The sequence below is a fragment of the Cloeon dipterum genome, chromosome 1, assembly GCF_949628265.1.
Source record: "Cloeon dipterum chromosome 1, ieCloDipt1.1, whole genome shotgun sequence".
Classification (NCBI taxonomy): Eukaryota; Metazoa; Arthropoda; class Insecta; order Ephemeroptera; family Baetidae; genus Cloeon; species Cloeon dipterum.
In genome coordinates, this window is record NC_088786.1 from 40,529,142 (window position 1) to 40,665,677 (window position 136,536).

The 136,536-nt window shown below is 39.0% G+C and overlaps 15 protein-coding genes and 12 long non-coding RNA genes across 27 annotated transcripts; 22 read left to right on the plus strand and 5 right to left on the minus strand.

Moving 5' to 3' along the window:
• Nucleotides 1-10,039: 10,039 nt before the first annotated feature.
• Nucleotides 10,040-13,406, minus strand: LOC135943141 (uncharacterized). The gene is given in 14 exon segments (XM_065489564.1): nt 10,040-10,320; nt 10,380-10,476; nt 10,898-11,007; nt 11,054-11,171; nt 11,223-11,258; nt 11,305-11,711; nt 11,768-11,870; nt 11,927-11,994; nt 12,061-12,097; nt 12,157-12,222; nt 12,275-12,519; nt 12,606-12,717; nt 12,981-13,261; nt 13,315-13,406. Coding segments are annotated over 14 exon segments (2,025 nt in total). The 5' UTR covers nt 13,379-13,406.
• Nucleotides 13,407-17,288: 3,882 nt separating this feature from the next.
• Nucleotides 17,289-20,034, minus strand: LOC135943150 (uncharacterized). The gene is made up of 16 exons (XM_065489578.1): nt 19,923-20,034; nt 19,597-19,841; nt 19,479-19,544; nt 19,376-19,418; nt 19,247-19,314; nt 19,087-19,189; nt 18,727-19,023; nt 18,605-18,669; nt 18,520-18,555; nt 18,354-18,471; nt 18,192-18,301; nt 18,058-18,132; nt 17,967-18,003; nt 17,833-17,906; nt 17,677-17,773; nt 17,289-17,584 (listed from the first exon to the last, which is right to left on the minus strand). The coding sequence occupies exons 1-16, from the start codon at nt 20,032-20,034 to the stop codon at nt 17,289-17,291; spliced, it is 1,842 nt and encodes a 613-aa protein (XP_065345650.1).
• Nucleotides 20,035-20,084: 50 nt separating this feature from the next.
• On the minus strand, nt 20,085-20,832 carry LOC135948069 (uncharacterized). The gene is made up of 5 exons (XR_010575754.1): nt 20,771-20,832; nt 20,622-20,721; nt 20,293-20,567; nt 20,208-20,241; nt 20,085-20,154 (listed from the first exon to the last, which is right to left on the minus strand). It is a non-coding gene; the product is annotated as an uncharacterized LOC135948069 (long non-coding RNA).
• A 3,477-nt stretch (nt 20,833-24,309) lies between these two features.
• Nucleotides 24,310-27,359, plus strand: LOC135943158 (uncharacterized). The gene is made up of 12 exons (XM_065489589.1): nt 24,310-24,389; nt 24,447-24,711; nt 24,768-25,102; nt 25,152-25,199; nt 25,260-25,284; nt 25,340-25,401; nt 25,458-25,557; nt 25,613-25,890; nt 25,953-25,986; nt 26,041-26,105; nt 26,162-26,276; nt 27,109-27,359. Exons 1-12 carry the CDS (start codon nt 24,327-24,329, stop codon nt 27,357-27,359), a joined length of 1,641 nt encoding a protein of 546 aa, XP_065345661.1. The 5' UTR covers nt 24,310-24,326.
• Nucleotides 27,360-27,417: 58 nt separating this feature from the next.
• Nucleotides 27,418-29,112, plus strand: LOC135943165 (uncharacterized). Its single transcript, XM_065489602.1, has 7 exons — nt 27,418-27,479; nt 27,538-27,571; nt 27,627-27,694; nt 28,360-28,462; nt 28,516-28,815; nt 28,935-28,999; nt 29,062-29,112. Exons 4-7 carry the CDS (start codon nt 28,408-28,410, stop codon nt 29,110-29,112), a joined length of 471 nt encoding a protein of 156 aa, XP_065345674.1. The 5' UTR covers nt 27,418-27,479; nt 27,538-27,571; nt 27,627-27,694; nt 28,360-28,407.
• A 154-nt stretch (nt 29,113-29,266) lies between these two features.
• On the plus strand, nt 29,267-30,787 carry LOC135934145 (uncharacterized). Its single transcript, XM_065475685.1, has 7 exons — nt 29,267-29,293; nt 29,347-29,456; nt 29,515-29,589; nt 30,015-30,051; nt 30,113-30,186; nt 30,251-30,347; nt 30,402-30,787. Exons 5-7 carry the CDS (start codon nt 30,127-30,129, stop codon nt 30,671-30,673), a joined length of 429 nt encoding a protein of 142 aa, XP_065331757.1. The 5' UTR covers nt 29,267-29,293; nt 29,347-29,456; nt 29,515-29,589; nt 30,015-30,051; nt 30,113-30,126; the 3' UTR covers nt 30,674-30,787.
• Nucleotides 30,788-31,486: 699 nt separating this feature from the next.
• Nucleotides 31,487-31,861, plus strand: LOC135940497 (uncharacterized). The gene is made up of 3 exons (XR_010574881.1): nt 31,487-31,573; nt 31,625-31,679; nt 31,729-31,861. It is a non-coding gene; the product is annotated as an uncharacterized LOC135940497 (long non-coding RNA).
• A 2,103-nt stretch (nt 31,862-33,964) lies between these two features.
• LOC135934215 (uncharacterized) lies at nt 33,965-37,792 on the minus strand. The gene is made up of 6 exons (XR_010574087.1): nt 37,484-37,792; nt 36,856-37,101; nt 35,447-35,602; nt 35,185-35,380; nt 34,401-34,568; nt 33,965-34,343 (listed from the first exon to the last, which is right to left on the minus strand). It is a non-coding gene; the product is annotated as an uncharacterized LOC135934215 (long non-coding RNA).
• A 3,388-nt stretch (nt 37,793-41,180) lies between these two features.
• LOC135934812 (uncharacterized) lies at nt 41,181-42,147 on the plus strand. The gene is made up of 3 exons (XR_010574142.1): nt 41,181-41,233; nt 41,731-41,830; nt 41,881-42,147. It is a non-coding gene; the product is annotated as an uncharacterized LOC135934812 (long non-coding RNA).
• Nucleotides 42,148-43,400: 1,253 nt separating this feature from the next.
• Nucleotides 43,401-43,937, plus strand: LOC135934306 (uncharacterized). Its single transcript, XR_010574105.1, has 3 exons — nt 43,401-43,677; nt 43,731-43,795; nt 43,857-43,937. It is a non-coding gene; the product is annotated as an uncharacterized LOC135934306 (long non-coding RNA).
• A 619-nt stretch (nt 43,938-44,556) lies between these two features.
• Nucleotides 44,557-45,090, plus strand: LOC135948316 (uncharacterized). The gene is made up of 3 exons (XR_010575795.1): nt 44,557-44,631; nt 44,688-44,781; nt 44,848-45,090. It is a non-coding gene; the product is annotated as an uncharacterized LOC135948316 (long non-coding RNA).
• Nucleotides 45,091-48,119: 3,029 nt separating this feature from the next.
• On the plus strand, nt 48,120-48,631 carry LOC135934158 (uncharacterized). Its single transcript, XR_010574077.1, has 3 exons — nt 48,120-48,179; nt 48,230-48,329; nt 48,376-48,631. It is a non-coding gene; the product is annotated as an uncharacterized LOC135934158 (long non-coding RNA).
• Nucleotides 48,632-50,497: 1,866 nt separating this feature from the next.
• Nucleotides 50,498-50,904, plus strand: LOC135934008 (uncharacterized). The gene is made up of 3 exons (XR_010574048.1): nt 50,498-50,616; nt 50,667-50,776; nt 50,830-50,904. It is a non-coding gene; the product is annotated as an uncharacterized LOC135934008 (long non-coding RNA).
• A 159-nt stretch (nt 50,905-51,063) lies between these two features.
• LOC135934009 (uncharacterized) lies at nt 51,064-52,195 on the plus strand. Its single transcript, XR_010574049.1, has 3 exons — nt 51,064-51,138; nt 51,212-51,305; nt 51,367-52,195. It is a non-coding gene; the product is annotated as an uncharacterized LOC135934009 (long non-coding RNA).
• A 1,289-nt stretch (nt 52,196-53,484) lies between these two features.
• Nucleotides 53,485-54,538, plus strand: LOC135943168 (N66 matrix protein). The gene is made up of 5 exons (XM_065489618.1): nt 53,485-53,496; nt 53,558-53,711; nt 53,772-54,127; nt 54,235-54,349; nt 54,510-54,538. The coding sequence occupies exons 1-5, from the start codon at nt 53,485-53,487 to the stop codon at nt 54,536-54,538; spliced, it is 666 nt and encodes a 221-aa protein (XP_065345690.1).
• A 4,986-nt stretch (nt 54,539-59,524) lies between these two features.
• On the plus strand, nt 59,525-64,868 carry LOC135943178 (uncharacterized). Its single transcript, XM_065489627.1, has 24 exons — nt 59,525-59,646; nt 59,702-59,750; nt 59,803-59,924; nt 59,987-60,143; nt 60,193-60,761; nt 60,819-60,869; nt 60,926-60,950; nt 61,016-61,080; nt 61,134-61,233; nt 61,282-61,593; nt 61,701-61,765; nt 61,822-61,933; nt 61,991-62,235; nt 62,606-62,708; nt 62,764-63,060; nt 63,124-63,194; nt 63,253-63,288; nt 63,343-63,460; nt 63,516-63,625; nt 63,688-63,762; nt 63,820-63,856; nt 63,921-63,997; nt 64,054-64,153; nt 64,425-64,868. Exons 1-24 carry the CDS (start codon nt 59,575-59,577, stop codon nt 64,697-64,699), a joined length of 3,243 nt encoding a protein of 1,080 aa, XP_065345699.1. The 5' UTR covers nt 59,525-59,574; the 3' UTR covers nt 64,700-64,868.
• A 1,463-nt stretch (nt 64,869-66,331) lies between these two features.
• LOC135943187 (nuclear pore complex protein DDB_G0274915-like) lies at nt 66,332-67,051 on the plus strand. The gene is made up of 2 exons (XM_065489640.1): nt 66,332-66,937; nt 67,037-67,051. The coding sequence occupies exons 1-2, from the start codon at nt 66,332-66,334 to the stop codon at nt 67,049-67,051; spliced, it is 621 nt and encodes a 206-aa protein (XP_065345712.1).
• A 276-nt stretch (nt 67,052-67,327) lies between these two features.
• On the plus strand, nt 67,328-69,378 carry LOC135943196 (uncharacterized). The gene is made up of 7 exons (XM_065489651.1): nt 67,328-67,385; nt 67,435-67,712; nt 67,969-68,080; nt 68,136-68,380; nt 68,766-68,868; nt 68,925-69,215; nt 69,275-69,378. The coding sequence occupies exons 1-7, from the start codon at nt 67,328-67,330 to the stop codon at nt 69,376-69,378; spliced, it is 1,191 nt and encodes a 396-aa protein (XP_065345723.1).
• Nucleotides 69,379-70,104: 726 nt separating this feature from the next.
• LOC135934011 (uncharacterized) lies at nt 70,105-70,801 on the plus strand. The gene is made up of 3 exons (XR_010574051.1): nt 70,105-70,177; nt 70,230-70,326; nt 70,481-70,801. It is a non-coding gene; the product is annotated as an uncharacterized LOC135934011 (long non-coding RNA).
• An 849-nt stretch (nt 70,802-71,650) lies between these two features.
• LOC135943205 (keratin, type I cytoskeletal 9-like) lies at nt 71,651-73,025 on the plus strand. The gene is made up of 5 exons (XM_065489663.1): nt 71,651-71,722; nt 72,083-72,212; nt 72,271-72,556; nt 72,619-72,833; nt 72,997-73,025. The coding sequence occupies exons 1-5, from the start codon at nt 71,651-71,653 to the stop codon at nt 73,023-73,025; spliced, it is 732 nt and encodes a 243-aa protein (XP_065345735.1).
• Nucleotides 73,026-74,378: 1,353 nt separating this feature from the next.
• On the plus strand, nt 74,379-74,776 carry LOC135934010 (uncharacterized). Its single transcript, XR_010574050.1, has 3 exons — nt 74,379-74,503; nt 74,562-74,626; nt 74,674-74,776. It is a non-coding gene; the product is annotated as an uncharacterized LOC135934010 (long non-coding RNA).
• A 415-nt stretch (nt 74,777-75,191) lies between these two features.
• On the plus strand, nt 75,192-76,770 carry LOC135934007 (uncharacterized). Its single transcript, XM_065475498.1, has 8 exons — nt 75,192-75,256; nt 75,306-75,341; nt 75,392-75,509; nt 75,560-75,669; nt 75,744-75,818; nt 75,884-76,063; nt 76,123-76,219; nt 76,382-76,770. Exons 1-6 carry the CDS (start codon nt 75,203-75,205, stop codon nt 75,950-75,952), a joined length of 462 nt encoding a protein of 153 aa, XP_065331570.1. The 5' UTR covers nt 75,192-75,202; the 3' UTR covers nt 75,953-76,063; nt 76,123-76,219; nt 76,382-76,770.
• A 2,881-nt stretch (nt 76,771-79,651) lies between these two features.
• Nucleotides 79,652-80,723, plus strand: LOC135943214 (C-type lection lectoxin-Enh3-like). The gene is made up of 4 exons (XM_065489675.1): nt 79,652-79,709; nt 79,757-80,031; nt 80,303-80,414; nt 80,470-80,723. Exons 1-4 carry the CDS (start codon nt 79,652-79,654, stop codon nt 80,721-80,723), a joined length of 699 nt encoding a protein of 232 aa, XP_065345747.1.
• Nucleotides 80,724-86,976: 6,253 nt separating this feature from the next.
• On the minus strand, nt 86,977-88,154 carry LOC135943224 (uncharacterized). The gene is made up of 8 exons (XM_065489685.1): nt 87,904-88,154; nt 87,776-87,840; nt 87,684-87,719; nt 87,511-87,628; nt 87,345-87,454; nt 87,219-87,293; nt 87,120-87,162; nt 86,977-87,074 (listed from the first exon to the last, which is right to left on the minus strand). Exons 1-8 carry the CDS (start codon nt 87,941-87,943, stop codon nt 86,977-86,979), a joined length of 585 nt encoding a protein of 194 aa, XP_065345757.1. The 5' UTR covers nt 87,944-88,154.
• Nucleotides 88,155-99,898: 11,744 nt separating this feature from the next.
• Nucleotides 99,899-104,231, plus strand: LOC135948333 (SID1 transmembrane family member 1-like). Its single transcript, XM_065497554.1, has 16 exons — nt 99,899-99,947; nt 100,421-100,452; nt 100,723-100,866; nt 101,262-101,389; nt 101,449-101,728; nt 101,816-101,902; nt 101,956-102,039; nt 102,094-102,263; nt 102,316-102,429; nt 102,480-102,518; nt 102,571-102,633; nt 102,755-102,926; nt 102,976-103,246; nt 103,295-103,615; nt 103,675-104,030; nt 104,093-104,231. The coding sequence occupies exons 3-16, from the start codon at nt 100,723-100,725 to the stop codon at nt 104,156-104,158; spliced, it is 2,295 nt and encodes a 764-aa protein (XP_065353626.1). The 5' UTR covers nt 99,899-99,947; nt 100,421-100,452; the 3' UTR covers nt 104,159-104,231.
• Nucleotides 104,232-111,129: 6,898 nt separating this feature from the next.
• LOC135934093 (uncharacterized) lies at nt 111,130-111,809 on the plus strand. The gene is made up of 3 exons (XR_010574066.1): nt 111,130-111,260; nt 111,353-111,499; nt 111,567-111,809. It is a non-coding gene; the product is annotated as an uncharacterized LOC135934093 (long non-coding RNA).
• A 1,447-nt stretch (nt 111,810-113,256) lies between these two features.
• LOC135943235 (GDNF-inducible zinc finger protein 1-like) lies at nt 113,257-114,077 on the plus strand. The gene is made up of 3 exons (XM_065489692.1): nt 113,257-113,318; nt 113,382-113,646; nt 113,700-114,077. Exons 1-3 carry the CDS (start codon nt 113,257-113,259, stop codon nt 114,075-114,077), a joined length of 705 nt encoding a protein of 234 aa, XP_065345764.1.
• The last annotated feature ends 22,459 nt before the right edge of the window (nt 114,078-136,536 follow it).

A 136,536-nucleotide genomic window follows, 5' to 3' on the forward strand; every position in this document is an offset into this window, starting at 1 on the left:
TTTACGCGTTCAACTCTTCTGAGAATTTAAATAAAAAAGGGAAATTTAAAAGAAAATCAGCAGAGTTTTCACCCGCCTACGCCAAAGACGTCGGGGGGCGTCCACTCTGCTGAGAATTTTAATAAAAAGGGAAAGTTAAAAGGGAAAAGAGCAGAGTTATCGCGTCTAACTCTTCTGAGATTTAAATAAAAAAAGGGAAAGTTAAAAGAAAAAACAGCAGAGTTTTCACCCGCCTACGCCAAAGACGTCGGGGGGCGTCCACTCTGCTGAGAATTTAAATGAAAAGGGAAAGTTAAAAGGGAAAAGAGCAGAGTTTACGCGTTCAACTCTTCTGAGAATTTAAATAAAAAAGGGAAATTTAAAAGAAAATCAGCAGAGTTTTCACCCGCCTACGCCAAAGACGTCGGGGGGCGTCCACTCTGCTGAGAATTTTAATAAAAAGGGAAAGTTAAAAGGGAAAAGAGCAGAGTTATCGCGTCTAACTCTTCTGAGATTTAAATAAAAAAAGGGAAAGTTAAAAGAAAAACAGCAGAGTTTTCACCCGCCTACGCCAAAGACGTCGGGGGGCGTCCACTCTGCTGAGAATTTAAATGAAAAGGGAAAGTTAAAAGGGAAAAGAGCAGAGTTATCGCGTTTAACTCTTCTGAGATTTAAATAAAAAAGGGAAAGTTAAAAGAAAATCAGCAGAGTTTTCACCCGCCTACGCCAAAGACGTCGGGGGGCGTCCACTCTGCTGAGAATTTAAATGAAAAGGGAAAGTTAAAAGGGAAAAGAGCAGAGTTATCGCGTTTAACTCTGCTGAGAATTTAAATAAAAAAGGGAAATTTAAAAGAAAATCAGCAGAGTTTTCACCCGCCTACGCCAAAGACGTCGGGGGGCGTCCACTCTGCTGAGAATTTTAATAAAAAGGGAAAGTTAAAAGGGAAAAGAGCAGAGTTATCGCGTTTAACTCTTCTGAGATTTAAATAAAAAAGGGAAAGTTAAAAAAAATCAGCAGAGTTTTCACCCGCCTACGCCAAAGACGTCGGGGGGCGTCCACTCTGCTGAGAATTTAAATGAAAAGGGAAAGTTAAAAGGGAAAAGAGCAGAGTTTACGCGTTCAACTCTTCTGAGAATTTAAATAAAAAAGGGAAAGTTAAAAAAAATCAGCAGAGTTTTCACCCGCCTACGCCAAAGACGTCGGGGGGCGTCCACTCTGCTGAGAATTTAATAAAAAAAGGGAAAGTTAAAAGAAAAACAGCAGAGTTTTCACCCGCCTACGCCAAAGACGTCGGGGGGCGTCCACTCTGCTGAGAATTTAATAAAAAAAGGGAAAGTTAAAAGAAAAACAGCAGAGTTTTCACCCGCCTACGCCAAAGACGTCGGGGGGCGTCCACTCTGCTGAGAATTTAATAAAAAAAGGGAAAGTTAAAAGAAAAACAGCAGAGTTTTCACCCGCCTACGCCAAAGACGTCGGGGGGCGTCCACTCTGCTGAGAATTTAATAAAAAAAGGGAAAGTTAAAAGAAAAACAGCAGAGTTTTCACCCGCCTACGCCAAAGACGTCGGGGGGCGTCCACTCTGCTGAGAATTTAATAAAAAAAGGGAAAGTTAAAAGAAAAACAGCAGAGTTTTCACCCGCCTACGCCAAAGACGTCGGGGGGCGTCCACTCTGCTGAGAATTTTAATAAAAAGGGAAAGTTAAAAGGGAAAAGAGCAGAGTTATCGCGTCTAACTCTTCTGAGATTTAAATAAAAAAGGGAAAGTTAAAAAAAATCAGCAGAGTTTTCACCCGCCTACGCCAAAGACGTCGGGGGGCGTCCACTCTGCTGAGAATTTAATAAAAAAAGGGAAAGTTAAAAGAAAAACAGCAGAGTTTTCACCCGCCTACGCCAAAGACGTCGGGGGGCGTCCACTCTGCTGAGAATTTAATAAAAAAAGGGAAAGTTAAAAGAAAAACAGCAGAGTTTTCACCCGCCTACGCCAAAGACGTCGGGGGGCGTCCACTCTGCTGAGAATTTTAATAAAAATGGAAAGTTAAAAGGGAAAAGAGCAGAGTTATCGCGTTTAACTCTGCTGAGAATTTAATGAAAAATGGGAAAGTTAAAAGAAAAACAGCAGAGTTTTCACCCGCCTACGCCAAAGACGTCGGGGGGCGTCCACTCTGCTGAGAATTTTAATAAAAATGGAAAGTTAAAAGGGAAAAGAGCAGAGTTATCGCGTTTAACTCTGCTGAGAATTTAATGAAAAATGGGAAAGTTAAAAGAAAAACAGCAGAGTTTTCACCCGCCTACGCCAAAGACGTCGGGGGGCGTCCACTCTGCTGAGAATTTAAATGAAAAGGGAAAGTTAAAAGAAAAACAGCAGAGTTTTCACCCGCCTACGCCAAAGACGTCGGGGGGCGTCCACTCTGCTGAGAATTTTAATAAAAATGGAAAGTTAAAAGGGAAAAGAGCAGAGTTATCGCGTTTAACTCTGCTGAGAATTTAATGAAAAATGGGAAAGTTAAAAGAAAAACAGCAGAGTTTTCACCCGCCTACGCCAAAGACGTCGGGGGGCGTCCACTCTGCTGAGAATTTAAATAAAAAGGGAAAGTTAAAAGAAAAACAGCAGAGTTTTCACCCGCCTACGCCAAAGACGTCGGGGGGCGTCCACTCTGCTGAGAATTTTAATAAAAATGGAAAGTTAAAAGGGAAAAGAGCAGAGTTATCGCGTTTAACTCTGCTGAGAATTTAAATAAAAAAGGGAAATTTAAAAGAAAATCAGCAGAGTTTTCACCCGCCTACGCCAAAGACGTCGGGGGGCGTCCACTCTGCTGAGAATTTTAATAAAAAGGGAAAGTTAAAAGGGAAAAGAGCAGAGTTATCGCGTCTAACTCTTCTGAGATTTAAATAAAAAAGGGAAAGTTAAAAGAAAATCAGCAGAGTTTTCACCCGCCTACGCCAAAGACGTCGGGGGGCGTCCACTCTGCTGAGAATTTAAATGAAAAGGGAAAGTTAAAAGGGAAAAGAGCAGAGTTATCGCGTTTAACTCTGCTGAGAATTTAAATAAAAAAGGGAAATTTAAAAGAAAATCAGCAGAGTTTTCACCCGCCTACGCCAAAGACGTCGGGGGGCGTCCACTCTGCTGAGAATTTTAATAAAAAGGGAAAGTTAAAAGGGAAAAGAGCAGAGTTATCGCGTTTAACTCTTCTGAGATTTAAATAAAAAAGGGAAAGTTAAAAAAAATCAGCAGAGTTTTCACCCGCCTACGCCAAAGACGTCCGGGGGCGTCCACTCTGCTGAGAATTTAAATGAAAAGGGAAAGTTAAAAGGGAAAAGAGCAGAGTTTACGCGTTCAACTCTTCTGAGAATTTAAATAAAAAAGGGAAATTTAAAAGAAAATCAGCAGAGTTTTCACCCGCCTACGCCAAAGACGTCGGGGGGCGTCCACTCTGCTGAGAATTTTAATAAAAAGGGAAAGTTAAAAGGGAAAAGAGCAGAGTTATCGCGTCTAACTCTTCTGAGATTTAAATAAAAAAGGGAAAGTTAAAAAAAATCAGCAGAGTTTTCACCCGCCTACGCCAAAGACGTCGGGGGGCGTCCACTCTGCTGAGAATTTAATAAAAAAAGGGAAAGTTAAAAGAAAAACAGCAGAGTTTTCACCCGCCTACGCCAAAGACGTCGGGGGGCGTCCACTCTGCTGAGAATTTAATAAAAAAAGGGAAAGTTAAAAGAAAAACAGCAGAGTTTTCACCCGCCTACGCCAAAGACGTCGGGGGGCGTCCACTCTGCTGAGAATTTTAATAAAAATGGAAAGTTAAAAGGGAAAAGAGCAGAGTTATCGCGTTTAACTCTGCTGAGAATTTAATGAAAAATGGGAAAGTTAAAAAAAATCAGCAGAGTTTTCACCCGCCTACGCCAAAGACGTCGGGGGGCGTCCACTCTGCTGAGAATTTAATAAAAAAAGGGAAAGTTAAAAGAAAAACAGCAGAGTTTTCACCCGCCTACGCCAAAGACGTCGGGGGGCGTCCACTCTGCTGAGAATTTAATAAAAAAAGGGAAAGTTAAAAGAAAAACAGCAGAGTTTTCACCCGCCTACGCCAAAGACGTCGGGGGGCGTCCACTCTGCTGAGAATTTTAATAAAAATGGAAAGTTAAAAGGGAAAAGAGCAGAGTTATCGCGTTTAACTCTGCTGAGAATTTAATGAAAAATGGGAAAGTTAAAAGAAAAACAGCAGAGTTTTCACCCGCCTACGCCAAAGACGTCGGGGGGCGTCCACTCTGCTGAGAATTTTAATAAAAATGGAAAGTTAAAAGGGAAAAGAGCAGAGTTTTCACCCGCCTACGCCAAAGACGTCGGGGGGCGTCCACTCTGCTGAGAATTTTAATAAAAATGGAAAGTTAAAAGGGAAAAGAGCAGAGTTATCGCGTTTAACTCTGCTGAGAATTTAATGAAAAATGGGAAATTTAAAAGAAAAACAGCAGAGTTTTCACCCGCCTACGCCAAAGACGTCGGGGGGCGTCCACTCTGCTGAGAATTTTAATAAAAATGGAAAGTTAAAAGAAAAACAGCAGAGTTTTCACCCGCCTACGCCAAAGACGTCGGGGGGCGTCCACTCTGCTGAGAATTTTAATAAAAATGGAAAGTTAAAAGGGAAAAGAGCAGAGTTTTCACCCGCCTACGCCAAAGACGTCGGGGGGCGTCCACTCTGCTGAGAATTTAATAAAAAAAGGGAAAGTTAAAAGAAAAACAGCAGAGTTTTCACCCGCCTACGCCAAAGACGTCGGGGGGCGTCCACTCTGCTGAGAATTTTAATAAAAATGGAAAGTTAAAAGGGAAAAGAGCAGAGTTATCGCGTTTAACTCTGCTGAGAATTTAATGAAAAATGGGAAATTTAAAAGAAAAACAGCAGAGTTTTCACCCGCCTACGCCAAAGACGTCGGGGGGCGTCCACTCTGCTGAGAATTTTAATAAAAATGGAAAGTTAAAAGGGAAAAGAGCAGAGTTATCGCGTTTAACTCTGCTGAGAATTTAATGAAAAATGGGAAATTTAAAAGAAAAACAGCAGAGTTTTCACCCGCCTACGCCAAAGACGTCGGGGGGCGTCCACTCTGCTGAGAATTTTAATAAAAATGGAAAGTTAAAAGGGAAAAGAGCAGAGTTATCGCGTTTAACTCTGCTGAGAATTTAATGAAAAATGGGAAATTTAAAAGAAAAACAGCAGAGTTTTCACCCGCCTACGCCAAAGACGTCGGGGGGCGTCCACTCTGCTGAGAATTTTAATAAAAATGGAAAGTTAAAAGGGAAAAGAGCAGAGTTATCGCGTTTAACTCTGCTGAGAATTTAATGAAAAATGGGAAATTTAAAAGAAAAACAGCAGAGTTTTCACCCGCCTACGCCAAAGACGTCGGGGGGCGTCCACTCTGCTGAGAATTTTAATAAAAATGGAAAGTTAAAAGGGAAAAGAGCAGAGTTATCGCGTTTAACTCTGCTGAGAATTTAATGAAAAATGGGAAATTTAAAAGAAAAACAGCAGAGTTTTCACCCGCCTACGCCAAAGACGTCGGGGGGCGTCCACTCTGCTGAGAATTTTAATAAAAATGGAAAGTTAAAAGAAAAACAGCAGAGTTTTCACCCGCCTACGCCAAAGACGTCGGGGGGCGTCCACTCTGCTGAGAATTTAATAAAAAAAAGGGAAAGTTAAAAGAAAAACAGCAGAGTTTTCACCCGCCTACGCCAAAGACGTCGGGGGGCGTCCACTCTGCTGAGAATTTAATAAAAAAAGGGAAAGTTAAAAGAAAAACAGCAGAGTTTTCACCCGCCTACGCCAAAGACGTCGGGGGGCGTCCACTCTGCTGAGAATTTAATAAAAAAAGGGAAAGTTAAAAGAAAAACAGCAGAGTTTTCACCCGCCTACGCCAAAGACGTCGGGGGGCGTCCACTCTGCTGAGAATTTAATAAAAAAAGGGAAAGTTAAAAGAAAAACAGCAGAGTTTTCACCCGCCTACGCCAAAGACGTCGGGGGGCGCTCCACTCTGCTGAGAATTTAAATGAAAAGGGAAAGTTAAAAGGGAAAAGAGCAGAGTTATCGCGTTTAACTCTTCTGAGATTTAAATAAAAAAGGGAAAGTTAAAAGAAAAACAGCAGAGTTTTCACCCGCCTACGCCAAAGACGTCGGGGGGCGTCCACTCTGCTGAGAATTTTAATAAAAATGGAAAGTTAAAAGAAAAACAGCAGAGTTTTCACCCGCCTACGCCAAAGACGTCGGGGGGCGTCCACTCTGCTGAGAATTTAATAAAAAAAGGGAAAGTTAAAAGAAAAACAGCAGAGTTTTCACCCGCCTACGCCAAAGACGTCGGGGGGCGTCCACTCTGCTGAGAATTTAATAAAAAAAGGGAAAGTTAAAAGAAAAACAGCAGAGTTTTCACCCGCCTACGCCAAAGACGTCGGGGGGCGTCCACTCTGCTGAGAATTTAATAAAAAAAGGGAAAGTTAAAAGAAAAACAGCAGAGTTTTCACCCGCCTACGCCAAAGACGTCGGGGGGCGTCCACTCTGCTGAGAATTTAATAAAAAAAGGGAAAGTTAAAAGAAAAACAGCAGAGTTTTCACCCGCCTACGCCAAAGACGTCGGGGGGCGCTCCACTCTGCTGAGAATTTAAATGAAAATGGAAAGTTAAAAGGGAAAAGAGCAGAGTTATCGCGTTTAACTCTGCTGAGAATTTAATGAAAAATGGGAAATTTAAAAGAAAAACAGCAGAGTTTTCACCCGCCTACGCCAAAGACGTCGGGGGGCGTCCACTCTGCTGAGAATTTTAATAAAAATGGAAAGTTAAAAGGGAAAAGAGCAGAGTTATCGCGTTTAACTCTGCTGAGAATTTAATGAAAAATGGGAAATTTAAAAGAAAAACAGCAGAGTTTTCACCCGCCTACGCCAAAGACGTCGGGGGGCGTCCACTCTGCTGAGAATTTAATAAAAAAAGGGAAAGTTAAAAGAAAAACAGCAGAGTTTTCACCCGCCTACGCCAAAGACGTCGGGGGGCGTCCATTCTGCTGAGAATTTAATAAAAAAAGGGAAAGTTAAAAGAAAAACAGCAGAGTTTTCACCCGCCTACGCCAAAGACGTCGGGGGGCGCTCCACTCTGCTGAGAATTTAAATGAAAAGGGAAAGTTAAAAGGGAAAAGAGCAGAGTTATCGCGTTTAACTCTTCTGAGATTTAAATAAAAAAGGGAAAGTTAAAAGAAAAACAGCAGAGTTTTCACCCGCCTACGCCAAAGACGTCGGGGGGCGTCCACTCTGCTGAGAATTTAAATAAAAATGGAAAGTTAAAAGAAAAACAGCAGAGTTTTCACCCGCCTACGCCAAAGACGTCGGGGGGCGTCCACTCTGCTGAGAATTTAATAAAAAAAGGGAAAGTTAAAAGAAAAACAGCAGAGTTTTCACCCGCCTACGCCAAAGACGTCGGGGGGCGTCCACTCTGCTGAGAATTTAATAAAAAAAGGGAAAGTTAAAAGAAAAACAGCAGAGTTTTCACCCGCCTACGCCAAAGACGTCGGGGGGCGTCCACTCTGCTGAGAATTTAATAAAAAAAGGGAAAGTTAAAAGAAAAACAGCAGAGTTTTCACCCGCCTACGCCAAAGACGTCGGGGGGCGTCCACTCTGCTGAGAATTTAATAAAAAAAGGGAAAGTTAAAAGAAAAACAGCAGAGTTTTCACCCGCCTACGCCAAAGACGTCGGGGGGCGCTCCACTCTGCTGAGAATTTAAATGAAAAGGGAAAGTTAAAAGGGAAAAGAGCAGAGTTATCGCGTTTAACTCTTCTGAGATTTAAATAAAAAAGGGAAAGTTAAAAGAAAAACAGCAGAGTTTTCACCCGCCTACGCCAAAGACGTCGGGGGGCGTCCACTCTGCTGAGAATTTAAATGAAAAAAGGGAAAGTTACAAGAAAATCAGCAGAGTTTTCACCCGCCTACGCCGAAGACGTCGGGGGGCGTTGAACTCTGCTGAAAAGAAAAAAAGGAATTCGACTGACCTGAAATTGGTGCGCGGTCCTCGATGGTCATCTGGTGGTCGCTGCAGTCGCTGGCCCCTCAATCATCAAGCGTGGTTGCAGACCGGCACCGCGCACGTCCTCCTCCTGTCACTGCCAGTTAAAGACTGACGAGAGTAGGAGAAGCGAAGCAGAAGCAGCAGCCAGACTGAAAAGACGACAGTTGCCGACCGCGCATGCGCACTTTCGCCGTCTTGCTCCGCCCCCTTTTACACACGCACAATATTTGGCAATTCGGTATAACTATGAATGACAGACGTTGCCATATTTACAAACGGAAATATTTATTTCTTCCCTACTCTCAGCTATACTGCGCTCGCGTGAAGCTCAGAGAGGGGAAGATGGTCCTGTATGTAAATATGGCGAGGTCTGCCAGTCCTAGTTATATCATCATTAGCGATTTACCCGCGAATTCGGCTTGCCTGCACACGCGCTCTCCGCGATTCTAACCACCATTTTCTAAGTCAATTTAATTTGAATTATAAAAGTTTATTTTTTTAAACTTATACTATAATTTAGGCAATTTTTCGATTCTTGTTTGAAATTTAATTTGCGGCATATTTAACAAGTTTTAATAAATTATTGACTTGTTTTAAAATTAAAAGAATTTTGACCGGTACGCGCAATTTTTCCGCTATCAAGGTTCGCTTTCAGTATTTTAGTTTTTAGTGACCCGCCATTGTATAACAAAAACGCGAAAAATTGTTAGCCCACAAGAGAGGAAATAATTAATGAAATGATTGTACTCACCCGCAGGTGTGGCCGTCAGTCGCGGGTCAGCCGAGGTCCACGCTGTCCACGGAGGTCGTCTGGTGGTCGCTGGCCCCTCAGTCATCAAGCGCGGCTGCAGACCAGCACCGCGCACGTCCTCCTCCAGCCACTGCCAGTTAGAGACTAATGAGAGTAGGAGAAGCGAAGCAGCAGCAGAGAGGGGAAGGAGTGGGGGCAAACGTCGCTTGTTCGCTCCCCACTCCTTCCCCTCTTTTGCTGACTTCTGCTTCGCTTCTCCTACTGCCAGAGCCAACGCCAGCTGTCGCCCACACATGCGCATGCGCACTCCATCACATGCACCACGATTGGCGTTTAGCCCGCGAAACCAGCTAACGCTCTCTGCGATTCCAAGTCAATTTAATTAAATTTTACATGTTTAGTAAATTTAAAACTATTGGAAAGGGGAAAAACGATTCAAATTTTACAATTAATTATTAACAGTTAATATTACGCCCTTTTAATTGTTAACAAATTGTATTGCATGAATAACTTGTTTTTAAATTTAAAGATTATTGACTTGTATGCGCAATTTTTCCGCTATCGTAGCTCGCGATTTTGTAACGAATGCGCCAAGAATTTCTTAGCCCCCAAAATACGAAATTATGTAGTGTTATTGTACTCACCTTAAAATGTGGACGTCGGCCGCTGGTCAGCTGTTTCCATGGTGTCCGTCTGGTGGTCGCTGGCCCCTCAGTCATCAAGCGCGGCTGCAGACCAGCACCGCGCACGTCATCCTCCGGTCGCTTCTAGTTAGAGACTAATCGCAGGAGAGTAGGAGAAGCGAAGCAGCAGCCAGACACGAAGGAGTGGGGGCAATGATCGCTTGTTTGCTGCTTGTTTGCTCCCCACTCCTTCCCCTCTGTTGGTGACTCTGGCTGCTTAAGTAAGCAACGCAACCAGTTTGAAAGGAATAGCACTGCAACTACAATGATTGGCAAAATAACCGGAATAATACGTCAACCGAAACTATGGAGGTAGAACGAAAATCATGAAAATGATTTTAGCGGGAAAGGAAAAATTCCAAAGCGACATATCGGCTCTACGAGTAAAAAGCAAATCTATAATATGCAACCTGCATTTTTTGTAAGAAATACATAAGAAAATTGTGTATTGGAAGGCAATAAAACGAAATTTAATTAGATTCACTCTTTTTATTTCAATCTGAAAACAGAGAAGAAAGATACGCCAATTGTTGCCAAACTATGAACAAATAAACTGTGCCGAAATCAACTCTCTTTCTCCTCTTATTGTGTATAACCCTTAAGGTTTCACACATATGTAGCCATGAAACCCGTTCGCTGAGTTTGCGTACTTTCCCGGGTTGAGGTACATGTCGATTATGTTAAATTGACTGTTCCTTTTGACGACGATCTGCTTGGCACTCGTGGCATAGCCGACGACCGCGTCACGATAACAATCATACCTATCATAAACCGGATCGTAAAGGCTCTCTGGAATCACCGTTCGGCTGCGACAGTACACCTCGTGCGTCTGGTTGATCGACTCCGTTTCACCGGCAAGCACGTGGCCCAAGCTATTCACTTTAAAATGTTTTTTTTTATCAAAACGTTTTAAAATCTATACTAGCATTAGTTCTCACTTGACAAGGTTTGGATAATTTGAATTTCGGCCGCAGTCGTTGGCTCCAAGAGCGCCAATCCCAGTTCACAGCAGCGCCTGTAAGCGTCAGCCGCATTCTTAACGGAAATTAGGTTAAATAATGTTTCGCCTATTCGAGCATTTGTTCATTAAATTACCGAACACGCAATCGGGTCCCCCTTGCTTATGTAATAAAGCTTGGCATTATACGACTTCGCTTTTCCACCATATTTATCTTTAATTGTGACAAAATAATTAGTTCATTTAAAACTCCCCTAAAAAAATCTAACCTGTGTACGTCTCATCCTTAAACAATGCGGAAAGCGTTTGCTAGAAAATTAGTGAGAGATTTTGTGTCAAAAATATAAATCGAGTTTAATAAACTATACGTTTATTTCACAGGGAATATTTGCTGACATCCAACAAGATCGGCGTTTATAAATGCAAGGAGTCGGTGGAGCATACTTAAAACAAATCAGTTCAAAACGACAAATCTTTATATTTAAGTTATGTTCTGACCACGGATCCATTGTCGAAATTTTGAGTGACCAATTTCGAGACAAGATCTGGTGCTTTCTGCTGGCCGCATTTGTAGGTTTCGTACGCAGTTACACACTCGTCGTCATATTCTGAATTTAAATTATTAAAAAACATTATGATGTTTAAAAGAGATACTTTTGTCGCTGCATTCGTCATAGGCAACAAATCCCTGTTGCATTTTCACAGGATCCTCCATGGTCACGTTCTCTAATTGCCGCAACATTTCTATGTTTTTCAGTGCACCAAGATCAAACTTAAAACGACATTAAACTGGAAAATGGATAAAATATAAGATACAATATACCAATCCAACTTCAACTCCAACGCATTTCAAGAAGCACTAAGAAAGCGTTTTAAAATATGGAAAATTAAACGAATTTTAGAACCTTCAGGTTTAGAGAAACGTTTGCCGTGAGAAACATAACTGTGTTGAGCAGCAGGTCAATATCAGCTAAAGAAATAATTAATTAGCTACATCTTTTATAATTTTTTTAATCAAAAACCAAATTCCAGATATCTGCACATTCGGTCTGCATTGCTCTTTGGGAAGTGCCCCTTTTTCGAATCTCACAAAGGAAATTTTTCTTTTCACCACAATCCGCGGTGGCCAGGAGCTCAGATCCGTTTCTCACTTCGAGGTAGACGCAGTCCAGGTCTGGTTTCGGGTGTCCATCCTTCCATTTAATCTCAGGTTCGATAAAATCCCTGTTCAGGAGACACCACCGGAAGTTGGAAGGGCAACCAAGGTCCGTCCCGGACAACCAGAAGTCGCCGAAAGTTTCCGGTGCATACTCTATATAAATCGGAAAGTGTTTCAAATATTATTGAGATTAATTTTAAATTTCGTACTAGAAGCAACTTTGGAGAAGCATTCCGATTTTCCCTTTGACTCCATCGAAGCAAGGGTCAGGCCGATGTCGCAACATTGCTGCCAGGCAGTTTGCCAGTTTGACTGGGGTTTGAGTTAAATATATTAGACAGAATTAAAAATCAATTCGATATATCAACCAAATTAGATTTATAGACCAAAAAGTTGCGGCCGCATGCATCATACCAATCACCGTAGGCGAAGTAGGCTGCATGAAAAGTTCGAAAAAATAATTCATAATCATTTGTATTTAATGATTTTGAGAAATTCGTGCCTTTGAGATAGCCGGTGCTTTTGTCAAAATAGGTCATCTGTTCAAAATCGATAAAATTTTAACTTTTTTTGTTCTCAGGAGGGTAATTATTAATACGTTCCGCTCGCAAAGTCCCGTAGGACATGAAACAACGCAAGGCTTTGGCGTTGTTCTTAGTGGCGTCTGAAATTTTATATAACAATTAAGTTTTTCCTATTTCTTATCAAAACACAACCTTGCACGCGAAAATGTATTTATGCTCGCAAGTCCTGTCGGTCATAATGGTGCCTGTAGCGTTCAGGACGAAGCGAAAGTGGACGCAGCTCTCGTTCCCTTTGAAGTTGTCCGGCTGGTTTGCTTCCCATTTGAGGTTCGGAGCTAAAACCGTTGGCCCCGTTGGTTCGCACCACGCCCACTGACCGACAGGAGCACCTTTCCACGTACCTGACGTCCAGTAGTTAAAGTTCATCTTCCATTTTCCTGGAAAGTTTCTGCTTTAGACAGGCTCAAATGAATTTATCAAAATAATTGCTTAAGGGAGGGTTTTTTTAAATTTTTTATTCAACCTTTGAAAACTACGGTCATGTTTGTAAGGCCATTTTGCTCTGCCAGATTGTCTAAATTCAATGCTTCCATGCCCAAAGCGCAGCAGTGAAGGTAGCTATCCAACCAGGTCATCTAAGTAAAAGATAAAATAGTTTCAATGCTTTAAAAGGTTTAAATAATAATTCAAACCGGCTTGTTTCCCAAAAGATAGGTGTAGTTGCCAATGTCGATCCAAAATCCGTATGATTTTTCATCTTAAATGAAATAGATTACAACATATACATATTATTTAATAGTTATCTACTGTCTTACTAATCAATTTCCCAGAAGAGTCAAATAGAGAATCCTAGAAGATTTTCTCAGAAATGATAAACTTAAGTACAGTAAACTCTAACGTTTTTGTTGCAGATTTTAGGACAGTCAACCGCAAACTGGCAGACGTAGTTCAGGGTGTCATCGCATTTTCTGTGCACCATCCCCATATTCTGAGCTGTGTTTGACGTGACAACGGCCAGACATCGTTCCAAAGTGGAAGGAGCAGCCGTGGTTGGAAGCCAATAATTTATAGAAGAAATCAGAGTCGTTGAAACGTTGAATCCCGTGGAGCACCAAGCGTACTTCTTTTCCGAGTCACAATTCAGATCTTCGTTTGAACCACTTGTCCAGAAGGTTCCAACTAGATTTAAAATTGATAATTTGCCCTTTTATTGTTGAAATTATTTTTTGAACCTTTGACAGCGGCGAGACAGTCCATTTCCTCGAAGGAAGCGACGGTCAAGAGCGTCATATTCATCGACTTGCAACGCAACGCTGCTTCATTTCTCGTCATCTTTTATCAAATATGTGTAATATTTTTTTTTTAAAATTAAATACTCTTATCGCTTACCACAACGTTGGAAACATAATATTGCTTATTGTTACACTGTGTAGCAGTTAGCACAGATCCATCCGCTTATTGAAGAAGTAATATATAAAATGAATTTATGCGAACTCTTTTAAGACCAACTTACACGGAGATGGTTTCGCCGTTGGATTCTATCATGACCAATTCAAAAACAATTTGTAAGTCCTTTTAATGACTATATAATTTTAAAAGTTCACGTTAGTGAAGTTGACGATATCGCCAGCCCGTTTTTCAAAATTTTTAACTTGGCGATATCGCCAAAATTCGATTTCAACAAAAATACGTTCAGAGGGTAGAAATTAGCATCAATACACCACCCCCGAACACACAAGTGGTTCGAAGGCGGGTTAATACACACGTAAAAGCCGTAGAAAAGAGATAAAATGAAAATTAAACACTCAGCAGGGTTTAGCCACCTTGAAACCTCCTCAGGTGGACTTCAAATTTTATGTAGAACAAGATAGGATGGGTGCCGAAGTGGCTAAACCCTGCAGTCTACCCTGAAAAAGGGACGAAAGGGTGAAAAACGATGTTTTTTAGTTTTTTTCGCATTAAAACTCTTTTGAACAGTGTCTGCAGGGTTTAGCCACCTGGAAACTTCCTCAGGTGGACTCCAAATTTTATGTAGAACAAGATAGGATGGGTGCCGAAGTGGCTAAAAATTACGTTAAACATCGTTTTTCACCCTTTCGTCCCTTTTTCAGGGTAGACTGCAGGGTTTAGCCACTTCGCCACCCATCCTATCTTGGGCTACATAAAATTTAGAGTCCACCTGAGGAGGTTTCAAGGTGGCTAAATCCTGCAGACACTGTTCAAAATAGTTTTAAAGTGAAAAAATTACTTAAAACAGCGTGTTTCACCCTTTCGTCCCTTTTCAAGGGTAGACTGCAGGGTTTAGCCACTTCGGCACCCATCCTATCTTGTTCTACATAAAATTTGGAGTCCACCTGAGGAGGTTTCAAGGTGGCTAAACCCTGCAGACACTGTTCAAAATAGTTTTAATGCGGAAAAAACTAAAAAACATCGTTTTTCACCCTTTCGTCCCTTTTTCAGGGTAGACTGCAGGGTTTAGCCACTTCGGCACCCATCCTATCTTGTTCTACATAAAATTTGAAGTCCACCTGAGGAGGTTTCAAGGTGGCTAAACCCTGCTGAGTGTTTAATTTTCATTTTATCTCTTTTCTACGGCTTTTACGTGTGTATTAACCCCTTCGAACCACTTGTGTGTTCGGGGGTGGTGTATTGATGCTAATTTCTACCCTCTGAACGTATTTTTGTTGAAATCGAATTTTGGCGATATCGCCAAGTTCACTACTTTTAAAAATTTTGAAAAATGGGCTGGCGATATCGCCAACTTCACTAACGTTAAAAGTTCTAGATAACCTTTCCGCGACCCAAATTGGTTTTAATCATAAGTGCACGATGAGGTGATGGACATTAAGTCAGCGTTTACTTGGGGCTGTGCGTTTTAATTTATTCAAAGGCACTTGTTTGCGAACTCTTTGTTAGATTTTTTGCAATATTTTGGTTCATTTGGATTCAAATTAAATATTGTGTCATTTATATCGATTATATGTATTAAGACTAAACTGTTGATTTTGATTTGTTAAGAGAACCCTGGAACTGAATTATACCCACCACGGAATTCACTGAATAATTTGTGACATGTCAAAATTGAACAATATAAATATAGCTCGGAGATAATCTCATTTTTCCTCAAGAATTTTTGTGATACCATTAAATGATTGTTGAAATCTGAACACGTCAACTGACAAGGAGGCTAAAAATTATATATGATAGTATTTTCTTTGCTTCTTATCCTGAAAATATTACAGCGGTTGTGGTAGTTGTTGTAGTTGTCGTCTTCGTCGTCGTAGATGTTGAGGTCGTAGTTGGAGGAGCAGTGGCTGGTGGACGGGTTGTTGTTTTTACAATTATTGTCACTGTGTTTGCATCCGGAGGGACCGTTGATGTGATTGTAGATGGTGACATGGGCGTGGACGAAAAAGTGCCAATGGCGTCCGCCGCGGCGCTACTCGCACCGATTGTTGAAGAGATTGAAGAGATCGGATTTGAATTTATCTCGCTAGTTTGTGCCGCTGCAGGTTGTGTGTTGCCTGCTCCTTGGTCATTTGTGACCACTGATTGCTGCAGTGAGTTGCCTCCTTGGTCATTATTGACGTCACTCCTGGTAATCATCTCTATTCCCCCAGGTGAACTGTCTACGTTGACCGTACTGGGGTTGTTAGGGTTGTTATCACTTTCAGCCGAAGCTTGGGCAAAAATTTCAGCTCGAGCGAAAAATCAATTTTTATTTTTCATTACTCGTCGCAGTAAGAGTAGCAGGATGGGCTTGGTCGCCGTAGCTTTGCGAATTCAGATCATCAGGCGTGCTTCCTGTTGCAATGGCCGCATTTTGTGGCTCTGATGATGAAGCTCTCGGGTTCTTTTCGAATTCAAATTATTTAATCGATTAAAATCATGAAAATACTTGGCTTTCTTTGCTCATGATGGACGTGGTTCCCTTTCTTGTGGCGTTGGCTCGAGTTGGAAGGCATTTTTTGATTCCGCAACACTTAATGATGATTTTCCTCCGTTCGTGGGTCTTCGGAAGTTTAATTTTAATCGGGCCTCTTAAACCTGTATAAATTATCGCGTCTTCCTCAGGTTTGCTCGTATTACTTTGTTTTGTGTCTAAAATTATATATTTAGAAAAGCTGCCCCCTGTTCTTGATTTAATTGTTATATTCCCCTCAAATTTAGCTAGCTTTTTATAAAAGAATATTATAGATCAAATAATTACTAAATAAACTCAGAAATATACTTAATTTGCTTGAGATTAAATATCATGATTAGAGTGCCAACGTTTACCAGAAAGATAAATAATTAAAAATGTACCAGAACTTCCTCCAAAAACCTTCACTTTCACCATCTTTACTCTGTTGTTCTGAGCCTTGAAGCGTAGAATAAAGCAATAGCTGAATAAATATTGAAATGGCCACTTACCTGATCTTTTGCAAGACTTAAGACAGCCAGTACCGCTGAAATAATGCTCCAGTAACACAGATGCATTATTCCGAATTGAGTCTGTCGACTGAACTGAGTGCTTTCCACTATACATTATGATCCCTCTGCTCATCTGCGCTCGGTGCTTCTTCCTGTATCCGAGTTTTATTTCCGCTCTCTCCCAATTGGGTCAAACAACAGTGGAAAAATATTAGTTGGGTGGAACATATCAGAGAATTTTAGAACAAGATCCCCTGTACTATACGCGTGGTTTTTAAAAAAATTAAAACTGTTTTTTCGTATTTTCACTGGCCCAAAAGTAACCCAAAGGGCCCTAACAGCACCTAATTGGGTCCATATACACACACCATTCAACGCGGTAGTTAATTAAACTTCCATTTATACCCCCATAGAGGGCATAAACTATAAAGATGCGAAAATGGGCTTAAATTTTATTCACCCTTAAGTATGCTTTTCCTGAGAATTTTTGCCAACTGGCGCGTAACCTGAATTCATAGTGAAAACTGCTTTTTCAGTCGAAAAATCGATGAAAATCTTTTACCTAAAATTAAAACATTAATCTATTATCCAACCTGCACTGTTTTTAAGACAAGCCGGTTATTGTATACACATAACAAAATTCTGATTTGGATTTCAATAAAACGATATTTAATTAGATTCAACTTTTTAATACAATCTGAAATCAGAGAAGAAAGAGACACCAATGGTTGCCAAACTGAAAAACAATAAACTGTGCCGAAATTAACTCTCTTTTCTCTTATTGCATACGAGACTATGGCCTCGCGCATATGTAGGTTTGAAGCCCGTCAATCGTGTAAGTGTACTTTCCCGGGTTGAGGTACATGTCGCGCATGTCATTGTTTTGTTTAGTGTCGGTTATTGCGACGACTCTCTCATCATAACCTGAAATGGCGATGACCGACCCGATGCACGGATATCTCGGCCAAGTCGTAGTGATGAAAAGGCTGTTTGGGATGACCTTGCGGCTGCGACAGTACACCTCGTGCGTCTGGTTGATCGACTCCGTATCACCGACAAGCGTGGAGCCTAATTGTACGCTGGCTTTCACTACAAAAATTTAAAAGTGACATGATTTGTGTTATTTGAAGTGAAAGAAAGTCATGAAAATGATTTAAAATTTAAATAAACGTTTTACTCACGTGCTGCGCTTTTGAGATTTTGAATTTCGGCCACGGTCGTTGGCTCAAAGAGCACCAATCCCAGTTCACAGCAGTGCCTGTAAGCGTCAGCCGCATTCTTGGCGGTAATTATAAGTTTAAACTTTGGTATGTTGAAAAAGTCGTTTAAGGAATTACCAACAATGACACAGTGTTCTCGAAGCTTACGTAGTATAGTTTGCCATTATGCAAGGTCGCTTTTCCATAATCATCTTTGCGATAAAATTATGTAGAACTCCATATACTTATTAATTACTTATAGATAATCTCACCTTTGTACGACGAGTTGAACCATCCGTATAGCGTTTGCTTGAATAAAAACCAGACAATTTGTGACTTAATTTAAAACGTGTTTTAAATTACGTTTATTTGGCAGGGAATATTTTCTGACATCCAACACGTTCGGCGTTTAAAAACGCAAGGAGCCGGTGGAGAGTACTAAAAAACAAATTATTTCCAATCGTGGCATGTGAAATATTTAATTTTAAATTTCTGACCATTGTCCCATTGTCGAAATTCAATTTGACAATTTTCGAGACAAGAGCCGGTTCTTTCTGCTGTCCACATTTGTACGTTTCGTACGCATTTACACACTCGTCGTCATAATCTAAATTTAAATTATAAGTAATTACAAATATGTTACTGATTAAATGTGAAACCTTTGCCGCTGCATTCGTCAAAGGCAACAAATCCCTGTTGCATTTTCACAGGATCCTCCATGGTCACGAGCTCAATTTGCCGCAACATTTCTATGTTTCTCAGTGCACCAAGGTCAAACTTAAAACGACATTAAAACGGAAAAAAATATAAGAAGATACAATATACCAATCCAACTTCCACTCCAACACATTTCAAGAAGCACTATAAGAAAGGGTGTCAAAATAGAGAAAAATTAAAGAATTTCTGGAACCTTCAGATTTAAAGAAACGTTTGCCGTGAGAAACTTAGCTGTGTTGAGCAGCAGATCAATTTGAGCTACACAAATAATTATAAATAGTTTCATCTCTTCATATCATTTTTTTAAACTAAAACCTATCGAAATATCCCAGGTTTCTGCGCATTCGGTCTGCATTGCTCTTTGGGAAGTGGCTTTCTTTCGAATTTCGCACAGGAAATTTTTCTTTTCACCACAATCGGCGGTGACCAGCAGCTGAGATCCGTTTCTCACTTCCAGATAAACGCAGTCCAGATCTGGTTTTGGGTGTCCATCCTTCCATTTAATCTCGGGTTCGACAAAATCCCTGTTCAGGTGACACCACCGGAAATTGGAAGGGCAACCAAGGTCCGTCCCTGACAACCAGAAGTCGCCGAAAAGGTTCGGTGCATATTCTTAAAATCGGAGCAGAGCGTGTTCCAAAATATATGATCTTTTATATATTTTATTGAACAAACTAGTAGCAATTTTGGAGAAGCATTCCGATTTTCCAGTCGACTCCATCGAACCGAGGGTCAGGCCGATGTCGCAACATTGCTGCCTGGCGGTTTTCCAGTTAGACTGGGATTTGAGTAGAAAGTCAGACAGTTAAATTCAAAATAAATTTAATATATCAACCAAACGAGCTTTGTAGATCAAAAAGTTTCGGCCGCATGCATCATACCAGTCACCGTAGGAGAAGTAGTCTTGAGGAAAGTTTAAAAAATAATTAATTTAACATTTATATATGATTTTGAGAAATCGTACTGCTGAGATATTGATAGCTAGTGCTACTGTCGAAATAGGAAGTCTGTACAAAATGGATAAAATTTCATTATTTGTACTCATGAAACAAACATTATAATTTTACGTTCCGCTCACAAAGTTCTGTAGGGCATGAAACAACGCAAGGCTTTGGCGTTGTTCTTAGTGGCGTCTGAAATTTTACATAACAATAAAGTTTTCCCTATTTCTTATCAAAACGCAACCTTGCACGCGAAAATGTATCTACTTTCGCAAGTCCTGTCGGTCATTATGGTGCCTGTAGAGTTCAGGACGAAGCGAAAGTGGACGCAGCTCTCACTCCGATTGAAGTTGTCGGGCTGGTTTGCTTCCCATTTGAGATTCGGAGCAAAAACCGTTGGCCCCGTGGGTTCGCACCACGCCCACTGACCGACAGGAGCACCTTTCCAAGTACCTGAGGTCCAGTAGTTGTAGTTAATCCTCCATTTGCCTGGAAAGTTAAGTCTTTATATGGGCTCAAGTAAATTTATTAGATGCTCAACGGGAGGCTATTATAAATTTTGTGTTTAACCTTTGAAAACTACGGTCATGTTAGTCAGGCCTTTCTGCTCGGCCAAATTGTCTAAATTGAGTGCTTCCATGCCCAAAGCGCAGCAGTGAAGGTAGCCATCCAACCAGGTCATCTTCGCAAAAGATAACATCAAGTAAAATAATGTCATAAAGTTAAATTAAGAAAACCGGCTTGTTTCCCAAAAGATAGGTGTAGTTGCCAATGTCGATCCAAAATCCGTATGAGGTTTCATCTTCATTAAATTAGATTTAAATGTTTATCTATAATTAATATCTTCTGTTTTACTAATAAGTTTCCCAGAAGAGTCAAATAGAGAATCCTAAAAGCTTTTCTTAGAAATGATCAACTATTAAGTAGAGCAAATTTGAACGTTTTTGTTGCAAATCTTCGGACAGTCAACATTAAACTGGCAGACGTAGTGTAGGGTGTCATCGCATTTTCTGTGCACCATCCCCTTATTCTGAGCTGACGTGACAACGGCCAAACATCGTTCCAAAGTGGAAGGAGCAGCGGTGGTTGGAAGCCAATAATTCTTAGACGAAGTCAAAGTTGTAGAGACGTTGAATCCCGTGGAGCACCAAGCGTACTTCTTTTCCAAGTCGCATTTCAGATCTTCGTTGGAACCACTTGTCCAGAAAGTTCCGACTAGATTTAAAATTGATTATCTGCTCTTTTCTGTACCTCTTTTGAACTTTGAACCTTTAACAGCGGCGAGACAGTCCATTTCCTCCAAGGAAGCGACGGTCAAGAGCGTCATATTCATCGACTTGCAGCGCAACGCTGCTTCATTTCTCGTCGCCTTTTATCAAATATGCAATATTTTGGAAAATTTATAATTCACATCTTACCACAACGTTTGAAACATAATATTGCTTATTGTTACACAGTGTAGCAGTTAGCACTGATCCATCCGCTAAATAAGAAAATAAAGGATATTAAATTGGGACTGTTTTCGAGACCACTTACACGGAGATGGTTTCACCGTTGGATTCTAACAGGTAGAATTAAAAAATTAGATAAGAAAATCATCGTATTTTTTAGAATTCTTGTGAACCTCCACCCTAAATATATATGGTTTTAGACACAAGTGCACGAGTTGATGGACAGCATAATTAAAGCTGCGCGTTTTAATTTATTTTAAAGCAACTCCTTTGGATGTGATTTTGATAGCATTATTTTTTTAAGGAAAACCCATTAAGTGAATTTTACCCGTCATGGACTACATATTAAATAAATTTGAGGTTTAAAAAAGATGTTAATATCTTGCTAAATATTATCTTTTTCCTTGCGACTCATTCTCTTGACAAAAGGATTCAAGAATTTTTGTATCTGTCGTGTGATACCTGTAAATATTTGTTGAAATCTGAACACGTCAACCGACAGGGAGGCTAAAAATTATATATAATAGCATTTAAACACTTATGCTCTTGCAAATTTTACAACGGTTGATGTAGTAGTTGTTGTTGTTGTCGTCGTCGTGGTTGGTGAAGCAGTGGTTGGTGGACGGGTGGTCGTTTTTACAATTAATGTCACTGTTTTTGTATCAGGAGGGACTGTTGATGTGATTGTAGATGGCGACATGGGGCCGGCGGTGGTTGAAAAAGTTCCAATGGCATCCACCGCGGCGCTACTTGCACCGATCATTGTTGTCGTCGGATTTAAATTTATCTCGCTAGTTTGTGCTGCTGGTTGCGAGTTGCCTGCTCCTTGGTCAGTTGCGACCGATGATTGCTGTGTGTTGCCTCCTTGGTTGTTTACGACCGCTGGTTCTGAATTTCCTCCCTGCTCAGTTATTACAACGTCACTCATGGTCCTGGTCTCTAGTCCTCCTGCAGGTGAGCTGTCCACGTAGTCCGCAGGTGGGTTGTTGTTACCATTTCCGTCCGAAGCTTGAGAGAAAATTTCAGCTCGAGTGAAAAATCAATTTTAATTATATATTACTCATCGCCCCGATAACAGTAGTGGGAAGTGTTTGGACGTCATAGTTCTGAGAATTCTGACCATCAGGCGTGCTTCCTGTTGCGATGGCCGCATTTTGCGGCTCTGGTGATGAAGTTCTCGAGTCCTTTTTGAATCCAATATATTTATTCGATTAAAATCACAAAAATACTTTGCTTTCTTTGCTCGTGATGGACGACGACGACGTGGTTCCCGTTCTTGTGGTGTTTACTCGTGTCGACGAGACGCATTTTTTGAAGCCGCAACACTTGATGATCTTTTTCCTCCGCTGGGTCTTTGGGAGTTGAATTATAATCGAGCCTCTGAGACCTGCGTAAATTTATAAATCATAATTATAGTGTTTATATCAGAGGTTACTCTTGGTTTGTTTAGTGTCTAATATTTTATTTACAAGAATATATCCAACCGTTCTAAACTTAATTTTGATAATTCCCAGCAAAAGATTATTCTAGATCAAACAATTTCTAAATAAGCTAGTTAATTTGCTTGAAATAAAATGATGAAATGATGATTTGAGCGCTTGTAACAGTTATATAATTAAAAAAATGTACTTTACCAGAAGAGCTTCCACCAAAGACCTTCACTTTCATCGCCTTTGCTCTGTTGTTCTGAGCCTTTTGTAGATTAGAATAAAACAGTACATGTATTTAAATTAAAATAGCCACTTACTTCATTTTTTGCTAAACTTATTACAGTCAGCAAAGCAGAAATTATGCTCCAGTAACAGAGATGCATATTTCTAAATTGAATTTATCGACTGAACTGACTTTTACTTCTGTGCGTTCGCTCTGCTCGCAGCGCTCCGTCCTGGTTTCTTTTTATTTCCGCTCTTCCAATTGACGTCAAACAACAGTGGAAAAATACTGATGATCTAAAAAATATATGTGATGCTCGTTGCTCGATTGTCGATATTGGTCGATAGGTGGTATTGATCAAAAAGTACTCGGTAACTCTATACATAGTAATGAAATACCGGTATCTTGACTCAAATTAATCGATTATTACGTCATTGAATGTTATAAATCAAATCATTAATTTTCCTCATTTCTTTTAAGAGTCCTTTCAACGCAATAATTAACTTCTACTCAACTTAGTATTTCTATGTTAAGCTTATTTTCTGTTTTATTGTTTTTTGTTCTTCCTCTTTGACCAGCAGCATAAATCGTCGTGGAGCATTTGCTGGCGGATTAAAATGGCCAGGAAGTTCCGATTTCATCTTTTGTATGTAACGACTCGGATTAAATGAAGAAACTCAACTCGCGGTTTTGAGATTTTTATTGGGATTTTGTATAACAGCTCTCGACGTTGGGTTACAAGCCACATCCTTCCGTTTTTGATGCCAATTCCGCTGATGGTTAAATTAATTTTACTTATTGAAATACCGCGACTTCCATATACATGCCTTGAGCAATGAAAAGTGATGGTACACCTTTCCGTTTTCCGCGGCTCTCAAAGCCAGATCTGAAATATCCAGATTAAAATTTGCTCACAAACCTTTAGGTTATTTTTTATACCTTTGCTTGGGCAATTCATGTGATCCTGGAATGGGTTAATGATTTTACGGATTTTGCTATTGAAATTTCAAAATCTTATTTAAGACAATACCTTTTCCAAACCTTCGCAACCTTGGCCATCAAACTGCCGAGCTAAATGAAAGGCAGTTTTAAATGAGTTCCCTGTCATTTCCACTTTTGATATATCAGTTTTTATCTCCTCGTGATTCGCGTTTTCTTGTTCAACAATTTTTTCAATCATGGCCTGAGATTTCAAACTTTGTTTCGTGCTTTCCAAACATAGCAGTTCGAGAATATTCGCGATTTTGTGACACCTATATATGGCACAGGGAAGATTTAATTAAACGTATCAATCGCCGTAGAATCGTGAAAAACTATTTTCTGAAATAAAAAAAATATTTTTCAACGTTTCTACGGCGAATGACTGAACCGATTTTGGTTTTCAGCACGTCAAAAAAGCGAATTAATTGAAGAATGCAAAATAGCTAGATTGAATCTGAAATCGCAGCGGAAATGCCTTAAAACCGCTTAAACAAATTTTTTAAGAAAGTCTGTAGTGCACCATCTGTTGGCGGCTTCGAAGTTCGAACACTAAGGGCTTGTGCAACTGGTCTCAATTAACAGCGATTACTCTCAATAAAATATTTTTTTTAATGGTTTTCAGAGTAAATTATTTTATTGCTTGGCTTTTATGTTAAAATCCACGAACAGAGATAATATATACGTTAAATTTTCACTATTTAAGAACTGTGCGGCTGCACATAAAATAGAGAGAGCGAATATGATGCAGTAAAATAAGGGAATTGGTGCGGGACACAGCTAGCTGTTGAAACAGGAAATACGCCATTGAAATCCCAGCTGGCCTGCTGCAATGACTCATGAAAACTCGGTGTATCCATACAGTCACTCCGCACTTTTCAACACGAACACTATGAACATCTGCTGGGTTATAGGCTTCATTTCTTTAGCTTTAATCGCCGTTGGACAATCTCAAGTAAGAAAAAAATGTCAAATCGTAGATTGTTTTTAATCAGAGTTAAAAATTGAACAGGCAAAAGTGTTCAAAATCGCAAACAAAGCTCATTCTTCGAAGGCAACACGAAGAATTATCATCGTCAAATGTTGCGGGTTCAAAAGATGCCTTCCATCACGCGCAGCGCTGAAAAATAGGACAATTATTCGCACGACGAGCGAGAAGAGTAGTAGCAAACCTAGTCAATTCACGGAAAGCGGTTTCGCGTCAGTACCCAGCAGCAATGAGGCCATCCCGACAGGAAATTATGGCGGCTTGAAACAGACAGCAGCTGGAGAGAGCAGTAAAATGTGATATAAAAGTTTTATACTTTTATTCTAACGAAAATTGTTACATAAGCTATGGAAACTTCGGAAAATGACGCTCTTGAAGAAATAAAATATACAATTACGGACGGTGACGTAATCACTACAACTAAAACCACCACCGTCCCAGGAAAGGTTCAAGAAGGGGCTGGAAATTCGGTTTCGGAATCTATCTTTTCCGCAAAATATGAAAAAACCAGTGGCGCCACGAAGAACGCACATGAAATTCTATCGTCTTCATCCACAAAAACTGAAACTATAATGGCATTTTCCACTTCGTCAACATTCTTTCCAACAATTTTCTCAACGACTGCGGCAACATCTTCCACGGTGACGAGGGCAACAACCTCTTTGAAAACCACGACCACAGTCAGCTTGAACTGTTTAAATTTAAAAATATAAAATAATTAATTTTCAGCCTGCTCCGTGTTTCTTAAACTGCTCTGATTTCAACGATTTCCTATTGGTAACTTTTGAGTTTTAATTCTTAAACAAAATTAGTCCAAAAACAATTTTTGAAAAGAAGATGCCGACACGAAAACCATCTCAATGTATAAAACAACCTTTCCTGAGAGGATAAAAAATATTTAAAAGTTAAATTTACAGCTGATGGTTCAATTCAATACTCGACGTCTTGCAAGAGGCAATACTACGTTTCGAAAACAGCCGTAAATTCACGCATTAATTAAGAAATAATTAAATTTTAGGAAATACAAAAAATCAGGTTTCGAGGAACGAAGCGGCGTTGAGGTGCAAAGCTTTGGACATGAATCTCTTGACCGTCACTTCTCTCGAGGAACTGGATTGTCTCAGCAGTTTTCCAGGTTTCAAATTAACTAAAACAATTTTAAGAGGAAGAAATTAAATTTAAAAAAACAGACACTTTCTGGACGAGTGGCTCAATGGAAGGGCTGAATTGTGGTTTAGAGAAAAGATTCACGTGGTGCTCAACGGGCTATGACATTTCACCGACCCTAATTTCAACGGAAAAATATTGGCTGCGGACAGACACAACCCCTTCCACCCTGGAACGCTGTTTGGCTGTCGTCACTTCAATGAACCCCCTAAATCAGGGGATGACTCACAGAAATTGTGATGATGCCTTGCCCTACATATGTCAATTCCCCGTCGACTGTCCCAAGCAGTGCAACAAAAATGTGATTAATATTATTTTATTTTTAATGTTTGCCGGTATATTTTATATTTTCTTCCTTTTCAGGCCTCTTTATTTGATCCTGCCGGAAATTTAATTGGTATACAAAGATGAAGGAATAAAATACATTTATTTATTAATTTTTGTTAATAAGATAAATCATCATACGGTGTATGGATTGATATTGAAAGCTACACGTATCTCTTGGGAAATAAGCCGGTCTTTTGTCTATAATTTTATTAAAAATTGAAATAGACTGAACCATAAGTTGTCAGATGTCTTGGTTGTCGAGCTGGCAGCAGTGCTGTGCCTTAGGAATGGAGACCCTCAACATCGACAACGCGGCCGAGCAACTGGGCCTGACTAATTTAACTTACGGAGCTACTCCAAGTGAGTTCAAATTTTCTTAAATACAGTTAATTTAATCCTTAAGAAAATATTTCTCTGTTAGTGTATTTTAAAATAAATTATTTAAAATGAACAAGCGTTTGGTACCTTAAAAGTTGGCAGAAGTAGTAAAAGTAGAAAAATCGCAAAAAGTGTCTCTGGGACCGATTTCAGGGTGGGGTACCCTGAGAAAGGTCATGAGGGTAAGTAACGTGATAGGGCTCGGCGAGACCTCTCGTTTAAGACCTTGTGACTGAAAATCCATCAATCCGTAGAATTTTTCGAACATTTTGAGCTTTTCTAAAATTTGGACATTTAAAAAATCATAGTAATTCGAAAAGTGATCCGATTTTGACAAACTACACACTAGAGTTCGAGCCCTACCAAGGGGCGTCGACTGGCATAGAAATCATCACCGTACGGCCCACAGAACCGCTGCTGGGCCCAAAAACAACAATTTTGTAATGTCCATTACACGTTTTTTCACATAAAAAATTAATAACTCGGCTCATATGGATCGTAGAGGGAAAAAACAATGTTTTTTGAACTCGTGGTAAAATTCTGCGTTGAGTGAATTCATCGGTGGGGCCCGTTTGTCCCCCTGTGCGAAAAGGCCCCGAAATATGCACAAAAAGCCCCTTTTTTCTTCTGTTTTTACTTTTTTTTTAAATAATTCACCTATGGACTGGAGGGTGTTTTTAGCTTAATTTTCCTTCATTTGGCACTGAAAAGCGTTGACTGGGCGGGTTTCGTGTCGAAATTTGCGTTCTTGGGGATTTTTTTACACAGGCTTCGTCGCGGGGCTTTTGAATAAAAGTTTAAATTTTTTCCTCAGAAACCTGGAAAATGAATTTCAATTACTGGACCTCCGCGACGTGGAAAGGTTCTCCTGTCGGCCAGTGGTCGTGGTGCGAGCCGTACGGGCCGACGATTTTCCCCCCAAATCTCACTTGGGAGCGCGGACAGCCGGACAACAATGGCGGAAACGAGATTTGCATCCACTACCGATTTGTTTTGAACTCAACAGGCACGATTTTGACGGACAGAAACTGCGCTAACAAACTCATATATGCGTGCAAGGCATAATTTTAATAATTTATGGAAATTTAAAATTGGTTTTGTAAATTTTAATTATTTTAGAAGCAACGCGTTGAAAGTCCGAAACCTTGTACTGCCTCGTGCCCCGAAAAATCCTGCAGAAAAGATGTTATAACAAAATTATTTAGTCATGTTCTAGAGAAAACTATAATTTATTTAATTCAAGGCCGCCATATTTGACGTCAATAATAATCTGATTGGTAAGAAACTATAACTCTCTTTATTATAATAGTTCTTTAAATATTTTTTCCTCAGAATTCACGACCTATGGCGAATGGTTTGATGGATGTGGCCGCACAAATTTATTTTACACCAAAAATAAGGTATACACTAATAGAAATCATTGACAATTTGTTGATTCCCACCGGTCAGAAGTCAAAATGGCGTCAAAATCCCATTTTGAAGCTGCGCAGTAATCGTATGCGCATCTTAAGCATGCGCAGTACGTTCAGATCGCTTCCTCATCTCACAGGGAGGCTGAAACTCACTACTGCGCATGCGTGACCCAAATTAATACCTTCTGCGCAGTCGAAATTCCCATCAGGGCCCATCTGTGTTGATTCTTTGCCGGTCAGAATTCAATATGGCGTCGAAATATCAGGAGACAGTCCAGCGGCAAATCAGAAGCGTTGAAAAAGGGGCGTGCCGACATAATAATTTAATTCTCGCGTATTTTTGTTTCATTTCCATTGGCCTGATGCGCCGTCTAAAGGTCATTTTGTCAATTACCGCGGGCAAATCAGCGGTTAATGAATAGAAATAACAACAAAAACATTCAAATTTTCCGCCGTACTCTATCAGATGCCATAAATATATCTGCGCGTCGCGTTAATCCGGCTCCCGGTGATGGTTTATATCTGATATTTTCTTAACTTTTTAAATAATGTAGAATTGGCTGCTTTTAGCATCTTTTAGTGTCATTTTAATGACCATGACGATTGGAAAATCAGTAAAATGAGTCAATTAAAATAATTAAACAATTTTTCAGTTGAACTGGACAAGTGGCCGAGATCAGTGCTGCGCTCTCGGTTTGATCATGACGTCGATGGAATCGGCGGGAAAACTGAGCTGCTTTTCCAAAACCGTCGCTAGTATACAGAATTTAAAAATAATCTATTAAAATATAAACAAATACTAATTAAAGAATTCGCGCCATTAACCTACGGGGACTTCTGGCTGTCAGGAACGGACCTGGGCTATTCTTCCAGTTTCAGGTGGTGCTCCCTAGACCGTGATTTCATCAACTCTGAACTCAGTTGGAAGGCGGGACACCCTGTGAAAGGCTTAAATTGCGTTTATCTCGAGTCAAGAAACGGATCCGTGCTGCTGGCCACCGCCGACTGCGCCGAGGAGAAAAATTTGCTTTGTGATTTGCGGAAAAAGGCGGCCTCCTCGCAAATCGCTATGCAAAACGAGTGTGCCGATATTTGGAACATCCCCAGCGGTAAAAAAATTACTAAATTAAATAAGGGTTTATTTCCATTTTTTTAAATGTTAAATTTATAATTTTCCTTTGTGAATTAATTTTTTTAGAATAACAACAATTTAATTATTTTCCTTTAGACCAAATTGACTTTTTACTGAACACTACTGCCTTTGGTTCAGCGACCATTTCACAAAACTTGAAGGCAATTATAAGAAAATATTTATTTAATTCAATTTTAATTTTAATATTAAATTATCTATCTAGTGTTTTTTGAAATGCATCGGCTTTGACATGGGAATGGTAAAATTTAAATAAAAATTTAAAACTATATTCATAGACACTCGAGGAGAGTAACAAGAATATATTTCATCTTTTTAGTTTAAACTAGGAAAATTAATTGCTGTAGACACGTTGCGCCAAATAGAGCTGGCCACTCAAGAAGAACCCGCGAAATTGGAACAAGGATTTACTGCTTACGATGAATGCAGTGGCATCAGTTTGGCTTTTTACTAAACTACTAGACTGAAAATTAAATACAAAATCACACAGGATTCGACGACGAGTGCGTGACTGCGCATGAAATTTACAAGTGCGGATTTGAAAAGGCCCCTACAATTGTGACAAACATCGTAAAAAACAACTACGACCCTATCAGCGTGGTCAGAATTATTATATTGATTAAAAGGAACAAAAAAATAAAAGGTTTTATTATTTTAGGGGTCTTCTCCGATTCCGTTTTACCCAGTGCGCCGAACATGCTGGCTTTCGAAATTGTTTCCCTGCGTTGCAAACGTGATTTTAATTAAATAGATCGTGTTTGATTAAGTTTCTGAGCCCACCAATCGATTCCTGAGGGTCGAATTAGGTTAATGTGGACGTTTTTTCCGTTAAAAAAGTGCAGTGCGGCGTGCGAACTTGTTTCCCGCCAAAACAATTTGAACGTTTTTGCGAGAGCTGCGCATGCGTCAGAGCTGGCTGGACCTGACAAAGAAGTCATTCGTACACAGGCGGACTCTCTGCAAGTGCTCAAACCTGCTCTGACGCATGTGCACTTCGCGCATCCATGATATTTTGGCGGGAAAAAAGTTGGCACGTCGCGCTGCACTGTTTGGGCGGAAAAAAGATCCAATTTACCTACTTCGACCCTCAAGAATAGAATGGTGGTCTCAAAAACTTTGTGGAAGAAGGTCTTTAAGTATATAATATTAAAATTTCAGCAAACTGCTATAGATTCGATCAACCTGTTGGGAAGAGGTGAAAACATACATAGCTTAAGACTAATAAAAAATAAAAATAAAACTTTCTCTTTCAAAAGACAACATTGGTTCAATGGTTACAGTTGCTAACAGAACCTTTTATGCCAGAACTATTGATTTTATTGACTTCGTAGTAAGAGATTATAAAAACCAAAGCAAAAATTACACATCTATAATGTTAACCCTTACTATTTGAGAATCCGATTCACGCGTTCAAACACTGCTGCGCCCTCGGAATGAAACTGTTCGAACCAGCAACCCTGGCAGATATGAAACTGGCCTTAAACATAACTGGTATGCAAAAATTCCAAATAAATAAAGGTTTGATTAACTAATTAATTTTTATAGGACGAGGTGATTTGAATGTGGTTCTAGGCGACACAGAGTTCATCAATCAGTCGCACGAGGTGTGGTGTCGCAGCCGCACAATTTTGCAAGACAGTTTCTACGAGTTCAAAAGCAATTGGCAAAGGTATCCGAGCGTGGATTCGATAATTGGAATGTTCGTGAAAACTCCGGCTGTGATCGTCTCATTGGATCCGGTTCTAAGCCTGCATGAATTGTTCATCAACCAAACAAAACAAGCCAAGTTTGGATCTTTTATCTGCGAGCACCTCTAGCTCAAATAGTTGAAAGTATGGGCACGAAGATACATATATATTTGATTCAAGCATTTTCTGGGGATTTATTATTACCTAAGCAATGTGATAGTGGATTTTCTTAGCACTGAGTCAATTAATTTGTAATTTTTGGTTCTATAGCTCTGTTGATTTAATTGAAATAAAAACAATTGAAGTTTCGCATTTTTTAATTTTATTTCAGCTTCTCAGAATACTAATTATGTTTTCGGTGTGCGTGTGAAATTCTCAAAAGTACATACTAGTCTGTTTTTTATTCGCACTAAATTAAGTTCGAATAAACATTACAAATATTCACTCGCACTTTATCAAAGATTTAAGAATTTAAACTTCAACCTTCACTCTGTGTTCACTATTTAACCAAGAAAAAGAAATCAGTCTTGAAATTTCCCAAAGAATAAACAACAGTATTAGAAGAGCTGCTCCATGATAACAACTCTGTTTGGAGCTGGGTTTTATTTTAGTGAAAATTAGATTAGGTGCTACTAAAGGGGAAAAATAAAAATTACCTGATTGGTTCATTCGTTACCCTCAAAACAGGCAAGAAATCGATTCCTTAATTCTGATTTGTTCAAATTTCTTCCTAAATATTTTAAAATTTTCATAAACACAATAGGGGTAATAAATTTTCAGCTTTGATTAAATATCGTGATGAAATCCGTGATTGATGGATGCTCCACATTGAAAAGAGGAAGAGATAACATTCCATAGTGACGCGACAGCTCGGTGATTTGGTGTGGGAAGCGATGCCAGCTAGCAGTTAAGCTCACCGCAGTCTGGCTTTAAAGCCATAGACACCAACAGCACCAAATGATTTTGATAAGTCCGCTGGGCTTTTCGCTCCTTTTTGTGCTGGTGATCAGCGGAGAGTTATTGAACCAAGTAAGTCCGATAACTTCAAAGAAATGAGATTATAAAATTTTCCTCTTGCAGAAGGGCAAAAATGTCAAATCGGTGAAAATCCGCATACCAGCAAATGGAAATTCAGGTTTGAGAATTTTTAATTTATGGATTTTAATTTTTATCGTTAAAATTAGGTCCCATCAAAATTCAACTTCCAAAAGGCTTATTATTACGTCGTCAGAAAATCATCAAGTGTTGCGGATTTAAAAAATGCCTGCCGCCAAAAAACGGGACAACATTTTTCAGAACTGCATCTTCGGCGCCAATTAACAACCTGAACAGTAAAGGAAAAGAAACATCTCTTGTGAGTACACCATATACAGAAAACGCCCTCATAGTTTCAACATCAATCACACTCCTAGGAAAATAATTCGCTGTCATCATTCCAAAAATCCGCTGCGACTGCGACAGGAAATTCGATCGAAGGACTGAGCAGCGGCCATGATGCATTAACTGGAGCGGACGTAAACTCAGCAGCGAGCAGTAATATGAAATGAAAATGAAAAGCAGCCGATGAAATTTATGAAAAATCAAAAGCCTCTGCTGACAGTGGCAGCACCAGCGGTTTATTGGGCAGTGGGGGAAATGCGGCTGCTGACGTCACGCCTGCAGATGGGACGGCGGGCAATGACGTCATCATTGGTGCAGCCACTTCAACGCCTCTGGACTCTGCTCCCCCTCCCCTAATAAACGGCGTGACGGATGTTTGGGGTGCTTTTCCTTCAGGGGTCACTTCTCCCGCACCAATCAACCCCTCAGCAGACGTGACTGCTTCAGAAATGCAAATTAAAACAGCGACAATTTCCGTGTCATTACATGGATTGACAACAACGTACAGTTTCAAATTTAGAGAAAGATTCGATATTATAGTCTTTAAATGAATATATAGGGGTGCAGCGCATCATTGTAATTTTCCCCTGAACTATATGTTTTCATGCGCCCCTCCCTGCACTCGAAGAGTGAGGAGGAGGCAGTTGTACGCGAGCCGCAAAGTGAGGCGGACGTGATTTTAATAAACCCGAGTGCCAACAAATAGGAGTAGTTTGTATTATCCCTAGATCTCTCATTTGTAGTTAACTTGCAAGTTAGACTTAGGATTTGCAATTTGCGTAAAGCTCCTCTTTTGGCACTGTCCTTCAGGCAGTGTTGGAGGACCGAGGACACAACCATCCTCCCCATAGTGCGGAGGACTTGGTTAGTGTCCGGCTTGCATCGTCGCGTCCCGGCGAACTCAGGCTTAAGTTAGTGAACACGCTGCCGCCCCACGGGAGTGCGGCCAGCGGTCCAGAAAGGCCAAACACGGTAAGCACCAAGAGTGCTAACCGGCGTAGCGCACCTAACACAAGTCCCGAACCCTAGACCGGGCAGTGCGTTACATTTGGGGGCCTGTCCGCTGCGAGTACGGCACTCGTAGTTGAGACGAACCTTCCTCTGTCTTTTACTGGACAGCTGAAACGCCCATAAAGACTGCGCTCGCTGTAGAGCGTTAAGTTGAGTTTGGGCACCGCGCGTTATTAATTAACGGCGGTAACAGGAGTAAGCTCCAAAAGCTAAACTTAAGTTTGAGTCGCGAAAACCGACGAAGGCGAGATGGCCTCCAAGTCCACTGATCCCATGGGAGAATCAGTGGATTCTAATAACACGCTGACGGGAACCGGGGAGAGTTCTCGAGCAAATGATACAACTCATTTTACACTCCCAGGGTCTTACAATCAACCCTCGGGCGTGGATTTGCAATTGAATGTATACAAAAATGAAAATTCAAATGGCCTTGAGAAACTAGCGGCCTTACTCATGGATGCAAACATGAAACCTGAGGATTTATTTCAAAAATTGAACTCTGATCAGGCAAGGGCTCCAGGTGGCGTACAATTTCAAGCGACCTCAAGCCCCATTTCGAACCATTTTAATCATGGATTGCTTGGAAGAAATCAGTCGCAGCGCGGATCGATTCCGCTGACGGCTCCGCATGATACATTGTCAGGGACATTGCCGACATTCCAAGGAGCGCAAAGCGTCCCAAGCATTCAAGCAACATTGTACAAGCTGGCGAAAATTCCAGTGCCAACATTCTCGGGTCGAACAGATAAAAAATCCCCGTATGAATATGTGAGACAAATTAAATTGATATCTGTGGCACATGGAATCTCCCTGATTGAAATGGTAAAATACCGCCTGCCAACAGCACTTGTTGAAGAAGCAGCAAATTGGTTCGCCATATACGGAGAAATATTCCAGACATGGGAACAATTTGAGAGCGCGTTCATGCAAGAATATTGTGCGCCAAATTACAAAGAGCAGCTTGCAAGGGACCTGGAGAAAAGATTCCAGCATGCGGACGAGCCTCCTTCCGTATTTTTGCACAAGATATACTTAATGTGCAAACAGATTGATTCCAATTACGGAGAAGGGGACATCATTAAAAAGGCAATTTCTTTGCTTCACCCTGAATATCGGCGATTTATTGTCGGTAGGACATTTGCAACAATTGCTGACCTTGATGAGACACTCAAATTGGTCCAAGCTGAAATATACAGATCTCGCACTTACCGGCTTCCGCCTCCAGCAGCCGAGTTTGCAGAGCCTGCGTTCGCTTACCAAGTCAGAAAGACGCCTCAAACACCATTGGTCCAGTCGCATGGCCGCCCTGGCAGTCAATCCATGAGTCAGCAGGTCACTCTAAATTCTCTAAACCCCAGACTTGGCAGGGGGCCTCACCCTGGTCCTCGTCCTTGGTATCAGGGACAACCTGGACAGGGACAAAGATTTCAGTATGGCCAGAGCCGCGGCGCAAATCAATATTTACCCGCCAGAGGAGGTTTCCAACCTCGCGCCATTAACCAGCCACAACGTCCTGCAGTCCAAGGTGCCGCAGGTCGTGGACAGCTGGCTTTACCATGGAAATCAAATGGCCCACCTGGCGCAGCAGCCGCAAGACAAAATGACCTGAATAAGCGCACAAGTCAGGGGAAACCTGCAACACAAAATCAAAATGCCAATCAATATAAGAGCAAGCAACAGTTCAGGTCAAATTCAGCTGAAGTAAATGAACCAATTCCAGCAGAACAGGAGCAAACAGAAGATGCTGTTGACCAGCAGTATGAGTATGATCAAATGCAATATAATGATTATTACTATGATGAGCACTATTATTACCAGCCATTTGATGAGTATGGTGCCACTCATGAACAGACTTTCGCTGCTGAGGAAAATTCTGAACCTGAAATTGCAGATGAGAATTCAAAAAACTAATCAGCGAGCCTGTCTCAACTCCTGTGCAAACTGAAAGAACAGAAAAATCTAGGCCCCATAATGGAAAAATTTCTCCGCGCGTGCGTAAGGACCAAATTAACAGAAAACTACAAAAGGCAGTTTTACAGAGACACATGCAATCTGAATCAAATCAACAATTAGCTGCCATCAAACCAGTTATTAAAGTACGCATATTAGGGAGAAGTTATTTAGCTCTTTTAGACACAGGATCAGATATTTGTATATTGGGACAGGCTACTTTTGAAAAGTTCAAAGGCAAAAATGCAACAGTGTGGCACACAAATAAAAAGATAAAAATGGTGAATGGATTAACTGACCTACTTGGCGGAATGTCTATCAAGATTCACACTCCTGCAGGGAGTTTTGTGCAGAATTTCTTCGCAGTTCCTGACAATTCAGATCAAATCTTATTGGGACGCGATTTCCTCTGTCAGGCAAAGATGGCAGTCACGCCAACAGGTTGGTTTAAGACAGACAACCCTTTAGTTGAGCACCCATTCGTCCAGTACAGTCCTTTGCAAAATAGAAAACAGTGTCAAAATGCAACACTCAATAATGAAAATTTACTAGAAAACTTACTTAGCAGGATAGAGAATGACACTGGTGGCCTCATAAAAAAGGTAGTGGCAGATTTCTACACCAAGGGCGTCTTTTCAGAAAAGCCTGGCCTCGCCAAAGGTGTAGAGCAAGTCCTCAAAGTGCAGGATGGACCACCTTTCCAAGCCCCTTTGAGACCTATGAGTGCAAAGATGAGAAAAATATTAGAGTTGAAAGTTAATGAATTAATTGAGGATGACATAATAGAGCCATCAACTTCTGATTTTCTTTGCGCTCCAGTTTTGATAAAGAAAAACAAGGACAGCAAGAAGGGAAAGGACAAAGAGCCACCTGACAAATCACTTGAGGAACAGGTTGAGGAAGAAGCAGACATGTTTCGACTTTGCATTGATTCGCGAGCTATTAATTCACGGTTGATTGGCGTGGAACCTTACAATATTCCACCTATGGACTATATATTTGCCCAGCTTGCCGGTGCCCGCTACTTTACTATACTTGATTTGAAATCTGGATTTTTTCAAATACCAGTACACAAGGATAGCAGGAAGTATTTAGCATTCAGAACACACAAAGGCTGTTTTCAGTATAAAAGAGCTAGTTTTGGTATTGCATCTACTCCATATACATTCCAGCGCTATATGGACAGCATTTTGGGGGAACTTTATTGGCAGAGCGCATGTTGCTATTTCGATGACTGTATAATTTTCTCTGAACACTTAGATGACCATGTAAGGCATTTGGCTGCAGTTTTAGAACGAATAAAAGAAGCAGGGCTTACAATTAACCCAAAGAAAGTAAAATTCGCAGCCACTGAGTTAAAAATACTGGGCCATATTGTCTCTCAGGGAGAATTGAAACAAGATCCAAGCAAGCTGAGCGCAATCAGAAATTTCCCAACGCCAAAAACCAAGAAACAGTTGCTCAGATTTTACGGCATGTGTGTTTTCCTCAAAAGTTTCATTCCAAGAATGGCGCTGATCGCGAAACCATTAACAAAACTGATGGGCGATTCGCCATGGCAATGGACAAAATTGCAAGAAGATGCATTTGAATCCCTAAAAAAGCAAATTTGCTCAGAAACCTGCACATTGGCATTACCAGACCTGAATAAAAAATTTACTATCATAACAGATGCAAGTAAAGTTGGTATTGCAGGATGCTTAATGCAAGAGCACAATGGCCAGCTAAAACCAATTGCATATACTTCCAGGGCGTGCACTAAGTTGGAACAGAATTTTTGTACAACTGAGTTGGAACTTTTAGCCATAGTCCATTCATGCATGAAATTTAACTCATATGTTGAATATGCGGAAGTAGAAATTCAAACTGATCACAGTGCAATCAAGGATATCTATTACATGACAGATGCCTCAGGTAGGGTAAAAAGATGGCTCATGAAAATTGCTCATTTAAACGCAATAATTACGTACCGGCGAGGAAAATCAAATCAGCTTGCTGATGCTCTCAGTAGAGCGCCAGACGAGACTGCGGTACCAATAAAAGCAGAGGAGGATTGGCGAGAACGCGAAATTCCACTTCATGAGCACAGGGAGGCCAAGTTGCGTTTCGACACCTGTGAAGTAGGATTGAATGGCCATCACTGCAGTCGCTGCTCCAACAGAGCGCCGCTGACGTTTTCTCAACCGAAATCTCCAGAGCCATCCTCAGGGACTTTCCTAGAAACAAAGCCAACAATTAGTCCATTGCAACACGAGAAACCACCTAAACCAAAAAATATACAGGGAGTCAGACACAAAATAAAAACAAAGATGAAAAAGGCAAACCCTTGGCCAAAGCAAAAGTTCATCTCCAAGCTAATATTCCCAAACAGGAGGAAAACTAAAAACGCAATTAACATCATTGATTCCTGCGTTGCACAGGTCACTGATTTCTCTCACATCCCGTTAACCATCCAAGAATGGAGTGATGAACAAAATAAAGATCCAGGGATAGTGATACTGAAGCAAAAAGTACGCAGGAATGAGAATAAAGTTTTCATGCTACAAGACATGAATTTGCTTTGCAAACCTTGCGGTGATAAACATCTTATTGTTGTACCTGATCACATGAGGAAAGCTGTTTTGCAGATCTGCCATGATTCACTTGTTGGTGGTCACTTTGGTGTTCAAAAAACAGCCCAGCGCATTTCAAATACTTTTTGGTGGAGAGGAATGCGGGACGATGTCCATGACTGGGTTCGCTCATGCGAAACTTGTCAACGGATAAAGCCTAGAAACCGGAAAAATTTCGGTTACTTCACCTCAAAACCAGAAAAAGGCGTGGGCCATGAAATAAGCATTGATGTTATAGGGAAGCTACCAAGAAGCTCTAGAGGAAATTGCTATGCATTGGTGATCCAGGATAATTTTTCCAAGTGGCTTGAAATTTACCCACTAAGATCAGCAACCTCCCAAGTGCTGCTGGATAGAGTGATTTCGTACATGTCAAGGAATGGTTTTCCAAAATGCATCAGATCTGACAATGCGAAAGCTTTTGTGAATAAACTGTGGAAGTCTGTTTTAAATTTCCTTGGTGTTCAACACAAAAAGAATGCCCCTTACCGACCCCAATCAATGATAGTTGAGCGCAGCAATAGAGAAATTAAATTAAGAATTAAAGCGTTCGCATTACAACACAAAAATTGGGATATGTATCTGGAATTGTTTGGGTTCTGCTTGCGCTCTAATGTTAATAACTCCACTAAGTTTACTCCAAATCTGTTACATTTAGGCCGGGAACTTGACAACCCGCTAGTACCCCACATTACGGATCAGTTGCAAAACTTTTCACCTGCATTACACGCGGCGAGATTGATAGATCAAATGCAAAAAGCACACCAAGCCGCGCGCACACACATATCACAAAGCAAAGACAGGATGGCAAAACAATATAATAAAAGTAGAATGCCTCACCATTTTCAAATTGGAAATTTGGTCCTTCTTGATATTCACCCATTATCAAACGCAGCAACTAAATTCTCAGCAGGCCTCGCGGCGAAACGGTCGAGTACTATTTACCAAATTATTGATACTTTAGGTGACAATAGTTTCCGCCTGAAACCGATCGGTGTTAAAGATAATGGGAAAACTATTATTGCGAATGCCGACCAGATCACTCTGTATTCTAGCCGAGCATTTCACTTACTTTAAGGCCAAAAGACGCGTGAGCGGCAGGCACAATTGGTTTATTTTACACTTTTCAGTAATAATTTAGTCGAACAAAAACAAAGACAGTCGCCGGCATGAGCACCAATGTAAACAAACAATTGATTGCGCACCGCCCACTGATACAACTTTGCTGATTGGCCGGTTTCGTCATACAGTATTATGGATAACTTGGCTGGCGCGCGACTGCACTTGTTCCGAATAGCACGACCTGGGCGAGGAAGTGCGAATTTTTTCGCATGCAAGTGGCGTCTATTGCAGCCATATGCAAAGTTCTGCTCCGAGAAACTTCTCCGCTGCCGTTTGCAACACTTTTCCTGTTATATAGTGAGTACAAAACCCAATTCGACCCTATTAAATTAACTATATAATTAATATAATTGATGAGAGTACTGCTAAGTCTATGAAAAATACCAACCTTTATATACTTGTCTTTGCAGACTTATTATCACCAGCATGTTCAACCCATATGCGGTTCAGGGTTATTACACTCCTAATTATATACCACCGACGCAGCCTCCACATTTCCCTGACCAAGGGCCCTCAAGAGGTGCTTTCAGAGGACGCGGCCACAAGGCCAACCACGGTCCTTACGACCGCCCGCGGCAGCAGCATCGGCGCCAACCAGCCACAGTCACAGCGTCTACAACCCAACGCCACCCTCACAGGCATTTTTTCTCCACGCTGCACCCCTGGGAGAAGCTAGCTGGAGTACCAGATCGCATGGAACCCAAACCGTATGATGGGCCGACGCCGGCACCCCCAGAAGCTCTATGGATCTCCATACCACCGCAGTTAGAAAAGCTAAATCCCCGCACCCTTTATGGACTGTACAAGGCTTTGGGCAAAGCTTCTGATGACGAGGAGCAAAAATTGGTGGTCAAAAAGGGTCTGGCTACTTTCGCCGTCCAGGCATTACGCACTAAACGGCTGACTGACCTGGACCAAGAAAGCCAGAAGCTATATGACTTTATCATGCGAGGTGGAGATCAGGCAAAAGAGGACTCCATGCTGAACCTGATCCGTCTTGGTAGCCGTCGGGCCCAGAGTCTGGAGGGCTGCAGCGGATCTGATACACAGATGGTGGACCCTGATGAGGCTGTCACTGACCAACTATGTCAGACACTGAAGCACCTGATGACTAAATCAAAAGAATACTAAGCTCCACCTGGGTAAAAATACAACATTCTAAATAATTACTTTGTTGCATGATTTGTGAATCATTTTTTTTATTATTCTTACAATTAGTAACGTAGTTTGTTTCAGGAAAATTGCAGTTTTTTTTAATAAAAAAAAGAAAATTACAAAGAAACCTTTTTATCCAATAAATAAATATTAAATTAAACAAAAAAAACTACCCTTCTCGAATTTCAAAAGATTAATGATATAATCAATTTGATTATTTTGATTATCATCACACAATCCAAGAAAAGCCTCCCAAGATCATCAGCGTACGTGTTTCGTACAGGGAAAAAGATTTTCTCTTGTGCTATTTACGAATTACCTTGATGTAGGACGCTCTGAAAAAACTGCAATTCATTTTTTTTTATTCTCAAGTTCTAAATTTCTGATATTAATATTTTATTTTCTAGCAGACACCGTTGATTCTCATCTTCCACTCGCTATGTTCCTTCTTTCATCTCCAGCAGACAACACGACCACCAATTCCTTCGGATTCCCCATATGTTTCATCCCCCTGCCCGTTTCACCGTGTCCACCAGAGCCTGTTTCACCCTGTCCACCGGAGCCATACCAGAGCAGCACGACCTATACCGCCTGAGAACAACACCAGCCCCCAACTTACGCGACCAGATTGTCACACCCACTCGTCAACCACCAAAGTTCTTCAAAGTGCGCACCACGCCGACAACTTACGCTGATCAGCAGAGCAGCGTCCGTCCAGCGAGTTGCATCCACGAAGAAAATAATTTTCTCCCCATTTCCCCACTAAATAAGGCGCTGTTGTTTGTTTTATTCTTCCCTTCTCAACAAAAAAGGAACTAAAGGAGACTCTGAAATTAGTCCAGCCTGAGGCTGAGCTAATTTTTTTTCTTTTTTTTCTTTTTTGTTTCTTTTTTTTTACAACCTGAATGCAGCGCATCATTGTAATTTTCCCCTGAACTATATGTTTTCATGCGCCCCTCCCTGCACTCGAAGAGTGAGGAGGAGGCAGTTGTACGCGAGCCGCAAAGTGAGGCGGACGTGATTTTAATAAACCCGAGTGCCAACAAATAGGAGTAGTTTGTATTATCCCTAGATCTCTCATTTGTAGTTAACTTGCAAGTTAGACTTAGGATTTGCAATTTGCGTAAAGCTCCTCTTTTGGCACTGTCCTTCAGGCAGTGTTGGAGGACCGAGGACACAACCATCCTCCCCATAGTGCGGAGGACTTGGTTAGTGTCCGGCTTGCATCGTCGCGTCCCGGCGAACTCAGGCTTAAGTTAGTGAACACGCTGCCGCCCCACGGGAGTGCGGCCAGCGGTCCAGAAAGGCCAAACACGGTAAGCACCAAGAGTGCTAACCGGCGTAGCGCACCTAACACAAGTCCCGAACCCTAGACCGGGCAGTGCGTTACAGGGGAACGTCAGCTTTTACCACTCCAGGGCCAACTACTTCAACAACAACTAGCACAACAACAACCACAGTCTGAGATTAGCAATTTTTGTGAATTAATTGTACGGGTTTTTATTTCAGCCCATTCCATGTCGTTTGACATGCACTGATTTTATTAATTATCTTCTGGTAATTATATTATTTTCATGGAAAAGTGACGGGTTGGATGATAAAATTGGCATATTCTGAAGAATGAGGAACACCTCATTTTTATGAGTTTTACGAAATAACATTTTAAAACTGGACTAATGCAAATTTTGTCCTGCGCATCGAAAATACTTCATTATTTAAATATCAATGATTAATTATCACTTAATTTTCTGATAAGAAAACGACTGAAGCACCATCTCCAGGTACATTTTATATTTCATTACTTATATATGTTTTAACATTATTGGAAACTGAATTATAGCGGATGGTTCCATTTTAAACGCAACAAAGTGCAACAATAGAAAATACTACGTCTCAACTGCGATTGTAACGAAATGTTTTATGTTTATTAGAATTTTATTTGAATTGATTATTTAGGCGACGAGAAACGAGGCTGCACTGAAGTGCAAGGCAATGAACATGGTGCTCTTGGCCGTGACCTCCTTCGAGGAAATGGACTGCCTATCCACCTTTAGAGGTTTTTCATAAATCTGAAAAAAAAACAATATAAATAAATACAAAAATAAGGCACAATGTTCTGGACGAGCGGCTCAAATGAAGACTTCAAATGCGATTTGGAGAAAAAATACGCGTGGTGTTCGACGGGATTCAACATCTCAACAACTCTAATCGCGTCGGAGAAATTTTGGCTGGCAACCACCGCTGCTCCGTCCACTCTAGACCGATGCCTGGCGTTCGTTAACTCGAATAACACCTCGCAAAGGGGGATGGTGCACAGAAAGTGCGACGAAACCCTGCCCTTCATCTGCCAACTTCCTATTGAGTGTCCGAAATTGTGTGACAAAGATGTAAGAATACAAATTTATTAATTAACATAAGAAAACAAATCATGAACAATTTAGGCTTCTTTGTTTGACGCTGATATGATCTTGAAGAGTAAGAAATTTAAGTAGTCTAGGACCAAATATGATTCCTCTAATTTTGTATAAAAAGATAAATCATCTTTCGGATTCTGGATTGACATTGGCGGATATACGTATCTCCTGGGAAACAAACCAGTTTGAAAATAATTATTTTATCAATCCAAAGAATATAGTTAATTTAAATTAGATGACGTTTTTGGCAAACTATGAGCAGTGCTGCGCCCTGGGAATGGAGGCGCTCAACCTGGACAATGCGGCCGAGCAACTAGGCCTGACCAACCTGACAATCGTCTACAACAACAGTTTCAGTTGTTCTCTTAATATAATTATTATTTATTTAATTTCCTCTTCCTAGGGACTTGGAAAGCGAATTTTAACTACTGGACCTCTGGCACGTGGAAGGGTTCTCCTCCGGGCCAATGGTCCTGGTGTGAACCTTTCGGGCCCACAGTGTTTCCCCCAGGACTGACCTGGGAACGGGGACAACCTGATAACAAAAACGGCAGCGAGAGTTGCGTCCACTTCCGCTTCGTTTTGAATTCCACAGGCACCATCTTGACCGACAGAAATTGCGAGAGTAAATTGATTTTCGCGTGCAAGGTGAGAGTAAACATAGTCTTCTTCAATTTGAAGGGTCTGAAAATAATTTATAAGGTGCTGAGAGCAGCAACGCCGAAGCCTTGCGTCGCTCAATGCCCAAAAGGACTCTGCCAGAGGACCGTAATTTAATTGAAATTGCAATTATTACAAAAAGTTTAATCAAACCCATGCCATAGTTGACAAATTTCGATAGTGACAATAGACTCAAGAGTATGGTTTCAATTAAATATTAATTCCTAACAAAAATTCATTAAAATTTTCCAGATTTTTTTTCGTATGGTGATTGGTTTGACGCTTGTGGACGCCACTTTTTAATCTACAAAAAGAGACCGGTATATTATATATTTTGTAAAAGGAAACTTTATTCCGAACTTGAACTATTTTTTAGTCAAACTGGGCAGTTGCCTGGCAAAGTTGTTGCGACATCGGCTTGACCCTGGCCTCCCTGGAGTCGAGTGGAAAATACAATTGCTTGACCAAAGTCACCAATAGTACAAACCTTAAATTTCATAAATAAATCGATTTAATTTTAAATTTAAATAAGAATTTCCGGAACTTACCTCTGGCGATTTCTGGGTGTCCGGCACGGTTTCCGGCTGCACGTCTAACTTCAGGTGGTGCTCCTTGAACCGGGAATTCGTTGAACCTGAGATCAGGTGGAAGGCTGGACACCCAATGGCAGGCCTGGACTGCGTTTACCTCGAGGTTCGAAACGGATCCATGCTGCTGGCCACCGCGAACTGCGCTGAAAACAAAACTTTCCTTTGCGATGTGCGGAAAAACTCGACCACCCAAAAGGGAATGCAGGCTGAGTGTGCCGACCTTTGGAACATCACCCCAGGTGACTTCGTAAATTTCTTATAAAAATTTTAATTTTTTTTCCAATCTCGTTAGAACAAATCGACTTGCTTCTGAATATCAGCGTCTTTTTGACGACAACCATTTCGCTCGATTTAAAAGTTAGCAATAATGTTCCTTTACTAAAATCAAATTTATATAATATCCTTTTTTAATTTGTAGTGCTTCTTGAAATGTATTGGTGTTGAAATCGGAATGGTAACTAACTCTTTAAACACTGATTTTTGATGATTTCGTTCTGCTTTTTAAAGAAAGATAGTTATTTTAAGCCGATTTTGAGTTTAATTAATTTTATTTAGTTCGAAATGGGTGGACTGAATGGCATAGCAGCTCTGCGACAAATAGAACTTATCTCCCAGGAAGAGCCGCAGAAAATGGACAAGGCCTTCATAGCTTTCGATGAGTGCAGCGGAAAAAGTTGAAATTTTAAATATTTAATCTTTGTGTAATTTACATTTTTCTTAGAATTTGACGACGAGTGTGTGACCGCCTACGAAACGTACAAATGCGGCCAAGAGAAGGAGCCAAACATGATTTCCAGCATTGTCAATAATAATCTCGGCAATGCGACAGTGGTATGCCTTAATCTTCAAAAATCTTCAAAATAAAATACTTATTTCTTTGACAGTACGCCCCTCCAACTCCTTGTCTTCCTCGACGCCGGACCTGCTGGTTCTCGGAAAACTTTCCTTGTCAATTAAATGTGATTTAATTTTTAAAAATCTGCATACAGAGTATAATTTAATTAATTTGACAGCAAACGGCTATCGACATTCTAGGCACGAGCCCGGGAAACAGGGGTAATTAACACTCACTAATATTCGTATTTTTTGGTTCAAAAATTGGATTGTTCTTTCATTTAGACTACCTTGGACAGCTTATATCTTTCGAGAACAAACTATATTACGTTGGATTTCATGATCAAAATGGGAAGATTGTAAGAAGTTTAATAAGCATTTAAATACCAGGCTGATTGATATCAAAAAATGACAGAATGTCACAGAGGTATACAAGCATTGCTGTGAGCTCGGATTTCGACTTTTTGAGCCCCAAATTCCCTATGAAGTGACTATTGTCTCACAATTAGGTATATCTATTTATTTCGCTTATTAATATTGATGAACACTAAATGTATATACATAATTTTGAACAGTCACAACACAGTTTCATGTTTTGGTGGGCCAGACGGAGTCGATAAACCACACGCACGAGGTGTGGTGCAACAGCCGCACCCTTGTGCCCGACAAATACTATATGTCCGATTCCGATCTGTGGCTGAAATTCCCCTGCCAGACGTCCATCATCGGAGTCACCGTAACGTATCAAGCAATTAACGTGATAACCATCCCGGACAAGAGCATCCATGATGTATACATCAATCCGCAGAAATATGATTGGAGTTCGCTCCAAATATTTTCCAATTTTGTCTGCGAAAAGGTGTGAATTGGTGTATGTCAGCTTTTGGATTTCAATTTGACGAGTTTGTTTGGTTGAGGTGTCAATAAAGTTGATTTTGTTTGATTACATCTGACTTTTCCTATTTTAATTTTCCAATTAAGTCTGATCCGAGTCACATATTGTGTTGCGGATTTTTAAGAAGTTTCTTCATGTTCAGGAAATGTCACCAAGTAGAATAACGTCTTCTCCAACAACTCAGAAGTGCATTTCAATTTAATAAAAAATATACTGCGCATAAATTCCACTTAACTCAGCGGAACAGAAAATTTCAACATCATTTCTGACTAATGCCGCCGCATGACTGCGACAGGAAGCTCTGCTGACGGCCTGATTCAACAGAAAAATGCCAATTTCTGACGTCACGATAATTCCGACTTGCGAGAATGAGCATTGAAAATTCAAAAGGCTGATGACGTGCTGAAGAGTTCCAAGTGTCGGCTGTGGAAGCGTGTGCTGGTGTCGCCACGACGGACTCTTCTGGAAATACTGAATTGTCTTCGTTGACAAAGAGTCTTCTGATCGAAAAATTGGATTTGACGTGCAAGCGCGAGCAGAGGCGCAAAGCAAAACGCACGTTGCTTTGGCGCGCAAAACGTTTGAACCTTTTCGTCGCCATACTTCGTGATTGGCGTGGGCGGTTGAGAGAGCTGTGACGTCAGAGGGGGTGCATATGATGCGCAGTAGCAACCAAATGGTTCAAACGTTGCGCGCGCAAAAGCAACGTATAGTGCGTTTTTCTTTGCGCCTCTGCTCGAACGTCAATTCAAATTTTGCGATTTTTACCCCACCCTTTTCGACCCTCATTAATCGATTGGAACTAAGGAAGAACTATGGTTTCAGTGCAGGTCCTCCTAAAAATTTTCTATAAGATTGTGGGGTTGTGGAAAACGAATATGCGAAATAAATAAATTTACAAGTTCAAAATTTGTGCGTGATGAGTGATGAGTGCTCCACATTGAAAAGAGGAAGAGAAAAATTCCTGTGACGACAGTACAGTGCGTTGGTGTGGGAAGCGATGCCAGCAGTGAACAATCAGTTCGCCGCAGTCTGGTTTCAGACCCAGCAACAGCACCAAATAAATGATTTTGGCAAGTCCGCTGGGCGTTTCGCTCCTTTTTGTGCTGGTGATCAGCGGAGAGTTATTGAACCAAGTAAGTCCTTGAATGTTAACATCAAAGAAATGAAATAGATATTGTAAAAAATTTTGTCTTTTGCAGAAAGTAAAAAATGTTAAATCGGTGAAAATCCGCATTCCAGCGAATGGATATTCTGGTTTTGAGAATTTTTAATTTATGGAGTTTAATTTTTATCGTTAAAATAAGGTCCCATCAAAATTCATCTTCCAAAAGGCATACTATTACGCCGCCAGAAAATCATCAAGTGTTGCGGATTCAAAAAATGCCTGCCGCCAAAAAACGGGACAACATTTTTCAGAACTGCATCTTCGGCGCCAATTAACAACTTGAACACTATTGGAAAAGAAACATCTCTTGTGAGTACCCCATAAATTGACAACGCCCTCATAATTTCATCATTAATCACGATCCCAGGAAAATAATTCATTGTCATCATTCCAAAAATCCGCTGCCACTGCGGCAGGAATTTCAATCAAAGGACAGAGCAGCGGCATAGACGCACCATCAATTGGAGCGGACGTAAACACAGAAGCGAGTAATATTTTAATTAAAATAAATGAAAAGCAACCGATGAAGTATATGAAAAATCAAAAGCCTCGACTGACAGTGAAAGTCGCAACGATTCATTGGGCAGCGGGGCAAATGCGAGTGCTGACGTCACGCCTGCAGATGGAACGGAAAGCAATGACGTCATCATTGGTGCAGCCACTTCAACGCCAATGAGCTCTGCTCCCCCTCCCCTAATAAATGGCGTGACGGATGTCGGGGGAGGTTTTTACTCAGGGGTAGCATCTCCCGCACCAATCAACCCCTCAGTAGACATGACTACTGCAGGAATGGAAATAAAAACATCAACAGCAACAAATGCGATGGCATTGCAAGGATTGACAACAACCGCTTTTAATTTAAATAGGGGTGGAACGTCGGTAATTACCACTCCAGGCCCAATTTCTTCTACCACAACTGGCACAACAACAACCACAGTCAGATTAGGATTTTTTTATTAATTAATTTTACATGATTCTCTTTCAGCCAATTCCATGTCGTTTGACGTGCACTGATTTTCATAATTATCTTCTGGTAAATTTAACGGGTTGGAGGAAAAAATTAGCTTGAAAATGAGGAACATTCCTTTTTATTGGATGTACGGGAAATCCTTTAAAACCTATGGACCTCATTATTTCATCTCTCCGTGGAAAAATTTCTTTGGATTTCTCTCGCCGAGCCTGATCAAAATATTATAACACCAAATTTGATGTTCTATAGGTCTAGGTCAAAGGTTACAATAGTTAATTTTGTAGTAAGGTTTAAAGCAGAAGTTTCGGATAATTTAAAATGTTTTTTGACTCCGAAAAACACTGTCATAGTGTAATTGAAACCTTTTAATTTCATCAGGGGTTAAAAGTCAGGGGATAAACACCCCTTTAGCTGCTCAGGGGAGGTTGAGACGAGATTTAAGATGCGTGGTCTATTACATTCTGATGGTTAAAAGTCGAGATTTGGAGTTAAGAGATGTGATACTACGTAACATAAATATATTCTCGGAGTTTCCTAAAAACCGTAAAAGTATATGTCAATATTTTTTCCAAATATTTCTAATAGACATATTTCCTGGAAATAATATTGTAGATTTAGCTTGGATTCACGCTAATTTTGTCCTGAGATCCGATACATTTTGTTCAAAATGGAAAAAACTTAATTATTTATACTTATATACCGCATTAATTATTATCAATAAATTATCTGAGCAGAAACCGACCGGAGCACCATCTCCAAGTAAAATTGATACATTTGTTTTTAATATTATTACAAACTGACTTTTATAGCGGATGGTTCAGTTTTAAATGCAACAAAGTGCAACAATAGAAAATACTACGTCTCGACTGCAATCGTATCCAAATATTTTTCTTATATTAGATTATTTTTAAATTGATTTTTAAGGCGACGAGAAACGAGGCTGCACTGAAGTGCAAGGCAATGAACATGGTGCTCTTGGCCGTGACCTCCTTCGAGGAAATGGACTGCCTATCCACCTTTAGAGGTTTTTATTTAATCTCAATAAACAATTTTAATATAAAAAAAATAAGGCACAATGTTCTGGACGAGCGGCTCGAATGAAGACTTCAAATGCGATTTGGAGAAAAAATACGCGTGGTGCTCGACGGGATTCAACATTTCAACAACACTAATTGCGTCGGAGAAATTCTTGCTTCCCACCACCGCTGCTCCGTCCACTCTTGACCGATGCCTGGCGTTCGTAAACTCAAATAACACCTCGCAAAGGGGGATGGTGCACAGAAAATGCGACGAAACCCTGCCCTTCATTTGCCAACTTCCTGTAGAGTGTCCGAAATTGTGTGAAAAAGACGTGAGGGAATCAAATTTATTAATTAACAGAAAAAATATCATGAAAAATTATGCAGGCATCATTGTTTGACGCTGATTTGAACTTAAAGAGTAAGAATTTAAATTTTCTCGGAATGCTCATAAAGTTTACTCTCGTTTTGTTTAAAAAGATAAATCATCTTACGGATTCTGGATTGACATTGGCACATATACGTATCTCCTGGGAAACAAACCAGTTTGAAGACCATTTTAAAACAATCAAAATATTAAAATAATTAATTTTAATTAAATAAGATGACATTTATGGCTAATTATGAGCAGTGCTGCGCCCTGGGAATGGAGGCGCTCAACCTGGACAGCAAAGCCGAGCAATTCGGCCTGACCAACTTGACAATCGTCTACAACAACAGTTTAATTCCTCATTTTTTTCTTTAAAAATAAAATTAATTACTTAATTTAAGGGACTTGGAAAGCGAATTTTAACTACTGGACCTCTGGCACGTGGAAGGGTTCTCCTCCGGGCCAATGGTCGTGGTGTGAGCCTTTTGGGCCCACAGTGTTTCCCCCAGGACTGACCTGGGAACGGGGACAACCTGATAACAAAAATGGCAGTGAGAGCTGCGTCCACTTCCGCTTCGTTTTGAACTCCACTGGCACCATCTTGACAGATCGAAATTGCGAGAGTAAATTAATTCTCGCGTGCAAAGTGAGAGAAAAAGTGGTTTTCTTCTATTCGAGAAACTGAAAATGATTTATAAGGTGCTAAGAGCTGCGACGCCGAAGCCATGTGTTGTTCAATGCCCAACAGGGCTCTGCCAAAGAAACGTAATTTAATTGAAAATACAATTAAAAAAAAAATAAACCAAATCCTTGGCATAGTCAACAAATTTCGATGACTCCAAAAGACTCAAAAGTATAATTTAAAAAAAATAATAATGCCTGAAACAAAATCATTAAAATATTCCAGATTTTTTTTCGTATGGCGATTGGTTTGACGCTTGTGGACGCCACTTTTTGTTCTATAAGAAAAGACCGGTATATTATAATTTTGTAAAAGGAAACTTGATTCCGATCTTAAACGATTTTTCAGTCAAACTGGGCAATTGCCTGGCAAAGTTGTTGCGACATCGGCTTGACCCTGGCCTCCTTGGAGTCGATTGGAAAATACAATTGCTTGACCAAAGTCACCAACAGTACAAATCACAAATTTTATTAATTAAACAATTTAATTTTTTTAAATAAGAATTTCCGGAACTTACCTCTGGCGATTTCTGGGTGTCCGGCACGGTTTCCGGCTGCGTGTCTAACTTCAGGTGGTGCTCCTTGAACCGGGAATTCGTCGAACCTGAGATCAGGTGGAAGGCTGGACACCCAATAGCAGGCCTGGACTGCGTTTACCTCGAGGTTAGAAACGGATCCATGCAGCTCGCCACCGCGAACTGCGCTGAAAACAAAACTTTCCTTTGCGATGTGCGCAGAAACTCGACCTCCCAAAAGGGAATGCAGGCTGAGTGTGCCGACCTTTGGAACATCACCCCAGGTGACTTCGTTAATTTCTTATTAAAATTTTAATTTAGTTCCATTTCTTGGTAGAGCAAATCGACTTACTTCTGAATATCAGCGTCTTTTTGACGACAACCATTTCCCTCGATTTAAAAGTTTTTATAATTATTGCATTTTTAAAATAAAATATATCATATTCAATTTTTTTAATTTGTAGTGCTTCTTGAAATGTATTGGTGTTGAAATCGGAATGGTAACTTAACTCATTAAAGATTAATTTTTTTGTGCTTTCCTTTTTTTTAAAGAAATATAGTTGTTTTGGTATTTATATACGGTTATGAGTTAAACTAATTTTATTTAGTTTGAAATGGGTGGACTGAATGGCATAGCAACTCTGCGACAAATTGAACTTATCTCCCAGGAAGAGCCGCAGAAAATGGACAAGGCCTTCACAGCTTTCGACGAGTGCAGCGGAAAAAGTTGAAACTTATTAATTATTTAATCTTTGTGTAATTTACAATTTTCATAGAATTTGACGACGAGTGTGTGACTGCCTACGAAACGTACAAATGCGGCCAAGAGAAGGAGCCAAACATGATTTCCAGCATTGTCAATAATAATCTCGGCAATGCGACAGTGGTATGCCTTAATCTTCCAAAATCTTCAAAATAAAATACTTATTTCTATGATAGTACGCCCCTCCAACTCCTTGTCTTCCTCGACGCCGGACTTGCTGGCTCTCGGAAAATTTTCCTTGTCAAATAAATGTGATAACATTTTTTTTAAATCTGCAGACAGAGTATAAAATTTAATTAATTTGACAGCAAACAGCTATCGACGTTCTGAACAGCAACCCGGCAAAAATTGGTAATTTTACTCACAAATATTCATCTTTTGTTGTCAAAAATTAGATTCTTCTTCATTTAGATTACCTTGGACAGATCAAGACTTATCAGGGCAAAACATACTATGTTGGGCTTGGTGATACAAAAGGAAAGACTGTAAGAAGATTAAAAAATTAATGCACACTATAAGACTATATATATATATATAATTAATAAAATAAAATTGCAGAACGTGTCAGAGGTTTTCAAGCATTGCTGCGAGCTTGGATTTCGACTTTGGGAGCCTCAAAGTGTAAATGAAGTGACGTATATCCCACAAATAGGTATATTTCGCCCATTTTAAATGGCTCCTTAGGCAACACACAGTGCATGATTTTTTTACAGTTTCTGTACTGAACACTGTTTTGGTGGGCGAGACAGAGTCGATAAACCACACGCACGAGGTGTGGTGCAACAGCCGCACCCTTGTGCCCGACTACTACTCTCTGTCCGATATGTGGATGAGATTCCCCTGCCAGACGTCCATCGTCGGAATCACGCAATCGAATCAAAAAATTGTAGTGGCGTTCTACCCGGAAAAGAGCATCCAAGACATGTTCATCAATCCGCAGAAATATGATTTGAGTTTGTTAAATGCCTTTTCCTCTTTTGTCTGCGAAAAGGTGTGAGGAAACCATGCTATCAATTTACGAGAGTTTGTTTGCATTTTTTTGGTGGCGGGTTTCAAAAAAGTTTGTTTCGTTTGAAAAAAACCAAACTTAAAAGTTGTTTTTGTTGTCCCTTGGGTGACAATGTTTAATATGCTCAGGAGGGGATTGTTGATGAAAAAAGTTTGTCTAATGTTCATTATGCACATATATGCTTATTCAATTATTTCTGCAGTCCATGCTCGGTTCCCAGAAGCATTTAATTCGTGCACAAGCGGGCGAGATGTACTGGAAAGGTGGAAAGGGGTTGACACCGCTGTGTTCTGCGAGACCGTTTATTTTTAGAGGTGCAACCTGCCTCCAGTGTTTCCCATTTATTTTTTCAAGGCATTAAAATACCCCGCCTGCTTCGAAAAGACCAGAGACGTGCATGGGCATTGATGATTTCGCAGCAAAATCCCTTTCTAGTGTTGCAATTATATGTTATGCTTTGCCAGTTTCTCTGCGGTTTGATCAATTTGTCATTGCTTCAAAAGAATTTCTGCTTTGATTTTTGTGTGTGCATTTGCAATTGGGAGGCATATATTATTAGAATGTATATGGCCTCGCAAAAAGTCAATAAAGACGTAATGAATTAACTATAGCATTTTTATATTTTAATTTCCAAGTGAAAATTGTTAAATAATTAAATTGTCGTTTTGCATATCCCTCATACTCTAGATTAAAAGATTGCGTGGAATATATTATGTCATTTTAATTCTAACTTCTCTGAATCATATCATTCCCAAAAAACACTGGGGTAATTGTTAATTCACAAATTTTGCGGATATAAAAGTTTCTTCCAGGTTCAGGAAGTGTCACCATAGTAAAAACGTCTCCTCTAACAAACTAAGAAAAGCATTTTAATTTAATTAGAAATGTAATGCGCATAAATTCCACTCGACTCGAGGGGAAAAGAAAATTTCAACATTATTTCTGAGTAATATATGCCGCCATGACTGCGACAGGAAGTTCTCTCGGCTGACGGCCTGATTCAATAGAAAAATACCAATTTCTGACGTCACAATTCCAGCTGGCGAATGAGTATTGAAAATTCTTGAAATTCAAAAGACGGATGACGTGACCAAAAGTGTCCGAGAATCTTTAGACGCGGACGCTTATTGAAACACTGAATTGTCTGCGTTGAACCTTCTGCAGATTCAACAAACGTCAGGAAACTCAGATCAATCGACTTAAGTCCCATACAACCACTTCAAGATAAATTCAATTATTTCTTGAAGCTGAAACATTCGAGTTTTAATCGAGCAAAATTGTCAACTGTCACATCTGCGCTGGCTGTGCGGACAGAGGAATTTTCCAACAGTTTGAGCGGAAATCAGTTTTATTGAAGCTTACGTGCCCCTGGGTACGTGCCTCTAAACAGGATACACGTGCAGCGACACACAGTAGAGACTCGAGGCGAACAGAGGAAATTTAATCAGTCCAGTGCGCTGCCAACTCCAAAGCGATTGCAAAATGAAGAGCGTTCTGTGGAGCTTGGTTTTAATTCTTCTCTTTGCTCTCTGCAGTGGAGATACGAAAAATGGTGTAAGTCACACGATTTAAAGGGAGTACAAAAGAACTAACCATTATTTGGATAAAGAAAAATAAAATGAAGGTCTATCAAGTTCAGCTGACTGGAAGCAACTCTGGTAAAAGAAAAGTTTTAACCTTTTTCTGTAGTTTAAATTAATTATTGAATAGCTCTCCGATCAAAATTCAAATTTTGAAGCAACAGAGGAGGAAAAATATCATAAAATGTTGTGGATTTAAAAAATGTCTTCCTTCGACGACGACAAACGGGACGAAGTTAAAGATGACGACTAATGTAATAGTTCATTGTTACTCAAGTTTGGTGTTTAATGCGATATTTAATCGAATTTTCATAGGGAAAAGCAAAAGCAAGCATTTCATCGTCATTAGGGGGACTTGGTGGGATTTCATCATTTCGTACCACGACTGCGACAGCAGGAAGCGGCGGACTGGCCGACGGACTGAATAATCAGAATAACAAGCCAACGGTTGACGTCAGTGGAGGAGGGGGTAATGAAGATTAAACATTAATATTTCAAGAAATAAAATATATATGTAAATAAACTCAAGGTTCTGGTAGCTCCAATGACGTCACGGACAGTGGGAACAATGCGGACAATTTGGGCAATGGAGAAAATATGAACAGTGGGGACAATTTGGGCAGCGTGGACAGTAATTCTCCTGCTGGAGGAGGAATAGGTGGTGCAGGTGGTTCAAACAACGTTGCATCAGGTGACGCAACAGCGAACCAAGGAAACGGGCAGGTCGGCGGCGACTCTTCGACGCCCTCCAGCGACGCGTCTTTAAATCCTGCAGAATCGTCTCAAAATAATGGCGCTGGTGGCACCGTGACGGACGCTTTCGGCAACAATTTGTCTACATTGGCAACAGATATTCCTGCAGATTCACTAAATAATGCTGCGAAAGTAACAGGAACTTCAGGAATAATTGGTGACTCTTCGGCATCTCAAGGAATTTCGAATTTGTTCTCGTCCACTCCCAAACTGTCTGTGCTGGGCTCAATTCCTCCCAGCTCAACAGCTCCAGCGGACCCACTGCTGAGAACTTCAACAATATCCGTTTCCCTTCAATCAACAACCACTCCAGGAACAACCACCACCACGACAACAACCACAACGACGACGACGGTCAGTCTGGAGCAATTTAAAATTATAATCAATAAATTTAGTAAAAAAATGATTATAGCCTCCTTCGTGTCGTTTGACTTGCACAGATTTCAATAAATATCTTGAGGTAGTAAAAAATGAAGTAAAATTAATTCTTATAACGTATCGGTAACAATTACAGAATCCAACAGTGGCCCCTTCTCCAGGTAAAGAAAAACGACAATAATACCCAAAGAACTAAAGAAATCTCTTTTTTCCCGTATAGCGGAAGGATCAATCCAAAATGCAACAAAGTGCAACAATAGGCCGTACTACGTTTCAAAAGTCTCCGTAAGAAAAATAAATAGTTCAAATGGAGCAAAAAGTCTTAAAAATTCAAAAGGTGACGCGGGATGAGGCAGCGTTGCGATGCAAAGCGATGAGAATGACGCTTCTGGCTGTCACTTCCTTCGAAGAAATGCAATGTCTAGGAAGTTTTAAAGGTTCTATTCTTTTCCTAACTATAAAAGAAATTCATTTAATCATGTAAGATGGAACCTTTTGGACGAGCGGCTCGAATGAAGATCCAAAATGCGACGAAGAAAAAAAGTACGCGTGGTGCTCGACTGGTTTCAATATTTCGGCCGGTCTCATTTCTTCGGATAAATTTTGGTTGCCTCCCACCGTTGCTCCTCCCACCTTGGAACGCTGTCTGGCCGTCGTTTTATCCGCCACCCCTCAAAAGGGGATGGTGCACAAGAAATGCGACGACGCCCTGCCCTTTATTTGCCAACACCCCGTCGATTGTCCCAAGGATTGCTTTAAAAATGTTTGTGGAGAGAAAATTACTGCTTATAATTTGATTTCATTTAAAATTTGAAGGATTTTCTATTCGACTCGGCTGGAAACTTGATTAGTGATCATTTTTCTTTGATAAACAATTAAACAAAATAATTTTTAGATAAAACTTCTTACGGATTTTGGATAAACATCGGAAACTACACGTATCTTTTGGGGAATAAGCCGGTTTATATATTAAAATTTAACACTAAATCAGGAATTTCTGTACAATTTTCCCGTTTAGATGAATTTTTTGGATAATTATCGGCAGTGCTGTGCATTGGGAATGGAGACCCTGAACTTGGACACGGCGGCGGAGCAACTAGGCCTCACAAACATGTCGCTGGTTTTCAAAAGTGGGCGAATTGTATCTAATATATACATAAAGATCTAAACATTTCTCTATGTTTAGAGGATTGGAAGGCAAATTTTAACTATTGGACCTCAGGCACGTGGAAAGGCTCTCCAGCGGGCCATTTTTCTTGGTGCGAACCATTCGGGCCTTCGGTTTTTCCCCCAGGTTTGACTTGGCAGCGCGGACAGCCCGACAATAAGGGTGGAAACGAGAGCTGCGTCCACTTCCGCTTCGTTTTGAACTCCACGGGAACCATTTTGACCGACAGAAGTTGCGAATACAAGTACATATTCGCGTGCAAGGTATATATTATACTCTATATAAATTATTATATTAAAATGATTCATCCGCAGGCTGAAATAAAACCAAATCCTAAGCCTTGCATTGCCTCGTGCCCTACAGAAGTCTGCAAGCGAGATGTAATAAATAAATAAAAAATGGATTAATTATCTAAATCTAATTCTCTTTTAAGACTGAGAAATTTGATTCTGAAGGAGCCTTAATTGGTAAGTAATATCTCTTTTGAATCTTCGCGCAGTGAATTTGAATATTTCTCTAAGATTACAACTTGTACGGCAATTGGTACGAGGGCTGTGGTCGACAATTCTTAATCACCGATCAATCAGTAAATTATTAAGGATAATTCTAGTCAAAAATTAAACCTCTGCCCTCAGGGAAATTGGACATCCGCCAATAGCCATTGCTGCGATATCGGAATGAACCTTGCGTCGATCGAATCAGCTGGAAAATTGGGTTGCTTTTCCAAAATCGTAGAAAGTGCGATGTAGAGCATTTTAAAAATTCATAATTTTCTAATTGACATCTTTTGCATGTAAGAATTCGGTACGGAGTCTTACGGCGACTTCTGGCTCTCCGGCACCGACCTGGGATGTCCTTCAGACTTCTGGTGGTGCTCCCTAAACAGGGGATTTGTCAATTCTGAACTGAAGTGGAAGGCAGGACACTCGAAATCTGGCTGCGATTATCTCGAATCGAGGGATGGATCCGTTCTCTTGGCCTCTGCCGATTGCACAGAGAAGAAAAAGTATTTGTGCGAAGCCAGGAAAAAGGCGACGGTCCAAAAGGGAACTCAGGGCGAGTGTGCCGAAATCTGGAACATCACCACCAGTTAAAACCAAAAATATATTAATAGAAAATTTAAAGATACATTTTTTCTGACCTCCAGAGGAAATCGACCTGTTAATGAACGCTGCCTCTTTTCTCTCACCAACCACCACCATCTCTTTAGATCTGAAGGTATGCTAAAACAATCCTTTTGGTAAATAAAACCAAACTTAAATTGTTTCAGTGTTTTTTGAAATGCATGGGAGTTGAGTTTGGAATGGTATTTATAGTTAAATTTAATACAAAATCTTCTCGCATAATAATATTTTATATTTTAGTTTGACCTGGGTATGTTGAGCAGCATTGCAGCACTCCAGCAGATAGAACTAGTGACCATGGACGATCCTGTCAAAATGGAGCAAGGATTTACTGCTTTCGATGCGTGCAGCGGCAAAAGTTTGAATTCTAAATATTCTAATAAAGAACTCCTTAATTTTTTTTTTAAATGCAGAGTTTGACGACGAGTGCGTGACTGCCTACGAGACGTACAAGTGCGGCCAAGAAAAGGCGCCGGATTTGGTCACGAAAATTGTCCAAAGAAATTTCGATAATGGATCAGTGGTCAGTGACTGCAAAAATATAGACTTTTTATAGCGTTTCTATATCTTAGATTCACTTTTTATTTTTTACAGAGATATTTAAACAGTTTTTTCTGGAAAACATAGAGAACAGGGGTTAAGCGTTCAATAAAAATGAGAATGTCACGAGTTTTAAACTGCCAAAAGATGCCTTAATGTCCTTCAACTTTTCATTAAAGCCATTATCTTCTAAGTTTTCCATAAATTGTGTTTATTAAAATCAAAAGTTAAAAATGGGGACTTTTACAATAATTATAAATTAGATTTATATTTTTGTTTTCAGTATTCTCCCCCGTCACCGTGCGTTCCGCAACGCAGAACTTGTTGGCTTACGGATTCGATTCCCTGCGAAGCAAACGTACTAGAAAATTCTCCCGTGATAAAACTTGTATACAAATAAAAAAAATTTTAATTTCAGCAAACGGTTATGGACACGCTCTTCACGAATCCTTTGAACAAAGGTATGACGATATTCAATTGAAAATATATGCTTAATAAATTCCTATCCCTCCCCGTGATTTATAGACAGTAGAGGATATCTGGCGTATTATAAAGGAGGGATGAATTTGTATGTTGCCTATGGGGATAATGCTAAACTGGTGGTAAGTGATCCAGTAATTAATTGTTTTGGAATACCGCATATTTCTGTCATTTGAAGAATCCGGTTGATGCGTACAAACGCTGCTGTGCACGTGGAATGCGTCTCGTGGAACCTGAAACAAGGGGTGAAATGGAAGACTATATACAAGCAGCAACAGCAGGTACATAAACACATCAATTAATGAAAATAAGTCACAAATTGGAACAGCCGATATATAAGGATTAGACGATTTCCAGCAAGAAATTGGATATCCGGATGAGATACTTTTAAACAGCAGGCCTGTGTCACAGGCGGATATCCTCTGATATCTAATTTCTTGCCGGGATTTATACTGTATTAAGACTTTCTTTTGTTAGAAATTTTACAAATTATCAAATTCTTGTTCCTGAAATAATATATCAAATATTTTTAAATCGACCTGGCAGCCTGCTATATAAAAATTAAATCTTCAGTTTCAGCTGAAAACTTTCTTGACCATTTAGTGGTGATCGGCGACACAAGGCAGATCAATCAGACGCACGAGGTGTGGTGTCGCAGCGGAAAGATGCTTTCTTACGACATATACTCCCCAACAGATGTCTGGTATCCATGCACGCAGTCGGTGCCCAGCTTGTGGGTGAGAATGTGGTATATTGTCCCCGTGTACGAAAAAGACAAGAACATTTACGAGAACTTTCTCAACGGCACCATTAATGAGCCATCATTTTTTTCCTTTATTTGTATCAAACCGTAGTTTGAAACAAGTGTTTTTCTGTAAAAATTATTCGGTGTTGGTTGAACAATCATAAAAATACACTCGGATTTTTCTTTATTCTGCTTTATACTGAGAAGGAAACTGTTATGATGCGACGTTTTGGTTGATTGGTGATTTGTTTAGAGGATTTTAAATGTTTGATTAAAAAATTGGCACATTTACTGTTGAAATTCATTTCTGATAACCCTGAAAATGTATTTAAACGTTTCAAAGTGTAGATCCTTTTAAATTTTAATGTTCCGAATCATTCCCAAAAACACGACTGGGGAAATTATGTAACCAACATATATTTGAGAATATTTAAGAAGCTTCTTCAGGTTCAGGAAATGGTACCAAGTAGAAACGTCTTCAGCAACAACTCTGAAGAGCATTTCAATTTAATTAGAAATTTATTACGCATAAATTCCACTTGACTCTGGGGAAAAGAAAATTTCAACATTATTTCTGAGTAATGCCGCCATGACTGCAACAGGACAGGAAGCTTCTCTGCTGACGGCCTGATTCAACAGAAAAATATAAATTTCTGACGTCACAATTCTGGCTGGCGAATGAGTATTGCAATTCTCTGAAATTTAAAAGGCAGAATATGTGACCAGAAGTTTCCAAAAGTCAGCAAGACGATTCTTTAGGCAGCGCCACGACGCGGATGCAAATTGAAACACTGAATTCTTGCATCTGCAGATTCAAAAACGTCAGAAATGCCAGATCAATAATCTACTTAGTACCATAAAACCTCTTAAAGATAATTAAAATTATTTTTTGGAGCTGAAAAATTGCAGCTTTTGAGAAGAATAAAAATCATTCAAGTTTTAATCTAGCATAATTTTCAACTGCCACATCTGCTGACTGTGCGGACTGTGGAATTTTCCATCTGTTTGAGCGGAAACCAGATTTATTGAGGTTTATGCGACCTCAAAACAGGATGCGAGTATAGCGAACGCGCAGTAGAGACTCGAGGCGTACAGAGGAAATTTAATCAGTCCAGTTCGCTGCCAACTCCAATGCAAATGCAAAATGAAGAGCGTTCTGTGGAGCTTGATTTTAATTCTTCTTGTTGCTCTCTGCAGTGGAGATACGAAAAATGATGTAAGTCACACGATTTAAAGGTAGAACAAAAGAACTAACCATTATTTGGATAAAGAAAAATAAAATGAAGGTCTATCAAGTTCAGCTGACTGGAAGCAACTCTGGTAAAAGAAAAGTTTTAACCTTTTTCCGTAATTAAAATTAATTGTTGAATAGCTCCGATCAAAATTCAAATTTTGAAGCAACAGAGGAGGAAAAATATCATAAAATGTTGTGGATTTAAAAAATGTCTTCCTTCGACGACTACAAACGGGACGAAGTTAAAGACGACGACCAATGTAATAGCTCATTTGTTACTCAAGTTTGGTATTTAATGCGCAATTTAATCGAATTTTCATAGGGAAAAGCAAAAGCAAGCATTTCATCATCATCATCGGGGGGACTTGGTGGAATTTCATCCTTTCGTACCACGACTGCGACAGCAGGAAGTGGTGGACTCGCTGACGGACTGAATAATCAGAATCACAAGCCAACGGTTGACGTCAGTGGAGGAGAGAGTAATAAATATTAAACATTGCTTTTTCAAGAAATAAAATATATGTAAAGAAACTCAAGGTTCTGGTAGCTCCAATGACGTCACGGACAGTGGGAACAATGCGGACAATGGGGGCAATTTGGGCAGCGTGGACAGCAATTCTCCTGCTGGAGGAGGAATAGGTGGCGCAGGTGGTTCAAACAACATTGCATCAGGTGACGCAACAGCAGACCAAGGAAACGGTCAGGTCGGCGGCGACTCTTCGACGCCCTCAAGCGACGCGTCTTTAAATCCTGCAGATTCGTCTCAAAATAATGGCGCCGGTGGTGCCGTGACGGACGCTTTCGGCAACATTGCGTCTTCCTCAGACACTTCAGCTACTGCATTTCCTCCAGATTCGATAAACAATGCTGCGAAAGTAACAGGAACTTCAGGAATAATTGGCGACCCTTCGGCTTCTGGAGCAATTTCCAATTTCTTCTCATCAACTTCCAAACTGTCAGTGCTGGGCTCAATTCCTCCAGGCTCAACAACTCCAGCGGACCCACAGCTGAGAACCTCTGCAACACCCGTTTCCCTTAAACCAGCAACCACTCCAGGAACAACCACCACTACGACAACAACCACATCAACGACGACGGTCAGTCTGGATTTATTTAAAATTAAAGATTGTTTCTTTAAAAAAAAATGTTTTTAGCCTCCACCGTGTCGTTTGACTTGCACAGATTTCAATAAATATCTTCAGGAAGTAAATATAAAAAATAATATAAATTTAATTTAAACTTAAATCAATAAAAATTACAGAATCCAACAGTGGCCCCTTCTTCAGGTAAAGAAAAACGCATAATGCCCAATGCACCGAAGTCTTAAAATCAATTTCCTATTTTCCTATAGCGGATGGATCGATGCAAAATGCAACAAAGTGCAATAATAGGCCGTACTACGTTTCTAAAGTCTCCGTAAGAAATATAAATATAATTAAAACATTACAAAGAGACACACATTTTCAAAGGTGACGCGGAACGAGGCGGCGTTGCGATGCAAAGCGATGAGAATGACGCTTCTGGCCGTCACTTCCTTCGAGGAAATGGAATGTCTGGGCAGTTTAAAAGGTTTCTTTCAATTCCAAACTATAGGAAATTATAAAATTCAATTATAAGATGGAACCTTTTGGACGAGCGGCTCGAATGAAGATCCAAAATGCGACGAAGAAAAGAAATACGCGTGGTGCTCGACTGGTTTCAATATTTCGGACGGTCTCATTTCGTCGGATAAATTTTGGTTGCCTCCCACCGTTGCTCCTCCCACCTTGGAACGCTGTCTGGCCGTCGTTTTATCCGCCACCCCTCAAAAGGGGATGGTGCACAAGAAATGCGACGACGCCCTGCCCTTTATTTGCCAACACCCCGTCGATTGTCCCAAGGATTGCTTTAAAGATGTTTGTGGAGAGAAAATTACCGCCCTGAAGTTAAGTAACTTTTAAAATTTGAAGGAATCCCTTTTCGACTCAGCTGGAAACTTGATTAGTGATGAAATTTCTTAGATAGACAGTTACACTTTTAATTTTAATTATTTTTAGATAAAACTTCTTACGGATTTTGGATTAACATCGGAAGCTACACGTATCTTTTGGGGAATAAGCCGGTTCTAATTTTAACATATTAAACTTAATCAAGAATTTTTAAAATTTTCCCGTTTAGATGAATTTTTTGGAAAATTATCGGCAGTGCTGTGCATTGGGAATGGAAACCCTGAACCTGGACTCGGCGGCGGAGCAATTAGGCCTCACAAACATGTCGCTGGTTTTCAAAAGTGAGCCAACTGTATACTTACTTATCATACAAATTCCTAATTATTTGAATAATTTAGATGACTGGAAGGCGAATTTTAACTATTGGACCTCAGGCACGTGGAGAGGCTCTCCAGCGGGCCATTTTTCATTTTGTGAGCCGTTCGGGCCTGCTGTTTTCCCTCCAAATCTCACCTGGCAGCGCGGACAGCCCGACAATAAGGGTGGAAACGAAAGCTGCGTCCATTTCCGCTTTGTTTTGAACTCCACGGGAACCATTATGACCGATAGAAGTTGCGACTACAAGTACATATTCGCGTGCAAGGTATATAAATTTACTCTACATCAATTATCATGTAAAAATAAATAATCCACAGGCTGAAATAAAACCAAATCCTAAGCCTTGCATTGCCTCGTGCCCTACAGAAGTCTGCAAGCGAGTTGTAATAAATATTAAATATTTGATTTACTCTCTATAAACGTGTAATTTTCTTTGAAGAATGCGAAATTTGATTCCAAAGGAGCCTTAATTGGTACATGTTCACTATAATTAGCAGAGGGAATTTAATTTTTTCTTAAAGGCTTCGACTTTTACGGCAATTGGTACGAGGGATGTGGTCGGAACTTTTTAATCACCGCTAAATCGGTACATCTATGAATTAATTTACGCTACAAACTAAATCTCTCGTCCTCAGGGAAACTGGACAACCGCCACTCGCCAATGCTGCAGTATCGGAATGAACCTTGCGTCGATCGAATCCGCTGGAAAATTGGGTTGCTTTTCCAAAATCGTGGAAAGTGCGAAGTAGAAAATTTATAAGTTAACTATTAATTGAGATCTTTTGCATATAAGAATTCGGCACGGAGTCTTACGGCGACTTCTGGCTGTCCGGCACCGACCTGGGGTGTCCTTCAGACTTCTGGTGGTGCTCCCTGAACAGGGGAATCATCAATTCCGAACTAAAGTGGAAAACGGGACACCCGAAATCAGGACTGGACTGCATTTATCTCGAATCAAGGAATGGATCTGTCCTCTTGGCCTCTGCAGATTGCACAGAGGAAAAAAAGTATTTGTGCGAAGCCAGAAAAAAGGCGACGGTCCAAAAAGGAACTCAGGGCGAGTGCGCTGAAATCTGGAACATCACCCCCCGTGAGATAGCAGAAATATACACAGTTTTAAAAGTTTAATTTTAATTTTTTATCTGACCACCAGAGGAAATCGACCTCTTAATGAACGCTACCTTGCTTCTCTCACCAACCACCACCATCTCTTTAGATCTGAAAGTATATTTAACCATTTCTTTTGGTAAATATAAAACCCTAATAACTAATTTTTTGTCAGTGCTTTTTAAAATGCATGGGAGTTGAGTTTGGAATGGTATTTATACATTTAAATTTAATAACCTTCTCCCATTAACACATTACTTTTAAGTTTGACCTGGGAATGTTGAGCAACATCGCAACTCTGCGGCAGATAGAATTAGTGACCATGGACGATCCTGTCAAAATGGAGCAAGGATTTACTGCTTTCGACGCGTGCAGCGGCAAAAGTTTGAATTCTAAATATTCTAATAAAGAACTGCTTAAATTTTATTTGAAATGCAGAGTTTGACGACGAGTGCGTGACTGCCTACGAGACGTACAAGTGCGGCCAAGAAAAGGCGCCGGATTTGGTCACGAAAATTGTCAAAAATAATTTCGATAATGGAACTGAAGTAAGATCAAAAATAAAATATTAGAACTTTTACAATAATTTAATTTATATTGTTATCTTCAGTATTCTCCCCCGACACCGTGCGTTCCACCCCGTCGAACTTGTTGGCTTACGGATTCGATTCCCTGCCAAGCAAACGTACCAGAAAATTCCTCCTGATAAAACTTATACTAATTAAAGTAATTTCCATTTCAGCAAACTATCATTGACACACTGTTCACGAATAAAAAAGGTAGAACAATATTTCATTGAAAATATATGCCTAATATTTTCCTGTCCATCTCCGTGATATATAGACGATTACGGATATCTGGCGACTTATAAAGGAGATTTGAATTTGTACATTGCATTTATGGATTATTCTAGACGCGTGGTAAGTGCGATTTTGTAATTAAATGTTTTGGAATAAAGCATTTCTATTATTTGAAGAATCCGGTAAACGCGTACAAAAGCTGCTGTGCACGAGGAATGCGTCTCTTGGAACCTGAAACAAGGGGAGAAATGGAAAACATTATAAAAGCAGCTTCACGTAAAAAACACCTTATTAATTATTTTATGAAATAAATTCACTAATTGGAAAAACGAAAAGCCGATATAAGGATGAGACGTTTTCCGCCAAAAGAAATTGGATATCCGGAGGATATACTTTTAAACAACCTATGTCATAGGCGGATATCCTCTGATATCCGATTTCTTGCCTTTTTCTTCTGTTAGCAATTTTACAAATTATCCTATTCATTCTTAAAATATTATATCAAAGCAACCTGGCAGTCTGCTAAGAAATAAAACTTAAATTGTAGTTGAACCTTGGAATGATCAAAGAGTGACCATCGGCGACACAAGGCAGATCAACCAGACGCACGAGGTGTGGTGTCGCAGCGGACAGATGCTTTCTTACGACATATACTACACGGCAAGTATGATATTTCCATGCTGGCAGTCGGTGGTCAGCTTGTGGGCGAGAATGTGGTATATTGTCCCCGTGTACGAAGAAAACAAGAACATTTACGAGAACTATCTCAACGGCACCATTAATGAGCCAACATTTTTTTCCTTTATTTGTATCAAACCGTAGTTGAAACAAGAGTTTTTCTGTAAAAATTATTCGGTGTGGGTTGAACAATCATAAAAATACACTCGGATTTTTCTTTATTCTGCTTTATACTGAGAAGGAATGCAACGTTTTGATTGATTGGTGATTTGTTTAGAGGATTTTAAATGTTTGATTAAAAAATTGGCACATTAACTGTTGAAATTCATTTCTGATAACCCTGAAAATGTATTTAAACGTTTCAAAGTGTAGATCCTTTTAATTTTTAATGTTCCGAATCATATATCATTCCCAAAAACACGACTGGAGAAATTATGTAACCAACATATATTTGAGAATATTTAAGAAGCTTCTTCAGGTTCAGGAAATGTCACCAAGTAGAAACGTCTTCAGCAACAACTCTGAAGATCATTTAAATTTAATTAGAAATTTACTACGCATAAATTCCACCTGACTCTGGGAAAAAGAAAGTTTCAACATCAATTCTGATTAAAAAGCCGCCATGACTGCGACAGGACAGGAAGCTTCTCTGCTGACGGCCTGATTCAACAGAAAAATGTCAATTTCTGACGTCACAATTCTGGCTGGCGAATGAGTATTGAAATTCTCAGAAATTTAAAAGGCAGAATATGTGACCAGAAGTTTTCAAAAAAGAGTCGGCGCCGAGAATCTTTGGAGATATAATTTGCTGGTGTCGCCACTAATTGGATCACTGAATTTTCTGCGCTGAACCTTCTGCAGATTCAACAAACGTCAGAAATCCCAGATCAATCGACAACCTCTTAAAGATAAATTCAATTTTATGCTTCTTGATGCTGAAAATTTGCTTGTATAATAAGAATAAAAATCATTCGAGTTTTAATCTAGAACAATTGTCAACTGTCACATCTGCTGGCTGTGCGGACAGCGGAATTTTCCATCAGTTTGAGCGGAAATCAGTTTTATTGCGAGCTATGGTACGTGCAGCTGCTTACGCGTGCCCTTCAATCACGTGCAGTGACACACACTCGAGGCACACAGGAAATTTAATCAGTCCAGTTTGCTGCCAACTCCGATGCGATTGCAAAATGAAGAGCGTTCCGTGGAGCTTGGTTTTAATTCTTATTGTTATCGTCAGCAGTGGAGACACGAAAAATCAAGTAAGTCACACGCACGATTTAAAGGGAGAACAAGAACTAATCACCATTTTTATATATAAGAAAAAGAAAAAGACGGTTTATAAAGTTCTGCTCAGCGGGAGAAACTCTGGTAAAAGAAGTGTTTTAACCTTTTGCTATGGTTTAAATTATTTATTTGAAAGCTCCCATCAAAATTTATATTCCGAAACAACAGCGGAGGAAAAATATCATCAAATGTTGTGGATTTAAAAAATGTCTTCCGCCGATGTTCTCAAACGGGACGAAATTAAAGATGACGAAAGATAATGTAATAGTTGATTTGTACACAAAATTTTGATATGTAATGCGTATTTAATAAAATGTTCAAAGGGAAAAGCAGGAATTTCCACATCATTGGTGGGGTACGGTGGTACCACGACTGCGACAGGAAGCGGCGGACTCGCTGACGGACTGAATAATCAGAATAACAAGCCAACGGTTGACGTCAGTGGAGGAGGGGGTAATGAAGATTAAACATTAATGTTTCAAGAAACAAAATATGTGTAAAGAAACTCAAGGTTCTGGTAGCTCCAATGACGTCGCGGACAGTGGGAACAATGCGGACAATTTGGGCAATGGAGACAATATGAACAGTGGGGACAATTTGGGCAGCGTGGACAGCAATTCTCCTGCTGGAGGAGGAATAGGTGGCGCAGATGGTGCAAACAACGTTGCATCAGGTGACGCAACAGCAGACCAAGGAAACGGTCAAGTCGGCGGCGACTCTTCGACGCCCTCAAGCGACGCGTCTTTAAATCCTGCAGATTCGTCTCAAAATAATGGCGCCGGTGGTGCCGTGACGGACGCTTTCGGCAACATTGTGTCTTCCTCAGACACTTCAGCTACTGCATTTCCTCCAGATTCGATAAACAATGCTGCGAAAGTAACAGGAACTTCAGGAATAATTGGCGACCCTTCCGCTTCTCAAGGAATTTCCAATTTGTTCTCGTCCACTCCCAAACTGTCCGTGCTGGGCTCAATTCCTCCAGGCTCAACAGCTCCAGCGGACCCACAGCAGAGAACCTCTACAACATCCGTTGCCGTGAAACCAGCAACCACTCCAGGAACAACCACCACCGCGTCAACAACCACTACAACGACGACGGTTAGTCTGGGCAATTTTAAATAAATTAATAAATTAAATAAAAAATTATAGCCTCCACCGTGTCGTTTGACTTGCACTGACTTCAATAAATTTCTTCAGGTTCTTAAGTTCTAAATAAAATACAGTTAATCTCGACCTAATCAATAAAAATTACAGAATCCAACTGTGGCTCCTTCTCCAGGTAAAAAAAATCTGAGCCTTTAATAATAGAGCTCATTAATCTCTCTCAATAGCGGATGGATCGGTGCAAAACGCAATGAAGTGCAACAACAGGCCGTACTACGTTTCAAAAGTCTCTGTAAGTAAAAAAATAATTCAAATTGAGCAAAAAGACTTAAAAATCAATAGGTGACGCGGAACGAGGCGGCGTTGCGATGCAAAGCGATGAGAATGACGCTTTTGGCCGTCACTTCTTTTGAGGAAATGCAATGTCTCGGCAGTTTGAAAGGTTCTATCCTTTTCCAAGCAGTGTAAGAAATTAATAATTTAATTATAAGATGGAACCTTTTGGACGAGCGGCTCGAATGAAGATCCGAAATGCGACGAGGAAAAGAAGTACGCGTGGTGCTCGACTGGTTTCAATATTTCGGACAGTCTCATTTCTTCGGATAAATTTTGGTTGCCTCCCACCGTTGCTCCTCCCACCTTGGAACGCTGTCTGGCCGTCGTTTTATCCAGCACCCCTCAAAAGGGGATGGTGCACAAGAAATGCGACGAGGCCCTGCCCTTTATTTGTCAACACCCCGTCGATTGTCCCAAGGATTGCTTTAAAAATGTTTGTGGCAAGAAAATTACAGCTTAGAATTTGATTTCATTTAAAATTTGAAGGATTTTCTTTTCGACTCGGCTGGAAACTTGATTAGTGATAATTTTTCTTTGATCAACAATTAAACAAAATAATTTTTAGATAAAACTTCTTACGGATTTTGGATAAACATCGGAAGCTACACCTATCTTTTGGGGAATAAGCCGGTTTTTATATTAAAATATTAAACTTAATCAGGATTTTTTTACAACTTTCACTCTCATAGATGAATTTTTTGGATAATTATCGGCAGTGCTGTGCATTGGGAATGGAGACCCTGAACCTGGACACGGCGGCGGAGCAACTAGGCCTCACAAACATGTCGCTCGGTTTCAAAAGTGATCCAACTGTACTTATTTATCATACAAATTCCTAATTATTTAAATAATTTAGATGACTGGAAGGCGAATTTTAACTATTGGACTTCAGGCACGTGGAGAGGTTCTCCGGAGGGCCATTTTTCATGGTGCGAGCCGTTCGGGCCCGCTATTTTCCCCCCAAATCTCACCTGGCAGCGCGGACAGCCTGACAACATGGGTGGAAACGAAAGCTGCGTCCACTTCCGCTTCGTTTTAAACTCCACAGGAACTATTTTGACCGATAGAAGTTGTGACAACAAGTTCATATTCGCATGCAAGGTATAATTAACTCGATAAATATGTATACAGTAAGTGCAAAACGTGAATCATCCACAGGCTGAAATAAAACCAAATCCTATGTCTTGCATTGCTTCTTGCCCTTCAGAAGTCTGCAAACGAGATGTAAAATATAATAAATATTTCACAGATTCTCTTAACAAAATTCTCTTTTAAGAAAACTAAGTTTGATTCTAATAATACCCTGATTGGTATGTGTTTGTTCTCTTTTCTTGGCAGAGTGATTAATTAAACTATTTCTTTAAGGCTTTAACTTTTACGGCAATTGGTACGAGGGATGTGGACGGAACTTTTTAATCACTGCTGAATCGGTACATTCTTATGCGCATTAATTTATTAAACATTACAAATTCAAATGCTTTTTAAGGGTAACTGGACAACCGCCACTCGCCAGTGCTGCAATATCGGAATGAACCTTGCGTCGATCGAATCCGCTGGAAAATTGGGTTGCTTTTCCAAAATCGTAGAAAGTGCGAAGTAGAACAATTTATAAGTTAATTATTAATTGAGATCTTTTGCTTATAAGAATTCGGCACGGAGTCTTACGGTGACTTCTGGCTGTCCGGCACCGACCTGGGGTGTCCTTCAGACTTCTGGTGGTGCTCCCTGAACAGGGGATTTGTCAATTCTGAACTGGAGTGGAAGGCAGGACACCCGAAATCAGGCTGCGTTTATCTCGAATCGAGGAATGGATCCGTTCTGTTGGCCTCTGCCGATTGCACAGAGAAGAAAAAGTATTTGTGCGAAGCCAGGAAAAAGGCAACGGTCCAAAAGGGAACTCAGGGCGAGTGCGCGGAAATCTGGAACATCACCACTAGTAAATAACTGAAAATATATGAAAAATATAATTTAAAATGATATTGTTCTGACCACCAGAGGAAATCGACCTCTTAATGAACGCTGCCTCTTTTGTCTCACCAACCACCACCATCTCTTTAGATCTGAAAGTATGTACTAAAACAAACCTTTTGGTCAATTAAACTTATTTTATTTCAGTGTTTTTTGAAATGCATGGGAGTTGAGTTTGGAATGGTATTTATATTTAAATTTAATAAAATCTTCTCCTGTTAATATTTTATTTTTTAGTTTGACCTGGGAATGTTGAGCAACATCGCAACTCTGCGGCAGATAGAATTTGTGACCATGGACGATCCTGTAAAAATGGAGCAGGGATTTACTGCTTTCGACGCGTGCAGTGGCAAAAGTTTGTATTTTATTTAATAAGGCACCTAGTAAACTTTGTTATAAATGCAGAGTTTGATGACGAGTGCGTGACTGCCTACGAGACTTATAAATGCGGCCAAGAAAAGGCGCCGGATTTGGTCACGAAAATTGTCCAAAGAAATTTCGATAATAAAACTGTGGTAAGCTACTACGAAAATACCGACTTTTTAAAGTTTTTCTGCACTGTTCCATCGAGAAATTAGATACATCCTAATTTATGTATTTTTTAATTTTGTAGTATTCACCGCCGTCGCCGTGCGTTCCACCACGCCGAACTTGTTGGCTTACGGATTCGATTCCCTGCATATTGAACGTACTATAAAATTCTCGCCAGTTAAAACTAATATACTAAATTGAAATAATTGCACTTTCATAGCAAACTACGTATAACACGCTCTTCGTGGATCTGAATCCTTCGGGCACAGGCATGGCAATATTTATATTTGAAATTGCGTATTTCCTTAACAATCCCCGTGATTTAAAGATGGAAATGGATATCTGGGACACTATGGAAATAGCACGTTGTATTTTGGCAATCCTGATGGGCAAGTCTTGGTACGTGAATAAGAATTTGAAAGTTTTGGATTCACATATATATAATTTGAAGAATCCGGTGGACGCGTACAAACGCTGCTGTGCACGCGGAATGCATCTCCTGGAACCTGAATCATTGGCCGAACTGACAGACCTTTTAAGACCATATAGTACGAATACAATTAATTTTTTATCTGCAGTCTTTTTAGCTTTCTTTTGTTAGAAACTCCCTCTTTTTTTTAAATATTGGCGAATACATTTTTAAGCGACCTGACAGTCAGCTACGAAAGACGAAATAATTCATTGTGAAAAATTAAATTTCAGCCGATAGATTGTATGGCGCGCTGGCGGTGATCGGCGACACAAGGTCGATCAACCAGACGCACGAGGTGTGGTGTCGCAGCGGACAGATGGTTTCGCAAGACTTATTCATCCAAGGAGCTAACTGGTATCCGTGCTGGCAATCAGTGGTCAGCGTGATGTTTGTCTCTCCTCCGTACATTATCCACGAGTACTTGGAAAACGAGAACATCTACAAGAGCTTTCTCAACGGCACGTATAACGTGCAAAAATTCCATACCTATATTTGTATCAAACCGTAGTCGAAAACAAAAAATGCTTTTCTATAAAATTGTTTGGTGTTGGGTTTAACAATTATCTTTATACTAACAAAGAAACTGTTAGAGGATACTCGACGTTTTGGTGATTGGTGGTTTGTTTAGAGGGTTTTGATGCATCTGATTATTTTGAGTCGTGTATTCCATTAAAAAATTGGCACATTAATTGTTGAAATTCATTTGTGATATCCCTAAAGACTCTAAGTGGTTCTGAAGGTCGTTCACAAGAAAAATTGCTCCCATTTTTACGGGTTTCAATTTTAGATTTTTTCGAAGGGATGCTAAAAAGTCGATAGTGATTGACCGCAATTTCAAATTAATGTTTGAGGCGCAAATAAAAACGCACGTTGTTTTGGCGCGCTAATCGTTTGAATTTTTGGTCGCTACTGTGCAAGCTTCACCCCTCTTCTGACGTCACAACCAATTCCAAGCAGGAAGCATGGCTGTGACGGCAGAGGGGGAATGCATGCGCAGTAAGGTTCATAAAAACCAACCTAATTCAAATCTCAGGATTTGATTTAAACGGTAAAAATGTGGTTTCAGTGGGTCTTCAAACCTTTAGACATCGCAGCCGAGTTATATTAATGTTTGGTTGAAATAATTGTTTTAATAAAATATGGTAGATTTATTTATTTCTTGATGCTGCAAAATTGAATACGAGCTAAAATCACTCGAGCTTTGATCTAGCAGAATTGTTAAATTTCACATCTGCTGGCTGTGCGGACAGCGGAATTTTCCATCGGTTTGAGCGGAAATCAGTTTTATTGAGGCCTCAAAACAGGATACACGTGCAGCGACACACAGTAGAGACTCGAGGCAAACAGAGGAAATTTAATCAGTCCAGTTCGCTCGCTGCCAACTCCAAAGCGATTGCAAAATGAAGAGCGTTCTGTGGGCCACGGTTTTAATTTTGGTTGTCATTGTCAGCATCGGAGAATCCAAAAATCAAGTAAGTCACACGCATGATTTAAAAGGAATAGAAACAGCTAGAACTAACCATTTTTTGTATATAGAAAAGTAAAATGAAGGTTTATCAAGTTCAGCTGAGTGGAAGAAATTCTGGTAAAAGAAGCTGAAACGTGTTAACATTTTTCTATATTTTAAATTGTTTTCTGTAAAGCTCCCATCAAAATTCAAATTCCGAAGCAACAACGGAGGAGACATATCATCAAATGCTGTGGATTTAAAAAATGTCTTCCTTCGATGAATACAAACGGGACGAAATTAAAGATGACGACACATAATGTAATAGCTACGATTTTCACTCGTTTAATATATTCAATGCGCATATTTAATCGAATTTACAAAGGGAAAAGCAGGCATATCATCGTCATTGGTGGGCTATGGTGGTACCACGACTGCGACAGGAAGCGGCGGACTCGCTGACGGACTGAATAATCAGAATAACAAGCCAACGGTTGACGTCAGTGGAGGAGAGAGTAATAAATAATAAACATTACTTTTTCACGAAATAAAATATATGTAAAGAAACTCAAGGTTCTGGTAGCTCCAGTGACGTTGCGGACAGTGGGAACAATGCGGACAATGGGGACAATTTGGGCAGCGTGGACAGCAATTCTCCAGCTGGAGGAGGAATAGGTGGCGCAGGTGGTTCAAACAACGTTGCATCAGGTGACGCAACAGCAGACCAAGGAAACGGTCAGGTCGGCGGCGACTCTTCGACGCCCTCCAGCGACGCGTCTTTAAATCTTGTAGATTCTTCGTCTCAAAATAATGGCGCCGGTGGGACCGCGACGGACGCTTTCGGCAACATTTTGTCATCGTCAGGCTCTTCAGCAACGGCATTTCCTCCAGATTCGATAAATAATGCTGCGAAAGTAACAGGAACTTCAGGAATAATTGGCGATCCTTCGGCATCAATTACGATTTCGAATTTGTTCTCGTCCACTCCCAAACTGTCAGTGCTGGGCTCAATTCCTCCGGGCTCAACAGCTCCAGCGGACCCACTGCTGAGAACTTCAACAATATCCGTTTCCCTTCAATCAACAACCACTCCAGGAACTACCATCACTACAACAACAACCACTACAACGGCGACGGTCGGTCTGGAACAATTTAAAATAATAATTAAAATTTAATAAAAAAAATGCTTTTAGCCTCCTCCTTGTCGTTTGACTTGCACAGATTTCAATAAATTTCTTCAGGTTCTTAAATTTTAAAAGAAAAGAACAATAATCTTGACCTAATCGTTAAAAATTACAGAATCCAACAGAGGTCCCTTCTCCAGGTAAAGGAAAAGGCATAAAACCCTAAGCACCGAAGTCTTAAAATCCATCTCCTATTTTCCTAAATAGCGGATGGATCGATGCAAAACGCAACAAAGTGCAACAATAGACCGTACTACGTTTCAAAAGTCGCCGTAAGAAAAATTAATAGTTAAAATAGAGAAAAAAGACTTTAAAATCAAAAGGTGGCGCGGAACGAGGCGGCGTTGCGATGCAAAGCGATGAGAATGACGCTTTTGGCCGTCACTTCTTTCGAGGAAATGGAATGTCTCGGCAGTTTGAAAGGTTCTATCCTTTTCCAAGCAGTTTAAGAAATTAATAATTAATTTTAAAGATGGAACCTTTTGGACGAGCGGCTCGAATGAAGATCCAAAATGCGATGAAGAAAAGAAGTACGCGTGGTGCTCGACTGGTTTCAATATTTCAACCAGTCTCATTTCTTCGGATAAATTTTGGTTGCCTCCCACCGTTGCTCCTCCTACTTTGGAACGCTGTCTGGCCGTCGTTTTATCCAGCACCCCTCAAAAGGGGATGGTGCACAAGAAATGCGACGAAGCCCTGCCATTTATTTGCCAACACCCCGTCGATTGTCCCAAGGATTGCTTTATAAATGTTTGTGGCAAGAAAATTATGCTGCCTTGAATTTAATTTCTTTTAAAATTTGAAGGATTCTCTATTCGACTCGGCTGGAAACTTGATTAGTGATAATTTTTCTTTGATCAACAATTAAACAAAATAATTTTTAGATAAAACTTCTTACGGATTTTGGATAAACATCGGAAGCTACACCTATCTTTTGGGGAATAAGCCGGTTTTTATATTTAAATATTAAACTTCATCAAGATTTTTCTACAACTTTCATTCATAGATGAATTTTTTGGATAATTATCGGCAGTGCTGTGCATTGGGAATGGAGACCCTGAACCTGGACACAGCGGCGGAGCAACTAGGCCTGACAAACATGTCTCTCGGTTTCAAAAGTGAGCCAACTGTACTTATTTATTATACAATTTCCTAATTATTTCAATAATTTAGATGACTGGAAGGCGAATTTTAACTATTGGACCTCAGGCACTTGGAGAGGTTCTCCAGAAGGACATTTTTCATGGTGTGAGCCGTTCGGGCCAGCTATTTTCCCCCCAAATCTGACCTGGCAGCGCGGACAGCCCGACAATAAGGGTGGAAACGAGAGCTGCGTCCACTTCCGCTTCGTTCTGAACTCCACGGGAACCATTTTGACCGATAGAAGTTGCGACTACAAGTACATATTCGCGTGCAAGGTATATATTATACTCTATATAAATTGTTATATTAAAATGAATAATCCACAGGCTGAAATAAAACCAAATCCTAAGCCTTGCATTGCCTCGTGCCCTTCAGAAGTCTGCAAGCGAGATGTAAATGAACAAAATAAGATTTCATTAAATCGCTTAACAATTTCCTCTTTAAGAAAACAAAATTTGATTCAAATAATACCCTGATTGGTACGTGTTTGTTCTCTTTTCATCGCAAAGTGAATACTTTAATTATTACTATAATAAGGCTTCAACTTATACGGCAATTGGTACGAGGGATGTGGTCGGAACTTTTTAATCACCGCTGAATCGGTACATTTATGAATAAATTTACGCTAGAAATTAAATCTCGTCCTCAGGGAAACTGGACAACCGCCACTCGCCAGTGCTGCAGTATCGGAATGAACCTTGCGTCGATCGAATCCGCTGGAAAATTGGGTTGCTTTACCAAAATCGTCGAAAGTACGAACTATACAGCAATTTAAAAGTAAATTATTGAGATCTTCTACATTTAAGAATTCGGTAATGAATCTTACGGCGACTTCTGGCTGTCCGGCACCGACCTGGGGTGTCCTTCAGATTTTTGGTGGTGCTCCCTGAACAGGGGCTTTGACAATTCCGAATTAAAGTGGAAGGCAGGACACCCGAAGACAGACTTGGACTGCGTTTATCTTGAATCGAGGAATGGATCCGTCCTCTTGGCCTCTGCAGATTGCACAGAGAAGAAAAAGTATTTGTGCGAAGCCAGGAAAAAAGCGACGGTCCAAAAGGGAACTCAGCGCGAGTGCGCGGAAATCTGGAACATCACCACCAGTTAAAACCAAAAATATATTAATAGAAAATTTAAAGATACAGTTTTTCTGACCTCCAGAGGAAATCGACCTGTTAATGAATGCTGCCTCTTTTATCTCACCAACCACCACCATCTCTTTAGATCTGAAAGTATATACTAAAACAAACCTTTTGGTCAATTAAACTTATTTTATTTCAGTGTTTTTTGAAATGCATGGGAGTTGAGTTTGGAATGGTATTTAAATTTAATAAAATCTTCTCGCATAATAATATTTTATATTTTAGTTTGACCTGGGTATGTTGAGCAGCATCGCAACTCTGCGGCAGATAGAATTAGTGACCATGGACGATGCTGTCAAAATGGAGCAAGGATTTACTGCCTTCGATGCGTGCAGTGGCAAAAGTTTGTATTCTAATAAACTAGACACCTAGCAAACTTTGTTTTAAATGCAGAGTTTGACGACGAGTGCGTGACTGCCTACGAGACTTATAAATGCGGCCAAGAAAAGGCGCCGGATTTGGTCACGAAAATTGTCCAAAGAAATTTCGATAATGGATCAGTGGTAAGTCACTGCAAAAATAACAGTGTTTCTGCTTGAAATTGGATATCCAGATAATATTTTTTTGAATTTTGTAGTATTCACCGCCGTCACCGTGCGTTCCACCACGCCGAACTTGTTGGCTTACGGATTCGATTCCCTGCATTTTGAACGTACTAGAAAATTCCCCCCATTTAAAACTATAATATACTAAATTGAAATAATTGCACTTTCATAGCAAACTACGTATAACACGCTCTTCGTGGATCCGAATCCTTCGGGCACAGGCATGGCAATATTTATTTGAAATTACGTATTTCCTTAACAATCCCCGTGATTTAAAGATGGAAATGGATACGTGGGATACTATGGAAATAAGACGTTGTATTTTGGCAATATTAACAGTGGACAAGCTTTGGTACGTGATTAAGATATTGACAGTTTTGTATATTTACATATATAAATAATAATTTGTAGAATCCGGTGGACGCGTACAAACGCTGCTGTGCTCGTGGAATGCATCTCCTGGAACCTGAATCAATGGCCGAACTGACAGACCTTTTACGACCATATAGTATACGAATATACAATTAATTTTTTATCTGCAGTCTTTATAGAGATGCTCTTTAGCTTTCTTTGTTAGAAATTTCCTCGTTTTTAAAATATTGACAAATTCTCTTTATGTGACCTGAGACAGTCAGCTAAGAGAAAGGCTCAATTCATATTTGATTTTCAGCGGATGGATTGTATAATATGCGGGCGGTGATCGGCGACACAAGGTCGATCAACCAGACGCACGAGGTGTGGTGTCGCAGCGGACAGATGGTTTCGCAAGACTTGTTCATCCCCGGAGCTAACTGGTATCCGTGCTGGCAGTCGGTGGTCAGCGTGGTGGTAATCTCTCCACCGTGGATTGTCCACGAGTACTTGGAAGGCGAGAACATCTACAAGAGCTATCTCAACGGCACTTATAATGTACAAAAATTCCACTCCTTTATTTGTGTCAAACCGTAGTTGAAAACAAAAAATGCTTTGCTGTAAAATTTTTTTGGTGTGGGTGCAACAATTCTTTTCTTCTTTATGCTAATTAAGAAACTGCGACGTTGTACGGTGATTCTTGGTTTGTTTAGAGGGTTTTGACGCGTCCGATTATTATGAGTCATGTTTCTTTAAATAAAATTGGCATATCAATTGATGAAGTTTTCTTCTAACGACCCTGAAAACTTTAAACAAGAAAAAATCTGCTCCGTTTTTCCACAGTTTTCAATTTTATATGTTCCTTCAGGGATGTTAAAAATTATATAAACAATTGACTAATTTAATAAGAGATGTGAATTTGGCTTAATAATTTAGCGGCTTTCACTCCAGAGTGAAAATCTCAACAAATTTGGAATTTTAGAAATATTTCAGAGAAAAATTATCCTTTCTGCTATAAAGTTGAATATTTTGAAAACTTTATTGGCAAATGTTAAAACTATTACTACACCCAATTGGCCCGAGGGTGATTTCGACCCTATTTTCCTTCATTTGCCACCACCCCGCGTCGATTGCTCGCGGCTTTCTCGTTTTGCCGATATTTTTACACATGAAGATAGGGGAGTGTTTTTTAGAACCCTTTTAGGGCTTTAACTTAATTTGGGGAGCGGCTGTGCAAAGGTTTAAACCGACCCTGTATTAAAAGGAGCGCAACAAATAAAGAAGACTATGGTGCAACACAGAAAAAATAAGAAATTGATCAACGTGCACTATTATTTATCAGCTGGAAAAATTTCCGTAAAAATCGCTGCCGCACAGCACGTCCAACTGGCTGCGACAGGAAGTAGCGTCGATGACGAACCATTAAATTGTAACAACGGAGGAGCACTTAAATGCAGTTTTTATTTTACTAAAAAAAATTAAGAAATTATTTCGTGAATAATTCTAATACTCTGATAGCTCGGATTAAAATCATATCTTATACAAATCATAGTTACATAACATTCTTTTCCACGAGAAATATCACTCTATGTTTTTACTGGAAAAATACGGCCAACCAAACAGGATGCTCTGGCTCTGAGCGATGCGGCCGATGAAAACGGATGTCAGAAAGGTAGCGCGCAGTAAAATGTAAGCAAATTTTCACTGCAAAAGCACCAGCATCAAACAGAGAAGATGCAGAATGCAAAGTTGCTAAAGAAGGATCATATTCTTCTAATCCTCAAATCTCCATAATGAAAAACCGAAAAGAAAAAAATTAAGGATTTTAAGCATTTTTTGACATAATTATTGTATTTACGTTTAGTATTTGTAAAAAACGATTTAATTATTTAAGATCTAAAAGTTCTTGGACGGAGAAATTTCCTTGTACAATTTCTGCCGTGAATAATTGAATATTTTAAAGCCATATGAGATGCATTGAAACAGGAAACCAGACATATGACTAATACGTGAGCTCGAACGCCATATAGAATAAAATTCAATTTTTCATTACCTCTATCTCAGTAGAGCCACAGCATCAGGCATGAAAACGACATGAATATCGTATATTGGTGCTTGATTTTCACAATTCTTATTGGAATTGGCGAAGCTAGAAATCAAGTAAGTGCATTAATCGTGTATTAATTTTACTTGGGATGAAAACTAAATTAAATACTAGCCTAAACAGAAAAGCAAAATAAAGTCGATCAGAATTCATGTTCGCGGAGGAAATTCAGGTATTTAAAAATGACGCTTTTTAAATTGGTACTAATTTCAAGTGTCAATAAGCAGCTCCGATCAAAATTCAACTTCCGAAGAAAATTCGGAGGAAAAATATCATCAGGTGTTGCGGATTTAGAAGATGCGAAGCGTCAAATGTGACGGTGAACAGAAGAATTACGACATCACCAAAAGGCAAAAAGGTAAATAATACGGCCAATATTAAATTATTTATCTGGATGCTTTTGCGCATTAATAAATAATTATAAGGAAAATGAAATGGGGCCAACAACGTTGATTGGCTACGTGTCCACTGCATCAGGGGGCTCTGACGGGATACAGGATTCTCGGAAAATAAATGACGAACCAGCAACAACGGAAGTTAGCAGCGGACCGAGTACTGCATGAGCAAACTCACAGAGAGGAAAATAATTTTTAAAAATTCATTTCAAGCCCCTGAAAACCTGGACGGTATTCTGGAAAAGAGCACTCCTGGAGTGCCTGGAGAACCTGAAACTACGTCTCGAGGCACTTCAATAATAAGTCAAGGAAATAACCCGGTCGATTTCAATCCTTCAACACCGCCGGGCGGAACATCCCCTGATTCCTTTAGTCCGACCTCAATTAACGCAGGCAGTGGCGCCACGACCAACACCCTCGTCACCATTTTGCCCTCGTCGACTGCTGGTCCAGCCCAAGTTTTATCTTCATTTGCAACAACCACAGCAATTCCTTTATTTAAATCAACAACCATATCATCCTTCTCGACACAATCAAAAGTCGCAGTTCTGACTCAACTTACAACACTAACAATTTCAAGCGCTACTTCAAAAACTGTTGATTCAACCAACCAATTAAAATCTACAACAACTACTACGACTACTATCACAACTACAACAACAACAACAACAACTACGGTATATCATTCGGTGAAAGTTCAGATAAGCCTTATTTTAATAAAAATATTTCTAGCCTCCTCCCTGTCATTTGACTTGCGATAATTTCAATAATTTCTTGGCGGTAAAAAAATTATCTTTATCGAGTCAAAATTTTAACTTTCTCTCTCACGCCTTGTCAAGAAAAATCCCACGAAACCGCCTGATAAAAGTTTAAGATCACTTAATAAATTGATAGAAACTTTATTAATTTGAAAAATTTGTAGCACACGGCTCAGTTCTCAGCTCATCAAACTGCAACAGCAGAAAATATTTCGTCTCAACTATTACCGTTAGTATTTATTAAATTGGTTGGGAAATTAAGACGAGATAAGCAAGTTAAAATTAAATAGGCGTCGAGAAACGAAGCAGCGTTGCGTTGCAAGGCGTTGGACATGATACTTTTAGCTGTCACTTCAATCGAGGAATTGAACTGTCTTGCCAGTTTTAAAGGTTTTAAAATATAATTGAATTCAATTAAAATTAACTAAAAACCGTAGCTGGCACGTATTGGACGAGCGGCTCGAATGAAGATGAGAACTGCGACACGCATAAAAAGTACGCGTGGTGCTCGACGGGCAACAATGTTTCCTCCACTCTCATCTCATCGCCGGACTTTTGGCTCAACAATACTTCGTCCTCCCTGGAGCGCTGTCTGGCGCTCGTCAATACTGCCGATCCTAAAACGCAGGGGTTGGTGCACAGAAAGTGCGACGACGCTCTCAACTACATCTGCCAAATCCCGGTTGAATGTCCGCAGCTTTTTCCGAAAAATGTTTCAATTTCTTTAATACCATGATCCAAAGCTCTAAAAGTTACTTTTATTTCCAGGATTCCCTTTTTGACCCTGATGGAAACTTGATAAGTAAAAGAAACGATTTTAAATGTTACAAATACATGAATTTAATTCATATTTAATAAAGACAAGACTTCCTACGGATTTTGGATCACAATCGGCAATTATACTTATCTCCTCGGAAACAAGCCGGTAAAAATATACTTCTCAACATTATGAACATGGATTAAGAAATGATTTTCCTGGTAAGATGACTTGGCTTTCCAACTGGAAACAGTGCTGCGCTTTAGGAATGGAAACTCTCAACATTGATAACGTGGCCGAGCAACTAGGGCTTACTAATATGACTAAAGTTTACAAAGGTAATGTTTTCAGACTTAAATAATAATCTTATATATTAAGATTTGAAATACGTAGACAACTGGAAGGCCATTTTCAATTACTGGACGTCCGGCATCGCGAGTAAGGGTTCAGCAGAGCGGCAGTGGTCGTGGTGCGAGTCCACGGGACCCACAATTTTCGCCCCTGGACTCAGGTGGGAATCTGGCCAGCCCGACAATGCTGGAGGCAGCGAGAATTGTGTCCACTTTCGCTTCGTTCTCAACGACACAGGAACCATCATGACCGACAGAAATTGCTCCAATAGATATATTTTCGCCTGCAAGGTGTGATTTATTTTATGCAATTGTTTTTAAAATAAATTATAAACATGCACAGATGCAGATAGCAGCAGCTCCAGCTAAGCCCTGCGTGGCTTCGTGTCCTAAAAAGGTCTGCCAGAGAGATGTAAAATAATAATTGCTTTATAAATATTGTTTTGACTATATTAATTTCTATGACAGCCGGCTTATTTTAATAAGGACACGAAAGGAAATCAATTTTTAATCAGTATGAATTTGATTTTCTTATTTAAATGAAAATTGAAAAAGATAACAATTTAGATTTCACGAGTTACGGCAATTGGTACGACGGATGTGGCAGAAACTTTTTAACTTACGGCTTGAAAGAGGTGAAGAATGAGTTTTGATTTAGGCATTTCAATAATTAAAATTCGTCCAGTTGAACTGGGCAGCTGCCAGGGATAAGTGCTGTGACATTGGCTTGACCCTGGCCTCGATGGAAACTGCCGGAAAATCAAGTTGCTTCTCAAAAATCGTCTCAAGTAAAGAAAATTAATTAAATAATCCATTCGAGCGTTGTTCTAGCAGCCTAAACTAATCCAGCTATAACTTTTAAGTCTCATGAATCCATTACCACTGTCAAAAATGCAGTTTCGTAGCGTCTTTGTCGTAGCGTATATCAGTTTTCAAAAATTTTAGAGTACGCCCCGGCCACATTTGGTGACTTCTGGCTCTCGGGAACTGACCTAAATTGTTCACCCAACTTCCGGTGGTGCACATTGGACCGAGATTTCGTAGATTCTGAGCTCAAGTGGAAGGCTGGACATCCTCAAGCAGGTCTGGACTGCGTTTATCTCGAAGTTCGAAACGGATCCGTGCTGCTTGCCTCCGCCAACTGTGCCGAAAATAAAACTTTCCTTTGCGAAGTGCGAAAGAAAGCCACCGCCCAAAAAGCCATGCAGACCGAATGTGCAGAAACTTGGGACATCACTAGTGGTACACTAAATAAATAAAATTTAATAAGCCTAGAAATTTTAATCAATTTTTTTCTCACGTCAGAACAAATTGACTTGCTTTTGAACGCCAGCACTTTCCTTACGGCAGATATCTCGCTCAATTTGAAAGTTGGCATTAAATTTCTCTCTTTTTCTCCAAATATACTTCTTTTTAATCATTCCAGTGCTTCTTGAAATGCATTGGAATTGAAATAGGAATGGTAATTAATTTATTGCAAGTTTAATCAGGAATTAAAATGTTTTATCTTCAGTTTGACATCGGAGCGTTGAACAGCATTGCGACATTGCGCCAAATTGAGTTGGTGTCGCAACCCTAGTAACCACTCAATGCTGATTCAAAATTGAATCAAGGCTGACATTCAAGGGCGTCAAATCTGATTCAAGGTTGACGTCAAGATTGATTCAATATCTGGAATGGTCCTTTTTTTCTTTGATCTAGACTTGAATCAATCTTGAATTTCAAAGTCAGCCAAAAATTCCCCTTGCGGGTATTAAACTTTTTTCGCATTGTTTTTCGTTAAATCACGTTTCTAACTTAAGTTTGTTTTCCTTGATGTCAAGACCAAATCAACAAAGAATCAAGGCTGAATTTCAAAATTAAATCAATTGGTTTAATTCTTTCAAAATTCAATTATTATTTTATTCATTTCAAAACATATCAGACATTTTCACTATTTGCTTTGTTTATTCTTTAAAACTTATTCATAACATATCGTTACAGTGCTTCTTGAAATGTGTTGGGGTCGAAATAGGAATGGTATTGATTTTTTAAATCTTTAAAAGAATATCCGGGTCAAATGTTCATGCTGGGTGTTTCCAGTGGGAAGAGATTATGAAATCATTGCGGTTATTTCTTCATTTTATTTAATTTTTATTCTTGTTCGAGGGACTCCCTGACGTCTTACTTGTGTTTTCTATGAGCTTTAACTTTCCTATATTTAGAAAAATAACTTAAGTCTGCTTTACTGGGAAAGGTTATTTAATTTTTCCCAAATCTGGTGATTATTACACCTTATAACCCCAAAAACGTCTCAAAAGTTAAAATAAACTAAAAAAAATGAAAACTCTCCAAGAAATATAATTTTTTATAGTTCGACATTGGAGGCCTGAATCTTATAGCTTCATTGCGGCAAATAGAACTCGTCTCCCAAGAGGAACCTGAGAGGATGGAACAAGGATTCGTCGCTTTTGACAGCTGCAGTGACAAAAGTTTGACTGCCCGGTTTATTTTTTAATTAACTATATTTTTTCACATGAAAATTTAGAGAATGATGATGAATGCGTGATTGCGTACGAAACTTACAAGTGCGGACAGGAAAAAGCACCCGATTTGGTCTCAGCAATCATTACCAATAATCACGACAATGACACAATCGTTAAATCAATTAAAATCTATTTTTTCAATTAATTTTCGAACAAATTTCAGTACTCTCCTCCAACGCCGTGCGTTCCAAGACGTCGAACTTGTTGGCTCTCGGATTCATATCCCTGCGAAATTAACGTATTTCTACGTACCTCATTTTTTTGCGAGCACAAAATTTAATTTGTTTTTGTAGCAAACAGCTATCGATAATCCAGCCGGTGATATTAAATGATAATAGCTGAAAATTCTTCGTCTAACTTCTTTTTTTAATTCTAGATAATGATGGCAAGTGGATAACAATAGCAGCGGCAAATAGTAGATCATTCTATTTCGGAAGAATTATTAAAACTGGTGGAATGTGGGTAAGAATTATAAATAGAATGCTCTCTATCACAGCAGCTCAAACACGAAATGACAGAATCCGGTCGATGCGTTCAAACATTGCTGTGGTCTAGGACTTAAGTTCTATGAGCCTGAAACTCTGGAAGATGTAATGTTGATTCAAGATATAAGTGGTATGACCTTTTAGTAAATTATTACATTTCTTTCCTTTTGCCTATACATGGTTTGGGGTCTTATTTATCAGAGAGCGTTGCATGTTTTTGCCCCTTGTTATTAAATCCCAGCAAGAAGTTGGATATCCTTCAGGATATCCAGATCGAACAGCCTAATTCGTATGTCACAGGCGGATATCCTCGGATATCAAATTTCTTTCCGGGATTGGATATCAACATTTCGAGGCTCTTCTGTGTCGGAATTAGCGAAGCCAGCCGCGCCTCGACCGTTGTAGCCCAGTAAGAAACTAAGACATCCTTCAGGATTCAAAGGATATCCGGATGATATACTTTTAAACAGCCTCTATGTCATATGGCAGATATCTTCAGATATCCAATTTCTTGCTGGTTGTTTGTTGCACTTTTCGAATGCCATTTTCTCGGCCGCTTTTTTTCGTTTTGCGACATTTATACGTCACGGTTGGCTTCATCAATTACGACACACTACGCAAACTCAGGGCTCAGCGAATTATAGACTACCTGAGCAGCCCTCTTAAGATATATCTTTCTCACTTTGTATAGGAGTGATTAACAACGTGCTAGTGGGCGAGACAAGGTCAGTCAACCAGACGCACGAGGCATGGTGCCACAGCGGCCGTGTTTTGCCGGACAGTGTGTACAGCAGCCATGTGGATTCGGAGAGGTACACGTGCGAGCAGGCGGTCATCGTGGGCAGTGCGTCCTACGAAGGAATCGTAGTTCTGACCAACGGAATGAAAAACCTGCTCGACTATTACATCAACCCGTCGAAATACGCGTCTCCGATGAACACATTTTACACCTTTATTTGCGTCAAACCTTAATTGATTTTTTGTTGGCTTTGTTTTCTTTTAATATGGAAGCTTATGAAGGTTTGACCGCATTTAAACTATACACAATGGTGGGGGCATAACTTAAAATCCTTTGTCTTGCATGACAGACAAATATTTGGGGTTTTGTTAGCTATACAATTTTTGCTGATGTGAGTTAATTCTTTGGGGAGTTTTTCAAGTTGTTTATATTTTTTGGTTAAATAATGAGCACACAGTGAAGGGCGTTTAGTCAACCTTTAACTAAAAAATGTGGCACAATGTCAAAGGTTTTGTCACTATATATTATCACCGAAATTTTAAAACTGTTTAATATACGATAAATCAAGAAGGTCGCAATAAATAATGCAGTGTGTACCTAATAAACGTCCAACCAAATGTTTTATTAAATCCATTATATCAAATATCAAGCACCAAAATATGATGTTCATTGTGCTTTCATGCCAACTGTGTGGCTTTATACTGACGAGTCAACTGTAAAATGAATTTCATTGTGGCATGCGAGCTCACGTAGTCGTATGGGCATCATTCGCATTATTTCCTGTTTCACAAGCTGAAGAAAAATTCAACTTTTAAATGTCAAATTCAATCGTAGATTTCTTTCTTTTTCTAAGAACTTTTGATCTTATACTTAATACATTTCTATTTAAAAAATATATCCAAGAAATGTCTACTTCTCATCTTCATAAATAATATGTTTGGTTCATTTTTCCGTTGGTGCATTATATAGATAAGAGAGAGATTAGAGGGTAGAACACCTTAATTCCCTAGCAATTTTGCATCTTGCAGCTCCTCTGTTGTAGCAGAAGCTGGTGCTCTTGCAGGGAAAATTTAATTTGTATTTTACTGCGCGTTCGCTCCTGCTGGCATCCGTTTTCGTTGGCTTCGTGGGAGCTTCCTGTTCGATTGGCCGCATTTGTTGTTGCTCCTCTGCGATGTTGCAATGCGGTGCGTCATCAGCGGTACTTCCTGTCGCAGCTGATCGACGCGCGTTGCTCGGCAGCGATTTTGATGTGAATTTTGCCTGGCAAGCCTTATTATTGCAGGCAATAAATATTTATAAGATTGGTTTGTTAATTACTTTTCTATGTGAATGCTAATTGTTTTATTTCAAATTTCAAATTGTTGTAACGTATTCTGAATTTTGTTTTGTTAAAGACCGTCTTTGACGAATTTTCTGAGCATTTACGCAAACATATAGTTCAATCAATCAATTTATTTTAAGCACAAGTTGGGTACAACAGATTATATAATATTTGGACAGTCAATTAGATGGCAATTTTGCAGCTTGGGTCTGGCTCATCTGATTTCTGTCACATAGCTCAGAAAAGTATAGATAAGTCCATGTTCTTAATCACAAATTTTACAAACACATTCTAGAAGAGCCTCACTATGGAATTTTTTCACTTTAAACAGAAGATAATGGAAGCCATGACAAGCATGCCGTATGTTAACGTGTGCATGTTTGAGTAGCACACGGCTTTCTAACTCTGGTCAACCAAACTTATAATTAAAAATGATTTAAAATTAGCATAGGACAATGTCAAAGTTTTCTCACGATATATACATATGTATTCTTACCCCGTCCCCAAAAGTTGAGATGTACGCGCAACAATGACAGTAACAAATAAGCTGAGGACAACTTTTTTACTGTTGCTTCCTCTTTGGGGTGTTTTTATTTCTTTCCCTCTACAGCTTGATGAAATTATACGCGTTTAAGTCAAAAATAATTTAATTTTAGCATAACACCATATCAAAAATTTGTCTCACTATATAAAAGCGCCTATAAATCCTAAATTGTGAATGATTAATATGACATAAATGAAGAGGTAACAGAAAATTTTAAAGAAAGAATCAATTTAAAAACAAACAAAATATTTTTATTAAATCCTTATTTATCCCGTTTGAAACAAAAACCACAAATAAAAAAAAAGGAATCCAAACATCCCTGTCTTAAGGTTTCACACAAACGTAAGTATTGAGAATGTTCATTGGGGAAGCATGTTTGTCCCGGTTGTAGAAGTAGTCCAGGACGTTTTCTTCCATATAAGTGTAGGGCAAGATTTTACCGTAATACGGATTAAACACGACGAGGGACTCGACGCACGGGTACCTTGAAGCCTGTCCTTCCACGGCATATAAGTCGTCGGGTAAAACAAAGCCGCTGCCACACCAAGCCTCGTGCGTCTGGTTCACCGCCACAGTTTCGCCCACAAGAATTTGACCTAAACCTGTGTACACAAAAGAAGAATAAAAATGAAGGACAAAGGACTCAAAATATATTAAAGATAAACGGCTAAAGATCAAAAGTACGAAAATTTTACCTAAAATGGATTTTATTTGTTAAAAACTACTAGAGAAAATATATAGATTGGGCAGTCTTTTGGCCGATTTTGTCACAACCTAGAATATAAAAATTGGCAGAACTTACTCGAAATTTGTCTCATCAAAACCATATCCTCAAGAGTTTCAGGCTCAAATAATTTCAATCCGAGCTCACAGCAATGTTTAAAGGCTTTAACCGGGTCCTAATATATCTCAATAAGATTTGCAGAAAATATATTAGAATATCTTAATCCTTACTGATAATCCCCCATCATCATAAAATCCGGAGTAAAATGTCCTAGTGTTTTGCAAAGTAATCCATTGGCCATGATCATCTTAAAGAAAATTATTAAGTATAATCGAGAAGAAAATTAATATACCTTTTTTATCTGGGTCAGAGTTTAGCCTGTCAATGGCTGTTTGCTGCAGATTTCAATCAATTTCCACAATACATAAAATAAGGTGTAAAAATTAAATACGTTTTTTATGCAGGGATACACATCCGAAAGCCAACACGTTCGGCGCATTGGAACGCACGGAGTCGGGGGACTCAGCTGCAAAACATAATTTAATGCTAACATAACACTCAATATTATATTGAATACGATCGTATCGTTGCCGAAATTGTTCGAAATGATGTTCGAGACAAGATCAGGCGCTTCCTGCTGGCCGCATTTGTAAGTTTCATAAGCAGTCACGCACTCGTCGTCAAACTCTGATTATTTCTTTGATTTAGACATTTTGCTGGGAATTTAATAAAAAAAATCAAACTTTTGCCGCCGCAGGTGTCGTAGGCAACAAATCCGTGCTCCATTTTTTCAGGCTCCTCTTGCGACACCAACTCAATTTGGCGCAATGTCGCAATGCTGTTCAATGCTCCGATGTCAAACTGCGCGGTGAAAATATTGTATATTTTCTGATTAAACTTATAATTAATTAATTACCATCCCTATTTCGATTCCAACGCATTTCAAGAAGCACTGGAATGATTAAAAAGAAGTATATTTTGAGAAAAAGAGAGAAATTTAATGCCAACTTTCAAATTGAGCGAGATATCTGCCGTAAGAAAAGTGCTGGCGTTCAAGAGCAAGTCAATTTGTTCTGACGTGAGAAAAAAATTGATTAAAATTTCTAGGCTTATTAAATTTTATTTATTTAGTGTACCACTAGTGATGTCCCAAGTTTCTGCACATTCGGTCTGCATGGCTTTTTGGGCGGTGGCTTTCTTTCGCACTTCGCAAAGGAAAGTTTTATTTTCGGCACAGTTGGCGGAGGCAAGCAGCACGGATCCGTTTCGAACTTCGAGATAAACGCAGTCCAGACCTGCTTGAGGATGTCCAGCCTTCCACTTGAGCTCAGAATCAACGAAATCTCGGTCCAATGTGCACCACCGGAAGTTGGACGAACAATTTAGGTCAGTTCCCGAGAGCCAGAAGTCACCAAAAGTGTCCGGAGCGTACTCTAAATTTATGTAGACCGTTTTATATTGGAAAGAAACTCGGAAACTATATTTTTTACAGTTTTGGCAAAAGTTTCCTAAAGAGTTATGTTAAGCTAAATTAGGTGAGGTTCCTTACAAACACTCAGACGCAACGTTCTAAAATAAAGAGCACAAAAAAGATGGCGGTGACTAATATGAGAAGAGGGGTTGGAAGCTTTTTTGTGGAAATTCGTACTATGTTTTATACAAGAAACCACTCTATAGTAACGCACTTTACTGCGTAACCTATAATTTGTTCCTCAGGAATCGATTGTTCATAAAGTTATTCAAATTTCAATGGATTAAGTGTAATTATCTTTACTGGAGGCGATTTTTGAGAAGCAACTTGATTTTCCGGCAGTTTCCATCGAGGCCAGGGTCAAGCCAATGTCACAGCACTTATCCCTGGCAGCTGCCCAGCTCAACTGGATGATTTTTAATCATTGAAATGCCTACATCAAAACTAAATCTTCACCTTTTTCAAGTCGTAAGTTAAAAAGTTTCTTCCACATCCGTCGTACCATTTGCCGTAACTCATGAAATCTAAATTGCTATCTTTTTCAATTTTCATTAACATAAAATCGAATTCATACTGATTAAAAAATCATTTCCGTTCGTGTCCTTATCAAAATAAGCCGGCTGTCATAGAAAATTAATATAGTAAAAACCATATTTATATAGCAATTATTATTTTACATCTCTCTGGCAGACCTTTTTAGGACACGAAGCCACGCAGGGCTTAGCTGGAGCTGCTATCTGCATCTGTGGATGTTTATAATTTAATTTAAAAAAAATTGCATAACATAAATCACACCTTGCAGGCGAAAATATATCTATTGGAGCAATTTCTGTCGGTCATGATGGTTCCTGTGTCGTTGAGAACGAAGCGAAAGTGGACACAATTCTCATTCCCGCCTGCGTTGTCCGGCTGATCAGATTCCCACTTGAGGCCAGGGGCGAAAATTGTGGGTCCCGTGGACTCGCAGAACGACCACTGACGCTCTGTTGAACCCTTACTCGCGATGCCGGACGTCCAGTAATTGAAATTGGCCTTCCAGTTGTCTACATATTTCAAATCTTAATATATAAAATTATTATTAAAGTCTGAAGTAACACCTTTGTAAACTTTGGTCATATTCGTAAGCCCTAGTTGCTCGGCCGCGTTATCAATGTTGAGAGTTTCCATTCCTAAAGCGCTGCACTGTTTCCAGTTGGAAAGCCAAGTCATCTTATCAGGAAAATCATTTCTTAATCCATATTTATCATGTTTACAAGTATTTTTACAGGCTTGTTTCCGAGGAGATAAGTATAATTGCCGATTGTGATCCAAAATCCGTAGGAAGTCTTGTCTTTTTTTAAGATAGAAATCTTTTTTACAGTTTTGTAACATTTAAAATTGTTTCTTTTACTTATCAAGTTTCCATCAGGGTCAAAAAAGGAATCCTGGAAATTAAAGTAACTTTTATAGCTTTGGAACATTTGATAAAAGAAATTGAAACATTTTTCGGAAAAAGCTGCGGACATTCAACCGGGATTTGGCAGATGTAGTTGAGAGCGTCGTCGCACTTTCTGTGCACCAACCCCTGCGTTTTGGGGTTGGCAGTGTTGACGAGTGCGAGACAACGTTGGAGAGAGGACACGGTATTGTTGAGCCAAAAGTCGGTCGAAGATATGAGAGTGGAGGAAACGTTGTGACCAGTCGAGCACCACGCGTACTTTTTTTGAGTGTCGCAGTTCAAATCTTCATTTGAGCCGCTCGTCCAATACGTGCCAGCTATAATTGTTGATTAATTTAAATGTCGATGTTCAATTTGGTCGAACCTTTGAGACTGGCAAGACAGTTCAATTCCTCGATTGAAGTGACAGCTAAAAGTGTCATGTCCCAGGCCTTGCATCGCAGTGCTGCCTCGTTTCTCGATGCCTTTTATACAAAAACTTTAATTTTTACTCGATTTAAAATAATTTGGGAATTTCATATGGTGTTGTCAATGAAAACGTGACTATTTTGGAAGCTTTATAAATAATTTTCGCTTGAAAACTATTATATTGCTATATAAAACATCTTGAAGATGTAATTTCAAATGTTTCGATATCCATTCAAAATAAAATCAGATGCCCATCGATCTCATCTTAAATTTCGAACCCTTTTAATAAATATAAATACTTACGGTAACGGTCGAAACAAAATATTGTCTGCTGTCGCAGTTTGAAGAACCAAGAACTGAGCCGTGCGCTGGATTGTGTAATAAAATTTAATTATTATGAGCAAAATTTAATTATTTTTTAAGCGCTTTTTACTTTGATCAGGCTTTTTTGTTGGAGTTTGCTTGAAAAGGCGTGAGAAAAATTTGTAACTTGGACTTAAAATATTTAATAATTAATACCGATAAGAAATTATTGAAATTTTCGCAGGTTAAATGGCACGGAGGAGGCTACAATTTTATTTTAAAGCTAAGAATTTTTCATAAGTTGAAAATATACCGTAGTTGTAGTTGTTGTTGGGGTAGTTGTCGTAGTAGTTGTTGTCGTAGTAGTTGTTACCGTAATAGTTACTGCTTTCATAGTAATTGTTGTCGTAATAGGTGTAGTTGTAGTTGATTGGGTGGTTGAATCAACAATTTTTGTAGAAGCGCTCAAAATAATTGGTGTTGTCGTCTGTGTAAGAACTGTGACTTTTGATTGTGTCGACAGGGATGATATGGTGGTCGATTTAAACGGAATTGCTGTGCTTGTTGCAAATGAAGATGAAATAACTTGGGCTGGACCTGCAGTCGACGAGGGCAAAATGGTGACGAGGGTGTTGGTCGTGGCGCCACTGCCTGCGTCAGTTGAAATTGGACTAAAGGAATTCGTGGACGTGCCGCCCGGCGGTGTTGAAGGATTGAAATCGACCGGGTTATTTCCTTGACTTATTATTGAAGTGCCTCGAGACGTAGTTTCAGGTTCTCCTGGTCCTCCAGGCACTCCAGGAGTGCTGTTTTCCAGAATACCGTCCAGGGTTTTTAAAGCTTTGAAATAAATTTTTAAATTTTATTTTCTATTCCGCGAATTTCATCAGTACTCGGTCCGATGCTGACTTCCGTTGTTGTTGGTTCGTCATTAATTTTCTGAGTATTCTGTGTTTCGTCAGAGCCCGCTGCTACTGTGGACGTGGACACGTAGGCGAACAACGTTGTTGGCCCCGTTTCAGAGTCCTTTTAATTAATATTAATGCGCAAAAGAGTCCTGATAATTAAATATTGGTCATGTTATTTACCTTTTTGCCTTTTGGTGATGTCGTAATTCTTTTGTTTATCGTCACGTTTGACGTAGACGACGCCAAGCATCTTTTAAAGCCGCAACATTTGATGATATTTTTTCTCCGAGTTTTCTTCGGAAGTTGAATTTTGATCGGAGCTGCGTGACATTAAAATTTAAAGTCCGCATTTTAAAGATGAGTACAAATTTTAATTGTACCTGAATTTCCTCCGCGAATGTTAACTCTGATCGACTTGATTTTGCTTTTCTGTTTAGAACAGTTTAATGAAGTTTTCATCACCGAGTAAAATAAATAAATCACTATACTTACTTGATTTTTAGCTTCACCAATTCTGATGAGAATGGTGAAAATCAGGCACCAATATATGATGTTCATGTTGTTTTCATGCCTGACTCTGCAACTGGACTGCGAGCAAACCAAAAATCGAATTTAATATTATGGTATTCGAGCTAACGTTGTGATCGACGTCACTCGGCTAGTTTCCTGTTTCGCATGAGTTTTAAAATTTATTCAATATTGCAATATAAATCGAGTGTAGGATTTCTAGCTGTGTCTAATTATTTTATTTCTTTTAAAAAATTATCAATTTTAAATAGTGAACGTGTTAATGAGGTAAATAAAGCTCAGATAAATATTAAAAAATATCAGTTTCTTAATTTGTTTCGTTAATATTTCGTTGTTGCGTAATAGAGACTAGAGGATTAGTAAAAGGTCCTTATTAGCTATTTTGCATTTTTCAGCTTCTGTTTGAAGCTGGTGCTATATACCAATGAAAATTTGATTTTTGTTTCTCTGCGTTCGCTCCTAGCATCCGTTTTCGTTAGCCTCATTAGAGCTTCCTGTTTCATTGGCCGCATTTTATAGAACATTGGAAAGGCAGATGTTTCTTTTACATAGAATTCATCAACAAAATATTAGATATGGTTTTTCCAAGATAATAATTAATCCAAAAAGCTTAAGAATGTGTTAATGTTATTTGAATTCAATGTCAGATTTAGTGGGTTTATTCTCCAGGAAACAATCATATTATGAAGTCTTAAAAATGTTTAAAAACCTTAATTAAATCACAGAATAAATTCTTAAGGTATTTGGTAACAAAAATTGTTCTTTTGATGTATTGAAGTGCTCCTCCGTTTTTCCAATGCTTCGTCATCGATGCTACGGATGCTACTTCCTGTCGCAGCTGTGGACGCGTTGTTCAGCAGCAATTTTGACGTGAATATTTCTAGGCAAACCTGTATAGTTAATGCAATTTGCGATGGTCAATTTCTTATTCCTGTGTTGGCATCGGTCTTTTTATTTGTTGCATTTCTCAGGAGGCTCTCGCCATTCTTTCAGTGGAATTCAATCTAATATCAGACACAAATGGTGTGTCATCTTTTGTACGGATTCTGTTGCTATGGTAACCTGCAGTAAAACTAATTTTGATGATAAATGATTTTTTGCTGCGTGGGAAATCTTGTGGACCATTACATCAACCAGTGGCAATACAATACATTTCATATGCTGGAATTTCAGCAGGAGACATATTGTTTAAGGTTTTTTCCACTCTAAATTGTGAGTGATTTATGATAAATGAAAAGGTACAAAATAAGAATCCAATAAAAGTCAAACCAAATATTTTATTAAAACCTTTCCATAAGAAACAAACCACAAATCGAAAAAATCCAGGATATATGCCCTAAGGTTTCACACAAACGTAAGTGTAAAAGGTGTTCATGCGGGAAGAGTGGTTGCTCGGGTTGTAGTAGTAGTCGAGGACGTTTTCTTCCAAATATTTGTAGCCCATGACTCTTGCATAAAATGGACTCATTACGATGACGGACTCGACGCACGGATACCTTGCATCCTTTTCTTGCACGGCGTACAAGGTGTCGGGCAAAACAAAGCCGCTGCGACACCAAGCCTCGTGCGTCTGGTTCACCGCCACAGTTTCGCCCACAAGCATATAACCAGTATCTGTGAACAAGAAAACGGGACAAATTGAAGAATAACTGTCCAAACGAACAAATGTGGGACCCCACAATAATATATTAATGACAAAAGACTTTGCAAGAATTACCTAAAGTGCATTTTACTTGTCAAAAAAGATAGGAACAAAATTGGAGTCTTTTTATGCCCATTGCCTAGCCCTTTAACTTACTTGAAATTTGTTTCAACAATTGAATATCCGCAATGGTTTCAGGCTCAAAGAATTTCAGTCCGAGCTCGCAGCAGTGTTTAAACGCTTTCACCGGGTCCTAAATATTTCAATTAGTCATTCCAAATATCTGAGAAAATATCTAACTCCTTACTGACAATCCACCATTATCAATATTTCCGTAATACATCGTCTTGTTTTGAAGAGTTGTCAATTGGCCTTGAGAATCTTAAAGAAAATATTTTAGTTTAATCGGAAGGAAAATTTATATAAACCTTTTTTATTTGCGTTCAGATAGTCAATAGCCGTTTGCTGTACATTTCAATCAATTATCATTATTTATTAAGGAATATAAAAATAAAAATACGTTTATTATGCAGGGATACTTATCGGAGAGCCAACAAGTTCGGCGCATCGGAACACACGGAGTCGGGGGAATCAGCTGTCAATCATATGAATGCATGCATGAAATCTTATTATTAATAATTTGAGTACTGTTGTGCTGTTGCCGAAATTGTTAGAAATGATTTTCGAGACCAGACCAGGCGCTTCCTGCTGCCCGCATTTGTAGGTTTCATAAGCAGTCACGCACTCGTCGTCAAACTCTGATTATTTCTTGCGATTATAGAATTCTTTTTGGGAATTTTAATATAAAATCAAACTTTTGCCGCCGCAGGTGTCGAAGGCAGCAAATCCCTGTTCTAGTTTTTTCGGCTCCTCTTGCGACACCAACTCAATTTGGCGCAATGTCGCAATGATGTTCAACGCTCCGATGTCAAACTGCGCGGTGACAGCATTGTATATTTTCTGATTAAACTTGTAATTAATTCATTACCATTCCTATCTCGATTCCAACGCATTTCAAGAAGCACTGGAATGATTAAAATTTAAGATGTTTATACTTGGAGAAAAAGAGAGCAATTTAAAGAATACTTTCAAATTTAACGTGATATCTGTCGCAAGGAAAGCGCTTGCGTTCAAGAGCAAGTCAATTTGTTCTGGATGAAAGCATGCATTAAAATTTCTAAGCTTAAATTTCAATTTTTTAGTGTACCGCCTGTGATGTCCCAAGTTTCTGCACATTCGGTCTGCATGGCTTTTCGGGCAGTTGCTTTCTTTCGCACTTCGCAAAGGAAATTCTTTTTTTCATCACAATTCGCAGAGGCAAGCAGCAAAGATCCGTTTCTAACTTCGAGATAAACGCAGTCCAGACCTGCTTGAGGATGTCCAGCCTTCCACTTGAGCTCAGAATCTACGAAATCTCGGTCCAGTGTGCACCACCGGAAGTTGGGTGAACAATTTAGGTCACTTCCCGACAGCCAGAAGTCACCAAAAGTGTCCGGAGCGTACTCTAAATTTTTGCAAACCGATATAAGGGTAAAGACGCTCCGGAACTGCATTTTTGACTGTGCTATTCGATCACTGATGGTCAAATTAGCCAAAAAAACTCAGACGAAAATAATTGAAACAAGATTGCATGGAATAAAGTGCCTATAAAGAATGACGCCAACCAATCAGAGAAGCGGATGGCAGCGTTCTTTTGGCATTTATGCTATATTTAAGAGAAGAAAACTCCGTTTGACCTAATTCGGCCCTCAGAAATCAATAGGCACTGTCGAAAATGTAGTTACACTGCTGCTTTGTAATAAATTTTGTTTACTGGAGACGATCCTTGAAAAACAACTCAATTTTCCGGCCGTTTCCATCGAAGCCAGGGTCAAGCCAATGTCACAGCATTTATCCCTGGCAGCTGTCCAGTTTAACTGGATATGTTTCTTATTTATGAAATGCCTTATAAAAAATAATGTATAAAACTTCACCATTTTCGAGGAGTGAGTTAAAAAGTTTCTGCCGCATCCGTCGTACCAATTGCCGTAAGTGAGGTAATCTAAATTGTAATCTTTTTTAATTTGAATACTGTAAGAAATCCAAATTCCTGTACCGATTAAATAGCTATTTCCTTTAGAATCCAATTTAAAGTAACTTGACTTGATATTGATTAAAATAGAAATTGTTACAATATTAAAAATTATTGTGAAGCAATTATTAATTACGTCTCTCTTGCAGACTTCTGTAGGACAAGAAGCCACGCAGGGCTTAGCAGGAGTTGCTGTTTTCTCCATCTGTGGGTTTTTTCAATTTGATTTAATTTCTACAAAATTCAACTAACATAATCAAACCTTGCACGCGAAAATGTATTGATTGGTGCAGTTTCTGTCCGTCATGATGGTGCGTGTGTCGTTTAGTACAAAGCGAAAGTGGACGCAATTCTCGCTCCCACCGGCGTTGTCTGGCTGGCCAGATTCCCACCTGAGCCCAGGGACGAAAATCGTGGGTCCCGTGGACTCGCACCACGACCACTGCCGCTCCGGAGAACCCTTATTCTCCTTGCCGGACGTCCAGTAATTGAAATTGGCTTTCCAGTTTGCTGCAGATCAAATTTAATAAAGCAAATATCCATATGGTGGACTGATATCGAAAAATTCTTGATTGTGGCGTTCCTCAAGAATATAGCAGCCCCTCCATCCCCACCCTAAGTTTCAGAGGCCTTTCCCGAGATTTTTAGTTGAGAATAATTATTGCAAAAATACGGTGCGACGGATGGTTTGCGTATTTTAACATGTCTAAAAGAAACACCTTTGTAAAAATTCGACATGTTAGCAAGCCCTCGTTCCTCTGCCAAGTTGTCAATGTTGAGAGTTTCCATTCCTAAAGCGCAGCACTGTTTCCAGTTGGAAAGCCATGTCATCTGGTCAGAAAAATTATATCTTAACCCCTTTTTGATGTTGAGAATTATTTTTACGGGTTTGTTTCCGAGGAGATAAGTATAATTGCCAATCGTGATCCAAAATCCGTAGGAAGCCTTGTCTTTTTTAATATTTAAATCAAATAAATGGTTATATTAACAGTCATTCCACTTACTCATCAAGTTTCCTGCCGGATCAAAAAGGGAATCCTGAAAATTAAAGCAGCTTTTAGAGTATACGATGATAGGATTAATTAAAATTGAAACATTTCTCAAACAAAGCTGATAATGCGGACATTCGACAGGGTACTGGCAGATGAAATTGAGGGCGTCGTCGCACTTTCTGTGCACCAACCCCTGCGTTTGGGGGTTGGCAGAGTTGACGAGTGCCAGACAACGCTGGAGGGATGAGGACGCGGTTCCGTTGAGCCAAAAGTCGGGCGACGAGAAGAGAGACGAGGAAACATTGTTGCCCGTCGAGCACCACGCGTACTTTTTATGCGTGTCGCAGTTTTCATCTTCATTCGAGCCGCTCGTCCAATAAGTGCCAGCTAATTGTTAATTAATTTAAGTGTCGATATTCAATTTTGTCAAACCTTTGAGGCTGGCAAGACAGTTCAATTCCTCGATTGAGGGGACAGCCAAAAGGGTCATGTTCCACGCCTTGCAAAGCAACGCTGCTTCGTTTCTCGACGCCTGTTTGGTATTAATGTAAAATATATTTTACCTTATTGAAAGGTTTGGAAATTTCAGATGTTGTTTTCGACTATTTTAGACGCTATATATTTCCTTTTTGGTTCTCATAAATGTAAATCAGTTGCAGAGTAAAAATAGTCGATACATCAAGTTCCAAATCCTTATAATGAAAACGTACGTTGACAGTCGACACGAAATATTTTCTGTTGCCGCAGTTTGATGAACCAAGAACTGAGCCCTGAGCTGAATATTTTTTTGAAATATATTTAACTAAATTCGATTAATTTTTTAGATGATTTTTACTTTTGTTTGGCTTTTGCGTTGGATTTTGCTTGAAGAAGCGTGAGAAAAAATTTAATTTCGACTATGCCAATCTAATAAGTAATACCGATAAGAAATTATTGAAATTGTCGCAAGTCAAATGACACGGAGGAGGCTAGAAATTTTTTTAAAGCTATACACATTCATCTAAAAGAAGAAAAAAATTACCGTAGTAGTAGTAGTTGTTGTTGTTGTTGTTGTGGTAGTTGTGCTTGTCATAGATTTTGATTGGGTGGTTGATTCTGCAATTACTGAGGGAACGCCTGAAATTATTTGTGTCTTATCTGTGAGTTTCGATTGCGTTGGGAGGGATAATAGGGTTGTTGATTTAAACGGAATTGCTGTCATGGTTGTTGAAAATGAAGATGAAACTTGGGCAGGAGTAGCAGTCGGCGAGGGCAAAATGGTGACGAGGGTGTTGGCCGTGGCGCCACTGCCTGCGTTAATTGAGGTTGAACTAAAGGAATCAGCGGACGTGCCGCCCGGCGGTGTTGAAGGATTGAAATCGACCGGATTATTTCCTTGAGTTATTATTGTAGTGCCTCCAGGTGAAGTTTCCGGTACTCCAGGTTCTCCAGGCACACCAGCAGTGCTCTTTTCCAAATTACCGACCAGGTTTTCAGGGGCTTGAAATGAATTTTTATAATTTATTTTCCTCTCTGCGAATTTGATCAGCATACTCGGTCCGATGCTGACTTCCGTTGTTGTTCGTGCGTCATTATTTTTCTGAGTATTCTGTGCCTCGTCAGAGCCCGCTTCTACTGTGGACGTGGACACGTAGGCGAACAACGTTGTTGGCCCCGTTTCAGTGTCCTTTTAATTAATATTAATGCGCAAAAGAGTCCTGATAATTAAATATTGGTCATGTTATGTACCTTATTGCGTTTTGGTGACGTCGTAATTCTTCTGTTCACCGTCGCATTTGACGACGCCAAGCATCTTTTGAAGCCGCAACACCTGATGATATGTTTTCTCCGAGTTTTCTTCGGAAGTTGAATTTTGATCGGAGCTGACAAGGAGTGACATTTTAAATTTAAAATCAATTTCAAAGAGTGCCAATTTTAGCTGTACCTAAATTTCCTCCACGAATGTTTACTCTGATCGACTTAATTTTGCCATTCTGTTATTAAGAACAGTTTAATTTTCATCAACAATTAAATTATACGGTTCTTACTTGATTTTTCGCTTCACCAATTCTGATGAGAATCGTGAAAATCACGCTCCAATATACAATATTCATGCCTTTTTCATGCCTGACGCTGTGGCTGGACTGAGCGAACTAATTTAATTTTTTATTGGCGTTCGAGCTCGCGTTTGTGATCGGCATCGCTCGGGCTGGCTGGTTTCCTGTTTCACGTACGAGTATTAAAATATTCAATTATTGACTGTAAAAACCAAATGTAGATTTTTCTGGGTCCAATAATTGTTATATCTTAATAAATAAATTACTTTTTTATTAACAAATAGGATAATGACGTAGAATTAAATCAAAGAGTTTGTCATTTTCTTAATTTGTTCGGTTAATATTTTCGGTGGTGGATTTACGAGATTAGAATTTTGTATATATAAGGAGCGGTCCATCTTTAACTATTTTCATTTTTTAGCTCCTGTTGCCAACTCTGTTTGAGCTGGTGAAATTTGATTTTTATTTCACTGCATACGCTCTACGCTCCTGCTTGCATCCGTTTTCGCCGCTCTCGTCAGAGCTTCCTGTCCGATTGGCCGCATTTTCCAGAAAATAGAAAGGCAGATTTTTCTCTTGGAAAAATTAATTTACGAAGATTTTATATAGATATGGTTTTTTTCTGAAGATACAATTTAAATCAGAGCTGCAACATAAACATTATTAGAAATCGATGCCAGATGAGAAATTGGATTAATACTCTCCAAGATAATAACACATACACATCTCTATTTTTAAAGAAATAAAATCCGTCTTAATCACAAAATAATTTCTTGGTGTAAGAAGTAAAATATGAACTGCTGGTTTGATATATTTATTAAATATTGTTGTGCTGGTTCGTCATCGACGCTTTACTTCCTGTCACTGCTGGTGAGCGCGTTGTGCAGCACCGATTTTGACGTGAATTTTTCCAGGCAGTAAAAAAATCACGACACTCAATTTCTTTTTCGTTTGGTCGGCATCATCGTCTTAATATTTTTTATGTTTCCTAGGGTTTTTTGGATTTTTCAAAAATGATTACTTTTTAATGAAAAAATTCCTCACAAATTAAATCTTAATTTTTAATTGCGTCACACATTTTTGTACAGCTTCTGCAGTGCGCTTTAAGCAAAACAAATATTCTTTACTCTTTTTATGCAACGGGAATATATTTATCCGATCTCGCTAATGTTTTTGGAATTATTTTCCTTTTAATATGTAGTCCTATGCTTTTCAGTTTTCGCTGCAGGGGTCAGCAGGCGGCGGCAGTAAAAGTAGTGCTCGAGTCGCGATCTCCGCCGCATCTCAATGAAAGGCCGCTGCCTCGTTTAACTCGGCAAGCGCACACTCACAATTTGTGCTCATTGCGCCGCACGTCTCGTTGCTCTCCGCTTCAAGTTGACGGTATGTTTTTCTTCTTTAAAGTCCAAGACTTTTCATACCGATGCGTTTTCCTGATTTAATTTTAATTTCAATACAACTAATTCATAATTTTAATATCTGTGATTGGATAATTGGGGTAAAAATGTGGAAAAATTCATTTTGTCCTTCTTAAGACTCGCCGAAAATTGATTGCGTCTTCACGTAATTATTTTCGAAATGTTTTTAGTTCTTTCGCAGTAAGAGCAGTCTCATGGGTGCGGAGACCGCGCCGATGACTAATTTCGCCGCTTTTTCCTCCTCAGCAGCTGCGTGCGGCTTTGTGATAACACTCGCGCGCGTCTCGCGCTCGCTCGGATGCTCTTTTTTGCGGAGCAATTCTCTAGAAAATGAATAATATTTGCCATATCATTTAATCTCGCTTATAAATTCAGCCTAATCTCATCCTATCTGACGTATTTCTCATCATACAAAATTATCTATTTGTAATTTTTCAGACAAAGAGCCGAGCCGTGGGCCAAAATTTCAGGTATTTCATTTTTAAATTTAGAAATAATAAACCAGATATTGCTTTTGAAAATAATTAAATAAAACTCACCATTTTTCAGAAAATAAAATTTTCATCCGTTCAAGATTGCTTAAAAATGAGTCACATTTTTATTTTTATTTATTTTCTAACTTCTTTGGTTGGTTCTTTTTACATTTCGCCATGCTGATACGAATTTCCTGCGTATGTGGGCGAATGAAGCACATGACGTAAATATTATTGTATTCGCAATTATTTATTATATTCAATTAGATGAAGCTTGCTTGGGCTGTGCTGCTTTGTTTTTGCGGCCAATCGCTCGCCACCACGTACATCGGAAATGGCACCATCGGAGTCAACTACGCCTACTCCCTGAAAACTGAAGACTCGCTCATCATCAGATATGAACTTTCCAAGGTAATTTTTAATTAAAGAACGTCTTTGAGGAAGTTTCTGAGCACACCAATCGATTCCTGAGGGTCGAATTAGGTAAAATCGATATTTTTTCCGACCAAAAAGTGCAGCGCGACGTGCGAACCTTTTTTCCCGCCAAAACAATATGAATTTTGCGCATGCGTGAGAGCTGGCTGGATCAGAAAAAGAAGTTATTCGTAAAGGCGGTCTCTCTGCAAGTGCTCAAAGCAGCTCTAATGCATGCGCACTTCTCGCATTCATATTGTTCTGGCGGGAAAAAACGGTTCGCACGTCGCGCTGGACTTTTTGGACGAGAAAAATATCCAATTTACCTAATTCGACCCTCAGGAATCGATTGTTGAGCTCAGAAACCTCCTATAATTAATAAATTTTCTAAGCTGGACGCGAACCACCCTTCAAGGGTGCACATCAGCACCGTGAACGGCAGCGTCGACTACCCCATCTTCGTGATTTTGAGACAGGGCCGCGACGTCGTCAACTGGGACATGCCGTACTGGAGCTCCAGGTCGATAAATTCATTTATAATTATTGATTAATTGTTCCTCTAATTGCCTTTATTTTCAGTGGTCAGAAATACAACTTTGTGGCGCGCACCGTGTGTCCCTTCATGACAGACTCGCTGTTCGTGATTGTGACGTCGCCGAACGAGCCGCCCGTCGACGTGAACGTGCGGGTGACGCTGCAGAAGTCGTACCTGCTGACGGCCGACACGACGGTCGACACCAGCGCCACGCCCAGTCAGCCCAGGTACTTCCGGTTCGAGTTCCCGGCCAACACGACGGTCGTCTTCGTCGAAGCCAAGAGTCCCAATGACTCCTGCGCCATGCTTTTCCTCTTTAAATCGGTAAAGACCGGTTACGATTAGTATGTATACACATTATGAAAAACCAGGTTACAATTAGGATTTTTATGTATACGTTTATTATTACAGTGCTCGGCGCACGATCTCATTGAGCACGCGTTTTCAGACGAGAGCTACAGGCAGACGATTACTAAAAAAGGGGGAATGATGGTTCACGTAAGAGACTAAAAATTAAAAGATGCCTTTTTATAAATTTCTTACAATTGCAGCGGAAATATTACCCTAAAGGCCACTTTTACGTTGGCTTTGTAGTCTTCGCGAACGACGATAATTGCTTGGATGACGGAACCTATGTAATGATGAAGTAAATTTGGCTTTTGAGACGGTCAAATTTTTCCTCATTGTAGACGCCGATCAACGCGACTCCTATTTCGGTACCAGTACGGATCAAGAACATCAGCCTCACCATCCATGACATTTCTGACGTGGAAACCATCGCGAGTGTGGTCAAGGACATTGGTTTTATCTACGCCGTCATCTTCGGATTAGTCATGATCTTGGCTCTATACCATTTTGGGTGAGCTCTTTTAAAATTTTAAACCGGAATTAACCTTGTTTATTTTATTCAGAATGAAGTTGGTGAAGCACTGCCGAAAGAGAAATTTAAGGCACATACCAGGCATGGTTCCTGTCCTTCCTCCGGTTCTGCAGCCTCTGTTGCCAGACATTAATGCTGATGGCGGGTATTTGTTTTAGAAATTTAGCTTTCGCGTTATTGGTTTAGATATTTCAGGAACCAAGACAATAACTCAGATGCTGAGGAGGAAGACAGGTTTGACTGTTGATATATTTAAAGAACTTCGTATTGATAGACATTTTAATAGCGATGAACTACATTCAAATGAAAGCATAAATAACGCACGGCACGAAATGATCATCAAGTTCACGTAAGTTCCTGAGTAAGAATTCCAGGGATCTATATCTTAGATACTCGAAATGCGCAACTCACCACGTGCTGGTTTTCGCGCCTTTCTAACGGCTTTAGGGACTTTAAATCATCATTTCTAGACGAGGCGAAAAAATCATGGTGTCCGACCTGTGCTGGCACGACCTCAAGCAGCTCAAGGAGGCCACGCAACTGTTCGCCTGGATCCTGATCGCGGTCATGATCTACAACGGACTGCCTGTGATCTACATGATGCTCGTGTACCAGCTCAACATCCATAAAACCGGAGACATGGTAACAAAAACATGTCTTAATTCCCTAATTATCAGAGAAATCAACTTAGGACTGGTGTTACTACAACTTCTACTGTGCCCACCCTTGGATGTTCTTCTCCGACTTCAACCACATCGTGTCCAACGTTGGCTACGGCATCCTTGGAGTGACATTCAACGCCATCGTCTATTGGGAGGAACGCAAATCCAGGGAATTGAACCTTGACACTGGCATTCCCTCGCAGTACGGCCTCTACTACGCCATGGGCTGGTCCTTGTTCGCGGAGGGCGTGTCCAGCGCTTGTTACCACATTTGTCCTAACAACTTCAACTTTCAAATTGGTACCATAGAAATATAAGCAAGAAAATTATTATGACAATGGTTTCCAGACACGTGCTTCATGTTCGTGATTTGCGTGGTGTGCCTGCTGGCGCTGTACCAGAAGCGCCACCCGAGCATCACGCTTCATCCCAAGAAAGCGTTCATCTTCCTTGCGATTTTGTGTTCCATCGGTTGGGTTGGAGAGCTTCTCGACGAATACCTTTGGTGGCGATTCCTGTTCTCCTTCCTGCACATGACCGCCACCTACCTCTGCGCATTCCACATGTACTACTTCGGCCAGGGAAGCATCCTTTCTCCCCAGTATAGCTTCCGGCACATCGAGTGGCTGAAACCAAAGTACCGCGTCAGATTCATCTTGATATCCTTGTGTAAGTTGTCCTGATATATGTGATTCCTTCAACTCTCATCTCTTTTCCTTTCTGCGCAGTCGTCATCGTGAACTTTGCGCTGAGTGTGGTAGGCCTTGCGCAGCAACCAGATTCCTTCGCATTCTACATTCTGACAATTCTGATCACCAACTTGGGCATGGGCACGGTGCACTACTTTATATCCAAATGCTGTCACGGCGAGGGCTGCATCAGGCTTCTGCCGCTGTTTCTCTTCTTGCTCAGCGCTGGCTTCGGAATCACGGCCTTCTACTTCTTCCAAATCAAAACCACGGAATGGGAAGTCAATCCGGCCACGTCAAGGACGTACAACCAGCCCTGCAATGTGCTCGGATTCTTCGACTCGCATGACATCTGGCACACTTTATCCTCATTCGCGCTTTTCTTCTACTTCCTTGTAAGCATTTAAAGACAAGAGAGCTTTTTTTAAGTATTAAGATTTCTTTTTATTTTTAACAGGTCCTCTTAAATATTGATAAGCACCTGCAGGATGTACCCCGTGACCAAATTCAAGTTCTGCTCTGATTTGTATTTGTTAAAGCTTATATCTTTAACTTATATCTTAAGAATTTTAATTAAAAAGCGAGTTTTAAACATTTTCTGTAGAACAAGTGTTTCGATTTGACTTAAATACCATCTTTGATGAAGTTTCTGAGCACACCAATCAATTTCTGAAGGTTTAATTAGGTATACTGGATTTATTTTCGACCAAAAAGTGCAGCGCTACGTGTGAACTTTTTTCCCGCCAATACAATATGAACATAAATGTGCCGAGAAGTGCGCATGCGTGACAGCTGAAAAAGAAGTCGTTCGTACAGGTATGGTGTCTCTGCAAGTGCTCAAACCAGCTCTCAAGCATGCGCAGCTCCCGCATTCATATTGCTTTGGTGGAACGAACATTTTATTTCTTTTTCACAAAAAAGAACGCTCGCAAAGGCAGCAAGTCAGCAACCGGCGAAGCACAGAAGTGTAGAACGTTGCATATCATTTTCAATTAATTAAACTTTCAATTAATTATTTCGTATTAAAATAAAATGGTTAACGATCAATAGCTTTTAATAAAATTACTATCAAGATTTTTTAACTAAAAAGCACAGCAATTTTATGCCACCGAAAACTTTGATGCGTATTTAGTGTGTTTTATTTCCTGCTGTTCGCTAAATTTGGTAAATTTTAATAAATAATAATCTAGTTATTAAGTACCAAATTAATGCGAGAAACTTTCATTAAGTTAAAAAATTATGAAACAACAATAATATAACAGAGGCATTATTTTATATGAAAATTAAATTTCTAGAAAATAATTCAAAGGTTGTTTAACTCAATTTTTAACAAACGCAGGAACCTGCGTCTCACTGCGTCAGCACAACATTTTCCAACTGCCACCTGTCGGATGTTGTTGGAAAACTCGTTATTTATTGTGCGCCTGACAATCAAAACGGACCAATTTTATGGATCCGAAAAATTAAAAGCTGCCTCTTTCCTGTTCAAAATATGTCATTGTGGTTTAGATATTATATTCTCAACGACTTTTAATTTAAAGATGTCGAAACTATAAAATATCGATCAGCTGGCAACCCTAGCTATAGTGCTTGCCAGCGCCACCAAACCGTAACTAGAAGGTGTGTTTATAGCTGGCCTCGCAATCGAAGGTGTTCGCTGCTTTGTCTTCCACATGCTGAGGTGGGCCCCCTCTTCACACTTATCTCTGCAAAAGTTGGCTTTTATAACTATTTTGAACAAGATCTTTCGCTACAAGGGGCTCCTCAAGAAGAAAGTTTGTAAGACGCAAACGTCAATTAGAGAGAGCACAATGAATTAATTTCGTTATTTGAATTTTAGCTCCACCACATCGGAAAAAGTTGTTCGAAGCAGTGATGCTTCATAGAGGAAAGTATAGAAACAAACAAGTCTGGCAACTTTTTACATATCTTGAGCCGCACAAAACAGTTGAATTTTTTTCAACTTCAGAAGTAGAATGTCTTTTAAAATTTGAGGCGAAACCTGGGCAGACTGAAGAACCAGGTTATCGAGTCCCAATAGAAGAGGTAGAACTAGGAGAAAAGGAAAGCAGTAAAAAATAAATACTAATTTTGTTTTGTTTCTCTCAGGTTCTGCGGTACCTTGGTCAATTAGCACCTAACCTGAAACAACTGCAGGTACTGGGAATGTCTTATTGTAAAAATATATATGCTTATTCATATGCAAAAGCCTACGGCTCGAGACAAGTGCCACTGATCTCATATGCCAAATGAAAAATCTAACGCATATCTCGTTCGTGGGTGCTAAATTAAAATTTTCGGGATTTGCGAGCATCTGCATAAGGACATAGAAAATTTGCAGGAAATCAAGGCAGATAGAATTTCTGCTGACGTTGATCGAAAATCTATGAAGATGACCCTGGAGTCTTTCGAATCTACATTCGACCACCAAGAGTACGCTTATAAGAGGGATTATCTAAATAAGATTTGCATTTATTTAAAGAAAACAGACGCTGTTGAACACTTCCGGAAAGCTTATCTCAAATTCTGTGTTCTTGATTTGGATTTCCTTGACTCAATTCCAGAGTTAACGCATTTGAAGGTATTTAAATTTTATATCTGTTAAATAGAGGCTGTTAAAAATGTTTTTATTTTGCAGAAAATTGAGCATTTTTGGGAAGGAACAGTACAGGTGGAGCCCATCCTGAGCAAAGTTGGAGGACATTTGAAACAACTTTTCCTCTATCGCATTCCGCAAGAATCGAAAACCACGTTCAAACACATTTTTGAACACAGCGAAAGCTTGGAGTCCCTCGATTTAAGAAATTCGTATATTGCAGATGATGACGAGCCGATAAACTCTTTCGGAAAGCTGAAAGAATTCTACTGCAAACAGCGGTAATACGATTTTAACTGATTTGTAGAAATCTTATTCTTATTTTCTTCTAATTCACAGTAAAATGATTCCCATCACACTCAACAGTATTCTTTCCGCGCCACTTCTTCAAAAAGTTGTAATCAAGTCCTTCCATTGCATATTTGAGCTGGGTGACAAAGAGGCACTTTGCAATCGGATAAAAAACGGCGAGATTTTGACCAAAGTTCGAGAATTTGAGATCGAAGATTTCAAAGATCACGATCCGAATGAAAATCACTTGAACAGATTGATTAGCGAAGTTGATGAAGTGGTTTCTCCTTTACGCATTGCTACCTTGATTGAGAAGTGTTTTCGTCTCGATCAGCGTGATAAAAAATACTATACTTTTCATTGCGGATGCCAATGTAATAATAACTATAATTGAAATTTCAGCAACAGAAATAATTTAACTTTCGCAAATAAAGCAGGACGTCTTAGAAGATATTTCGAATCTTATAAGGTCCGAATTAGGTTAGGCGACAAATTTTTCCAACCGGAAGTTCAGAGTGGCGTAGCTTGAAAACTTGTAAAGCCTGAAATGGCAAATTTGTGTAAATAAAATTAATTTGCCATTAATTAGACCTCGGTGCGGGGAGGCGAAAAAGGTGGCCACATTAGTGGGGCGGATTATGGCACCGTTTTTTATAGCTCGACCTTGAAACACTGTACAATGCAAGCCTTATGCCCAGCGTTGTCATTTTCTGGCATGGTTGCGTTGCCGTAATCCGCCCCCTAGTCTACGCCAAATGTTTTTGAATATCGATATATATCGTCTGGAAAAACATCGATATTAAAATATCGTCCTATTTAACCAATGGGGCGGATTACGGCACTCTTTTTTGGCTCGGCCTTGAGCACTATGTGGCAACTACCTGCAGCAGATGGATGAAACAATTAAAAAAAAATTTGATTCAGGTTTTTGTGCACCTTAATGGGCTTTTATTTTATTAGTTTATTATTTTTACGGGCCAACAACTGTCGTCCAAAGATAAAATTATTTGAATTTATTTTCTGCGTAAAAGCTCTTAGGAATTGTTATTCCTTAACGTACAATTTGACAAAGATTTTTCAAATTTTATATACTTATTCATTCTTATGTACGAGTGTCAGAAGTAGAGGATATTTATGTATGTGTCTAAGGATAAGCTAAATCTAAAAAAAAAACACTGCTGTCGAAACACCACATCTTCCATATTATCGGTTGTGCTCTTACAGCTTTTATAGGCTCATTATCTCCATTTTCTTTTCCAAGTGCTTATGTCGAACATGAACATTCAAGTTACCTATCTACTGCTCTGTCGAGTAATGGCAAAGTTGGCAGTGGAATTTCTTTCGTTTCAGATGCTCTCCTGTTTCTCGTGCTCGATTCTATTTTGAGCTGAGGCGAAATATTTCTTGCAATCACGTAAGGCGGTGCACTTTTCCAGCTTTCCTTTGTGCATGCACCTGGAGTGATAGGAAATAGCGAGATACACCTTGTTGCATTCGCAGCATTTGCCTCTACGGTCATGTTTTCTACTGTTGTTTGATACAGTTTTGGAAGAAGCAGAAGATTTTCTCTGCAATTCCACTGCCTTTGCTCCCCGATCGTTGTTTCTCTTCAAATCCAAGTTTTTGTTGTCGCCTGACGAAGGTCCTGAAGTGGCGGGATCTTGCTCATTCTTCTTAGATTCAGCGCATTGAATTTGGAATACTTGCTCGATGTCCTCGAGGTCCAGGAGTTGGTCAATTTCCGGAAATAGTTTATTCTGTTCAATCTCTTCTTGCAATCCATCATTTTCGGCCTTATAGCTGACATCCAATTAGAAAATTAGCAACACATTTTTAAGTTTAACAAATTAAATTAATACCTCTCTTGTTGTAGCGGAATAGGATCTAGCTCATTGCTTGTTTCGACAATTTCCACGCATTGAATATCGAGTCCTTGCTCCAGATCCAAGAATTGGATTGTTTCCTGACAGAGAACTTCATTTCCACTTCCCCCTTCTTGCCTAAATTCATCTGTTCCGACTTCTGAGCTATAATAAAATAGAAAATTTACCAATTTTCCAATTTAAATATGCAAATAGGGAATTTCTACCTGCTTTCTTCTTGTTGAACTGGAAAAAAGGCTTGGCCTGACTTTTCTTTTTCGAGGGGCATTTCAGCAGAAAGGATTCTTTCTCCAAACTAACACCAACTCGAACAATCAAGACGGGAGAGAGAATCCGATTGAAGAAATGAGATGAGCGTCTGGAATGCGAAATATTCACAATATTTTCTCTTCAATTTCTACAAAAATCTGGCAGAAAAAAATAAACTCATTATTTTAAAGGCCTGCCAAAGGACATATTTTCCAGAGAAATTAACCAAAATGTCATTAAAAAATGTTGAATAATACGAATTGTAACAGTCTTAAGCATGGAAAAATCAAAATATGTTGTCAGAACACGCAAATAAACTCACAAAAACATTTGAATGAAGAATTAAGTTTCGAGATTAAATTTATTCTAGTTAAAAAGCAACAGAGGGAACACAACATGACAACAGAATTGATGGCAAATTCTTTTTTTAATTACAGATATGGTACGCAAAAGCTTATATTCTTATAATTAACATGGTTTGGATAAAAAAAACAAGTTGGGTTCATGTTATTGAGCTTTATTTGGTTAGTATATTTATGTTACAAGCCAACAACCATCGTCCAACTTAAAATTTAATTGAAATTATTTTGTACGTAGAAACTTTTGGGAATAGCAGATTCCTTTATTTATATACAATTTAACAAGTTTTAAAAAATGTTACATCAGCATTGATATACTAATATAGTCAAGGAGTAATGGATTTATATATGTGTAAAGGTATCAACTAAAATCTATAAAATGCTACACCAAGAAAATGACATATACTCAAGTCAATCACTCTGCAGCCATTCCAGGACATCTTCCATACCGATTGTGCCTATAAATTGCACCAAGGCTCATTTCTCTACCACATTTGAGACATTTTTCCATTTTGTGATACATCTTGACATGCCTTTTCAATTCACCCTCTGAAACAAACATCTTGCCACACTTCTGCTGTTCACATTTGATTTTCTTTTCCGAATGCATCAGTCGAACATGAGCTTTCAAGTTACCCTTGTACCCTGTCGAGTAATGGCACAATTGGCAGCGGAATTTCTTTCGTTCCTGATGCTCCTGGTGCTCGTGTTCGATTCTCTTTTGAACAGATGCGAAATATTCCTTGCAATTAAGAGAGGCGGTGCACTTTTCCAACTTTCCATTGTGCTTGTTCCTGGAGTGATGGGAAATAGCGAGATACACCTTGTTGCATTCGCAGCATTTGCCACTACGGTCTTCTTTTCTTCTCTCGTTTGATCCAGATTTGGAAGGAGCAGAAGACTTACTCTTTAATTCTGCTTCTTTGATTTCCTCCTTTCCACGGTGGTTGTTTTTCTTCAAATTCAAGTCCTCTTTGTTTTCTCCTGATGAAGGGCCTGGAGTGGGATCTTGCTCAGGGTTTAGTATTTTTGTGCTTTGAATTTGGAGTTCTTCCTCGTATTCCATGAGGAATTGGTTAATTTCCGGAAACAGTTCATATTGTTCTAACTCTTCCAGCATCAGGAAACCATCATTTGCGGCCTCAGAGCTGATTTATTCAAATACAAAATTAAGCAATACATTTCTAGTCAAAACAAATTAAAATTAGTACCTCTCTTTTTCCTGTGGAATGGGATCAAGATCATTGCTTGTTACAACAATTTCTTCGCATTGAATTTCGAGTCCTTGCTCGATTTCCATGAGATATTGCATATTTTCCTGCGAGAGATCATCATTTTGATCCTTCTCTGCTTGCCTAAGCCCATCTGCTTGAGCCTCAGGCCTATAAACAAATTAATATTTTACCAAATTCCTAATTTAAATATCCAAGTATTAATTTTTTACCTGTGTTCTTCTTCTTGAACTTGAAAATAGGCTTGACCTGACGATTCTTTATCGAGAGGCATTTCAACAGAAGGGATTCTACCTTCAAACTAACACACGCACTATATAACAATCAAGACGGGAGAATGAGTCCGATTGAAGGAAAGGGATGAGCGCGTCTGGAACGCAAAATATTCATGATATTTTCTCCTCTATTTGTTGAAATATCTGGTTAGAATAATAATATAGGTAAACACTCATTAATCTCGAAGACCTGCCGAAAAAAAATATTTTCGAGAGATATTTCAAAAATAGGTAGCATTCGCATGGAGACATAAAATATAAATTTTACAAACTACCAAAAATGCTTTTATTAAAAATTTTTGAATTTAAATACTATACAGCTAGGATCGGAGGTGAAAAATTGATAGAAAAAAAGATTCGCGAGCACTCGAGATGAAAACAAGGTCACGGAACACGGAAGGCCTCAGATGCGAGTCTGGCTCTGACTTGATGTTGAACTTGACCTTTTCTCCCTCCACGCAGCGCAGAGTGACATCAGTTAATCCAAACTGAACCTTTATATAGCCGCAAAAACAGTTTTTTAACAATTTGTGGCGATAACGGAATGACGAACTTGAAAGGAGTCAAACGCCAAAACACCAATAATAACAATTTAATGTGCGCAACGGTCGGAGCAGCAGCCCTGGTCCATCGCGCGTCCCAAGAAGAAATCACAATGAGGCTCGGATTTGTCTTCCTCCTCAGCCTCGCGGTTTGCGCCGCACAAACTTCTCAGAGCGATGTCTACTTTCCAGCTCCTTGTAAGCACTTTTCAATTTTTAATCTTAATCAACAATATTTAAACGATTTTTGGCCCAATTGCTAAATTTTGAACTCACATTTTCCCTCACAGATTTTGACGAAGGAGAAAATTTGAGTAGCGATAATTGTGGAATCGAATCATCTCAGAACCAGTCGGCCGTTTTTGTTAAAAACATTCGTGCTGAAATATATTGCGAGCCATTTATAGCTATTTCTCAAACGACTATTCTTGGACTAGGTATAACATATGAATACATCGCATCTAGGTTTAAAAATATTAACGACCAAAATTTTGTACTGTCTAGAAAGATGCTCTTTCCATAAAGGTTTTACGGCCGCTGGTTCATCAGGGGCATTGTCAGCTCTGGAATATCGAGAAAAGTGATGATTGATGGTGAAGAAAGATCGTTGTGTCACCCGAATCAATACTCCTTGTTCACTGACGTCGCAAGTTACATGGACTGGTTCGTGGAAAACACGCCGGAAATTTCGTTCCGAAATTAATTCAAAAGAAGTTACGAGTTTTGAATAGAAAAATTTACATTGACTCTTTTCTGAATAAATTAAATTGCTTTAATAAAGTTGTGATTGCTCGTTTTTTTAAGTTAATAACCCACAAAAACTGTATTATTATTATAGCAGAATCTATATTTTGTGCTTATCACACGCATTTCAGAGAAGATATCAAAGAGATTAATTGAGACCGTGAACTTTCGTACGTGGCCAAGTCTCACATATTTATCATCTGGTGAGAATTCAAGCTTCTGTTTTTGCAACTACACTGGGTAGCTAAAATGAAGCTAATAATAATTATAATTCTAGAAAGCACAAAAACGAAAAAGATTTATTTTAATCACACTTAAACATAAAAGGTGTGGATAAAATGAAACAAATTTGTTTCAGGTTATTGAGCCTCTTTGTATTTGATAAGTTTGTTGGTTTTACAAGCAACCAACCGTCGTCCAATGTATTAAATTTATTATCTACAGAATCAAATAGGAAATTTACGAAATTTCAAATTTTAATAATCAAATATTGATTTTTTACCTGTTTTCTTCTTGTGCAACTGGGAAAACGGCTTGGCCGAACGTTTCTTTATCGAGAGGCATTTCAGCAGAAGGAATTCTATCTCCAAACTAACGGAAACTCGAACAATATAACAAGATGGGGGAAATCGTCCGATTGAAGAAAAAGAAGCGTCGGGAATGCGAAATATTCACGATATTTTCTTTTCAAAAATCTGGTTGAAAAAAAATGAAGACTTGTTGTAAAAAGGAATGAAAACTAGATATTTCAAATAAGTAGCATTCATGGGGACATTGATGAAATATCGTACCGTACCTAAAACGAATTTATTAATGAATATTTTGAATATCAATGTTGGCTAAGAGCTATAAAAATGTATAGGAATTATTGTTGAATGCTTAGCACGAAAATTTGCGTGCAATAAAATATGAATTTATTATTTTACACGATTTAAATACAACGCGGAGCAATCAAAAGTTAATATCAAAACACGTTTATGAATAATATTAATTAATCAAAGCTATGGAATTGTTGTCAAACTTAGAAATAACATTATGTAATCAGAAAACTAAATGAACTCAACCAAAATGAAAGATTTCAAATTCTTGTTGAATAATATTGACACTAATATGAGAATGTTAGGAATTTCTTTCTCTTTTCTGCCACTGCCAGAATTGAAAAATGTGTAGCTCTTATTTACAAAAAAAATGTATTTTTAAAATTTAGAAAAGGTTGTTTAAATATTGAGCGCTTTTGTCTGATTGTGGTTCAGCGTGTGGATGAATGAATGTCAGGAATGACGAATTATTTTAAAAATGTTTCTCTTTAAGAAACACCACGATAAACCGATAAACGCCAAGAATTATTCTCGTTCCAGCCGCTCTCCTTCTTTTATCAGTTTAACTCCTCTTTTCGTCTTGATCGCTGGTCGAGTTGTGGATCCGTCAAAATTTTCAATCCTGCTGCGTAATGCCGCGCGTAAAAGGGAAGCCAAGGCGAGTTATTATTCAAAATTCACCAGAAATATTCAGGTACTGATGACGAATAAATATAAGCTTCATTTGAAACGGGATTAATATTCTCGTTTTTTTCAGCTGGTCTGACGACGAAACAGATGGATTGAGAAAAGGAGAGACTGAAAAAAATGAAGTTTCTCTGCAAGAAACTGTCCAGAAATCTGGATCTCAGCAGGGCTCGGAATCCGGGAAAACTGGTGCTGAGAAAAATCCTATTCCAGGACCTTCGTCAAAGGATTCAAATTTGAAGAGAAACAACGACCGTGCCAAGAAGGAAACCCAGGAGAAAAAATCCACTTCGATTGATGCGGACTCTAACAAAATCAGAAAAAAGATAGAAGTGGTGAATGCGGCGAATGCCACAGGGGCTATGAAAATATTTCCTATCACTCCAAGAAGAAGCACAATAAAGAGTTGAAAAAGTGCACCACCCATGGTTGCAAGATCTATTTCGTCTCAGATCAGAAGAGAAGCGAACACGAGCAACAGGAGCATCAGGAACGAAAGGAATTCCAATGCCAATTTTGCCATTACTCGGTAGAGCAGAAGGGTGACTTGAATAGACATGTTCTTCGGAAGCATTCGGAGAAGAAAATCAAATGCAGACAGCAAAAGTGTGGCAAGATGTTTGCTTCAAAGGCGGATTTTAGAGATCATGTCAGGAGGTATCATAAAATGGCAAAATGTCCCAAATGCTGTAGAAAAATGAGCCTGAAAGCAATGTACGATCACAACCGGTATGGAAGATGTCCTGGAAAGGTGGTGGAAGTGTGATGACTTTATAAGTGCAACCCTTGCGCAGTCTTAACTCCGTAACCTCAATATCCATAATTCACTTTTATTTCAAGATAAATCCAATCAGGGAAAACATTTTAACAAAATCAGCTAAATGAAAAGATCCATCTCATGACACTCACAGCTTGAAAACTTGTAAAGCCTGATATGGCAAATTTGTCAAAATAAAATATTAATTTCCATACCTAAATGTTGTTTTTTACTGGAACGACTTATTACAGGTACAAATATTGCCTTTTTCGAGTGAATCGGTGTGAAAATTATAATATTAAAGATATTAAATTTATTTTCGACATGATTTTAGGAATTTGAGGTTCAATTAATATTTTCCGAGATTTTTGTGTGCAAATGTCTGGCATTTCAACTAAAGACCTCGGTGAGGGAAGGCGAAAAAGGTGGCCACATTAGTGGGGCGGATTATGGCACCGTTTTTTAGCTCGACCTTGAAACACTGTACAATGCAAGCCTTTTATTATGCCCAGCGTTGTCATTTTCTGTCAAGGTTGCGTTGCCGTATCTACGCCAAATGTTTTTGAATATCGATATATATCGTCCTAAAAAACACCGATATTAAAATATGTTGATTAATATGAATTGGAACAGTCTTAAGCATGGAAAAATCAAAATATGTTGTCAGAACACGCAAATAATCTCACAAAAATATTTGATTGAAGAATTAAGCTTCGAGATTAAATTTATTGTAGTTAAATAGCAACAGGGAACACAACAGAATTGATGGCAAATTCTTTTTTAATTACAGATGATACGCAAAAGCTTATATTTATCATAATTAACATGGTTTGGATAAAAAAACAAGTTGGGTTCATGTTATTGAGCTTTATTTGGTTAGTATATTTATGTTACAAGCCAACAACAATCGTCCAACTTAAAATTTAATGAATTTATTTTGTACGTAGAAACTTTTGGGAATAGCAGATTCCTTTATTTATATACAATTTAACAAGTTTTAAAAAATGTTACATCAGCATTGATATACTAATATAGTCAAGGAGTAATGGATTTATATATGTGTCGAGGTATGAACTAAAATCTATAAAATGCTACACCACGAAAATGACATATACTCAAGTCAATCACTCTGCTGCCGTTCCAGGACATCTTCTATACCGATTGTGCCTATAAATTGCACCAAGGCTCATTTCTCTACCACATTTGAGACATTTTTCCATTTTGTGATACATCTTGACATGATCTCTCAAATCCACCTCTGAAGCAAACATCTTGCCACACTTCTGCTGTCCGCATCTGATTTTCTTTTCCGTGTGCTTCCGTCGAACATGTTTATTCAAATTACTTGTGTCTTCTGTAGAGTAATGGCAAAATTGGCACTGGAATTCCTTTCGTTCCTGATGCTCATGCTGTTGCTCATGTTCGACTCTCTTTTGAACAGAGGCGAAATATTTCTTGCAATCACGAGAGGCGGTGCACTTTTCCAACTTTCCATTGTGCTTGCGCCTGGAGTGATTGAAAATATGGAGATACACCTTGTTGCATTCGCAGCATTTGCCACTATAGTCTGGTTTTTTGATGTTGTTTGATCCAGATTTGGAAGGAGCAGAAGACTTTCTCTGTAATTCTGCTTCTTTGATTTTCTCCTTGCCACGGTGGTTGTTTTCCTCCAAATTCAAGTCATCTTTGTTTTCTCCTGATGAAGGGCCTGGAGTGGGATCTTGCTCAGGGTTCAGTATTTTTGTGCTTTGAATTTGGAGTTCATCCTCGTATTCCATGAGGAATTGGTTAATTTCCGGAAACAGTTCATATTGTTCTAACTCTTCCAGCATCAGGAAACCATCATTTTCGGCCTCGGAGCTGAAATTCAATTAAAAAAATTAAGCAATACATTTCTCAGTTAAAACAAAATTAAGATTGGCACCTCTCTTTATTTTCCTGTGGAATGGGATCAAGATCATTGCTTGTTACAACAATTTCTTCGCATTGAATTTCGAGTTCTAGGTTGAAATCCAAGAATGGAAACATTTCCTGCGAGAGAACTTCATTTTGACCACCCCCTTCTTGCCAAAATCTTTCTGTTCCTTGCTCAGGCGGGCTACAATCAAATAGGAAATTTACGAAATTTCAAATTTGAATGATTAAATATTGATTTTTTACCTGTTTTCTTCTTGTGCAACTGGAAAAACGGCTTGGCCGAACGTTTCTTTATCGAGAGGCATTTCAGCAGAAGGAATTCTATCTCCTAACTAACGGAAACTCGAACAATCAAGATGGGGGAATCATCCAATTGAAGAAACAGAATGAGCGTCTGGAATGCGAAATATTCAAGAAATCAATTTGTAGAAAAATAAATAAAAACTCATTGTTCCCAAAGTCCTCCTTTACGGTACAAGAAAAATATTCGTGAAATATTTAAAAAAAGTAGCATTCATGGAGACAAAGATGAACCAACTTTTACCATACCTAAAAAATGTATTTATAAATAAAAATTCATAAATTTAAAATATAAAATGGAAAGCGACAATTTTTCAGCATGTCTCCAATGGGAATTTTTACGCTCTGGATTGACTAAATACGACACACAGTGAAGAGATTAGCGAATTAACGAATTTTTTCAATTATGGAAAATTTTACGTCTCGACACGAACGCGGGGGGTAATATCAAGGGCGGTGCGTGTTGATATTTGGGGCTTTTAGTGTAGGCGCTATCCATTATAAACTTGATAATCCTTTTCCGAAAGTTATATCCACGGGGCTCACCTAATGGCCAAGAATTAAAGGGTACGAAAATTGCAAAAAATGGATTTGCCAATCTCCCGTAAGGCGACGCATTTTGTGTGAAGGTGAAAAATCGTTTTTCTTAAATCCCACCTGAGATCCTCTCCGCGGCCGGTTTTTAATAATCGTCAATAGATTTCGAGAATATTTTGCCATATTGTGTTTTTTTCCAACGCCGCCGACCATTTTGTCCGCCCAGAATTTTTCGAATTTTTTAACACTTCATGTCACATGGCAAAGTACATTTGCCTCGACGGTCACGCACCTAAAGTACCGAAGGTCCAAGGGCGCAGGTAGTTGGAATAAGCGGCCCGTTGGCGTGCTGTTAAATGATGTCAGAAAAACTATAATTAACAAACCAAAATATTTTTAAAGAACCGAATTCTGAAAAGCTGGAGAATTGTTCAAATATCGACGGCTTTTGTCTGATATATTGGAGTTCTGCGTGCGGAGAGTTTCTGAATAGACAAAAATATTTGTACATAACATTCTGCTTGAAGTGAAAAGCCGCTGAGAAATTCCAAGAATTATTCTCGATCCAGCAACTCTTCTCTTTTTATCAGTTCGTCTCCTTTTCTCATCTGGATCGCTTGAGTTTGTGGTTCCTTGGAATCTTTTATTCCTGCTGTAATGCCGCGCGTAAAAGCCACGCCGAGACGAGTAATTATTCAACATTCACTAGAAAAAAACAGGTACACGATTAATTAACTTCATTTGAAACGGGAATTATTTTCTTTGTTTATTTAATCAGCTCGTTTGAAGACGAATGGACAGATGGATTGAGGGAAGGAGTGCATGAACAAAATGAAGTTTCTCATCAAGAAACTGTCCAGGGATCCGGATCTCAGCAGGGTTTTCAACCAGGGAAAACTGGTGATGAGAAAAATCCTATTCCAGGACCTTGTTCGTCAGAGGGAAACAACGACCGCGCCAAGAAGGAAACCAGGGGAGCCAAACCAAAGAAAATATCCACTTTAACTGATACAGACTCTAAAAAAATCAGAAAACAAGATAGGAGTGGTAAATGCGGTGAATGCCACAGGGTTTATGCCGACATTTCGGGTCACTCCAAGAACAAGCACAATAAAGAGTTGAAAAGTTGCACCACCACTGGTTGCAAGATTTATTTCGCCTCAGCTCAAAAGAGAAGCGAACACGACCAGAGGTTCCATCGTGTTTATAAGAAATTCCGCTGCCAACATTGTAATTACTCGACAGATGCAGCAAAAGTTTTGAGAAAGCATGTTCAGAGGAAACATTTGGAGAAGAAAATCAAATGTGGAGAGCCGAGCTGTGGTAAAATGTTTGCTTCAGAGGCGGATTTGAGAGATCATATCAAGAAGTGTCACCAAATGGAAAAATGTCTCAAATGCGGTAGAGAATTGAGCCGTGGTGCAATGCATAAGCACAACCGGAATGGAAAATGTCCTGGAAAGTGAAACCCTTGTGCAGTCTTCAGAGTTTACTCCGTAACCTCTCAATGTCAAATCTTCTTTAATTCAAGATAAATCGATACCATATTGAGGGGAGATTTCTTATCAAAACCAGCAAAATGAAATGTTAAAACTCAGGACACATACGTGTGTATATGTTCCTTTTATACGAAATTTATTTGGATATTGTGCCCCTAAATTTTGCACTTCATTTTATATATAAATTTAGCATATTAGCGTAGTCTGATTTTTCATTTTTCTTTTCAAATTGCTGCACAAAATTAGCATTTAAGAAAAAAAACATGCCAAATTTCAATTTTAGTAAACATTAAAATTACTGACGATTTTAAGGAATATAAAAATTCCTTTCATGTAGAAGTGTATATAAATAAAAGTAGCTACAGTGCTTCATCTGGAAAATACCTCTTAAAAGAGTTTAATTTTATCCCAAATTCAATTCAATCGAAGCGTAGAAACGCTGCCCAATGTCAACTTGGTTACAAGATTATGAAAATAGTCGAAATTGAACAATAATAATATACTACAAATTTCAAAGAAGTTTAGGAAAGGTGGAAGATTGTTCGAATATCAACTACTTTTGTCTGATTGGAGTTCAGCGGGCGGAGAATTTCTGAAATGATGAGAAACTTCTTGCATACCTCCTGATTGAATAGAAAAGATCCTGAGAAATGCCAAGAATTATTCTCGATCCAACAAATCTTCCCTTTTTTTTTATCTATTTTTGGGAATGAAGTTTTTCGTGCCTGAAAACGCGCAACCGACTTGGTCACGGCTTCTACTCTACTCGGTAAATCATAATTTGATTTAATTAATTCCATATTAAACCGCTTTTAACAGCTGGAAAAGGGTATGCGGCGATCGTGGGTGAGACGGAGTTCGTGAACCAGACGCACGAGGTTTGGTGCCGCAGCCGCAAAGTCTTGCCCGACGCGCACTACGCCGCAAACGCCATCAGGTATCCGTGCCTCACGTCCATGGTCGTTTTCAACACAGCTCTGAAGCAACTTCGCATGACGACTTTCCCTTTCGGAGATGGAAGCATCATTGACGAGTACCTCAAGCTCAATTATACCGCGAAGAATGTCATTAATAACTTCATTTGTGTTTGAAGGTGGTGGTTGTTTTTTTCTCATTTTTAATTACTGCAATAAATGAATAAATTTTTTTCTGATTGATTTTAATAGACTGTGCCTTTTTTACATAACATGGGAAATTGTTAGCTGCTCCTGTTTCTTAATTAACGGAGTCCACGTCTCCGCACGGGAATATCTGGATGAAATAAACTGTGAATGAAGAATGAAATGCAACCATAGATGTGACCAAATGATAACTCAAATGCAAAAAGCATTTATTTCTCATATTTTGACATATGTGCGGTATAGAAAAAAATAAAACAATTTTTTGATTCAAATTATTTGGCTTCTTTACGGGCTTGTATTTGCTCAGTTTATTTGTTTTACAGGCCAACAACCGTCGTCAAACTTTAAAATTATTCGAATTATTTTCTACTCAAAAATTGTTAGCAATTGTTTTTCCTTTATGCAATCTTCTACTATTTTTTAAGGAATATTTATTACATCAGCATTGATACGCTACTCAGATGTAGATGATTAATACATGTGTCAACGAACTAAAAACTATAAATTGCTTACATATGAAAATGTTATTCTTCAAGTCAAATCACTCTGCTGCCAAAACACGACATCTTGCAAACCGTTTGTGTGCATACAATGCATTCTGGCTCATCACTTTACGACGTGTGGGACATTTTTCCTTTTTGTGAGTCAACTTGACATGATCTTTCAAATCTGCCTCTGAAGCAAACATCTTGCCACACTTCTCCTGTCCGCATCTGATTTTCTTCTCTGAATGCTTCACTCGAACATGTTTTTTCAAGTTGCAATTCTGATTTGTCGAGTAATGGCAAAATTGGCAGCAGAATTCCTTTCGTTCCTGATGCTCCTGTTGCTCGTGCTTGACTCTCTTTTGAACAGAGGTGAAATATTTCTTGCAATCAAGAAAGGCGGTGCACTTTCCCAACTTTCCATTGTGCTTCCTCTGGTTGTGTTGGAAAATATCGAGATAAACCTTGTTGCATTCGCAGCATTTGCCACTGTGGTCTTGTTTTTTTATGCCATTTGATCTGATTTTTGAAGGAGCACGAGATTTTCTCTGTATTTCCGCCTCTTGGAATTCCTCCGTTTCAGGATCGTTCTCCTTCAAATTTAAGTCTTGGTTTTCACCTGATGAAGGTCCTGGAGTCGGATCTTGCTTACTGTTCATTGTTTCAGTGCATGGAATTTGGAATACTTCCTCGAGATCCAGGGATTGGTTAATTTCCGGAAATAGTTCATTTGGTTCAATCTCTTCTAGCATCAGAAATCCATCATTTTCGGCCTCAGGACTGATATCCAATAAGAAAATTAGGAAATATTTTCAAAGTACAAACATATAAAAACAAGTACCTTGCTTTTTCGAGTGGAATGAAATCAAGCTCACTGCCTGTCATATCAATTTCCGCGCTCGGAATTTCGAGTCCTTGCTCGGAATCCAGGAATTTGATAATTTTCTGCAAGAAAACATCTTCTTGTCTAAATTCAACTGTTCCGGCCTCAGTGCTACAATAATAAATGAAAAATTTACCCAATTCTTAATTTAAATTTCAGAATACTAATTTTGTACCTGTTTTCATCTGGTGGAAAAGGAATAAAAATTTGGCCAGACGTTTCTCTTTCGTGAGACATTTCAGCAGGAAGGACAAACTAACACAAACGCTAACAAATCGAGACGGGAGAGAGCATCGGATTGAAGAAAAAGAATGGATATCTCTGGAATGCGGAATATTCACGATAATTTCTTTTCAATTCGTAGAAATATCAGGTAGAAAAAACCCTATAGTCATTATTATTTTAAAAAGGAAAAATATCGAGTTATTTCAAATAGGTAGCATTCGTGGAGACTTAGATGAAATATCTTACCGAACCTAAAACGATTATACTAATAAAAATTTCGAAAATCAATGTTGGCAAAAGAGATGTAAAAATTGATAAAAAAAATATGGAATTTGCGTTTAATAAATTATGAATTTAATATTTTCAGGATATAAATACAATGAGGGTCAATCAAAAGTCAATCAAAACAAATTTGTAAAAAGTTTTGAAATACATAGTAATGTCTTGGAATTGCTGTCAAGTTAGAAAAAAATCATGAAGTAATTAGAAAACTAAAATGAACTTACCAAATTAATTTTTAAGAATGAAACATTATTGAAAAAGTAGCCCGACTTTATAAATTTCTCCACGTCCTATATTAATTTGCTTAGAAATAATATAAATTCTTGGTAATGAAATGCACGAACTCTTCCACTAATTTGAGACTTGTGGGAATTTGCCTTTTGGACCTTTTGCTGCCGATGCCAAAAGTGAAAAAAATGTGTTGCTCGCAGATTAACAAAATGTAAATTTTAAAAATTTAGAGAACGTAGTGCAAAGATTGGTTGAATACTGACCGCTTTTGTCTGATCGGGGTTCAGCGTGCGGATGAATGAATGCCAGGAATGACGAATTATTTTAAAAATGTATCTCTTTAAGAAACACCACGATAAACCGATAAACGCCAAGAATTATTCTCGTTCCAGCCGCTCTTCTTCTTTTATCAGTTTAACTCCTATTTTCGTCTTGATCGCTGCTCGAGTTGTGGATCCGTCAAAATTTTCAATCCTGCTGCGTAATGCCGCGCGTAAAAGGGAAGCCAAGGCGAGTTATTATTCCAAATACACCAGAAATATGCAGGTACTGAAGACGAATTAATATGAGCTTTATTTGAAACGGGATTAATATTCTCGTTTTTTTTTCAGCTGGTCTGACGACGAAACAGATGGATTGAGAAAAGGAGAGACTGAAAAAAATGAAGTTTCTCTGCAAGAAACTGTCCAGAAATCTGGATCTCAGCAGGGCTCAGAATCCGGGAAAACTGGTGCTGAGAAAAATCCTATTCCAGGACCTTCGTCAAAGGATTCAAATTTGAAGAGAAACAACGACCCCGTTAAGAAGGAAACCCAGGAGAAAAAATCCACTTCGATTGATGCGGACTCTAACAAAATCAGAAAACAAGATAAAAGTGGTGAATGCGGCGAATGCCACAGGGGTTATGAAAATATTTCCTATCACTCCAAGAAGAAGCACAATAAAGAGTTGAAAAAGTGCACCACCCATGGTTGCAAGATCTATTTCGTCTCAGATCAGAAGAGAAGCGAACACGAGCAACAGGAGCATCAGGAACGAAAGGAATTCCAATGCCAATTTTGCCATTACTCGGTAGAGCAGAAGGGTGACTTGAATAGACATGTTCTTCGGAAGCATTCGGAGAAGAAAATCAAATGCAGACAGCAAAAGTGTGGCAAGATGTTTGCTTCAGAGGTGGATTTGAGAGATCATGTCAAGTGTTATCACAAAATGAAAAAATGTCCCAAATGTGGTAGAGAAATGAGCCTGAAAGCAATGTACAATCACAACCGGTATGGAAGATGTCCTGGAAATAAGGTGGTGGCAGTGTGATGAACTTATTAGTGCAACCCTTGCGCAGTCTTAACTCCGTAACCTCAATATCCATAATTCACTTTTATTTCAAGATAAATCCAAACATTTTAACAAAATCAGCTAAATGAAAAGATCCATCTCATTGACACTCGTGTGTACATATTCTTCGCTTTTAAAAATATGCTTGACCTTTAACTTTTTTGATTAGCTGAAATTGCACTTCATTGGATATAAATACAACATTAGCGTAGTCTGATTTTCCTTTTTTCTTCGTGCATTGCTGTACAAAATAAACATTTAAGAAATGCCAGTTTTAAATTTGAGTAAAATTTGTACAAACCATTAATGACGATTGATGAATGCCACTACAATTCCATTCATTCAGGAATTTTATAAATAAAATTAGCTGAAGTGCTTCATGTAGAAAATACCTCTTGAAAGAGTTTAATTTAATCCCAAATTCAATTTAATCGAATGCGTACATCTACAAGAATTGGCCATTGCACTACGCTTAAGTGGCGTTAACATAGTTGATATACATAGGATGGAGTTATTTAGATAAACTTACACAACACATAATGATTAAACGGTTGTGTTAACGAAAGCATCTAGAAGCAAGTTATTTTGATTCGATTTAGTTGAAATTACAAATATCAGGAAAAATTCGAAACGCTAGACATTCGTCCCGTGAAGCCAAATCACGCATGCTGGAAAGGTGCAAACCAGCAAAAGAGTAGCGACGTGAATCTCAATACGTATATAACGATTTTATTTTCTTCAATTATTGTGATATGAAAACCTGGCGATTAACCAAAACTGACGCATATTTATTTTCTGAAAAACGAACAAAACTGGCGTTTTTCGATTATTAAAAATATTTTGTAAAGCTTTGTGTTTTATTTTCATTTAAATCTTGCTATTGAATTTTAACGAACATTGAGTTGTAATTGTTAAAAATAAATCTCTGCTATTTTAAATTTTATTGTCTCCTTTTGAAAAGCTTTTGATTCAGGCACGAAACTTCTTCAAGATATATGCTAATATATTTTCCATTTCGACTAAATTTTCAATAAATAAAGGTTAATGAAATAATAATAATATATACTTTCTTTGATAATATTTATTCTTTACGTAATAAATTGAGAATACTTCTCTATTGACATTACATTTCAATAACTCACCGACAATTTGGAAAATTTCTTTTAACACAAACAGCAGCACACTTCAAGATGCTGCTGATGATCATGATTATCGTAGCAATGGTTATGGCAATACAAATCCACTTTAAACCTGCTAACATGAAAGAAGGTAAATCCTCCGTATTTATCCGAATTTTACTGGCAAGATCTTCGTCGATTGGCTGGAACATGTTGTCGAACGAGTCGAGAGTGACGATGGTCTTGTCTGCCGCTCGCATGGCCATGGAGCAAAGGTCGCTTTTAGAGGAACGTTTAGCATAGCCAGACTGAACTATGCCATTTTCCTCTATCATGACGAGAAAGGGGTTGGCAATATCTTCGTTAGAGAGTGAGAATCCCTTGACTAGCGTGATGCCTGGTTGCAAAGTTCCCCAACTGGATGAGTTTCCTTTTGTCGCTTCCCATGTTTTCCCGACCCACTCTGCGTGTTCTCTTTCAATATCGGTATTAAAACTGATGAAACTGAGGCTGGGAATTAGAGTCAAGTTCACTGGAATTTGGAAGTTCCAGTTGTCGTTGGTCGACGCTAGACTGGCACACTTATGATCGAACGGGTCGACTGCAGATGGGACACTCTTGGCATTGATCTTGCTGCTCAGCATGATCGAAATCAAGGCGATGATCCAAAAGTGACGCATTTTTATCTGAAAAACCAACAAAACTAAAATACCTGGTCAGTGTTCGAAATTTAATTGATTGCAGACACACTACCTTTGAAGATGTGCAGTACGGCGTACGGCAGCTCCTTTACTATAGTAGTGCCTTTTGAAATACTTGTTGGGGTATATATAGCGTTTGCTATTTTGATTAAATAATATTTATTATCTGCTATTATGTATATTAATTTTTAACTAGTGCACAATTAGTTGTCACTTCTGACGTGAAAACAAAAATTATGTTTAAGACAACATTTACAAATTTTAATATCAAATCAATATCTTGTTGTCTATGAGAGTGTGTTTTCCCCAAATTCACCATTTAGCGTTATCCACGTATTGTTCAAAGCCGTTATTAAAAGAAAATTTTGAGACATAATACACTTCTGAAAAGTCAGTTCGACCGGCCGCTGCTTTAAATCTCGCAACTGACACCTTAAAACTAATCATTTGCATGAAACCTTAAAATATTGTTACTAACGTGTTGCTGATTAAAATTTATTTAATTCTTGGAGCATCATAATCCTGGCTAAAATCTAAAATCTAATTCAGGATTGATATTTATATCAATTCAATTTCGTCGAACGAATCAAGACTGACAATGCATTTCTCTGCTAATTTCATAAACATTGAGCAAAGGAGTACACGAGAAAGAAAGCCAAACTTAACAACGCCACCTTCTTTTATCAAGATGATGAATGTTTTCCTAAAACGCGATGCTGGATAAGACATTGCGAATCCCTTGACCAGCTGCAATAAAGTGCCCCAACCCAACTGGCATTTCTCTACGTTGCTTCCTAAGTTTTCTTGATCCAATGTTTGTTTAGTTCTTTATTTAGTCACGTTGAACGTTTGTGAAAGAATTTGAGTTCACTGGAATTTGCATATTATTAAGACTGATTTTTTTGTAGTTTTGGACGTAAAAAGTCTGTTCACATCGGTTCCGAGAGACAGTGTTTTAGAAATTCTGAGAGAGAAATTGATGAAAGATCATAAACTATTAAATGAGAGAACATTGATCCCTATTATAGCACGTTGTGTGAAATATTAATATGAACTTTGAATTAGTGCACAAAAGCGGCCGTAACTTCTGCCAAGATTAAAAACTATATATTACGCTTGCGTTTTTCGATTATTAAAAATATTTTGTAAAGCATTGTTGTTGATGTGGTTTTGCTATTGAATTTTAACTAACATTGAGTTGAAAATTTTAAAAATAAATCTCTGCTATTTTATATCATTGTCTCGTATTGAAAAGCAAAGTCCTCACTCGCGCAGGAGTGTAATTTTTACAGATCAAATAAAGTGAAAACCGTGACAAGCGTGTCTCGTGAACATGTGTCTGTAAATAAACATGGCTTCCTCTTCCAATTTTGGTTGGTACTCAGTTAATAATACAATATCATTCCTTTAATATTATTTATTCTTTACAGAGTAAATTGAGATGCCTCTTTCTTGACAATACATTTCAAAACTCACAGAAAATTACTTCTTACAGCAGCAGCAGCACAAGATGCAGCCGATGATACTGATTACCACAATAACGCCAACGGCTATGCCGATACACATCATCCACGTGATCACCACATGAAGTATATCCCCAGCATGTTCTCCAACTTCTGTGGCGAGATCTTTGTCGATTGGCTGGAACATGTTGTCGAACGAGTCAAGAGTGACGATGGTCTTGTCTGCCGCTCCCATGGCCATGGAGCAAAGGTCACTTTTAGAGAAAGGTATAGCATAGCCAAACTCAACAACGCCACCTTCCTTGATCATGACGAGGAACGGGGTGTAAGAATTTGGGCTAAAGAGTGCGAATCCCTTGACTAGCGTGATGCCTGGTTGCAACGTGCCCAAATTGGCGCTTCCCTTCGTCGCTTCCCATGTTCTCTCGATCCACTCTGCTTTTTCTTTTGAAATATCCGTATTTAAGCTGATGAAACTGAGGCTGGGAATTAGAGTCAAGTTCACTGGAATTTGGAAGTTCCAGTTGTTGCTGATCAACGCTAGACTGGCACACTTTTGATCGAACGGGTCGACTGCGAATGGGACACTCTTGGCATTGATCTTGCTGCTCAGCGCGATCGAAATCAAGGCGATGACCCAAAAGTAACGCATTTTTATCTGAAAAACCAAAAAAATTAAAATATCTGGTTAGTATTTGAAATTTAAAGATTGCAGACACACTACCTTTGAAGATAATCAGCTCGTCAACTCCTTTACTATAGTAGTGCCTTTTGAAAAACTTGTTGGCGTATATATAGCGTTCTGCTATTTTCACAAAATAATATATACGTGCTATTATTATGTCTGTTAATTTTTAACTAGTCCACAATTAGTTGTCAATTCTGACGTGAAAACAAAATTATTCTTTGACAATGTTTACACAATTTTAATATCAAATTATTATCTTGTTGTCTATGACAGAGTGTTTTCCCCAAAATTCACCACTTAGCATTATGCACTTATTGTTCAAAGCCTTCATTAAATGAAAATAAAAGGTAATAACATTTCGGCAGAGTCAGTTCCACCTGCCGCTGCCTTAAATCTCGCAACTGACACCTTTAAACTAATCAATTGCATATGAAACCCTAAAATATTTTTACTAACGTGTTGCTGATTAAAATTTGTTTAATTCTTGCAGCATATATTATAATCCTTGCTAAAATAGGAATTCAAGATTGATATTTATATAAATTTAATTAAAGTATATGTTAAAGGTATATCTTCAATGTCCACAAAATGCTTGGATATTTTTTAAATCAAATCTCAGCAAAACATATTAGTTATCTCGTATTGAAAAACTTTTGGTTTAGGCAGTAAACGTGTAGTTCATATGATATTGTATTCTGTTTGGGAAGATCACATTTTAAAAATAAATAATTATAAATAAATTATGTGTTAAATATTAGTCTAATGTCGAAATAATTTATTCAATAATATGTATTATTGTTTACAGAGTTAATTGAGAGGCCTTTTCTAAATTTTCCTGACAAATAGCATATTTTATCCAGCATTTAGAAGAGTCACAGATATAATTCCGTCTAAAATCTGAAAGTAGAGGTAGCATAACAAGGCGCCGATGAAAGGAATGAAATAATAAAAACAAATATTTTATTAAATTATATTTAATCGAGAAGCTTTTGCCTTGACATTACATTTCAAAAACTCACAGAAACTTTCTTCTAACAGAAGCAGCAGCACAAGATGCAGCCGATGATACTGATTATCGTAATAATGCCGATGGCTATGCCGATCCACATCAAATATGACGCCGCCGCAGGAATTAAATCCCCAGCACGATCTCCAATTTCTTTGGCAAGTTTTTCGTCGATTGGCTTGAACATTCCATCGAACGAGTCGAGAGAGATGATGGTCTTGTCTGCCGCTCGCATGGCCATGTAGCAAAGGTCGCTGTTAGTGCTATCTTTAGGATAGCCAGACTGAACAACGCCACCTTCCTTGATCATGACGAGAAAAGGGGTTGATTTTTCTGTGTAAGCGATTGAAAATCCCTTGACTAGCGTGATGCCTGGATTCAAAGTGCCCCAGCTGGCGTTACCCTTCGTCGCTTCCCATGTTTTCACGATCCACTCTGCGTTTTCCTTTTCAATATCGGTATCTAAGTTCTTCAAATGGAGGCTGGGCATGAGATTCAGGTTCACTGGAATTTGGTAGTTCCAGTTATTGCTGGTCGACGCTAGACTGGCACACTTTTTTTCGAACGGGTCGTACATATGGAGTCTGGCATTGATCTTGCTGCTCAGCGCGATCGAAATCAAGGCGATGACCCAAAAGTGACTCATTTTTATCTGAAAAACAACAAAATAAAATACCTGGTTAGTATTCCTAATAATTTAAAGACCGCATAAACACTACCTTTCAAGATGTGCAGCTTGACAACTCCTTTACTTTAGTGCTTATTGAAACATTTGTTGGAGTATATATAGCGTTTGTTTCTTGGACAAATTAGTAACTATTAATATGTCTAATTTATTTTTAACCTTGTATTCTAATAGCTGTGACTACTGACGTTTAGACAAAATTAAGTTTGAGAATATTTAAACAATTTCATTATCTAGTTGTCTATAGCAGCTTTTCTTCTAATTTACGTAATTTACATTAAGCGTTAACCACTTAATGTTCAAAGCCGTCATTAAATAGAAATATATAGTAAAGAGTATGCCTCTTTTAATTTTGTTATGCTAGAATATCCCTTGAATGTATATAGGAACTGCAGCGTAGTCTCATTTTCTATTTTACTTCGTGGATTGCTCTTGCTGCACATACCTCATCTGTAAGAAAAAAAGCAGTGGAGCAGTTATTTGTGAGATTATGGAGGTTAATTGGACGCGAATTTTCAGCGTTGAAATGTTTAGGTGGCAGTCATATTTGCTTAAAGTGCTAGTTCATAGAAGATGGTGAAATATCAAATTTGAAGCTCGGGAATTTGGGCGTTCCCTATTTTTTCGGTATCTTATGATTCTAATTATTATGCACGAAGAACGCCCAAACACGATTTTATATCTTTTGAGCGAATATTTGCGTACACGAAACGCATTGATTCGGTTATTTTCATGTGTTGTGGTAAACGGCGGTCATATTTCTGTCACGTGACCACGCAACAGCGCGCAAAATAGAAATTCTAAAATAACGACACTTCCGATTTGAGCTTAGACTTCTCTTTCCTAATGTCCTTCTTTTAATACGGAAGAATATATAGGCCTCATGGGCCAATTGCTTTAATGATGGTTTCTTTTGGCTTGTTTGAGTTATAAATACTTTCTTGCTCAATATATATATATATATAAAAAAACAAATATAATTTGAACTTACAATTAGTGCGCTAGTGGCCGTAACTTTTGTCACGATTGAAAACAAAATTACTTGTGAATTTTTTGATTTTATATATAAAAATATTTTTGTAAAGCTTAGGATAATATTTTTTCAATCTGGCCAGAAAACTTTTATAAAAGCTTCGAACTTAGATTTTTAAAAATATTTCCAATCAAACGAATCCGTTTGTTGATTTTGGTTTTAGTCTCTTCTATTGAAAAACAAAACCTTTCTTCAATAATGATGTTATTCTGTTTTTGAAGTAAAATTGTTAAAATTAATTAGTAATTAATGTGCTATAAGTTTGATTTAATTAATGATCAAAATAGTTTTTTTTAAAATATATTATTTATTACGGAGTTAATTGAAAAGCCTCTCTCTTGACATTGCAAATAATAAAACTCATAGAAAATTTCTTCTAACAGCAGCAGCAGCAGCAGCAGCACCAGATGCAGCCGATGATACTGATTATCGCAATAACGCCGACGGCTATGCCGATCCACATTAACAATGACGCCGCCACAGGACGTAAATCCCCAGCACGTACTCCAATTTCTTCAGCAAGATCTTTGTCGATTGGCTTGAACATGTCGTCGTACGAATCGAGAGTGACGATGGTCTTGTCTGCCGCTTCCATGGCCATGGAGCAAAGGCCGCTGTTAGTTCTACCTTTAGCATAGCCAGACTGAACAACGCCATCTTCCTTTATCATGACGAGTAAGGGCATAGAGTCCTTGGTGTAATGGACTGCGAATCCCTTGACTAGCGTGATGCCTGGATTCAAAGTGCCCCAGCTGGCGTTACCCTTCGTCGCTTCCCATGTTTTCACGATCCACTCAGCGTGTTCCTTTTCAATATCGGTATCTAACATCTTCAAATTGAGGCTGGGCATTAGAGTTAAGTTCACTGGAATTTGGTAGTTCCAGCTATCGCTGGTCGTTGCGAAACTGGCACACTTTTCATCAAACGGATCGACTGCGACTTGCTGGACACTCTTAGCATTGATCTTGCTGCTCAGCGCGATCAAAATCAAGGCGATAACCCAAAAATGACGCATGTTTATCTGAAAAACCTAAAAAAACTAAAATACCTGGTTCGTTAATATTCCTAATAATTTAAAGACTGCTTACACACTACCTTTGAAGATCTGCTGCTCGGCAACTCCTTTACTATTTTGCCTTTTTAAACACTTTTGTTGGAGTGTATTAAGTGATTGCTTGTTGAACAAAGTAGTACCTATTAATATGTCTAATTTATTTTCAAATAGTTGTGACTACTGACGTTAAAACAAAATTATGTTTTAAATAATTTCAATAACAAATCATAATCTTAATTGTCTATGACTAATTCACCATTCAGCGTTAGCCACTTAAGTGTTCAAAGCCGTCAGCCGTCATTGAATGAAAATAAAAAGAAGTCCAGTAGTTTGTTTAGGTTGTCCTTAGGCTTTCCTTGATTTTGAATATATTGTATGACATTATCCCAGTTACGTTGTTGTTGTGATCAAGGTTGACCAGGATCATTCTCAATTGCATATTTTCATACATATAATTTAGTCTTTTAGGGACACAGACCAAAATTTCAATGTGCAAAGATTCAAGTTGACCAGTGAGAATGTAGAAGCGGCAGTGTTTGAGGTCTATTGGAAATGTTTGACCTAAAATGAGATATTAAGTAATACATAATAAAATTAAACAAAAGTGCATCATCATCAGTGACCAAATCTGTGTATTGCTGGTGTTCTCACGGTCACATATCGGTTGATCACAAATTAAAGTCTGATTCCCTTCTTTTTCCCTTTCATGCTCTCCTCGGAGATGGTGATGGAGAAAGTCCCACTTCTCCAACTTTGCTTCCACCACAGGTACTACTGCAGTACCACAAGATGGAATCTAGACAGGGCTCTAAACATTTATGGGTTTTTGCAGTTATATTCAAACTCTTCCTATGTGACTTTGCAAGTTGCCATACCTGTGAATAGTTTTTATGTGATAAAGACATTAATTTTATCGCTATATATTGTTTTTTAAACTTACATCGAAAGAATGCTCAATCCCTTTAAATTGCTCCCTCAACAGTTTCGCGACAGACCTATTCCCTATCTTGATGTTCTTGGAAAAACTTAGGATATTTTTCAATCTTGCTTCATAACTTTTATAATACCTTCAAACAGAAATTTTTAAAAAAATATTTCCAATTAAATGAATCCGTTTGTTAATTTTATTTTCTAGTCTCCTATATTAAAAAACCAAAACTTTCCTGCAGTAAATCAGTTTTTGAAGTTCAATTCTTAAAAATTATTATTAATTAATGTGTTATGAGTTTGGCATTATTGAAAGATCAAAACAGTGAATTTAATAATATTTATTCTTTACAGAGTAATTGAGAAGTCTCTCTCTTGACAATACATTTCAAAAACTCACAGAAAATTACTTCTAACAGAAGCAGCAGCACAAGATGCAGCCGATGATACTGATTACCACAATAACGCCGACGGCAATGCCGATCCACACCAAAAATGACATCATCGCAGGAATTAAATCCCCAGCACGTTCTCCAATTTCTTTGGCAAGTTTTTCGTCGATTGGCTTGAACATGTCGTCGTACGAGTCGGGAGTGACGATGGTCTTGTCTGCCGCTTTCATGGCCATGGAGCAAAGGTCGCTGTTAGTGCTATCTTTAGGATAGCCAGACTGAACAACGCCACCTTCCTTGATCATGACGAGAAAAGCGGTTGATTTTTCTGTGAAAGCGATTGAAAATCCCTTGACTAGCGTGATGCCTGGTTTCAAATTGCCCCAGCTGGCGTTACCCTTCGTCGCTTCCCATGTTTTCACGATCCACTCTGCGTTTTCCTTTTCAATATTGGTATCTAAGTTCTTCAAATTGAGGCTGGGCATTAGAGTCAGGTTCACTGGAATTTGGTAGTTCCAGCTATTGCTGGTCGACGCTAGACTGGCACACTTTTCATCGAACGGGTCGACTACTGCGACTTGCTGGACACTCTTGGCATTGATCTTGCTGCTTAGCGCGATCGAAATCAAGGCGATGACCCAAAAGTGACGCATTTTTATCTGAAAATATGAACAAAACTAAAATACCTGGTTAGTATTTATGAAATTTATATATTGCAGACACACTACCTTTGAAGATGTGCAGCTCGGAAACTCCTTTACTATAGTGCCTTTTGAAACATTTGTTGGAGTATATATAGCGTTTGCTTCTTGGACAAATATATTACCTGTACTTAGAGGTTTTTTATTTTTTAGGCTTCATGCGTCACTTCTGACGTGAAAGAAAATTTATGTTTGATAATTAAACAATTTCAGAAATAAATCATTATCTAGTTGTCTGACATATCAGTGTGTTTCCCTAATTCACCATTTACTGTTTGAAGCCGTCATTCAATAACATTTTTAACCGCAGTTAGTCTTTTAATAATAAAATTCGATAAGAACTGTAAATTAGTAGTTAAATTTACACCAAACACCCAAACAAATGCTCACTTTTTTATCAGATGTAGTAGAAATGTAAAAATCGTTGAGATGTCAGGGTAGGTTTACCCTGATGCAAGCTTTCGATCGATATTACCGTAACCGATAACTGATTGTATCGACATAGTGGCGTTCAGTGTGCTACAGAGAGGGTAGAAAGTTATCAGCCGTGTATAGAGACTGAGTCAGAGACGAGATTCGGAGACGGGCGGACCAGCGGCGCAAAAGCAGTCGAGCCCTCTCTTTCCCCTCTTGCAGCCCTGATTTAGCATGTAAATTTGAAAGTTTGAATTCTTCCATTTGCTGTTGATATTTCTGAATTATTTTGGTGGTTTTATTTTAGTATTTTGATTTTTTTTAAGAAAACTAAACAAGATCTTAATAGTCAGCCGCACTGCGCCGTGCGAGCTGTCAAATTGGGGGCAATTAAAGTGGTCAGCCGCTTGCCGCCGGTGAAAATGGCCAGCCACCACTTGGCAAAAAAATCAGTTTAGTCAATTCTATCTGCCACCGAAATAGAAATCCAAGATAGATATTTATAAATTCAATTTAGGTACATGGGAAAGTTATTTCATCAATGTCCCCAGAATGCTGCTCTTTTTAAATATCACACAAATTTTTCTTACTGTGAAAAAATAATTTTTATTCATTTAAATTCCATACGATTTTCCTCAAATTGAAATGTTTTTTCGCATTCCAGACGCTTATTCCTTTTCTTCGCGTATTGATTCTTCGATTTTGTGCTAGTTTATTTGGAGTAACAAAATCCTTTCTGCTAAAAATGCCTTTCGAAAATGAAATGAAAGGCCAAGACTTAATTCTAGTACAACAAGGAGAAAACAGGTATCTATTTGATTAGTTAAATTCGAGATTTGGTAAATTATTTTTTTTTAATTCTAGCCGTGAGGCAGGAACAGAAGGATTTGGGCTAGAAAGGGATGATCAAAATGAAGATCTCTTGCAGGTGTTAATGCAATTCCTGGAATCTGAGCAAGTGCTCGACCTTCCACGTGCGGAAACTGATATGACAAGCAGTGAGCTTGATCCAATTCCACCAGAAAAAGAGAGGTAACAATTTAAATATATTTCCTTAATTTTCTAATTGAATGTCAGTTCTGAGGCCAAAAATGATGGATCGCTGATGCTAGAAGAGACAGAAAATGATGTAATCTTCCAGGAAGTTAACGAATTCCTGGATCTCGAGGAAGTAAGCCAAATTCAAAGCGCTGAAACTACAAACATTGAACAAGTTCCCACTCCGGGACTTTCATCAGGTGACAACAAAGACATGAAATTGAAGGGAAACAACGATCGTGGAAAGAAGGAAATCCAGGATGTTGAAATGCAGATCAAATCTCCTGCTCCTTCTGAAACTGAATCAAACGACATTAAGAAACAAGGCCATAGAGGCAAATGCTGCGAATGCAACAACGTGTATCTCCGTATTTTCGATCACTCCAGGTGCAAGCACAATGGAAAGTTGGAAAAAGTGCACCGCCTCTCGTGATTGCAAAGAATATTTTGCCTCAGCTCAAAAGAGAATCGAGCACGAGCAACAGGAGCATCTGAAAAGAAAGAAATTCTGCTGCCAACTTTGCCATTTCTCGGCAGAGCAGAAAGGTAATTTGAAAACTCATATCCGAGTGAAGCATTCAGAGAAAAAAATCAGATGTGGACAGCAGAAGTGTGGAAGGATGTTTGCTTCAGAGGCAGATTTGAGAAAACATGTCAAGTTGACTCACGAAAAGGCAAAATGTCCCACATGTCTTCAAGTGATGAACCAGAATGCATTGTATGCGCACAAACGGTTTGTAAGATGTGTTTTGGCTGCAGAGTGATTGACTTGAAGCATAACATTTGCATATTATGCTAGAATATTATAGATTTTAGTTCATAACTCGACACATATAAATCCACTTCATCTGACTAGCGTGTATCGCAATACTGATGTAAAATTTCTTAAACAAATAGTAAAATTGTACATTAGGGAAATTCAATTCCCAAGAGTTTTTACATAGAAAATTAATTCAATTTAAACTTAAAGTTGGACGACAGTTATTGGCCTGTAAAAATATACAAATCAAATAAAAGCCTGTATATAGAAGCCCGATAGCTTGAACCAAATTTGTTTTATTTCACCCATACCATGTTAAAATATGAGGAAAAAAACTATATCGATTGATATTATACCGTAACCGATAGCTAAATATATCGACTTGGTGGCGTTAAGGGGGCGGATCGCGGCACCGTTTTTCAGCTCGACGTTGCAACACTGTACAATGCTTGCCTGATATGCCCAGCGTTGCCATTTTCTCTCAAGGCTGCGTTGCCGTGATCCGCCCCAGGGTGTAGCAGAGAGTCATCAATCGATGAAAATCTGAATAAGAGGCGACTCCCTTCGTAGTATAGTTACAATTTGGATTCCATTTTTCAAAGATACAATTTAAATCAAAATTGAAAATCCGTGACCGGTGAAATACAAGGAAATTTGACCATAAATTATGATTTTAACTGTGTTCGAATATAAATAATTTATCCCATTATTTTAAATGGAAGTTTTTATCGAGATAAATGTCAAGAATATAATTTCCAATTGGCATATCTGAACAAATAAAGGAGGTAGCTTTGAATTTAAATACGCAGTTTTTGTTCATTACATCACAACATCCTTGTATTTTATGTACATATTATGGGTTCTTAAATTTGCTACATGATAGCAATCAACACAAAAAAGTTCGAGTGAACCATCAGCAGCAAAAAAACAAAAAAAAATTACAAATTCGTCTTAGGAGCGGCAGAGTTGTTAAAGTGATTGTTGCCCTCTTCTTGCAAGAAGGAAAGTCGCATTTTCTTGTGGAAATGTTTAATTTTTCTGCCACGAATTCAATCTGTTAATAATCACGGCGAAATCTCGACGTCGTTAGTAGCCTGATAGTGACAGTTTCGGGAGGATGGATCTTTTCAATTTCATGTAACAATTGTTTTATGTCACATAAATTGAGATTGTCTCTTTTCACGTCCTCAACGGTAAATACTCGAACGTTGGTGCAAATCTCGCGACTTCTGATTCGATTAAAAAGTGCTTCTTTGTCACCCAGATCAAATTCGCAAAAGTAGGACTTGATTTCAATTTTTTGAAGTAGTGGCGCACAGAGAATATTGTTTAGAGTGATGGGGAATCCAAAGCGTCTGTGAATAAGAAGAAAATGTGAAAAGGTTGCAATTTAAACACCGAAACTTATATTACTCGTTGTTCCAGCAAAACTCCTTCAGTTTTCCAAAAGATTCTATCGGCTCGTCATCATCGGCAACATACGTTTCGTGCAAATGGAGGGTCTCCAAGCTTTTGCAGTGTTCAAAAATGTGTCTGAACGTAAATTTTGGTTCTTGCTGATAGCTAAAGATGCGAAGATCCTTCAAATGCTCTCCTACTTTTCTCAGGATGTGCCGCAATTCCAATATATCGCACCTAGTTTTAGAGAAAAAGATTCCGCAGTCATTCTGTAAAGG

Excerpts from the sequence above, each read along its gene's own strand:
- LOC135943150 (XM_065489578.1), bottom strand. The coding sequence starts at position 20,034 with ATGACCTGGTTGGATGGCTACCTTCACTGCTGCGCTTTGGGCATGGAA. Across the intron at positions 17,907-17,966 it reads GTTCAACTCGTCGTACAAAG|ATGATTATGGAAAAGCGACC; the intron begins GTGAGATTATCT and ends TTTATCGCAAAG. Across the intron at positions 17,774-17,832 it reads AGAACACTGTGTCATTGTTG|AATGCGGCTGACGCTTACAG; the intron begins GTAATTCCTTAA and ends ATTACCGCCAAG.
- LOC135943158 (XM_065489589.1), top strand. The coding sequence starts at position 24,327 with ATGAACATCTGCTGGGTTATAGGCTTCATTTCTTTAGCTTTAATCGCC. Across the intron at positions 25,891-25,952 it reads CCAAGCAGTGCAACAAAAAT|GCCTCTTTATTTGATCCTGC; the intron begins GTGATTAATATT and ends CTTCCTTTTCAG. Across the intron at positions 26,106-26,161 it reads ATCTCTTGGGAAATAAGCCG|ATGTCTTGGTTGTCGAGCTG; the intron begins GTCTTTTGTCTA and ends ATAAGTTGTCAG.
- LOC135943165 (XM_065489602.1), top strand. The coding sequence starts at position 28,408 with ATGACGTCGATGGAATCGGCGGGAAAACTGAGCTGCTTTTCCAAAACC. Across the intron at positions 28,816-28,934 it reads TATTTGGAACATCCCCAGCG|ACCAAATTGACTTTTTACTG; the intron begins GTAAAAAAATTA and ends ATTTTCCTTTAG. Across the intron at positions 29,000-29,061 it reads CCATTTCACAAAACTTGAAG|TGTTTTTTGAAATGCATCGG; the intron begins GCAATTATAAGA and ends TTATCTATCTAG.
- LOC135934145 (XM_065475685.1), top strand. The coding sequence starts at position 30,127 with ATGGTTACAGTTGCTAACAGAACCTTTTATGCCAGAACTATTGATTTT. Across the intron at positions 30,187-30,250 it reads TTGATTTTATTGACTTCGTA|AATCCGATTCACGCGTTCAA; the intron begins GTAAGAGATTAT and ends TTACTATTTGAG. Across the intron at positions 30,348-30,401 it reads ACTGGCCTTAAACATAACTG|GACGAGGTGATTTGAATGTG; the intron begins GTATGCAAAAAT and ends TAATTTTTATAG.
- LOC135943168 (XM_065489618.1), top strand. Across the intron at positions 53,712-53,771 it reads TGACGTCAGTGGAGGAGGGG|GTTCTGGTAGCTCCAATGAC; the intron begins GTAATGAAGATT and ends AATAAACTCAAG. Across the intron at positions 54,350-54,509 it reads CAACCACAACGACGACGACG|AATCCAACAGTGGCCCCTTC; the intron begins GTCAGTCTGGAG and ends TAACAATTACAG.
- LOC135943178 (XM_065489627.1), top strand. The coding sequence starts at position 59,575 with ATGAAGAGCGTTCTGTGGAGCTTGATTTTAATTCTTCTTGTTGCTCTC. Across the intron at positions 63,061-63,123 it reads AATCTGGAACATCACCCCCC|AGGAAATCGACCTCTTAATG; the intron begins GTGAGATAGCAG and ends TCTGACCACCAG. Across the intron at positions 63,461-63,515 it reads CGACGCGTGCAGCGGCAAAA|AGTTTGACGACGAGTGCGTG; the intron begins GTTTGAATTCTA and ends TTTGAAATGCAG.
- LOC135943187 (XM_065489640.1), top strand. The coding sequence starts at position 66,332 with ATGTGTAAAGAAACTCAAGGTTCTGGTAGCTCCAATGACGTCGCGGAC.
- LOC135943196 (XM_065489651.1), top strand. The coding sequence starts at position 67,328 with ATGACGCTTTTGGCCGTCACTTCTTTTGAGGAAATGCAATGTCTCGGC. Across the intron at positions 67,713-67,968 it reads CCAAGGATTGCTTTAAAAAT|ATGAATTTTTTGGATAATTA; the intron begins GTTTGTGGCAAG and ends TCACTCTCATAG. Across the intron at positions 68,081-68,135 it reads CATGTCGCTCGGTTTCAAAA|ATGACTGGAAGGCGAATTTT; the intron begins GTGATCCAACTG and ends TAAATAATTTAG.
- LOC135943205 (XM_065489663.1), top strand. The coding sequence starts at position 71,651 with ATGAAGAGCGTTCTGTGGGCCACGGTTTTAATTTTGGTTGTCATTGTC. Across the intron at positions 71,723-72,082 it reads TCGGAGAATCCAAAAATCAA|GGAAAAGCAGGCATATCATC; the intron begins GTAAGTCACACG and ends GAATTTACAAAG. Across the intron at positions 72,557-72,618 it reads TTCGGCAACATTTTGTCATC|GAACTTCAGGAATAATTGGC; the intron begins GTCAGGCTCTTC and ends CGAAAGTAACAG.
- LOC135934007 (XM_065475498.1), top strand. The coding sequence starts at position 75,203 with ATGAATGCTGCCTCTTTTATCTCACCAACCACCACCATCTCTTTAGAT. Across the intron at positions 75,257-75,305 it reads CCATCTCTTTAGATCTGAAA|TGTTTTTTGAAATGCATGGG; the intron begins GTATATACTAAA and ends ATTTTATTTCAG. Across the intron at positions 75,342-75,391 it reads TGGGAGTTGAGTTTGGAATG|TTTGACCTGGGTATGTTGAG; the intron begins GTATTTAAATTT and ends TTTATATTTTAG.
- LOC135943214 (XM_065489675.1), top strand. The coding sequence starts at position 79,652 with ATGATACTTTTAGCTGTCACTTCAATCGAGGAATTGAACTGTCTTGCC. Across the intron at positions 80,032-80,302 it reads CGCAGCTTTTTCCGAAAAAT|ATGACTTGGCTTTCCAACTG; the intron begins GTTTCAATTTCT and ends TTTCCTGGTAAG. Across the intron at positions 80,415-80,469 it reads TATGACTAAAGTTTACAAAG|ACAACTGGAAGGCCATTTTC; the intron begins GTAATGTTTTCA and ends TGAAATACGTAG.
- LOC135943224 (XM_065489685.1), bottom strand. The coding sequence starts at position 87,943 with ATGCAGACCGAATGTGCAGAAACTTGGGACATCACTAGTG. Across the intron at positions 87,720-87,775 it reads ATATCTCGCTCAATTTGAAA|TGCTTCTTGAAATGCGTTGG; the intron begins GTTGGCATTAAA and ends TAATCATTCCAG. Across the intron at positions 87,294-87,344 it reads ATTTCGGCAACGATACGATC|CTGAGTCCCCCGACTCCGTG; the intron begins GTATTCAATATA and ends TATGTTTTGCAG.
- LOC135948333 (XM_065497554.1), top strand. The coding sequence starts at position 100,723 with ATGAAGCTTGCTTGGGCTGTGCTGCTTTGTTTTTGCGGCCAATCGCTC. Across the intron at positions 101,903-101,955 it reads AAGGGGGAATGATGGTTCAC|CGGAAATATTACCCTAAAGG; the intron begins GTAAGAGACTAA and ends TTACAATTGCAG. Across the intron at positions 102,519-102,570 it reads GATGCTGAGGAGGAAGACAG|CGATGAACTACATTCAAATG; the intron begins GTTTGACTGTTG and ends ACATTTTAATAG.
- LOC135943235 (XM_065489692.1), top strand. The coding sequence starts at position 113,257 with ATGCCGCGCGTAAAAGGGAAGCCAAGGCGAGTTATTATTCAAAATTCA. Across the intron at positions 113,319-113,381 it reads AATTCACCAGAAATATTCAG|CTGGTCTGACGACGAAACAG; the intron begins GTACTGATGACG and ends CGTTTTTTTCAG. Across the intron at positions 113,647-113,699 it reads TCAGAAAAAAGATAGAAGTG|AAGAAGCACAATAAAGAGTT; the intron begins GTGAATGCGGCG and ends TATCACTCCAAG.